This window comes from Biomphalaria glabrata, chromosome 9 (genome assembly GCF_947242115.1).
Source record: "Biomphalaria glabrata chromosome 9, xgBioGlab47.1, whole genome shotgun sequence".
Classification (NCBI taxonomy): domain Eukaryota; kingdom Metazoa; phylum Mollusca; class Gastropoda; family Planorbidae; genus Biomphalaria; species Biomphalaria glabrata.
This window is the reverse complement of record NC_074719.1, coordinates 31,302,225-31,418,774: the sequence shown is the minus strand read 5'-3', so window position 1 is coordinate 31,418,774 and position 116,550 is coordinate 31,302,225. Positions and strand designations below refer to the sequence as shown.

The 116,550-nt window shown below is 36.9% G+C and overlaps 3 protein-coding genes across 11 annotated transcripts; 2 read left to right on the top strand and 1 right to left on the bottom strand.

Moving 5' to 3' along the window:
• Window positions 1-18,272: 18,272 nt before the first annotated feature.
• LOC106051108 (uncharacterized) lies at window positions 18,273-27,505 on the top strand. Of its 4 annotated transcripts, XM_056040301.1 has the most exons (3): window positions 18,273-18,650; window positions 22,683-22,769; window positions 25,783-27,505. In XM_056040301.1, exons 2-3 carry the CDS (start codon window positions 22,738-22,740, stop codon window positions 27,032-27,034), a joined length of 1,284 nt encoding a protein of 427 aa, XP_055896276.1. In that variant the 5' UTR covers window positions 18,273-18,650; window positions 22,683-22,737; the 3' UTR covers window positions 27,035-27,505. The 4 variants fall into 4 exon arrangements, with proteins under 4 accessions (XP_055896276.1, XP_055896278.1, XP_055896277.1 ...); XM_056040303.1 differs by lacking the exon at window positions 22,683-22,769 and having other exon boundaries at window positions 18,275-18,640; XM_056040302.1 differs by lacking the exon at window positions 22,683-22,769 and having other exon boundaries at window positions 18,278-18,650.
• Window positions 27,506-28,378: 873 nt separating this feature from the next.
• LOC106058919 (coiled-coil domain-containing protein 180-like) lies at window positions 28,379-94,194 on the bottom strand. Of its 2 annotated transcripts, XM_056040299.1 has the most exons (37): window positions 93,931-94,194; window positions 89,878-90,086; window positions 87,688-87,776; window positions 85,401-85,458; window positions 85,167-85,218; window positions 83,614-83,715; window positions 82,904-83,038; window positions 82,673-82,768; window positions 80,438-80,601; window positions 80,159-80,278; window positions 79,222-79,301; window positions 78,751-78,839; window positions 72,912-73,034; window positions 68,954-69,127; window positions 68,682-68,797; window positions 67,683-67,815; window positions 62,268-62,354; window positions 47,162-47,367; window positions 46,058-46,139; window positions 45,507-45,600; window positions 44,962-45,142; window positions 43,162-43,308; window positions 42,854-43,030; window positions 42,462-42,645; window positions 42,164-42,284; window positions 41,919-42,015; window positions 40,896-40,937; window positions 39,970-40,022; window positions 39,556-39,667; window positions 38,971-39,112; window positions 37,986-38,130; window positions 34,445-34,605; window positions 33,862-33,999; window positions 31,707-31,818; window positions 31,379-31,495; window positions 29,797-29,924; window positions 28,379-29,488 (listed from the first exon to the last, which is right to left on the bottom strand). In XM_056040299.1, exons 1-37 carry the CDS (start codon window positions 94,012-94,014, stop codon window positions 29,348-29,350), a joined length of 4,491 nt encoding a protein of 1,496 aa, XP_055896274.1. In that variant the 5' UTR covers window positions 94,015-94,194; the 3' UTR covers window positions 28,379-29,347. The 2 variants fall into 2 exon arrangements, with proteins under 2 accessions (XP_055896274.1, XP_055896275.1); XM_056040300.1 differs by lacking the exon at window positions 40,896-40,937.
• Window positions 54,587-58,786, top strand: LOC106051105 (arrestin domain-containing protein 2-like). 5 transcript variants are annotated; one of them, XM_013206234.2, is made up of 4 exons: window positions 54,587-54,687; window positions 54,989-55,299; window positions 57,379-57,555; window positions 57,668-58,786. In XM_013206234.2, the coding sequence occupies exons 3-4, from the start codon at window positions 57,415-57,417 to the stop codon at window positions 58,685-58,687; spliced, it is 1,161 nt and encodes a 386-aa protein (XP_013061688.1). In that variant the 5' UTR covers window positions 54,587-54,687; window positions 54,989-55,299; window positions 57,379-57,414; the 3' UTR covers window positions 58,688-58,786. The 5 variants fall into 5 exon arrangements, with proteins under 5 accessions (XP_013061688.1, XP_055896280.1, XP_013061687.1 ...); XM_056040305.1 differs by lacking the exon at window positions 54,587-54,687 and adding an exon at window positions 56,622-56,736 and having other exon boundaries at window positions 54,755-55,299; XM_013206233.2 differs by lacking the exon at window positions 54,587-54,687 and having other exon boundaries at window positions 54,756-55,299.
• Window positions 94,195-116,550: the final 22,356 nt, after the last annotated feature.

The window sequence follows — 116,550 nt, the reverse complement described above, 5'->3', positions numbered from 1 at the left end:
GGGGAATGACCCTTAGATATATGAGTTCCTGCGGACCAACTGGTTTCCAGTCATCAGGGATGAGGTGGGATAGTTACTGAGAAATCCAAGGAAATTACTTCCAAAAGCGAGTATTTCTCCCACTTCCCTTTCTCGGATCAAGCTGAAATTTGCACACTTATTCATTGTCGATGACAACACATTAATAAAAATAAATAGTAATTATTTAATGAGTTTATTAATTAGTCGTAATTAATTTATTTTGTTTTATACAGAAATATACTAAGCTAAGGAATAAATAGCTATGTGTAGAGAATTAGGTAGTTCGTAAAATTTAAACTATAGACTTTTTTTTAGACCATATAAGCCTTCTATTTTTATAAGTACTGGAATACCACGGCAGCTAACGCGTTGGCCTTCCGTCATAGAGGCTAAAAATAGCTTTTGAAAAGCAGCATGGAAACCCTCTCCAGATACTCCCCCCCCCCCCCCACTAGTTCACAAAAGTGATTGGAGCATAGTGCACTGAGCGGTCTAGACGTAGGACACCGCACTAGTACACTCTAGATCTTGTCATAAGTTAGTACAGGATGGATTGGAGCATAGTGCACTGAGCGGTCTAGACGTAGGACACCACACTAGTACACTCTAGATCTTGTCATAAGTTAGTACAGGATGGATTGGAGCATAGCGCACTGAGCGATCTAGACGTAGGACACCACACTAGTACACTCTAGATCTTGTCATAAGTTAGTACATGATGGATTGGAGCATAGTGCACAGAGCGGTCTAGACGTAGGACACCGCACTAGTACACTCTAGATCTAGTCATAAGTTAGTACATGATGGATTGGAGCATAGTGCACAGAGCGGTCTAGACGTAGGACACCGCACTAGTACACTCTAGATCTTGTCATAAGTTAGTACATATGGATTGGAGCATAGTGCACAGAGCGGTCTAGACGTAGGACACCGCACTAGTACACTCTAGATCTTGTCATAAGTTAGTACAGGATGGATTGGAGCATAGTGCACAGAGCGGTCTAGACGTAGAACACCACACTAGTACACTCTAGATCTTGTCATAAGTTAGTACAGGATGGATTGGAGCATAGTGCACAGAGCGGTCTAGACGTAGGACACCGCACTAGTACACTCTAGATCTAGTCATAAGTTAGTAAAGGATGGATTGGAGCATAGTGCACAGAGCGGTCTAGACGTAGGACACCGCACTAGTACACTCTAGATCTAGTCATAAGTTAGTACAGGATGGATTGGAGCATAGTGCACTGAGCGGTCTAGACGTAGGACACCACACTAGTACACTCTAGATCTAGTCATAGGTTAGTACAGGATGGATTGGAGCATAGTGCACAGAGCGGTCTAGACGTAGGACACCGCACTAGTACACTCTAGATCTAGTCATAAGTTAGTACAGGATGGATTGGAGCATAGTGCACTGAGCGGTCTAGACGTAGGACACCGCACTAGTACACTCTAGATCTAGTCATAAGTTAGTACAGGATGGATTGGAGCATAGTGCACAGAGCGGTCTAGACGTAGGACACCGCACTAGTACACTCTAGATCTAGTCATAAGTTAGTACATGATGGATTGGAGCATAGTGCACAGAGCGGTCTAGACGTAGGACACCGCACTAGTACACTCTAGATCTTGTCATAAGTTAGTACATGATGGATTGGAGCATAGTGCACAGAGCGGTCTAGACGTAGGACACCGCACTAGTACACTCTAGATCTTGTCATAAGTTAGTACAGGATGGATTGGAGCATAGTGCACAGAGCGGTCTAGACGTAGAACACCACACTAGTACACTCTAGATCTTGTCATAAGTTAGTACAGGATGGATTGGAGCATAGTGCACAGAGCGGTCTAGACGTAGGACACCGCACTAGTACACTCTAGATCTAGTCATAAGTTAGTAAAGGATGGATTGGAGCATAGTGCACAGAGCGGTCTAGACGTAGGACACCGCACTAGTACACTCTAGATCTAGTCATAAGTTAGTACAGGATGGATTGGAGCATAGTGCACTGAGCGGTCTAGACGTAGGACACCACACTAGTACACTCTAGATCTAGTCATAGGTTAGTACAGGATGGATTGGAGCATAGTGCACAGAGCGGTCTAGACGTAGGACACCGCACTAGTACACTCTAGATCTAGTCATAAGTTAGTACAGGATGGATTGGAGCATAGTGCACTGAGCGGTCTAGACGTAGGACACCGCACTAGTACACTCTAGATCTAGTCATAAGTTAGTACATGATGGATTGGAGCATAGTGCACAGAGCGGTCTAGACGTAGGACACCGCACTAGTACACTCTAGATCTTGTCATAAGTTAGTACAGGATGGATTGGAGCATAGTGCACAGAGCGGTCTAGACGTAGAACACCACACTAGTACACTCTAGATCTTGTCATAAGTTAGTACAGGATGGATTGGAGCATAGTGCACAGAGCGGTCTAGACGTAGGACACCGCACTAGTACACTCTAGATCTAGTCATAAGTTAGTAAAGGATGGATTGGAGCATAGTGCACAGAGCGGTCTAGACGTAGGACACCGCACTAGTACACTCTAGATCTAGTCATAAGTTAGTACAGGATGGATTGGAGCATAGTGCACTGAGCGGTCTAGACGTAGGACACCACACTAGTACACTCTAGATCTAGTCATAGGTTAGTACAGGATGGATTGGAGCATAGTGCACAGAGCGGTCTAGACGTAGGACACCGCACTAGTACACTCTAGATCTAGTCATAAGTTAGTACAGGATGGATTGGAGCATAGTGCACTGAGCGGTCTAGACGTAGGACACCGCACTAGTACACTCTAGATCTAGTCATAAGTTAGTACAGGATGGATTGGAGCATAGTGCACAGAGCGGTCTAGACGTAGGACACCGCACTAGTACACTCTAGATCTAGTCATAAGTTAGTACATGATGGATTGGAGCATAGTGCACAGAGCGGTCTAGACGTAGGACACCGCACTAGTACACTCTAGATCTTGTCATAAGTTAGTACATGATGGATTGGAGCATAGTGCACAGAGCGGTCTAGACGTAGGACACCGCACTAGTACACTCTAGATCTTGTCATAAGTTAGTACAGGATGGATTGGAGCATAGTGCACAGAGCGGTCTAGACGTAGAACACCACACTAGTACACTCTAGATCTTGTCATAAGTTAGTACAGGATGGATTGGAGCATAGTGCACAGAGCGGTCTAGACGTAGGACACCGCACTAGTACACTCTAGATCTAGTCATAAGTTAGTAAAGGATGGATTGGAGCATAGTGCACAGAGCGGTCTAGACGTAGGACACCGCACTAGTACACTCTAGATCTAGTCATAAGTTAGTACAGGATGGATTGGAGCATAGTGCACTGAGCGGTCTAGACGTAGGACACCACACTAGTACACTCTAGATCTAGTCATAGGTTAGTACAGGATGGATTGGAGCATAGTGCACAGAGCGGTCTAGACGTAGGACACCGCACTAGTACACTCTAGATCTAGTCATAAGTTAGTACAGGATGGATTGGAGCATAGTGCACTGAGCGGTCTAGACGTAGGACACCGCACTAGTACACTCTAGATCTAGTCATAAGTTAGTACAGGATGGATTGGAGCATAGTGCACTGAGCGATCTAGACGTAGGACACCACACTAGTACACTCTAGATCTAGTCATAAGTTATTACAGGATGGATTGGAGCATAGTGCACTGAGCAGTCTAGACTTAGGACACCGCACTAGTACACTCTAGATCTAGTCATAAGTTAGTACAGGATGGATTTAAAATAATGGATGCACTTTCACTTACTTGTTTTATAAAAAAAATATTTTTTTAAATATTCTGCTTGATAATTTTTCTTAGAATCATTCTTGGAGGCTCTTAAATCTTAATTTTTTTATGAAGTAGTCTTACAACATTAGTTTGAGAATCATTATTGGAGTCGTCCTAAGACTCCTAAGGCTCTTGTTTTAAAAGTCTTACATTTTTTTAAATATGTATATAGCTCTTCTACTAACTTCTAAATAGCAAGCTTTCCTTCAAAAAAGAAGTTCATACGTCCTATTATTGATTCGAGACTTCAAATATGCTTTGTCATTGGTCTTCCTAAACAACTTCAAGCTGTTGTTTGAGAAGTCTTAAAATTTTAGAGAATCATTCTTGGAGTCATAAATCTTGTTTGAGAATCATTATTGGAGTCTCATAAATCTTGTTTGAGAATCATTCTTGGAGTCTCATTGATCTTGATCACTTTAATGGCTCTTTGTAAATACAAATATGGACCAGCGGGAAAATCAATAGTTCAACAAGCAATCGCTTTTAGTCGAGCTGCAGCTCGAAACAAAGCAAGGAGGGGAGAGAGGTAGACATTTGTTTCAAACTTGTTTTTTTGAAACACTGTTTTGCTTTCAAATATGACTTTTCCTGTCCAGATTGACCAAATTACCGAGTAGAAGTGATTATGTAATGTGACCAAACATTCGGTAACTGGACGCGTCGTGGGAAGCTGAAAAAAAGTTTAAAAGATTGCTTAAAAGAATCGGTCCCTAAAATGGTCCACCCAAGCAGTTAAATAAGGCAGGTTACACTATTTTTAGCATAAATATCAGAAGCTATGAACTACAAACTATCAAGAACCAGAATACTATCTCCAACTATCAACAACCACAACACTAGCTCCAACTATCAACAGCCACAACACTAGCTCCAACTATCAACAGCCACAACACTAGCTCCAACTATCAACAACCACAACACTAGCTCCAACTATCAACAATCACAACACTATCTCCAACTATAAACAGCCATTACACTTTCCCTAACTATCAACAACCACAACACTAGCTCCAACTATCAACAACCACAACACTAGCTCCAGCTATCAACAACCACAACACTATCTCCAACTATCAACAGCCACAACACTAGCTCCAACTATCAACAATCACAACACTATCTCCAACTATCAACAACCACAACACTAGCTCCAACTATCAACAATCACAACACTATCTCCAACTATAAACAGCCATTACACTTTCCCTAACTATCAACAACCACAACACTAGCTCCAACTATCAACAACCACAACACTAGCTCCAACTATCAACAACCACAACACTATCTCCAACTATCAACAACCACAACACTTTCTCCAACTATCAACAACCACAACACTATCTCCAACTATCAACAACCACAACACTAGCTCCAGCTATCAACAACCACAACACTATCTCCAACTATCAACAACCACAACACTAGCTCCAGCTATCAACAACCACAACACTATCTCCAACTATAAACAGCCACAACACTAGCTCAAACTATGAACAGCCACAACACTAGCTTCAACTATCAACAGCCACAACACTAGCTCCAACTATCAACAACCACAACACTAGCTCCAACTATCAACAACCACAACACTAGCTCCAACTATCAACAATCACAACACTATCTCCAACTATAAACAGCCATTACACTTTCCCTAACTATCAACAACCACAACACTAGCTCCAACTATCAACAACCACAACACTAGCTCTAGCTATCAACAACCACAACACTATCTCCAACTATCAACAGCCACAACACTAGCTCCAACTATCAACAATCACAACACTATCTCCAACTATCAACAACCACAACACTAGCTCCAACTATCAACAATCACAACACTATCTCCAACTATCAACAACAATACTAGCTCCAACTATCAACAGACACAACACTATCTCCAAATATCAACAGCCACAACACTAGCTCCAACTATCAACAACCACAACACTATCTCCAACTATCAACAACCACAACACTATCTCCAACTATCAACAACCACAACACTAGCTCCAGCTATCAACAACCACAACACTATCTCCAACTATCAACAGCCACAACACTAGCTCCAACTATCAACAATCACAACACTATCTCCAACTATCAACAACCACAACACTAGCTCCAACTATCAACAATCACAACACTATCTCCAACTATCAACAACAATACTAGCTCCAACTATCAACAGACACAACACTATCTCCAAATATCAACAGCCACAACACTAGCTCCAACTATCAACAACCACAACACTATCTCCAACTATCAACAACCACAACACTATCTCCAACTATCAACAACCACAACACTAGCTCCAGCTATCAACAACCACAACACTATCTCCAACTATAAACAGCCACAACACTAGCTCAAACTATGAACAGCCACAACACTAGCTTCAACTATCAACAGCCACAACACTAGCTCCAACTATCAACAACCACAACACTAGCTCCAACTATCAACAACCGCAACACTAGCTCCAACTATCAACTACCACAACACTAGCTCCAACTATCAACTACCACAACACTAGCTCCAACTATCAACAACCACAACACTAGCTCCAACTATCAACAACCACAACACTATCTCCAACTATCAACAGCCACAACACTAGCTCCAACTATCAACAACCACAACACTAGCTCCAACTATCAACAACCACAACACTAGCTCCAACTATCAAAAACCACAACACTAGCTCCAACTATCAACAGCCACAACACTATCTCCAACTATCAACAGCCACAACCTTAGCTCCAACTATCAACAGCCACAACACTAGCTCCAACTATCAACAACCACAATACTAATTCCAACTATCAACAACCACAACACTAGCTCCAACTATCAACAACCACAACACTAGCTCCAACTATCAACAACCACAACACTATCTCCAACTATCAACTGCCACAACACTAGCTCCAACTATCAACAGCCACAACACTAGCTCCAAATATCAACAGCCACAACACTAGCTCCAACTATCAACAGCCAAAACACTAGCTCCAACTATCAACAACCACAACACTAGCTCCAACTATCAACAATCACAACACTAGCTCCAAATATCAACAGCAAAAACACTATCTCCAACTATCAACAGCCACAACACTAACTCCAACTATCAACAGCCACAACACTAGCTCCAACTATCAACAACCACAACACTAGCTCCAACTATCAACAACCACAACACTAGCTCCAACTATCAACAGCCACAACACTAACTCAAACTATCAACAGCCACAACACTAGCTCCAACTATCAACAACAACAACACTAGCTCCAACTATCAAAAACCACAACACTATCTCCAACTATCAACAGCCACAACACTAGCTCCAACTATCAACAGCCACAACACTATCTCCAATTATCAACAACCACAACACTAGCTCCAACTATCAACAGCCACAACACTAGCTCCAACTATCAACAACCACAATACTAGTTCCAACTATCAACAACCACAACACTAGCTCCAACTATCAACAACCACAACACTAGCTCCAACTATCAACAGCCACAACACTAGCTCCAACTATCAACAGCTACAACACTAGCTCCAACTATCAACAGCCACAACACTAGCTCCAACTATCAACAGCCACAACACTATCTCCAATTATCAACAACCACAACACTAGCTCCAACTATCAACAGCCACAACACTAGCTCCAACTATCAACAACCACAATACTAGTTCCAACTATCAACAACCACAACACTAGCTCCAACTATCAACAACCACAACACTAGCTCCAACTATCAACAGCCACAACACTAGCTCCAACTATCAACAGCTACAACACTAGCTCCAACTATCAACAGCCACAACACTAGCTCCAACTATCAACAATCACAACACTAGCTCCAACTATCAACAACCACAACACTAGCTCCAGTTATCAACAACCACAACACTATCTCCAACTATCAACATTCACACTAGCTCCAACTATCAACAGCCACAACACTATCTCCAAATATCAACAGCCACAACACTAGCTCCAACTATCAACAACCACAACACTAGCTCCAGTTATCAACAACCACAACACTATCTCCAACTATCAACAACAATACTAGCTCCAACTATCAACAGACACAACACTATCTCCAAATATCAACAGCCACAACACTAGCTCCAACTATCAACAACCACAACACTATCTCCAACTATCAACAACCACAACACTTTCTCCAACTATCAACAACCACAACACTATCTCCAACTATCAACAACCACAACACTAGCTCCAGCTATCAACAACCACAACACTATCTCCAACTATAAACAGCCACAACACTAGCTCAAACTATGAACAGCCACAACACTAGCTTCAACTATCAACAGCCACAACACTAGCTCCAACTATCAACAACCACAACACTAGCTCCAACTATCAACAACCGCAACACTAGCTCCAACTATCAACTACCACAACACTAGCTCCAACTATCAACTACCACAACACTAGCTCCAACTATCAACAACCACAACACTAGCTCCAACTATCAACAACCACAACACTATCTCCAACAATCAACAGCCACAACACTAGCTCCAACTATCAACAACCACAACACTAGCTCCAACTATCAACAACCACAACACTAGCTCCAACTATCAAAAACCACAACACTAGCTCCAACTATCAACAGCCACAACACTATCTCCAACTATCAACAGCCACAACCTTAGCTCCAACTATCAACTGCCACAACACTAGCTCCAACTATCAACAGCCACAACACTAGCTCCAAATATCAACAGCCACAACACTAGCTCCAACTAACAACAGCCAAAACACTAGCTCCAACTATCAACAACCACAACACTAGCTCCAACTATCAACAATCACAACACTAGCTCCAAATATCAACAGCAACAACACTATCTCCAACTATCAACAGCCACAACACTAACTCCAACTATCAACAGCCACAACACTAGCTCCAACTATCAACAACCACAACACTAGCTCCAACTATCAACAACCACAACACTAGCTCCAACTATCAACAGCCACAACACTAGCTCAAACTATCAACAGCCACAACACTAGCTCCAACTATCAACAACAACAACACTAGCTCCAACTATCAAAAACCACAACACTATCTCCAACTATCAACAGCCACAACACTAGCTCCAACTATCAACAGCCACAACACTATCTCCAATTATCAACAACCACAACACTAGCTCCAACTATCAACAGCCACAACACTAGCTCCAACTATCAACAACCACAATACTAGTTCCAACTATCAACAACCACAACACTAGCTCCAACTATCAACAACCACAACACTAGCTCCAACTATCAACAGCCACAACACTAGTTCCAACTATCAACAGCCACAACACTAGCTCCAACTATCAACAGCCACAACACTAGCTCCAACTATCAACAGCCACAACACTATCTCCAATTATCAACAACCACAACACTAGCTCCAACTATCAACAGCCACAACACTAGCTCCAACTATCAACAACCACAATACTAGTTCCAACTATCAACAACCACAACACTAGCTCCAACTATCAACAACCACAACACTAGCTCCAACTATCAACAGCCACAACACTAGCTCCAACTATCAACAGCTACAACACCAGCTCCAACTATCAACAGCCACAACACTAGCTCCAACTATCAACAATCACAACACTAGCTCCAACTATCAACAACCACAACACTAGCTCCAGTTATCAACAACCACAACACTATCTCTAACTATCAACATTCACACTAGCTCCAACTATCAACAGCCACAACACTAGCTCCAACTATCAACAACCGCAACACTAGCTCCAACTATCAACTACCACAACACTAGCTCCAACTATCAACTACCACAACAGTAGCTCCAACTATCAACTACCACAACACTAGCTCCAACTATCAACAATCACAACACTAGCTCCAACTATCAACAATCACAACACTAGCTCCAACTATCAACAGCCACAACACTATCTCCAACTATCAACAGCCACAACACTAGCTCCAACTATCAACAGCCACATTACTAGCTCCAACTATCAACAACCACAACACTAGCTCCAACTATCAACAACCACAACACTATCTCCAACTATCAACAACCACAACACTTTCTCCAACTATCAACAACCACAACACTATCTCCAACTATCAACAACCACAACACTAGCTCCAGCTATCAACAACCACAACACTATCTCCAACTATAAACAGCCACAACACTAGCTCAAACTATGAACAGCCACAACACTAGCTTCAACTATCAACAGCCACAACACTAGCTCCAACTATCAACAACCACAACACTAGCTCCAACTATCAACAACCGCAACACTAGCTCCAACTATCAACTACCACAACACTAGCTCCAACTATCAACTACCACAACACTAGCTCCAACTATCAACAACCACAACACTAGCTCCAACTATCAACAACCACAACACTATCTCCAACAATCAACAGCCACAACACTAGCTCCAACTATCAACAACCACAACACTAGCTCCAACTATCAACAACCACAACACTAGCTCCAACTATCAAAAACCACAACACTAGCTCCAACTATCAACAGCCACAACACTATCTCCAACTATCAACAGCCACAACCTTAGCTCCAACTATCAACAGCCACAACACTAGCTCCAACTATCAACAACCACAATACTAATTCCAACTATCAACAACCACAACACTAGCTCCAACTATCAACAACCACAACACTAGCTCCAACTATCAACAACCACAACACTATCTCCAACTATCAACTGCCACAACACTAGCTCCAACTATCAACAGCCACAACACTAGCTCCAAATATCAACAGCCACAACACTAGCTCCAACTATCAACAGCCAAAACACTAGCTCCAACTATCAACAACCACAACACTAGCTCCAACTATCAACAATCACAACACTAGCTCCAAATATCAACAGCAACAACACTATCTCCAACTATCAACAGCCACAACACTAACTCCAACTATCAACAGCCACAACACTAGCTCCAACTATCAACAACCACAACACTAGCTCCAACTATCAACAACCACAACACTAGCTCCAACTATCAACAGCCACAACACTAGCTCCAACTATCAACAACAACAACACTAGCTCCAACTATCAAAAACCACAACACTATCTCCAACTATCAACAGCCACAACACTAGCTCCAACTATCAACAGCCACAACACTATCTCCAATTATCAACAACCACAACACTAGCTCCAACTATCAACAGCCACAACACTAGCTCCAACTATCAACAACCACAATACTAGTTCCAACTATCAACAACCACAACACTAGCTCCAACTATCAACAAACACAACACTAGCTCCAACTATCAACAGCCACAACACTAGCTCCAACTATCAACAGCCACAACACTAGCTCCAACTATCAACAGCCACAACACTAGCTCCAACTATCAACAGCCACAACACTATCTCCAATTATCAACAACCACAACACTAGCTTCAACTATCAACAGCCACAACACTAGCTCCAACTATCAACAACCACAATACTAGTTCCAACTATCAACAACCACAACACTAGCTCCAACTATCAACAACCACAACACTAGCTCCAACTATCAACAGCCACAACACTAGCTCCAACTATCAACAGCTACAACACCAGCTCCAACTATCAACAGCCACAACACTAGCTCCAACTATCAACAATCACAACACTAGCTCCAACTATCAACAACCACAACACTAGCTCCAGTTATCAACAACCACAACACTATCTCCAACTATCAACATTCACACTAGCTCCAACTATCAACAGCCACAACACTAGCTCCAACTATCAACAACCGCAACACTAGCTCCAACTATCAACTACCACAACACTAGCTCCAACTATCAACTACCACAACAGTAGCTCCAACTATCAACTACCACAACACTAGCTCCAACTATCAACAATCACAACACTAGCTCCAACTATCAACAATCACAACACTAGCTCCAACTATCAACAGCCACAACACTATCTCCAACTATCAACAGCCACAACACTAGCTCCAACTATCAACAGCCACATTACTAGCTCCAACTATCAACAATCACAACACTAGCTCCAACTATCAACAATCACAACACTAGCTCCAACTATCAACAGCCACAACACTATCTCCAAGTATCAACAGCCACAACACTAGCTCCAACTATCAACAGCCACATTACTAGCTCCAACTATCAACAACCACAACACTAGCTCCAACTATCAACAACCACAACACTAGCTCCAACTATCAAGAACCACAACACTAGCTCCAACTATCAACAACCACAACACTAGCTCCAGCTTTCAACAACCACAACACTAGCTCCAACTATCAACAACCACAACACTAGCTCCAACTATCAACAACCACAACACTATCTCCAACTATCAACAGCCACAACACTAGCTCCAACTATCAACAACCACAACACTAGCTCCAACTATCAACAGCCAGAACCTTATCCCCGCCAATACAAACAGAGTGAACGTATCGAAAGTGTTTCCAGACTGATAGCTCAGGTACTGAGATATATTCATGCTATTATTCTATTTCCATTAATAATATATTGCTACGCATACAATGAGCTGATTGTTAGGAAGATGTTTAATGTGACTGGTCCACTTTTTGTTCATTACAGAGACTTAAGTCCACAAACTCTTGTACCTTATTTAGGGCACAGAATTCGTCTGAAAATGTTAAAAAAAACTTTTATCCTTCCAGCATTGATGGTTGTCTTATAGAAATTCCAATCCGACCTCTTGTCTGAACTATGGAACTTTGTCACAGAGTTAATCTCGTCAACGAACTCCTCCTAATTGATCTGCTTAGAAGGAAGTTTTGAAATGCGGTTTCTTTGGCAGGAACCTTTTCGCGCTTCTTTCCGACATTTCTGAATCAATTAATCGATAGCAGAAGATTATTGAAGACTATTAATATTCCCTCAATAAACAACAGCAAGGAATATTGCCACAATGGTGTATGCGAAATACAACCAATCATCACACGAGTTTTGAAAGAAGCTTTTGATTATGTCGGCTTTTTTCCCTGTTGGTGGAGAAGCTTTATCAGCTATTCTAGTGGCATGATACATAAAAGACAGCTTATGGATAAGTCTTCTGCATCTCCAAACATCTACTAGTTTTTTAGCTGGGAGATATTCAGCCAGCCTTTTGTAACTCTCAGAGCAAGCTAGTACTGACTACTGACAGTTTCTTCCTAAAGTTTAGGAAGGCTTACGTCACTGTACTTGAAGTAATTATAAACCCTCCACGTTTAGATCCCCTGCTAAGAGGGTTCTAGCGAAGATATTATGATTGCCGTAGTCGATCGTAAGTTCATGTTTTGGTGGGCAGTTGATTACCTTAAGTTTTCTCCCAGCTTTGTATGCATCTAGAGATATCGCGTCAGTAAGCCCGCGTGTTTTAGGGCCAGGATTCAGTGAAAGAATGAATCCTGTTTAGTAGTGTTTAGCCTGAAGTCTTTTTCCTGAGCTGAGAAACTTTAGGCCATTTATCGCTGTCCAACAAGTTCCCCCGTATCGGAACCATGGAGCGGGTAGCAGAGGATTTTTTCGAGCCGAGCATACCTCACGCGGCCGGGTGGACGCAGTCTGTTTGGATCTGGTCATTCGCGGGGTCATTGAATTTAATTGTGATTTTCATGAACTGATAAGAAGCGAAGACCCTTGGGGACCTTAATTGTTGTACATTTTAGGGGCAGTGTGTGCAAGGGCTTGCAATAGAGTCCAAATTTAGAGTGCGGCAAGTCCGCTTGTCACTATCTCTGTATGGTGAGATATCTCCTACAAAGGTTTCCTAAGGATTTGTTTATATACTCAGTGTCATAAGTGCTGCTAGAACGGCGCGTTCCTCTACTACCTTACAAGGAACGGGATGGTTGAGTCTAGCTCATGAGTGCAACTGACACCGTTCCCAGGGGTCCCGGGTGGGGTGGGGGGTAGGGCTGAAAACAACCCTTTTAAAGCACTTTAACACCCGCTGGTGACCCTTCCATCCCTAGCGAGCAACACGCTTGGCCACCTAAATGAAGAGAAGGGTGTTCATGTGAAATCCTTTCTCGACTCCGAGACCGGAGGAAGGATTTTACACGCCTGAAGTTCCCAATTTCCCATTTATCAACAGCCACAACATCGTCCTGTCATAAGGATTCTCTCAGGCTGGGCTAGCTAGCGGCCATGCGAAACAAATCCTTGTCTCCTTGAGGGACACTTCCAAGTTGGAGCTTGACGAATGTTGACCTATACCATGACTTAGACTCACACTAACAGGCTGATAAGGCTGCAGTATCTACGACGGAAGGAACGGCCGAGCTAAATTATAGGAACAATAGGGTACATATATATATGTGTGTGTGTGCGCTTGTGTGTATATATGTATATGTATCATGGGCGTAGTCAGGATTTCTTTCCGGGGGGGGGGGGGTTTGGGGGGTGATCTCCCCCCCCCACGCAAATAAATATATATATATGTGTGTGTGTATGTCTGTAAGTTTGAGTGTGTATGTGTGTGTGTACATAATTAATCTTTATTACTTTGTAACGAACTTTGGTTAGTTCTTGCTATAGATAGGCCTAAATGGCTCGATATACTAAGGGTATGATTCTCCAATGCTGGTCCTTAAAACGTGCAAGTATTATACAATACACTCAACGAAGGAGTATATAATTTGTATTTATTCACAGCCAACAGTAGGTTACACATGTAACATTGAATACATAATCTTCAATAACTAAAAGTACTAAATGTGCCCAAATTAATACTACAGGGCGCTTAGACTAGATTCAATTAACATAGGCCATCAATGCCAAAACATAGTATTACCCCCAAATAGCCAGCTCACACACATAGCAAGAATAATAATATAACATCTCCTTACGCTAGGCTTAATAACTGATAAACAATCATAAGCACCCTACTCAGACCAGTTCAGCTCTCCAACTGCTAGACTGAAGAGTTGTTTTTTAGCTTCAAACCCCGCTCAAGGGGGGGGGGGTTTAAACTAAAGAATCCATTTGGCTACGCTCATAGAATTTTGAGTGGAATTTGCTTTTTTTTTGTATTGAAGATCTAGTTTTTAGCTGCAAACCCCGCTGGAGGGGGGGGGGGGTTAAACACAAAACTCCCCTTGGCTAGAATCTGGTGACTGATGTATGGTAGTCTTATATTGAAGAGGGGGTTTTATCGTAGATTTGGAAGCGTGGTCGAGACGCCAAGCGCGCTTGAACTTGGCTTGGCTTGACTGCCTAGAAGGGGGCTCGAGGTTCGACACCCGACTCGGGCAGAGTTTTGTTTACTGAGCGACCAACTCCTAGATACCCCCTCCTCCCCCCCCCCCCCACTGGTCCACAAATGAGATTGGACCAAAAGCGCTCTGAGCATGCTATAAGCATGAAAGTAGCGTTATATAAAAGCTATAATAATAATAATAATAATAATAAAAGAAGATTTCAGAGGGAGGTTTAAAATCAAAATCTTTCTTAGCTATGCTCTTGGAATAGGAAGATTGTTGTTTCAATTATTTTTTTTTGTTTTGTTTTATAGAAGATGAGGTTTTGACTGCAAAACCACCTGGTAGGGATTTTAAACTCAAAACCGCCTTGGCTGCGCTGTGGCAAGTGATGGTTTAGTACTGATTAGTAGTGATTAAATAAAAAAGCTAACAAGATCCTCGAAATAAAGAATCACCCTTTTTGTCAGGATTTTGTGATTTTACCATCACAAAAGAAATACAAGACACCGATAGCAAAAACAAACAGACACAAACACTCTTTTGTTCCCCTGGCAATCAAATCATTAAATAGGAAGAATCTGATATAAACTTTGTCACATGTAAATTATGAGTGAGTCTGGTGTGAATGTACACTTTGGTTTCTTATAGTTATAATGTTTTTTGTTTGGTGTAATGCACAAATTGTAAGACAAATTTCCATACGGACAATAAAGACTATTATTATTATTATTATTATTATTAAAATATCAACTAAAATAAACAAAATCAAAGCCAAAAAATCAGTCATTAGATTCCGACCCCCCCCCCCGCAGGGGTGGGATTTTATTTCGGGAGGGGGTTCATTTCGGGGGGGGGGGGGGGTTTGAACCCCAAATCCCCACTCTGGCTACGCCCATGATATATATATATATATATATATCATGGGCGTAGCCAGGATTTTTTTCGGGGGTGGGGGGGTTGGGGGAGGGAAATCCCCCCCCCCCGAGCCTCCCCCCCCCCCCCCTGCGAAATAAAATTGTATGTATTTATGTGTGTGTGTGTACATAATCTTTATTACATTCTGAACCTTCATTCTTTCGGAAAACGTTTATTGTGCCCTAGAATAGGTTCTTCCATGAGTTAGTGGAAAAATCCCCGCCACTACTAGCAAATGGGTCTGGGGGAGCGCTAGGAGCTCCCCCAGAGCGGGGCGAAGCCCCGTCGCCATACACTATTTCTGGTATTGAAAGCCAACAAAATGCATATTCTGAGGTTTCTACACTGCATTTTCCTGCTATTAAAAAGTTTTATTTCAAAAACCTAATGTGCTATTCTTACTGACTTAGATCCTACCGCGCCGTTCTGAGCATTTGACGTCAAGCTGTTTCCATAAAAATCTGTCACTGGTAATGTCTGAAGCCTCTTCCCACCTGCCATGAGGACCTCCATGAATGAGTGGCGTCAATTTGTACTAGGATATCATTGCAACTCTTCTTATGCGTAATTCATTTTGTCGGAGAACATGTCCCGCAAACCTCATGCGTCGCTCTCTCACAATCTTACTAAGGGGTCGACTCCTTATTCGGCATAGGATTTCCTTGATTTAGACCCGATCTCTATAACTGACTCCTAAAATCTGTCTTAGCCATCTTTGTTGAGCCACATTTAGTGTTTTTCAATTTCGGCAGATGACTATTCACTGCAGTTAATTAATGGAGCCCTGCCACTGGTAAAAATGAGTAAACTCTCTTGAATACGCTCTTGGAATTAAGTGACTGTAGTTTGCTTTAGATTTTATATCGAAAAGAGAAGTTTTATCGTCAAAATCATCTGTTGGGGGTTTTCCACCTCAAAATGCTTTGTAGAGGATCTTAAACTCGAAAACATCTGGAGGAGTTTTAAACTTAAAAAAAAAGCCATCTGTAGAAGAGGGGTTTAAACTCAAAACCCTCGATTGGATTGGCTACGCTCAAATAATTTTAGTGTGTAATTTGCTTTTTTTTATATTTAAGAGGTGATTTTAGCATCAAACCCCTCTGAATGGGGGTTTAAACTCAAAACCCCTTTTGGCAACGCTCATAGCATTTTGAGTACGTAATTTGCTTTTTTTCTTACACTGAAGATGTATTTTTTATCCTCAAACCACCATGCCGGGGAGTTTAAACTCAAAACCCCTTTGGCTACGCTCATAGATTTTAGAGTGAGTAATTTGCTTTTATTTATATTGAAGAGGTACTTTTTAGCTTCAAACTCCACTGGAGGGGAGTTTAAACTCAAAACCCCTTTGACTACACTCATACATTTTGAGTGTATAATTTGCATTGTTTTTATTATTAAAGAGGTATTTTTTTACCTTCAAACCCCGCTGAAGTTGGGTTTAAACTCAAAACTGAGTCAAAACCCATTTAGCTACGCTCATAACATTTCGAGTGTGTAATTAGCTTTTTTTTTTTTTGAAGAGGGGGTTTATCGTAAATTTTAGAGGGGGGTTTAAAATCAAAATCTTCCTTAACAGTGCTCTTGGAATTAGGGGATTTTCGTTTGCATTTTTTTTTTGTTTTATAGAAGAGGGGGGCTTAACTGCAAAAACCCCAGGTAAAGGGTTTTAAACTCAAAACCCCTGGTAGGGGTTTTTAAACTCGAACCCCTCTGGTAGGGGTTTTAAACTCGAACCCCCCTGTTAGGGTTTTTTAAACTCGAACCCCCCTGGTAGGGGTTTTTAAACTCGAACCCCCCTGGTAGGGGGTTTTAAACTCGAACCCCCCTGGTAGGGGGTTTTAAACTCAAAACCCCTTTGGTTGTGCTGGACAAGTGATGGTTTAGTATTAAAATCTCAACTAAAATAAACAAAATCAAAGCAAAAAATCAGTCACTAAATTCTCATCTCTATACAACTCTAAATGACTTGAAACTATTTTCCCCGCTATTTTTATTCCCCCCCCCCTCTTTGAACTTTTTCATTCATTCAATCTTTTATTTCTTGAAACGAAAGTAATTCTCCATGACGTTCTTGCTTGTCATCTATGTGTGTGCCTGTCCAATTTGTGAGCTGGTCTCACTGCTAGAAAAAAAAACCTGAAATTATGCAGTACAAGGATTATGTGATTGCTAAGAGTGTTCAATCAACGATCTGATCGCTATAGATCTAGTTCTTCTCTTTCTGGTTGAATGGGCTCTGTAGACATCTACACAGTATTCATAATTTGTCTCTAGTAGACTGCACATGATAAGGCTCTGTGTCAACAGTCATGAATACTTCGCCCAGTCAGAAAAGGTTACACATGTCTGGAGGTGCAGATATTACCGCGGGTCTAGTTCAGAGAGTTTGAATTGAATACACAAATTTCAAAGGAAATCTTGCGGATAATTTCAATGGCGTCGCTCAATACAGAGTTGCCTTCCTTACTCATAGCGACATTTTTAAAAAACTCATTTTCAAACCTTGGCAGAAGTATCACAGCTCTCTGCCCCTTCAATGTTTTGGATTTGAATGTAAATACAAGTAGGTTTACAGAAGATATATATATATCTTTTAAGTTAGCAATGATTTGTAATAGGCATATAAAAAAGATCTTTTTTTTAAATGCAATTTCAAATTATTTTAACAGGTAGAACTATAACTAAATAATTTGACCTACAATGCTAGTATTTTTTGCCAATAAATTATGTATTACAATTAAAAATCAATTATAACCAGAATCACGGTTTTATTGGATATGTCAGACTTGAGCGTTATTTAGTTCCCCATGGGTAGCACTACAGAACACATTGAAGCTATTCAGTAGCTAGAATAGAACTAGATTTCAAAGTCTTTTTATTAATAAGTCAGAGAATACATTTTCTACCAGGATTTGTTTACTTGAACAAATATGAATAACATTTGACTCAGAAAAGTAAAAGTAAATATTTGTACTGAGTAACAAAATTATAATGTTATAAAATACGCTATAAAATAGAACTTGTGTACATAATGATGAAACGGTCAATAAACACAGACCAGTAGTCGCCAGGTTCTGGGTTTAAAAATAAAAATAATAAGCTAACTATCCATGAGGAAATTTGTCTTACATTTAAAATCTATTAGAACTCTAGCAACAAAATCTACGTTCGCACTAGTTTCACTCCAATGTAACACGTGAAATGTTGAGATCAATCCAATGAGCCAGGGGAACAAGGAAGTGTTTGTGTCCGTTGGTTTTTGTTGCTTGTATTTCCTTTGTGATAATGTTAGAAATAAAAAAAATAACCCAACAGAGTAGAAAATCATGTCTTTAATACACAACACACACATTTCGTGAACACATTCTTACAGACGAGTTACAAGCACATGTAAACATAAGAACGACCACCGATACAGTAAATCATGTTCTTAACAGATGCTAAAATCACAGAGTTCTCTTTATTATCTCTATATATAATTCTCTTCATGTAAAGGAAAGATCACTCTTTTATTTCTGCAAGTCGGACTAGAGTTACCCCACGAAAAAGAAAAGAGAGGGGGGGGAACAAGTAGTATTTCATCATCATCATCATCATTCCTTTGAGTTCCTCATGGAACATAGGGCCTCGACATAAACACGCCACTCTCCACGGTCTCTTGCTAGCTTTTTGATGGTGTCCCAGCTCTTCCCGGTCTTCTCTGCTTCTTCAAGTACACTGCGTCGCCATGTTCTTTTTGGTCTTCCTCTGCGTCTTGTTCCCTGGGGGTTCCACTCTATGGCCTGCCTAGCTCTGTTGCTGGTATCTTTTCTAAGGGTGTGACCAATCCATCTCCACTTCCTCTCTAAGATCTGCACTTCTATATTTTTCTGTCCACTCATCTCCCACAGTTTGGTGTTTTCTACTTTGTCATACCAGTGTATTTTTAGGATATTTCTCAGGCATCTGTTGATGAAGGTCTGTATTTTTTTTGTTGTGGCTTCAGTTGTTCTCCATGTTTCAGAACCATACAGTAGGACAGCCTTGACATTAGAATTAAAGATTCTTAGTTTAGTCTTGTTTGAGATGTAAGGAGATTTCCAGGTTGGTTTTAGCTGTGTAAATGTCTGACGTGCTAGATTTATACGGCGTTTAATGTCTTCATCTGTTCCACCTGATATACTGACTACACTCCCAAGGTATATAAAATTTTCTACTTGGTCTATTGTCTGAGAATCCAATACTATGTCTCCACTTTGTTTATTGTTTACTTTAAGTAACAAGTAGTATTTACCCGTCATTAAATAGCAGGGCCGGATTTAACCATTGTGACCTAAAAGTCATGGAAAAATCACTCTTTTATTTATTTCTACCCCACGTAACTTTAGAGGAGGAAAAAAAGAGGGGAGGGGGAGAACATGTAATCTACTCTGTATTTACCCGTCACTAAATAGCAGGGCCGGACTTAACCGTTGTGGGGCCCTATGCGAAACGGATTTCGTGGGGCCAAGTTTGGGTAGGGAAGCAGATAATAAGTGAAAATTAAAAGTTTGTATTAGAAAATAAATTCGTCTTTGCATTTTATTCATTCTTTACTACGTAAAGAATTACTTTACGAGCCTTGCTTGTAGCGAAGCAAGTATGTCATAGAAATTCTATTTCCTACGTAGATCACGCTCAATAGCAAGAATTACCAAATATTTCAATCTATCTACGAGAATTGTTGACCTCAAGTAATTCTTCATTAGTTTGAGGCGCGAGAAGCTTCTTTCACCAGACTCCACTATTACGGGTATTGCATAATGCCGTTTTTTTATCGCGCGTAGGATTGTCGTTTTCCATATTGACAATTTTGTCTATATATTCCATGAGATTTGTATGAGTTTTCAAAAGATTTTAATAATTTCGGAGATTTCCAGGACTTTTTCGTACATTTTGCAATTTCAGGAGATTTCCAGGAGCTCCTGGTAAATCAGGAAAATATAAAATCGTTTAATTTAATAATTTACACCTACAATTAGAACGGGTCCAATGAAAGTGTGGGCCCACTCTGGTCGCATAGGTTGCAGTGGCCTAAGGTAGCCCTGCAAAATAGCGGCGTATGCTACGCCGCGGGTCGACTAGTTAATATTAAAATCTTTCTCACCTTCTTACGAAAGCTTCTCAAACATTTGTCCGGATGGAGTTTGTTGGCTACCGAGGACTTTGCTAGCAGCATTTTGTTTTTCAGTTTATGCATTTTCATTTTTAAATAGTTCAGATTCCATACCAGAGAGTCATATTGAAACTTCAAATACTGCAGATATGATCATGGTAAAACATTGAAAAGACCTTTGCGATAATAGTAAAGTATTTGTAATCTGTTGCCCTTTTTTAGTGACCCCCGTAAACCGCTATTAGGTTTATGTAAATTGTAACTGTTACAATAAGATTTCACGGCCCGCTCACTCTTTCCCTCTCCCTTTCTCTCTCTTGCCTTACTTTGTTTTCGTCTTTTTTTACCTGCGCATCGTAATTTCTCCAACTTAGACTTTTGACTTGATTAGGAAAGACCCGCTTCATAATTCGCCCCCAACACATACACGCTCTCATATTTGGGGTCCGTTAATTTTAGTAGCACTTTGACTTCTCCCTCCCCACTTTGACTTCTCCCTCCCTCCCCCGCCAACAACAAAAAGTGAGTCCTCTCGAAAAGAAGAAAAAGACTGCAGATCTATCTCATTAATGCTATTAGGATTTTTACATTTTTATTTTATTTAGACCGCTTCTAGAAGGGAGTGGAAATGACGTAAGGCCTTGAGGAAACAACAAAAATACGGAACTAGTGATAGTTGTATGTATCTGTAGACTGCGGCCTTTTGGGGAAATACCGAAAATAAAATACAAATTTGATAGAGCTTGGGGGGATTTTTTTCTTTTCCTCCCCCCTCCCACCATACATATACATATGTTGTGTTTATGTGTATACATAATTAATCTTTATTACATTAAATTTTGACGATTTATTCTTTCGGAAGACGTTTATAGTACCCTTGGATAGGTTCTTCTTGGTATTAGTGGAAAAACTGTAGACACACCGCCCTTGTCAGCTCCCCCCGCCGCTTGGCACAAAATCCGGCATTTAAAACAAGATAAAAAAATGCATATTTTAAGGTATCGACAGAGCATTATCTTGCTTTTACAAAATTTTAGTTCAAAAACCTAATCTGCTATTCTTACTTACTTAGGACTCAGATCCTACCTCACCTTTCGGCGCATTGTGCGGCTGTCTCAACAAAAATCTGTCCCTGGCAATGTCTGAAGCCTCTTCCCACCTGGTATCCAATGCTCTGAGGTCCTCCATGAAAGTGTGGCACCAAGTCATACGAGGATGTCCTGTTTTCGATTTCCTCGTAATAGCCTCAATGTCATCGCAACTCTTAGTATGCGTAATTTATTTTGTCGGAGACATGTCCCGCAAACCTTGAACGACGCTCTGTCAATACCTCGTTAAGTGGTCGCCTCCCAGTTCGGCATAGGATTTTCTTGATTGAGACCTGATCTCTATAACTGACTCCTAAAATCCGTCTCAGCCATCTTTGTTTAGCATCATTTAGTCTTTTTTTAATTTCGGCAGATGACTTTCAAGCTATTCACTGCACTTTATTAATGGAGCCCAGCGACTGGTAGAAATGTGTAACCTCTATTGGCTACGCTCTTGGAAGTTAGTGATTGTAGTTTGCTTCAGATTTTATATCGAAAATGGAAGTTTTATCGTCAAAACCATCTGGAGGGTTTTAAACTAAAAAATCTCAGGAGTTTTTTTTACACAAACTCAAGCCCCCCCCCCTTAGCTACGCTCATAGAATTTGGTGAGTGTAGTTTGCTTTAGAATAATATTGAAGAGGAGGTTTTCGAAATCAAAACTATCTGTGGGGGGATTTGAAACTCAAAATCATCTGGAGGGGTTTTAAAATTAAAGCTCTCTGGAGGAAGAGGGTTTAAACTATGCTCATAGAATTTTGAGTGTGTAATTTTTTTTTTATATTGAAAAGGTGGTTTTTAGTTTCAAACCCCGCTTGAGGGGGGATTTTAAACTCAAAACCACCTGGAAGGGTTTGTATTATGTTTATGACATATATATCTAGTCTACAATTGCAAAAAAAAAAAAAGAAAAGAAAATTCCTTTTTACTTGCATTTTTCAACCATTTCATTTAATTAGTGCAATGTTTTATTAACCAATAGATATCCAGGACTAAACCAGTTGAGCTGCGGCTAACACTTAGGCCTATATCGTTTAGCTGTTGCCAGTTGCTTAATTAATTGTCGTAGCTTCCAATGAAAAAATAATGTTATAACTCTGCCATGCGCACCGCCATCCAGGCTAGTGCAGTAGGTGCGCACTTCTAGAAACCAGACTAGGAAGGATGTTTACATTAGGAAGAGAACGATTTCCGCCCAAGTCTAGAGCCGAGATGAAGATGCTGTGCTCAAGGCAGATGTCCTATGTGTTTGTCATGTCCTCTTGTAAATAAACATCTATGTCTCGTTGAGTTGCTTCCCTTCAGCTATTACATTGGTGTCAAAGTGGGATTATAGGCGACTCAGCGAGATGAGGTAGGATTTGATCACAATGACATCTTTGAAACAACTAGACCGACTCTTAGTTAAAGAGCTAAGGCGGGAACTTCGTTACCGACGTCTAAAGCTTGGTTGTACCAAGGAGGCGCTTACAGCTCGTCTCCGACAAGCCCTGATCGATGAAGACGAAGATCCGGATAGACCTACCTATATGAAATTAAACCGGAGATTTATGAGCTAATTGGCAAGATACATGAAGGTATTGATGCAATGTGTGAACAAATTAACAAGGTAGATAAAATGGTGTCTCAAACGAAAAAAGGAATAGACTCGTTGGTGAAGAAGCAGTTGCCCGTAGACTCGTTGGTGAAGAAGTTGCATGGCCAGGACTTTGTCACCACAAACAGTGGTGACGGAGACGCTGGGGATTGGAGCGCCGTCTGTGGCTGTGTTGTGGGCAAGTCTTGTGGGTGTGACTTTCTAGACGAGAAACGTGACAACGATTGCTGCGACGATCTCAACCGGATGTTTCAAATGGAAACGAAAGAAACAAATGAAGAAACTAGGGAAGTCTGTTATTTGCCTGAAGATTTTGTTCCTAATGTATCTGCAACAAGTACCTCAATGAGCCGAACAGATCAGAACAACATTGAGTCTGCGTCCACGCTTTCTGCTGTGGACTTTAAAGACCTCTGTTTATCTGTCAGTACCTTTGATGAGAACTCAAACCATGAAAGCCTCAAGACCGTTACTGATTCCTTGCCTTGAATGTCGTCGGGGGAAATTGCGAATACGGGGCCCAACAATGGCAGCGACAGAAACAACGAATTTGACTTTGGCAGCGGCATAAGAGAGAACTCGATGCTTGTCAACTGCATCCAGGCGATTGACTTGAACTGTGTATGCGGCGCCCTGTGGGGACAGTGCCCATGCCAAGAAACCCAGCTACAAGATCTGAACTTGACAGAAATTTGTACTTCTGCCCACATCAGAGAGAGTGACTTGAACGGTGATGAATTAATCCCAGCGAAACCTGATGTAGTGGTGGATGAACATTACAATGATGCTTCATGGGCATACCTTACAGATGAGGCTGAGAAAGACTATGTGCTTGAGACCATGGCTACCAGTGGACCTACAACTGTGTCACGAGACGTCCATGGAAAAGGTCCGCTGGCTCAGCGTCTTAGAACAACCCTGGAATCTACAGTGATCGCCAAAGCCTCCATTTGTGTTAAGTGGCTGGCAACCCTGACCTCCACTAACTCTCCCAGTGTCAGCTGGCTGGCATCAGCGACTATCGTCATGAGGTCGAAGCAGCGACCACGATATCGTCTCAAGCGTAGACTGGCCAACTGGAAGAAGAGAAAGTGACGGCCGCGGAAAACTGTGCATATGGCTTCGTGGGCAACAGGCACCCTGTCGTCTGTGGTTCCCACCGATCGACCTCCACCTGAACTGTCAACCCTCTACTGCACTGTTTCTTTTCGGGACGAAAAGCTTTAAGAAGGTGGCAAAGTTATAGCTCTGCCATGCACACCGCCATCCAGGCTAGTGCAGTAGGTGCGCACTTCTAGAAACCAGACTAGGAAGGATGTTTACATTAGAAAGAGAACGATTTCCGCCCAAGTCTAGAGCCGAGATGAAGATGCTGTGCTCAGGGCAGATGTCCTATGTGTTTGTCATGTCTCCATGTAAATAAACATCTATGTCTCGTTGAGTTGCCTCCCTTCAATTATTACAATATATTAATGTGTACTCATTTACAAGTATTTCCTACATTGAAAGCTAAATATGAACGCTTATACATATCCTAAGTTGCTCCAAATGGAAGCCAAAATGGTAACAAGCTGTCACAGAAGTGTCAGACGATCCATGGTCACCTGAAGCTAAATGTACAAGAAAAGATTATGATTATGGTCAAACAGTGAAGTTTGCAGAATGCTTGAAGTTTGGAAAATGTTGGCTTTGCGTTAGGAGATAACAGATTAACCCTAATAATAGTTTTTCCTTAAGCTAGTTTGACTAGCATTTTCGCCAAATAGAAGCAACTTTAACTCTAAAATTAATTTATTACAACTAGGTCTTGGTATTACTATTTAGTGTACTAAATTCTTGTAAAATTCGACATTGTATTTAAACATTTTTCTTTCAGATTTCACTCAATGAAGATGAGAACCTCCAGGGTGCTCAAGTTCATCATTTTGTTTGCATTTTGTGGCATGTCGACTGTTTCTATTTACATACTTTTGGAATTTTTACCAGAGCTAGAAGCTCCTCAGGATCTTGCTCTTCACCGTCTTGTTGCATTCCCCAAGTCTGTGGTTGCACTGAAAACTACTCAAAGTGTAACTTTTCAAAACTTGGGAACAATAATCAAAGAAATATCTAAACCTGTGGAAACAAACCAAGGTTTGCACATAGGTTTTGACAATATAGGCAACAAACAACGATATTTAATATACAGGTGTGACACGGGGAAAATGGGAAACTGTTCTGATTGGTTTGACATATTTAAAGGCATAGAAACCAGTTACCTTATCGCCAATTTAACTGGTCGAATATTTAAAGCAGAGATTCACGGCTTACCGTGTAAACTTGAAGACTTCATGGCACCATTAAACGTTAGTTGGAGTCTCAAGTCATCGTTCCACTCAGTGCTGAACAAAGGCATGGCAGGTGTTGGCCTAAGAATTATGGACAACAATCACCCATTTTATAATAACATACAGACAATGAATTGGACTGAGTTTGCTCAAGAACATTTCGATTATGTCTATTTCAAATCTAACCTGGATTCTATTCCTGGATTCCAAAACAGTGTTCTGTACAAACATGAACTATCGTGGATGTTTGGTGTCAGAAAGGATCGCATTCACGCATTTCTGTTTCATCGTCTGTTTACACTGAGTCATCGACTCAAAAAGACATTAGACATATACATTTATTCTATTCTGCCGTCGAATGAACATAAACTACTATGTGTGGACTTAACCACTCACGTGACCAACTCTCAGTTTAATGCCCAGCAGCTAACGATGGTTTGGAATTTTCTGAGAATTCATTCGGAGACCAATATTCATAAGATCTTTTTGTTGACGGATTCCTGGGAAGTTTTGTCTAGAGCAAGACGTGAGCGATTTAAAGATCGACTTGTTGAAAGTCCAATGTTGAGTTTAAGAAGAGACGACCCTCTACAACAGGTGTGTGACCGGCTAGAAGCTCAAATATTTCATCAGCACTTGATGGTCAACTGTGACATTTTAGTGGTCAGCAATTATGGCATTGGTCGTCTTGCTGCCTATTTAAGAAGAACAGATGACGGGTTATTCTGTTTAACAAGTAAAGGTCAGATACATCCTTGTATTGCCGAGTCTTTTCATCACTTTTTTCCAAGTCATACATGAATCAGGATGCGAGAACATTTCTAACATAGTTTACTGCAGGAGAGAGTTCAAAACATTTCTAGCATAGTTTACTGCAGGAGAGAGTTCAAAACATTTCTAGCATAGTTTACTGCAGGAGAGAGTTCAAACGAATGTATCGTATGCCTAAGTTTAGATATATGCAAGCTTTTTCATAACAATAAACCATTTGAAAACAATTATTAAAGAACCCATACGTTTGATGTATAGGCCTACTATTAAATGAAAGAAATTTAAAAAAATGCCTGTTTACATGCATTGCTTACAAATCAACGGACCCATAATCATTGGCTAAAGGAACGTTTCCGCTGATCGACTAAACGTGGATGTAAGGTTTCGTCCTGCAATGGGCATGCAGATATTTGGCATGCTAAGTCAAACATTACATTTAATCAAACTCTACGATTTCATCTATTATGTTGATATTTATAATAAAAAACAAACAAAAACAAATTGCATGTTGTTTAGTGTTGAGATAATTTTTGTTATCAGTATCAGTTAGTCGTGTGGGTATGATGACCAGTATCAGTTAGTCGTGTGGGTATGATGTTACCAGTATCAGTTAGTCGTGTGGGTATGATGTTACCAGTATCAGTTAGTCGTGTGGGTATGATGTTACCAGTATCAGTTAGTCGTGTGGGTATGATGTTACCAGTATCAGTTAGTCGTGTGGGTATGATGTTACCATTACCTGCAGGTCGTGTGGGAGTGGGTGTGTGCGTGTTTCTATGTAACCTTGATTAAAACTAAGTCGGTTATTTTAATTGTATTTGCTAAATAAATGTTGGTGTAAACACGAGTAAGTTCATCTCCGTTGAGGTTACAAATAGGGGAGAGAGAGAAAGAAAGAGCGGGCCGTTCCAGTTCAATCTAACAGATATTAGAATTCACGGGTAGACAATGTGTTTGGGGGATCGTTAAAATGTGACCCGATCATTGAATGTTAAAAAAATGAACAAATATATAGACTGAGAACAAATCAACATGGCATAGCCAATACATAGTTTTACTATTTTGGAACCTGAAGTTTGTATCAAAACTATTACAGAGTTTAACTAAATACGAAGATCCAATGAAACCGTTATCCTTTGGTAGTCTGGTTTTATTTCATTTGCACCATTTTCTACGTTATTTTTGTTTCATTTTAATAATCCTCCTGGTCTTTATACGATACACCTTTTGTCCAAGTAATTTTGCATATTTATTCAAATTGAAATTATAAAAGTGCTATTACTTTTCTGCTCTAAACCTGACAAACTGACAGCAAACATACACACGTTCAAAACACTAGTAGAAGGATGGTGAATAAAGAATCATTACAGCAGGTAAAGGTTTTGGAAAGTCTATATACTTCTAGTTTATTACCTCTGATGAACAAAGTTTTGAAATACTTTATAGAAATAAATTTGAAACAAAAATATTTTTCATTTTGAAAAGTCTGAGTTAGTTCAGCTCTTCATCATATAGAATAGAATATAACATTGGGAGATTGTTGCTGCTTTTGAATAGTGGTACAGATTATAACAAGTTCATGGTAACTAATTAACTAACAAGTTCAAATTAATTAATGAAAAACAAAGGGAACAGTGTTGGTAAGTTTTATAAATCATGACTCCTAATGGATTCAGTTGCTCTGTTCTATCAAACAAGATCTTCAAAGGTTGTGTCCTCTCTCTTCTCTCACATCTCAGAACATTCAACTAGAAATGTGATTTATTCAAATGTTCAGAGAGCCTCTACCTGTTTAGAATTGTCCAAGTAACCTTTACAAACTAAACATTGACATTTTCTGGTTAACTACATACAAAGTTTTTGCTGACTGAAGACAAAGTTTTATTGATCTGGACACAGAAACAAACAAATTGACTCAAACAGAAATAATATCTCTCAATAATTGTTTTCAATGGAATGGAAATCTTTAAAAAAACAAACAAACAAATAATTTGGATATTTGTCTGTCTCAGAAAATTTTTTTTCATACATCTGATTCTAAATGACATTTCTTAAAAACAAAAGCCTTATATGATGGGTCAAAACTATCAACAAAAAAAAAAGGTCTAGTTATTGATCTAAGACATTTAAACAATCAATATCAAGAAATTGCAGTGTCTCAATTTTGATTTTTTTTTAAACAAATAAAAATGACATGCCTAAACAACATATTCTAACTTGATTCAAATAATTCTTTCAAGAACATAGAAATTGTCTTTTAAATACAAAAGCCACAAGGTATAATACATTCATCTCATTAAGGCAGCTCCCTGCTGATTAATTCTCCTGGTGTTGACAGTGAGTCTAGGACTCAGTTTGATACAGGCCTTTGACTTTCTCAACAGAACTATTCCACGACTGGGACCATAATGTTTCTGTCAGCAAAAGACTATTTTTTGTACTTTCAATTTCTTGCACCATTTTATCAAATGAAGTTTTGTAAGTCTGTATAAATGAAAGCATGTATGAAACTTTTTCAGAACTAATTTAATAGAAGTTTGAAATGCAATAAGTTTGGATATCCTAATAGTATTTATACACTGGATTTATACAATAATGTATCATGAACACTGGATGTTTTACAGAATACAAAAAAATATTCAAATATCTATTAGCAGATATGATAGTTATGCTAAAGCACTCTTAGCTTCTAATTGTAAAAAAAGTTTTATAACATGTATAAATGTGTTTTGCTAAATAGTTGCCAATTTGAGAAACATTAAGAATACAAAACTATAAACATGTGAACTAACCTGGTAAGCTACATCTCTGGATTTGATGACAGCACTGTGAGCAGATGTTGTTTTATTGGTTGTGATGGATGGACTGAGTTCAAGTCTACTAGGCAAACCTTCCAAACAAAACTGATTCATGGGAAGGCCTGAAATATTAGAAGCACCAATCAGATAATGATCTATGTGCAGTACAACAAACTACAATAACCAATCTATGTGCAGTACAACAAACTAGAATAACCAATCTATGTGCAGTACAACAAACTACAATAACCAATCTGTGTGTAGTACAACAAACTACAATAACCAATCTATGTGCAGTACAACAAACTACAATAACCAATCTGTGTGTAGTACAACAAACTACAATAACCAATCTGTGTGCAGTACAACAAACTACAATAACCAATCTGTGTGCAGTACAACAAACTACAATAACCAATCTGTGTGTAGTACAGCAAACTACAATAACCAATCTGTGTGTAGTACAACAAACTACAATAACCAATCTGTGTGCAGTACAACAAACTACAATAACCAATCTGTGTGCAGTACAACAAACTACAATAACCAATCTGTGTGTAGTACAACAAACTACAATAACCAATCTTTGTGTAGTACAGCAAACTACAATAACCAATCTGTGTGCAGTACAGCAAACTAAAATAACCAATCTGTGTGTAGTACAACAAACTACAATAACCAATCTTTGTGTAGTACAGCAAACTACAATAACCAATCTGTGTGTAGTACAGCAAACTACAATAACCAATCTGTGTGTAGTACAACAAACTACAATAACCAATCTTTGTGTAGTACAGCAAACTACAATAACCAATCTTTGTGTAGTACAGCAAACTACAATAACCAATCTGTGTGTAGTACAGCAAACTAGAATAACCAATCTGTGTGTAGTACAGCAAACTAAAATAACCAATCTATGTGTAGTACAGAAAACTAAAATAACCAATCTGTGTAGTACAGCAAACTAGAATAACCAATCTGTGTGTAGTACAGCAAACTAAAATAACCAATCTGTGTAGTACAGCAAACTAGAATAACCAATCTGTGTGTAGTACAGCAAACTAAAATAACCAATCTGTGTGTAGTACAGCAAACTAAAATAACCAATCTGTGTAGTACAGCAAACTAGAATAACCAATCTGTGTGTAGTACAGAAAACTAGAATAAACAATCTATGTGTATTACAGCAAAGTACAATAACCAAGTCACATTTAAGTATTAAATAAAATATAACTTCACTAAGATCTTTACCAAGCATATCAATTTAATACTGCTGGTTTACTTCTTCAGACAAAATTTGGAGGGGGGGGGGGGGGGGAGAAATCAGAATTTTTAAAACCCTAACGGGAAAGGATGGGGGGGGGGGGGGGGGGGAAGGGTCTTCAGAAACCTCCAATTTACACCAAGCTCATACAAAGTGGTTAAGTAACAAGACTTCTACAATACCTGGTGTTTTATTCTATAAGCTACATGAATTATTTGAATGCTTGTATAAGCCATTCTTACTTCATTTAGGTGAAACTATTTAACAGCAATAAGAGCATGTGAATTAGAACTAGTAAAATCCTGGTTTTACCAATCCAGCTAGCAATACTACAAGAAGACTTGTAATTGGTTTCTTCTTCTTCAAGAGATTTTCCAGCTTTCTTTCTTCTGATTAGTTCAGATGTAGGAAGTAGCTTTGGTTCAACTCCTAAACATGGAATAGAAGTTCTGTGTAATGACTAGTCAAAGTTTAAAAACAAAATCAAAAGATGAGAAAGAAATAAAAGCATTGGATTACTTTTCTAGAATTGTTTAAATGAAAACACATAAGACGAAATGTAAGATACTCATCTAATAACATATTTGATATTGTGCAGTGGAAACTAATGCGAAGTACTGATGGTTGTCCTATGACTTACTTCCTTTGTCTACTTCATCTAATAACAAGATATGATCACACTGCTTTAGAAGACGTGTGGACAATTCAACAAGACCTTCCACAAAAACTTGACCATTCTTCACAGCATTTTCCTTTATATAAACCAACAAGCAAAACAAAGAATTTCATTTTTAGGCACACAACAAATTACAACAACCAAATAAAACAGTTTAAAAATTTGTATTTGTTCTGGTCTTTTCCAAACACAACACATTCCTAATTGACAAGGTATTTCAAGCTTTTGCAGAGCTAGCTCAGACTCATGCATATATTTTAATTAATAAATCCAACAGAATAATCAATAAAAAAACTGAACTCATAAATAGATTTGTTAAGCCATAAAAGCAATAAAAATTAAACAAACTGCACTTCTTCAGAGAATAGGTTGCACCCCACTTATACAATAGTAACAAGCCTAGAGTACAGAAGATAGATCTTGAAGAGAAAATGACAGTCCGCTTCTATCTCCCCTAGAACATGTTATAAAAATGTGTTGGTTTCCTGTCAGCACTACTAGTGTAAAAACATGGCTCCTTGTCAGCACTAATAGTGTAAACAAGACATGGCTCCTTGTCAGCACTACTAGTGTAAAAACATGGCTCCTTGTCAGCACTACTAGTGTAAAGACATGGCTCCTTCTCAGCACTACTAGTGTAAAGACATGGCTCCTTCTCAGCACTACTAGTGTAAAGACATGGCTCCTTGTCAGCACTAATAGTGTAAACAAGACATGGCTCCTTGTCAGCATTACTAGTGTAAAGACATGGCTCCTTATCAGCACTACTAGTGTAAACGAGACATGGCTCCTTGTCAGCACTACTAGTGTAAACAAGACATGGCTCCTTGTCAGCACTACTAGTGTAAAGACATGGCTCCTTGTCAGCACTAATAGTGTAAAGACATGGCTCCTTGTCAGCGCTACTAGTGTAAAGACATCATGGCTCCTTCTCAGCACTAATTGTGTAAAGACATGGCTCCTTCTCAGCAATACTAGTGTAAAGACATGGCTCCTTCTCAGCACTACTAGTATAAAGACATGTCTCCTTGTCAGCACTAATAGTATAAAGACATGGCTCCTTGTCAGCACTAATACTGTAAAGACATGGCTCCTTGTAAGCACTACTAGTGTAAAGACATGGCTCCTTGTCAGCACTAATAGTGTAAATAAGATATGGGTCCTTGTCAGCACTAATAGTGTAAAGACATGGCTCCTTATCAGCACTAATAGTGTAAAGACATGACTCCTTGTCAGCACTAATAGTGTAAACAAGACATGGCTCTTTGTCAGCACTACTAGTGTAAAGACATGGCTCCTTGTCAGCACTACTAGTGTAAATACATGGCTCCTTGTCAGCACTTATAGTGTAAAGACATGGCTCCTTGTCAGTGCTACTAGTGTAAAGACATGGCATCTTGTCAGCACTACTAGTGTAAAGACATGGCTCCTTGTCAGCACTACTAGTGTAAACAAGACATGACTCCTTGTCAGCACTACTAGTGTAAAGACATGGCTCCTTGTCAGCACTACTAGTGTAAGGACATGGCTCCTTGTCAGCACTACTAGTGTAAAGACATGGCTCCTTGTCAGCACACTAGTGTAAACAAGACATTGCTCCTTGTCAACATTACTAGTGTAAAGACATGGCTCCTTGTCAGCACTAATAGTGTAAAGACATGGCTCCTTGTCAGCACTACTAGTGTAAAGACATGGCTCCTTGTCAGCATTAATAGTGTAAACAAGACATGGCTCCTTGTCAGCATTACTAGTGTAAAGAGATGGCTCCTTTTCAGCACTACTAGTGTACACAAGACATGGCTCCTTGTCAGCACTACTAGTGTAAAGACATGGCTTGTCAGCATTAATAGTGTAAACAAGACATGGCTCCTTGTCAGCACTACTAGTGTAAACAAGACATGGCTCCTTGTCAGCATTACTAGTGTAAACAAGACATGGCTCCTTGTCAGCACTAATAGTGTAAACAAGACATGGCTCCTTGTCAGCACTAATAGTGTAAACAAGACATGGCTCCTTGCTCTTGCTAAGGCTTATGACCTAATGATGAGGATGTTCCTATACATTTCTTTGTTAATTTATAACAGTATATCCATTGAATGTTTCCATCAAATAAACCTACCTGCTGAGTTTCTGTAAACCTTGTCACATGCTCAACAAAGCTTAAGTGTCTTTCATATTCCATAGCACACAATGCAGCCAAATCATCCTTGAGGTTAGGGTGACCCAATGTTGGTCGTAACTCTTTTTTATTAGCTGTCTGGTAGATGCAAAGTTTAAGATTTGAAAAAGAAAGATAAAAGAAAGATAAAATTATCAATGAAAAATCTGCAGCCTACAAAAAATTAAATTAAATTCTAATATTAAATAAATCTGGAAGACTTGCTAAAAGACTTAGTAAAAAGAAATGAGAATATGTTGATGCTTAGTCTTTTAAAGTTTAAAGAAAAAGTTTTATCACAGAACCATTAAACAGAAATAGTTGAAGAAAGTGGAAAAACAACTTGGAACAAGAAGGTTTGAGGTGAAGGCAAAGACATAATCTGGCAAATGAAAGAAATGAATAAAAAAAAAAGATAAACATAGATGTCTTATAAAAAATACAAATCCCAAATAGTAGTGTATCATCAACCTGTCTATTAGTAATAATAATTAATAATATTAAAATAGACAACGTCAGAACAAATTTTTGTGTTGTTTCCTACCTGTCTAGTAGCAAGATGCTCAAGAATAGATTGAAACTCTGATACAAGTGCATCATGGGCCTTCTTTGACTCAAGTATTTGATTCTGAACATAGTCCCCAATTACTAGACCAGGAACTTGTGCACACAGGTCTTCAAGATTCAATAATTGATGGCGGAATTCTTGAGAAAGTCAATAAAAACAATTATCAAAGAGGAGAGAGATGGGTGAAAAGATGTGAGAGATGGGTGAAAAGATGTGAGAGATGGGTGAAAAGATGTGAGAGATGGGTGAAAAGATGTGACAGATGGGTGAAAAGATGTGAGAGATGGGTGAAAAGATGTGACAGATGGGTGAAAAGATGTGAGAGATGGGTGAAAAGATGTGACAGATGGGTGAAAAGATGTGAGAGATGGGTGAAAAGATGTGAGAGATGGGTGAAAAGATGTGACAGATGGGTGAAAAGATGTGAGAGATGGGTGAAAAGATGTGACAGATGGGTGAAAAGATGTGAGAGATGGGTGAAAAGATGTGAGAGAAGAGTGAAAAGATGAGAGATAGGTGGGTGGAAAGATGTGACAGATGGGTGAAAAGATGTGACAGATGGGTGAAAAGATGTGAGAGATGGGTGAAAAGATGTGACAGATGGGTGAAAAGATGTGAGAGATGGGTGAAAAGATGTGAGAGATGGGTGAAAAGATGTGACAGATGGGTGAAAAGATGTGAGAGATGGGTGAAAAGATGTGACAGATGGGTGAAAAGATGTGAGAGATGGGTGAAAAGATGTGACAGATGGGTGAAAAGATGTGACAGATGGGTGAAAAGAGGAGAGAGATGGGTGAAAAGATGTGAGAGATGGGTGAAAAGATGTGAGAGAAGAGTGAAAAGATGAGAGATAGGTGGGTGGAAAGATGTGACAGATGGGTGAAAAGATGTGACAGATGGGTGAAAAGATGTGAGAGATAGGTGAAAAGAGGAGAGAGATGGGTGAAAAGAGTTTGAAAGGGATGGAGAGTAGGATAAGGAAAAAAAAGGCAAAATAGAAATTTAAGTTAAAAGCCAGGTTAGGGACTAAGGTTCAGAAAGTGGTTAGGGTTTATGGGAAGAGGGATAGGTGCAAAATTAGAAGCTAAAGCAGTGGTTCCCAAACTTTTTTAGACCCCTTGCCATGTTTTCTGGTTATCGGTAGACCCTCTGCTTAACTTTCAAATTTTTGAAAATTCAACATATTTTTTTTAAACTAATTTCTATCTGTACAAAAAGTAAAGTTCCCCTCAGACCTTGTGGTCTATAGAGCAGATGATGTGAAGGTCATCTGTTTCTGTGGCCTACGATTATCGAGGGTGTCATGTGGCCAGCACAACGACCAACAGCCTTTACTTTCCCCAACCAATGTCAGGTACCCATTAGAGCTGGGTGGCCTCAGAGGCGCCCAAAAGATCCCGAAATTAAAAATCCAAGTCTTCAACAGGATTCAAACTCGGGACCCCCGGTTCAGAAACCAAGCACTTTACCGCTCAGCCAAAATGCCTCCTAATTTCTATCTGTAGAGAGTTGAAAAGTGAAAAAGTAATTTAAAGCTACATATTAGAAATTTTAGCGATCTCTCTTTTTTATTGATAAAATTCAAAACCAATTAAAATAGCAATATGTATTGCTGGAATCTCCAAACACAATGGCCTTAAGTATCATTCTAAGAGTTTTTTGCAAAGAGCAGTTTCTCGTGTATTTGTTGACGTTTCACGAGTTGCTCAAATATTGTGTCCGCGCGAAGATGTTATCACTATCGGGAGAAAGAGCGAAGGTGAGTGGCTGTCGCCTAAACCAGTAAGCTTCGAGCATGAAGGGCTCATTAGTCTTGGCTGGCTACCCACCTAGCAGAAGTAAAACTGAATTCAAAACTCTCCTGTCTTGCAACTCAAACATGGGAAAGGTTTTGTGGGTTAACCTGAGAAAAAATAAGGAGCCGGCGACCATAATGCAGTTTGCAGCACACACCACTACATCCTGTCAGAACCTGTGACGCTGCTAAGCCCAAACGTTTATATGTAGTTTGCAAAGAATTACATATGAAGATTTTTATTTTATAACTCATGCCACCGAAGCAACCTTGAACTGTATCAGATGTGGGTTTGTGTAAAACAGGTTTTAAAACTACAATGGCTGATAAAAATCAATGTTTTACCTATGGTGTTTTCCTCATTTTGCCATAAATAAGTAAATTTCCACTTTCAGACATTGTGATGATGTTATGGTCATCTGTTTCTTTGGCCAACGGTTAACGAGCAGGGTGTCATGTGGGCAGAACAACGATCAACCGCCTTTACTTTTACTAACATAATTCAGGTACCCATTAGAGATGGGTGGACTCAGGGGAGCCCTGAAAATCCTGAAATTCAAAATTCACAGAGATTCGAACCCAGGACCCCAATTACGGAAGCCAAGCGCTTAACCACTATCACCACACCCTTATTTTGATATAAGTGAACAGATATTGTAAGACTCATAAACCACCATCTTCTCTACCTGATGTTGAATAAAGATTTTGTGGGTCTATTCTGAACTTTATCTTTGAATATTCAAAAGTTTTTCAAATCTATATCTTTTTATCAGGGTGATATTGTCGCAGATGATTCTCAAGCGTAATTAGTTTCATATCGTCATAAAAAGGCAATCGGTAACCGCTTGGTTGACAAGGAAAGAATGAACAATTTTATATAATCAACGCTAGACAGTCTACATTTCTTTTTGTTAAACATTATTTACATGAAGACAATATTAAGTTATTTTAATAAGTATTGAAATTGAATACAACAATTTTTCGTTAGAATAGCAGGATAAATATTTAAATGTTAACTAAGTTACAAATTATATATAGTGTGAAGAATTACATTAATGGGATGTAAAAATTAAAGTCACGACCTGCTTATATGAAATCTATTATCATAGACCCCCTTGGACATCTCATGGACCCCCAATTTGTTTTTTCACTTTCGTAGACCCCTTGAAAGTCTTCATAGACCCCTGGGGGTCTATATAGACCACTTTGGGAATCACTGAGCTAAAGGCTAGAATGTTGGAGAAATGATGAGTTAGAGACATATGAAAAATAAAGGGACAAGGATGAGATAAAAGGCTGCTGTAAGAAAGATCAGTGAGGCAAAATGGAGGAGGAAGAAATGGAAGGATGAATGCATACATTGAGTATACAGGATATACTAGGTGGCCGTGGAATTATCACAAAATCCTGCCGTCTAATTGTGTTTCACATGAGATGCATCCAAACATTATTGTTCTCATAATATGTCAAGTTTCAGAAGCTGAATCTAATGGGCTTATTTAACATAATGTTTTGTTTACATGGGTGTCAGCCCACTTTGACCCTTAAAGGGCAGTAATGCAATTGTGACAGAAGTATGGGGAAAGAGAGCTGGAAGGAAGCCTAAAGAAGGGGCAAATGCAAGAACTCTAAGAGGACTTGAAACACATTTGTAAATTTGCACTCTGCGATATTACTTGCTACCTGGGTGTATAACCGGGTGTTTACTATTTAATAGTGTACCTTGCAAACATTGATTATGATAGTCATCAGCTTGGCTACCATAGGAACCAATCTTTTGAGTTATAACCTCAGTAAACTGTTCTAATGTTTCCTGCAAAACTTGAGGTCTAGTGACAGGGTTGCTCCCTTTCTGTGCATAAAACACCTGAAATATTGATCATATCCTAAATGTCATTCCTTCAGACTGTGATCTTTAAATGCTTGCCATTGAAATATTACTAATGTATAATACTTGCACATTCTTAATTATTTGGCAGCCTGAAAAATAGAAAAAGCTGCTAATACTTGTGTGTGGTCTGTCTGTCTGTCCGTCCATCCCGTTTAGAGCTCAAAAGCTAAAAAAAGATATTGAAAATCCAATTTCATAATTTGGAACTTGCAAAGTTCTGGTTCAATGGCAACTTTTTTTTTAAAAAACAGATGAGCCATGAATGGACCATTCTGGAGCCACATCTGAGTTTTTTTACTCTTGTTTAGCTTTTATTGCACTAAAACTAATTTCTCATATGGAAATATTTTGAAAAGAATTTCTTTCAACTTTTGTCTATGTTTCACATCAAACAAGCTCTATCAGGTTAATCAAGATACATCAAACAAAATTTAAACTGCTGCTTTAAATGAAGTGAACATGGATAATAAATTATGAATTAATTAATAAATAATAATAATAAATAATAAATATTTGAAGCATGTGAACAAAACTAAAGGCATGAGAACTTAATTCAAATGACCAAAGATACCTCCAGTCAGGTATGACAAGTTAAGATGTCCAGTGTTACCATTTAATTAAGACTAAGTAATGCTATAAACAGACTAAGTAATGCTATACACAGACTAAGTTATGCTATACACAGACTAAGTAATGCTATACACAGACTAAGTAATGCTATACACAGACTAAGTAACGCTATAAACAGACTAAGTAATACTATTGTGCACAGACTAAGTAATACTATACACAGACTAAGTAATGATATACACAGACCTCAGCTGTAGAAAGAAGACCATCTGAAGCATCTTTTAAAATGCCTTGAATATGAGGAATGAATTGCTCTTTTGAACTTGTATCTATTCCAAGGCTCAAAGGTTTCTTATCAATCTTGAATTGCTTGCTTGATCTTACAGTCCTAAAATAGATGTAAAAATAATAATGTTTGATTACAATTGATAGAAGGTTTGCACAGTTCATCTCAGATTTAGGAATGATATGGAAGAAGAAAGTTTTGTATTTTATGTAAATTTTTTAATCCAGGTGAAATCTGAGATTTCAATTTCAACATTTTTAGAATGTCCCTGAGTTCTTGAATTGGTACTGACCTTTTTGGAAAGTAAAGGAAACCTGTCGTAGTTGCCCCAGAAATAATACAAAGTATACAATTCATCAGTAATCTTTGAGGAATTGTTACATTAACTGTTAAGATTGAGGACTAATATTTATGGAAATTCTCTTTCAAAGATTTATGTAACATGAACTTTTTTTTTAGCACATAATTTTAAATAATGAAAAAACTTTAACTTAAAATAAAATTCTAGTCATTACATTCTCTTAAAGCATAAAAAAGTTAATTACCCAATGGCTGTCTTTTTTACATCAATATTTGCTTTTTGATTAATTTTTGTCATACTCTGCTCACTTCCTTTACTGGAAGACTGTGATACTGCTGATTTCTCTCTTTTATATTCTGAAAAATTTCATTTTATTTTTTAAAAAGTAAATATCATAACAAGCTAACATTACATCAACAAATTGTATAAATTAAATTTTAGATGCACCTGATAAAAATTAGGTAAATGGAAATTTAAAAAATATAATAATAAAATAAACATATGGTTGCATTTCTTAACTACTTAAAATTTTGATAATTTTGATGCAATACTTTGTTTTCAATAAAAATAATAAACACTTTAGAATCTAATAAAACTTTGTTATTTTTTCCTTTTTTTCCAAAGCATCTAGCTTAAAAAATGTAAACTAAAGTACTACCTTCACCATCAATAGCAGCATCTAGTCCAAATTTTAGTTTAGTTCTTTGTGTCCTAAATAGATTGATAGCATATTTAGCTTTTGAAAGCATTTCATTTGATATAGGTTTCATATAAAATTTTATATAGTTTTATGTAGATTTTTATGAGAAAGGTATATGAATAATAAGCTTGTTATAGTTTTCATTAACTTTAAATTCATTATGTTCGTATTGACAAAATATGATCTGAAAAATCTAAGACAAAATTTATTTTTTTAAAATATATTTTAACCCTTCATAGCTTTTCATTAGTACAGCGTTTTCCAAACTTTTGAAATACATATACCCGCCCTTCTATAAATTTTTGTAACACTGAGTACTCCTTGACCAAAATGTTGCATTTGTAATCAGAATGATGTTAAATTACACGTCTTATGTTATTTTTTATTGATGTAGCTTTGAAAGAGCTTTCCAGATTATTTTACATTTCAAAAGTGTTTTTTTTTTAAATCAGCATGTTAATGAGGTGCTATGTATACCCCCCTTTAAACCATTTCAGTACCCCTAGAGATATGCATACCCCAGTTTGGAAAACACTGCATTAGTAGTATGTATTTTTAATTAAATATCAACAATAAATCAACAAATCATAAATTTGTTTTCTTTGATTTGAAAATGTAATTTAAAATATTGCATGAAGTGTTCACATTATTTTTTATCTTTTCAATGATGCATCCATATTACATTTATTACGGCCTATGTATATGCCTCTATATATGTAAGCAGCATTCATTGTTTCAGCACTTAGCTTTACATTTGTATTTATTTTTATCTTGTGTGTGAACAAATTTATAAATTACTTTTTTCAAACTCAAATTTTGCTAAACCAAAAGGAAATGAAAAATAATAACCATGACAATACATTTTTTTCTTAACAAAGATTTACCAAAAATCATCTGAAAATTTAAGTTTATTTATTTCTAGAAATCTGAAATTGAAAGAGGATTAAATTAAAAGTATAAAACAACTGTTTCTTTTATTTAAATGAATAAACAATCATATTAGATTCAGAAGCTATGTCAAGTGCAGAAATAATTATATTACTTAAAAAAACTCTTAGAAGAAAATAAAGGTTTCTTTTATTTACTTAACACTTTTGTGAGAGCTAGGCAAACATTTGGATAGATGTGTATACCAAGAGTATTTATTTATACACTAGTCAAATCAATATTATAATTTATAAGGTAAGCAAACAAAATGTAAAGAACTAAAGTCTAGCTTTTCATTTCATTACCTGTCATATACCAGTTTTAGAACCCTTGCAACATTTGGTGACCAGTAGTCACTTAACTATTCCGTGCGGTCAGCACAAGATTTTGCTTGGTCAAGTAAATGACCACGAGGTGAACACCTCAGTTGATCTTAGACTCTCAGAGCGAGAGGAGTGCTATGGATATTTTTGACGGCAGAGTTATGTATAAGTATTGAAGTTATTATAATTGATTTGAATTCAGGATTTATTTCCTTGGATGTAATTTGTGTGATGGCTGAAGTCGCCAATATCTTTTGTGAATTATTATACATATATATTATGTGAATAAAAACCATGTCTGCTAACCTGGAGTCCATTAATAATTCTAAATGTTGTGGTTGGATAGTTTAGTATGTTAGTGTTCTCACGCACCTGCAAATCTAGTGCGTGTGAGAAAGTATTTAGTTAAGAACATTATAGTAATACCAGAAGAAGTATCTACAACACTCAGAGACATTCGCGTCATCACGCCTACAACAAGAACCAGGCCGTGACACTACCAAAATTATCTTTTATTTATTTTAGTACAAATTCATAACGCTAATAATTGAAGGGATAATTGAGACATATCTAAATAACAAGCTGTAAGGTAAAATTAATCAAACTATTCAACTTCTGTTAGGCAACACTAAATGAGTAACAGCAAAAGAAACATACTTGAGAATACTTTTGATAGTAGCAAATGTAGGGTCTTCTATCAGCTTACTAATTTTCCCTGCTTGTGCCGTATTGTCATTTGTAAAAACAACTTTAGCTGAAAAATAAAAAGGAGTTAACAACTAATAAGGCTTATAAATTATTTTTTTTTAGGATTCACAGAGCTATTTGCATAAGTATCTATTTATTTTTTTTACTAAGAATAGCTACAATTATATTGTACTGAATATGAATAGTTCCCTTACCATTGGCAATTGTTCCATTAGGCCCTGTTCCAGTTTTTTCTCTTTGTAGATAATCCCATCTTTTAACAAAAGCACCAAATATTTCTTCTAAAGAATCATTAAGTTGAGTTGAAGTTATTTGCTAGATTAGAAAAACAAAGTACTAATATTAAAGTAGTAGTATTACAGTATATTGAAAGCCACATATTAAACATTTATTTTAGCACATCTAATAATTAAGACCACAATTGCTACAGAAACGGCAAACTTGACACATAAAGAAAAAAGTAATAATTAAAGACAAAGTTTGAGTCATTACTTCTAGATCCATATTTTTATTCTGACAAGCATTAATTCTTTGTTCTAGAGTCTTGAGCATGCCAAGTAGATTTTGTGACTGTGTGTTACTGTAAGCTACTTCTGATTTGATTTTGACTTGTGTGTTAGTCAGCCATCTTGAGACCCGCTCCATGAACACTAAATCATTCATATGACTTTTAAATCTACAAAACAGGAAAATACAAAGTATATAAATATACAATAGTTTTATACAATAAGTAAATAACTAATTTAGACATAAATAAAGGTAACATAATTACAAAAATATCTTTTATAGTATAATAATATAAAACACAAAAATAAAAAAATAATTTTTAATTAAATTGTAAAAAAACTTGTAGCTGTTAAAAATCAAATCTTCATGAACTGTACCGCTCTTCAAACTCCAGACAAATTTTAGTTGCACTCTCCAATCTTTTTGACTCCATGCCTTCCAATTCTGACATAATTGAACCTTCAGTTGAATCTATCTGTTGAGACATTTTTTCTAATTTTTTTCTATAATCTTCAATTTCCTCTGGACAAAAGTTACCTCCATCAGAAAACAGTCTGCAGGAAAAGAAAGCAATGTTGATGTAAACATTTTCTGCAATTGTAAAATGAATTTTAGCTTATTTCAATTGATTATGTAGAAAAGTAAAGTGATTTAATTACAAATGATTGTTTATGTAAAGACTGACTTGAATGCTTTGATAAATCTGGCATTAGATTCCCTTAACATCTGCAGTGTCTCATCAAGGTGTTGTCTAAACTGACGTAAAGATGTACGAATAGTTGTCATAAACTTTTCTTTCTCTACCACTAATTGATTCTGGAGATTGACAAGTCTGTGAAGATACAAACTAGTTGGTCAGTCTAGATCAAAATATTAAGATATTCTTCATTTTTTCATCCCTGAACATAAGCATGTAATATTGTTGCATAAAGAAATAATTAGAATAACTGGTTTAAATATAATGTCAATCAAATGGAGCCTATATATATATACATATGGATGAACACTATAAATATAATTATACAAGTTTATTCAGAAATAACTTTGGCCATAAACAATATACTTCTGGAATGAAATGTTCTCTGCAAAAGAGCTGACAGCTCAGCAGCAAAAAGCTGGCTAGAAGAAGAAGAATGAAATGTTGAAATTTTTTTGCGTAGGCTTATATGAATACATTAAATTACTTTTAACATGTCATGTGTTCCTGTTTAAGTAAAGATATAATCTCTAAAAGATTTTATAGTTTACTTTATATAAAATAAGTTTTGGCTTAGTGACAAGACTAGGTTTTGAAGTGTAAGAAGCGTATGCACAAAATACTTTTGGCAGTTTAGAGAGAGGCAGGTTATAAGGATGTAGAGATTTGACGGTAACAACATTCGACGGTTCCCTTCATTACCTATTAAACTTATTATTCAACATAGTTCATTAGCGATGAGTACCTTTATATTGTTGGCCTTTTGTCTGTGTTATTTGGTTACTTGAGTGTTACCTCCATTTAGACTTATCTGGTCAAGACACAGCACAGAGGGACCTAACAATAACCTTTAACTTAAAGTAAAATACTTTCTGGAATATTTCTTTTATTTTAACTTCTAAAAATATACTTTTTGAAAAATATTTTATTTTTCAGACTATACAAAGATCCTGTGAGGTTGTCATTATGAAGGTCTGAAGTTCTTTATTGTAATAAATGAAACATTATCTCAAGGTTAAAAAAAATGTGCCAATATTCAAGAGAGAGTGTTTGACAAATAAAGATACAGTGTAAGATGACCTCTAGGAGATAAAGTTTAATAGTGGCATGATCATAATTAGTTTAATCATTCTTATCTCTCAAAAGATTTCCACTATTTCCCATACACCTTGGCCTTTGGTGATAACGTCATGTGGTATGTGTAGGATAATATTAACATCCCCTACATCAAATAGAAGCAATATAACTGAAAACCCAACATTACAATAGATCTAGCATTTTACTTCTTATTTATATTATTACATTTCTCCACAAGAATGTAAAGGGGCGGGGGAACACTAGAAGAACATCAAAAATATTAACAAGCATTACAAATAAACATATTTATTAGATGAAATCAAAATTTCAAGTCAAAGCCTTAGCAGCACCATAACGCAACATAAGTACCCCTTTTCAGACCTTGCAATCTATAGGACAGATGATGTTAAGATCATCTGTTTCTTAATGAGCTGGACTAGTTGGAAAAGGGTGGGGGAAGAAAGAGGGAGGTAAATGGGTGATGGCTTTTTAAATGCAGAGCATTAGGGTTCCACGGAACACAATTTGGTAAACACAGGTGTAGAGAAATTAAATTTAATTAGAAGAAAAAAATGCATGCTTCATTGTTGGAACAGATACTTATCAGACCACAGCTCTTTCTATTATTCTAGTTTTTGTAACTAATCTTTCTAAAATATGATCTGTTCAATAAAATAGAATGTCTAAAAGTTGTCTAATGTAAAGACAAACCTTGAAGATTTAGTAGCATTAACAAATATTACTTCCAGAGCTTGAATATCTACATGAAATTGATTGGCAAGTTTATTATGTTCCTGACTCATGGCCTTAAAAGTAGCACTTAGTTCTGCCATTTTCTTCTCCATACCAGCACAATGGCGGATGACACGCTCTGAATGCATCACAAGTTCAGCTGAACAAAAGAGAAATGAGTGAATTGACTTTGTTTTATTTGAATGATCCCAAAGAAAATAAGAATCATCAATGCTGGAAACAATAATAGTGTTACATTTTGAAGTTAAGAAAAACACAACAAATAATTATCAAATTTGATAATCATCTAACAATGCCATAAAGATCCACATGTGCTATCAATTGATATTGAAAAAACATATAAATGTGTCATTAACTGGTATATAAAAATACCCAAATATGTTTTTAATTTAAAATGTGTCATCAATTAATAATACAAGAAAAAAGAAGAACTGCATCATAATTATATAGCTATTTCTAAATTTAATTAATTTCTCTTTAACTATATTTAAAAAATTAATAACCTGCTCGGACATTATGTATATCAAACTCTGCTCTCTGAGGTCGAGGTTGATGGAGGTGAAGTCGAAGGTCAAGTTCACTGTTTATTTCTTGACACTGGAATGGAAGATATTCATATATTTCTGTTCAAAAATTGTGTTATATCTCTAACACAAGTCAAACAAATTGATTTGAATAAACTGTAGTTTAGAAATACCTATTTGTGTTTTGTTTCTTAGAATTGGAATGCTAGAGCTAGTTCACTGAGTAGTCTTTCACTACATTTACTTGAAACAATATCCTCATGCTTTTTTTTTATTGGAAATCATGACCAACATTTTTATTTAAATAGTTAACAAAATTTTGGATGTTAGTCTAAGAAACTGTCATATTTATAATAAGACAGATATTTGTAAGATACATGTTATATTACATACATCATATATAATAATATATATATATTTAATGTGCAAATTTTTTTTCCTCAATATGCAGGTGTCACTTTCTCAAAGTGTTAATAATAGAGTGTAATTTGGAAAATTAAAAAAAACAAAAAACTATTAGGACAATTTACCTTGGCTATAACAATACTTTTAGCTCTATCAGATGCTTCATCAAACCACTCATCCAAATGTTCTAGAAAGTTCTGACGAATTCTAAAAAAAAAAAAGTGATCATTAAAAATAATATACCTTTAATCTCAATGAATATAAAATCATGCCATGCCAATGAATAGTGTCTGGGACTAAATTTAATATTAAATTATCCAAAGAGAAAAACATAATTGAATGATGTTTTTTGTTTTTTTTTAAACAAAAGGTTTGGTGGTGGTGGCGGGTGGGGGTGGAGGGAGGTAATAAATCATGCAGTTTGTAAAATAAATATAAATTTAAACTCATTATATACAAGCTACTTATAGACAGTGAAGCTCATTTGTATAATATGTGGCACCCCATTGTAATATAAAATTTAATCATAATTAAATATAAAATGAAAGAGAGCAATCAGTACCTTGTGGGATTGTGGGAGGGCTGGTATAAGCAAACACATATTAAGTTACAACTACAGATTGATATTTTGGCCCATTAGTATACCATGTCATGCTTTATAGACATACGAGATTGGCACCCGGGTGGTGAAATCGTAGGAGCACAGTAGATGCAATCACACCCTGACACACCTGAAAAATCCTAACCTTTGAATAGGGGGGGCAGTGTATTTTAATGGAGAAATTTCACAATTTGTGTCAAATACTTTAATCACTAATATAACCCATATAAACTATATATTGCATTCTTACATTAAGTTTAAACTCCACTTAATCTAAATCAGCTTTACTCAACTTGTAGGGCCCATTTTGCTGATGGGGCCTAAACGTATCTTTTCTTTCTAGGCAAAAATCTGCTGCATTTACAACTTAGTTAGGGCCTATAAATTCCTATTTGAATATTTATCAAGTAAAAAAATATCAATCAAAAGGTTCTTATAAATTAGATATTTAATATGGATATGTATCCACCAAACCAATTCTACTAATTTAGCATGCATTAAAAAAGTCTAATTTCCTCAGAGTGTTAAACTATCATTCTGTTGTCTATTTGGATAGGGCAGAAATGAACTAGATACTAGATGAAGTTGGGACAGTTTGGCAGTTGAAATTAAATGAATTGCTACTAACTTTAACTTTGTTTGTAAAATAAGAGACTTTGGAATAATCATGTTGATAATGGCATCATTTGTTTTATCCTCTGTCTGTAAATTGTCTTCATCTTGACCTTCTACTGACTCAGCAGACGCTAGCCCAGCATCAGGCAGGAGATAGAACTCTGTCCCTCTAGAAGTCTGTAGGATTTGTTTGACAACATCAGATAGATTTAGCTCAGCCTGGAACATAAAGGGAGATTATAACAAACTAAATCCGCCTCAAAACAGAAACATTGAAACATTTATATGTTTATACCTTGAACATCTCCACATTGAACTAAAATGTCTTGGTTTAAGATGATGATTATCCTCTTTATTATCATTTATAGATGTTTACTAGTTCCATAGAACCGGTTATTCCAGTCAACTCATTATCTAGCAAGATAACAAAGAATCTGTTCAAATGTGAACCGGTGTGCTTTCATTTACATAGACCAATAGTAATCACCAAATGTTTTAGTATGAGTGGGCTAACAATATCGAGAGATCTAGATCTAGTCTCAAACAATTTCCAACAAAATGTTTATATGGCTACAATCATGGGTACCAGCGGCTGAGCAGGGGGGTGCAAGGTGGTGCACATGCCCCCCCCCCCCCCCTAAATTCTGAATCGCCAAATTCTAGCCATTTTTTGCACCGTCAAATTAATTGAAATCTAAATATCAACTGGACGAGTAGTGCTTCCACTGATGACCAAAGTACAGTTGTAAAGATAAATTAATGTAGTAGTAGACTAGCCAAGGCGTATTAGGGATTGATGGCCGACAATGTACATGCACGCATCTGGATTCGAATAGCCACATTTTTTTACACCTTCAAATCAACTTATTCTCTTCTAAGTGGCAACTGAACAAGTAGTGCCTCCCCTGATGTACAGTTGTATGGATAATGCTTTTATTGTAAGAAAATAGAATAAGCGAATCTGTAGTTTAGGTCCGACCATATACGCTTTATTACAGGCTTGCGATTCTTTGCACTATTAACGGTGTCACGTTTGTCGTGACGATTTTTTCTTTTCATTTGCTCATAATTATAGTTATAGTTATATTTGGTTGGGGCCTAGAATATGATGTGTGTGTTGTTGTTGTTTTTTTTTGGCCTTGGAGGAGGAATCCTTGTCTTTCGATATGATAAATGTTCTGGTTTCTTTGAGCAAAAGTAAAGAGAAATAGTGTAAATATAAGTCTTGCGGATTGCGGTCAATGTTAGCGCTCGATAAAATAGCAGGTGAGACCCGTCCACCAGTTTACGATAGAAGAGATATAAGTAAGTTCCTCACATGCCATTTGAGTCAAAACGTTGATTTGTATCGACGGAGCACTGGCAGTAGCAAGAAAACAAAAATACGAGCAGCAGCATCATGAATTAACTGTATTTGCTGGGGCATTTTGATGATGAATCTGCAGATATTTCATGCACTGAGCAGATGTCTTTGGGCGTTCGGTTTGATGATTGCGATTGTGTTCGAGAAGACTTCATTTGTTTTGTTCCTGTTGCTCAGAGAGACGCACTGACTGTGTCTAAGGTCTTAAGTCATTGTCAGCGAATATATTAAGTACAGTCAAGACATGGACAAACTACTCGGCCAAGGCTATGATGGCTTCCCGTGAAGACGAACATTCTTCTTCCGTAATTCCCAAGCGAGAGCGTTGCTGCTATATTTCCCTTTGAGTGAGAGACAATGAACTGAGAAATACGAATCCATTCGTGCTTTAAGTCACAACTTTGAGATCTTTGACTGTTTGGCAGATCTTAAAATAACGGCTGCAAGTGAAACCAGACAAACTGTATACCGGTATGTGTAATCAGTGCCTGCTCCTCACGTGTTTCTTATTTGTGTTTTCATTTTCGTCAATTATTTCATCTGTTCTTGAACCAGTTTCCCTGGTGTTGCAGTCTATCCAACTTAACATAGTGGTCACTCAACAGCACATCAGCAGTCACATTAATGACTTCATCAAAAATCAACTTGACCAGGCTGAGGAACACAACAGAGATGGCATCTTGAGAGACTGCTGGCAGAAAAACTTGGAACCGGATATTGAGTTGGTGCTGCCGAGAATTAGCTTGATTTAACACATGCTCCTATTGAGAAAACGGGAGTCCTTGTGTTTTTAAAGCTAGGGTTATATATTTCCATTACGAGCCGTTGAGCCTTTCTACTAGAAAATTTCCTCTGGGATTATATAGAGTCCTCCTACTCGTAACCATCCTCTCTCGTAAAAAAAATCCTGAACTTCTCAAGACATGAATGACGTATCTCTATCAGAGTGTACATGGTCAGGCAATCCGAATAGTCCAAATAAATTATCTAGACATATGAGTACTGTTGAAGTTAACATATCAGAACAGGCGCATGCAAATGAGAATCTTGAAAATTCGTCCACTATGGTTAGCAGGTATGTGTTTCGAGATTTAGAAGGGAGAAGACCTTTGAAGTCCATACTAAATCTCTGGAAATATTGCATTTCCTTAATTAGAATTCTGGCAGAATTACTGAAATATCTGGGTTTTTTATTTCGGCACAAATTCTGCACTGATTGACAATCAGCCTGACATCTTCACAAGCGTTATCGCTTGCACTAAATGCCATAGTCTTGTTACTTCTTGATGACACAGAGATTCAAGGAGCAGTTTCAATTCATATCGATTCATATCGACTCAGAGCTGACACACACCCGTTTCTAAAAAATGTATCAGCTGCCCCATTGTTTTCCCTGGTGTATACAAGACATCGTAATGAAAGCAACTCAATTCCAGTCTCCACCTTTGAATTTTTTCATTATTTTCCTTTTGCTCTGTTTGTCATACATTAAGGCCACAGAGCATTGGTCAGTGACAAGGGTAAAGCGATTACCTACTAAGTAGTGGTGCTATTTTCTTAAAGATTCAACGATGGCATAGGCCTCTTTTTCTATTGCTGAGTGCCGCCTTTCACTTTTGGAGAGTGTTCTAAAAAAAATGCCACTGTGCGGCTATCTTGGTTGAAGGTGGCAGCTATTGCTACATTCGAGGCGTCCGTTTCTACGTCAGATGTTGAGTATAGTCGATGGTGAAAATGGCAGCTTTCCCCAGCTCCTGCTTTAATTCGTTAAGGGCTGTCTTCACTGTTTCTGAAAGTGGGAATGCCGTGTTATTAGCCAAAACATTTATTTTGTTAAAATTTTGGGATCCACTGCGAGTAGTACGCCAACATGCTCACGATTCGTTTTTGTGAGCGCATATCATGAGAGGGAAGGACGGTTTCTTAAAGCCTGGAATCTGTCAGGGTCTGGTTTGAATAGGCCTTTAAAAATTTCATATCAAACTTTGTCAGTGGCTATCGTACTTTTGTCTTCATTAAATGTGATCCCATACTTTAAAGAAGCATCTAGAAATCTTTACAGAGTCTCATCGTGCGACTCTTTATCATGACCACATACTGTTAGATTGTCTACATATTCAAAAGTGTCCTGCAACTTTTCACTCTCAATTATTTAATTATTGTTCTATAAGGCATGCAACTCCATTGGTGACACCGAAAGGGATGCGATAGAACTGGTACAGTTTGCCATATACCTCAAACACTAACTCATTGACGGTCAGGGCTTTGGACTGTAAATCCAGAGAAATGCGTTAATGAAAATGTACATAGAGCTATCACACTGGTCAGTAATGTTTTGCTGGCAGCTACTGCGTCTATTGTTTTACTTGATTTACAAACAGTTTAGAAGTGTCCCTTTTTACGCACTGATGCCATAATGCATTTCGGGCAGGGCATTCAGTCTTAGAGTGAGTCCTACTACCACAGAAGTAGCATAGCGACTTAATGGCATTCAATTCCTGATCTTCACTGGAGATGGGAGCGAGTTGGCGATATCATTGCCCCACATGAGATTTCGTTTGTTCTACTAGCGCATGATTTGTGGCCTCTAATCACTTCATAAGCGTTTTGTTGATTAAGATGTCTTTTCCAGTAACCGTTGTCTAATAGTGTTGGATGCCAGACCTGTTATAAAGGCGTCTAAATACAAATGTCTCTGTGCTGTTCTGCAGTTACTTCTTTAAAGTTACAGTCCCGGGCCAGCCTACAGCATAAAGGACTCGACTGTTCGGCCCAAATGCTGTTTCCATGTAGCAACTAAATGTCTAGCAAACATTGTCGTTCTTTACCTTTATGTTACCTTATCACCGCCACTCATTGATCAGGGAACATGAAATGCACCAAGATACCTGTGTGTAGTCGCTGAATGAACTCTTTATGTTGCCTGTTGTATTTATGTGTATTTTTCTGTTGTGTTGTCTTTATATGAGAAACGAGTCCTTGTAATCACAACAAATTTCCGTAAGGATCAATAAAGCAGTCTTAGTCTTAGTCTTAGTCTTAGTAACCTTAAGTGTGTGTATAGCCATCACATGTCACACAGCGCTGATAGGCAGGTACATTGGAGTAGATACATGATTTTTTCAAAACTTTAATATCTTCGTTAATAACTTTGATGGAAGAAAGAAAATTCAGAAATGTGTCCTACCAGTGAGTCCATTTTTTTTCTGAGGCCAGAGGAGCATTTGGATCAATGTCCAACTCGTTCAGTCTAAGTAATTTATCTATCGTTGATTAAGAATTCCAACACTGATCCAGACATATAATATTGTTGAATAAATTGTAATGAAATAACTCTAGAAGAAAACCACTATCATGGCTTGATTCAACAAGATTACAGTGAACAAGCACAAACACGTCTCACGTGACATTGTTGAAGTACTAGGAACCCACACATGGACAGGACACGCTGGACACACGCAGAAAATAAATGACTCAGTTACACTACAGACATATTCGCAACCTGACCACCGCAATTCGCGAAAAAACCGCAAGCTTTCTATCAAACCTTTGTATTTTATTTTCGGTATTTCCCCAAAGGGCCACAGTATAAATAAAGCAAATAAGAAACAAGATTACAAAAGACAGTTTGTGTGAAAACACAAACTCAAAATCGGCCCCGAAGTGGTCCACCTAGGCAGGCTTCAATATTTTCAGAAAGAACATCCGAATGAAATTATATCAGACAATTGAGAGATAAGAATGGAGAAAGAAGGTTAACAGATCTAACTTTCCCGCAGATCAAAGGATAGGTGAAAGTGAATGTAAATTTAGATGTGAACCTGGCCTAACTAGTTCCCCTTTCAGACCTTGTGGTCTATAGGGCAGATGATGTAAAGTTCATCTGTTTTTGTGGCCTACGGTTAACGAGGGTGTCATGTAGCCAGCACAACGACCAACCGCCTTTACTTTTCCCCAACTAATGTCAGGTACCCATTAGAGCTGAGTGGACTCAGAGGCGCCCAAAGATTCCAAAGTTGAAAATCCCAGTCTTCACCAGGATTCGAACCCGGGACCCCCGGTTTGGAAGCCAAGCGCTTTACTGCTCAGCCACCGCGCCGCCCCTGGCCTAACAGATGTCTTAAAATTGATCTAATTGTTTTTAAAAGGCTCAATCTCTTATTCGAATCCTCAAGATTGCAGTTTGCATTAATGAATAGGTCAGGAAAATGAAGTTTACAAGATTACTATTCGTTTTAAATTACCTCTAACTTATAATGCATACTAATTTGCTTTTTCTCTTTAAAAAACTGCATAACTGATTTTAAAAATTAGATTTTTCGTTTTCAGAAAAAAAAAGTAGCCGTTGCATCAGAACTTTGAATGGTCTAAAATATTGTGATGTCGGATTTTCACTATCTTTTCTAGTTTACGAGATCGAAACGGGACGGACGGACAGACATTTCACACAAAACTAATAGCGTCTTTCCCCCTTTCGGGGGCCGCTAAAAAAAGCAAATTACACACTCGAAATTCTATGAGCGTAGACAAGCCAAGTGGGGGGGGGGGTTGACTTTAAATCCCCTCCTCCAGAGGGCTTTTTTTTTTAAGTTCAAAACCTCTCCTGATGGTTTTGAGTTTAAAATCCCACTAAAGAGAGTTTTGAGGTGGAAAACCTCTATCTTCAATTTTATTCTAAAGCTAACTGTAGTCACCAAATTCTATGAGCGTAGCTAAGGAATTTGAGTTTTTTTTTTTTTTAAAAACTACACAGATTTTTAAATTTAAAACCCCAAAACAAAAATGATTTTGATGATAAAATTTCCCTTTTCGATATAAAATCTAAAGCGAACTACAGTCACCTAATTCCAAGAGCGTAGCCAAGAGTGGTTACAAATTTCTACCAGTCGCTTCATTAATAAAGTGCAGTGAATAGTCACCTGCCGAAATTGAGAAAGACTAAATGTGGCTCAACAAAGATGGCGAAGACGGATTTTAGGAGTCAGTTATTGAGTTCGAGTCTCAATCAAGGAAATCCTATGCCGAACTGGGAGTCGACCTCTTAGTAAGGTTGTGATAGAGCGTCGCAAGAGGTTTGCGGAACATGTTCTTTGACAAAATTAATTACTGAATTTCGCATAATAAGAGTTGCGATGACATGGAGGCCATTATGAGGAAAGCGCAAATAGGGTCATCCTAGTACAACTTAGCGCCACACTTTCATGGAGGTCGTCAGGGCAGGTGAGAAGAGGCAAATTTTTGTAAAAGCAGCTTGCAGACCAATGCGCCGAACGACACGGGAGGATCTAAGTCAGTAAGAATAGCACATAAGGTTTTTGAAATAAAACTTTTTAATAGCAGGATAATGAACTGTAGATACCTCAGAAAATGCATTTTGTTGGCTTTCAATACCGTAAATAGTACTTGGGCACCAACGCTGGGGGAGCGCTGACCCCATTGCTAGCAATTGCTGAGAGAATACACTTTTTCCACTAACTCTAATTCTAGGGTACAATAAACGTCATTCGAAAAAATGAAGTGTCAGAATGTAATAAAGATTAATTATGTACACACACACACACGCACGCAATCACACACACACACACGCACGCATCTGTACATATATATATTTGCGGTGCCCGAAAAAAACTCCTACGCCCATGTAGGAGGGGATGTTAAGGTCATACTAAACAATAGGCTGGGGAACAAATCAACGGCGTGTTCTAGAGATTTAATTCTGTATTTGTAAGAGAGAGGAGAGGGGGGGGGTATTAGAGTGTGGAAAAACAATTGTCTGCCACCCAACGTATTTCTGTTAGTATTGTTACATTAGTACTGGCCATAGACGTCTATGTAGCCTATATAAAGAGTACCGACACACGTCTATGTAGCTTATATGAAGAGTATCGACACACGTCTAAGTAGACTCTTTAAAGAGTACCGACACACGTCCATGTAGCCTCTATAAAGAGAACCGACACGCGTCTATGTAGCCTCTATTAAGAGTACTGACACATGACACACGTCTATGTGGCCTATATAACGTTTAGGATTGTGAAAGGGTACACCACCTTATCGCATAATAAACTAGAAGAGCAAGATTGTTTTAGTCTATGTCAGCTTTTTCTATTCAGTGAAAACTGTGGGTGTGTCGGGATAAATCAATATCGTCATAACAACAAGACTCAATCGATCAGGTTATTGCTAGGGTTCAAAGATAATTTCTAAACACATAATTGCCAAATTGAATTAATGTTAGATAGCCAAGACTATAGACTGGATGAGAGAATATTATATACTAGAATCTACGTGGATGAAATAGTGCTTTTAGTTTGATTGTTGTAATTGTTAGACTTAAAGGAAAATATACTATGTTCATTTAGTCTTTTCTAATTACAATGATATGGTATATGGGCTTTATATTATTATTGGGCCATTAGTCTAAAACTACATCAATGCATAATGACACTAACAAATTGTATATCTCATGCATGTCAGAAACAACATAGAATGCGGATATGCTTTTGAGGACAGCAAGTTTAGAACTGGTCTCAGTGATTATCAAGCAGTATCACTATGATACTATGTGTATCATGAAACAGCACAGAGCAGGTATAAGCCTACCATCAACTAAAGAAAACAAATCTAGACTGGTTTACAACTGAGATTTTCGCATACCAGAGGTTTACAGTTAATATCAGAAAACCTGTTTGAATGAAGCAGACAATCTATAAATAGACTAGTTTTTCTGTCTAGTTAGAACGAAGCCCAATTTAGTGACGTGGTTTGGTGACAAGCCATTTAACACAGTAAGTACTTCTTGTGTCAAAACAATAATCTAGTGTTTATAAATAGTGATCATTAATAGGTCTCTCTAAGTTAATAGGGTCACTGACTAGATTTATATTTTATTTTCTCATAGTAAGAGATAGATATAAATGTATATACAGTGTTTATATTTAGGACCTATCGACTGCTACTTAGGGTATGTTACTCTATGTCTATAAAAAAAGGTCTTCAAACTAATATTTTGTTAGGATCAGTTAAATCTTGTGTCTTGGATATAAGTTATTAGTATAATGTATGCTATGTATTGTAGGAATCCAGAGATTAACTAAAATATATGTAGATTTAAAGGGTGGCTGTTAGAATTTTTAGTAGAGTCGACAAACAATGGATTTGGAATGACGTAGATGATTTAAAGAGCGAGTAATTCTATCTTAAAGTCAGGTAGCCAATGTACGAGCCGCGATGTCTCAGCAAACAAATAGGACCAATCTATTTAGTATACAAAATACTAAGAGAAGTCAGGACATGTAACACATAATGTTAAGGCCAAAGAAAAAAAAATGTCACACCCTAAATCTTGTTTTCCTAATACGAAAATGACATCTACTAAACATTTACATTAACGAGATCAAAATAGCTTGCGTAACCGTCGGATACAAACTAATAGGCCTAATTCTTAGTGTCAAAGTTGTGACTTTAAGGGCTAGTTTAATGATGTGTTAGCGCTGAAGTTGAACTATGTAGGGCCTACAATGTAAGCCAATGTAACGTGTACCCTAAGAATGAGTTGACTCAGTAGGTGTGACGTCTTTAGAACACAAAGTCACTCTGCTAGTTCAATCTACTGGAACAAGAAAGTGTTTGCCCAAAGCTCTTCAAAGTGGATGTTTAAAAAAACATAAATTTCGCAATGAACCGAAACGAACCAAAGTGTAGCCAACTCATAGGAAATATTTTTGAAAGCAAAGAAAATTTGGTCAAGTATTGAAGCACAGATGTGTAGGTCACCTTCAGTTAGAATAATATGTTCAAACCTAGAATACAAAGTGTATTATTGTTAAAAGCTTATATTAAATGAAATTGCATCAATTATTTTGAATCCATCAAGTAATTAATTTTTAATATTTCTAGACTATCAATAATACATTAAGAGATTGGAAATATTTTTATTGATTGTTTTTTGTTTAGTGCGATTCTCATGCTCAGTGCGCTATGGTCCAATCCAGTTTTTTCCAAAACTGTGAACCACTAGTCCAATCAAATGTGTGAACCAGTGGGGAGGAGGGGGGGATCTAGGAGAAGATTTCCTTGCTGCCTTTACAAAAGTATGTTTTTTTTAAAGTTGCTCGAGCCTGAATTCGAACTCGATGTATCGAGCCTCCATGGTGGAAGGAGCTATTCAAGTACTTATAAAAAATGAAGGATTTATTGGTTATACAAAGGCTTATCTCCCTAAGGTTATTACATTTTCTAAATAAAACAAAATAAATTAATAACGACTAATTGATGAACTAGTTGGTTAATTTTGTGTTTATTGCTTCGTGTGTTGTCATCGACAAGGAATATAATTGTGTGGCAGAGTTTCAACAAGATCTGAGAATGGAACGTGGGAGAAATCACGTAAAAGATTCCACACGGACAGACAGACGGAGTGAGCAAATATAATTTTTGTAATCAAATAAAAGCATATAACGCTAAATCTGACTGCTGGAATACATAGGGCCACTAATCTAGCTTTTATTTGTCTACAAAAGACAATACAAAGTACATACAAGTTAAACCAACACAACACATTTCTATGATCTTACGCTAAGTAATAGTTTTACGTGTGCAACATATACGACAGATGGTTGAAAAGAGACAAACATTCATGGAAGATTAATGTATTCGTGCTTTCAACAAGCTCTTTTAAATCAAACAATAAATAGAGAAGATGGATGAGACATAGTTCAACTTCATATATAACACAGCTAAATGTTGCCTATCTACCGCGCGCAGATGTCGACATGCTAAAAGTTATTACGACGTTGATGTGGCGTTAACATTCTCAATCACAACGCTTTATACCTAAATTCAGTTTTGATTATCATCTGTTTCAGACATGCGAGTATCAGATACTGAGATTAGCGTGAAGAATGTCTGCTGTTGAAGAATTAAGTATTGTCTTACAACATGACATCGATGAACAATATCAGTATCAACCAGGGGAGATCATTCGAGGTAAAATTATCATCAAGTTATCTAGACCAACTGCTCTACGCTCAATCAATGTCAAGGTAATAATACTTTCATTTCACGTTTTATTGTGCCTTTACCAAATGTTATACTAAAGTTTACAAACAATGTCCATTTCAAAAGTGACTACCTAGTTTATACACTGTCTTCCAGGCATATGGTGAAGGCAATGCCAGCTGGAAGGATGACTCTGATGATGGTGAAATGTACCAAGCCAAGGAAGTCTATGTAGACGCCGTGAAGGCAGTGTTGGATACAACAAACACAGAGCCACTCAGCCTGGATTATGGTGTTCATGAGTTTCTATTTGATTACCTCCTACCAGAGGCCATTCCCAGTTCCTACATTGGCAAGTACGGGAATGTGACTTACACCATGAAGGTGACAGTCTCAGGGGTGAAGTCTGGAGACACGTCAATATCCAGTGAACCTTTCCTCGTACTAAGGAGATCCCCTCTCCCAAGCAAGTCACTCCAGCCCTTGAGTCTACAAACAACAAAAAGAATGTGGGCTTCCTGCACGTTTGGTAAGCTCTACATCAATGTTTCACTCGACAAGCAAGGCGGAGTCCCTGGAGAGGACATCTTCCTCAAAGCAGAAATCAAAAACCACAGCAGACGTACTGTGACTGCCATGCAGGCATCACTCATAATGGACAGTTTGTTCAAAGCACAGAACCATGAAACTCAATTCAGACAAATAGTAAGTAAGAAGAGAGATGAGTTTGATATAGGCTACATGGAGGGGAGAAGGTGGACCTATGTCAGGCTACCCCTGCCACCGTACATCCCAGAAACAAAACTGGAATGTTGTGAGTTTATAGATCTGGATTATAGTTTTCAGTTTCGAGTGGAGCTCTCTGGGGGTGATGAAATTAAAATGGAAGCTCCTTTCTGGGTTGGAGCACAACCTCATGGATTTGAGGTTCCTAAAGATGAGAAAACAGGTTTGAACATTAACCGCCAGTGGACTGTCCGAGGAACTAAAGGCATTGACTTGCTTGACCATCAAGACTCTGAGAAGCCCATGGACTATAATGATGGTTGGGGAGTTGAAATAGTTCCAGAACTCAGGCCGGACTCTGCAGTTATTACAAATCCTTTATTTCAGCAAAATATAGCGCAAGACTTGAAAATAATTCCAGAAGAATCTATGGAGAACACAAGACTGTGATTGAATCAATTCCAATATTTATGTCTATTGTATATACTCTTTTTATTTTGTACGGAGGGAATAACAATAAATCATCTTTATAAAAAACATCATAGAAAATTTGACTTTGAATGCTTGTTCAATACTACAATAAGAAATCTTTATTTCACAGCACGACAGTATTGTATGTTCAATACTACAATAAGAAATCTTTATTTCACAGTACGACAGTATTGTATGTTCAATACTACAATAAGAAATCTTTATTTCACAGCACGACAGTATTGTATGTTCAATACTACAATAAGAAATCTTTATTTCACAGCACGACAGTATTGTATGTTCAATACTACAATAAGAAATCTTTATTTCACAGTAAGGCAGTATTGTATGTTCAATAATACAATAAGAAATCTTTATTTCACAGCACGACAGTATTGTATGTTCAATACTACAATAAGAAATCTTTATTTCACAGTAAGGCAGTATTGTATGTTCAATAATACAATAAGAAATCTTTATTTCACAGTAAGGCAGTATTGTATGTTCAATAATACAATAAGAAATCTTTATTTCACAGTACGACAGTATTGTATGTTCAATACTACAATAAGAAATCTTTATTTCACAGTAAGGCAGTATTGTATGTTCAATACTACAATAAGAAATCTTTATTTCACAGCACGACAGTATTGTATGTTCAATACTACAATAAGAAATCTTTATTTCACAGTAAGGCAGTATTGTATGTTCAATAATACAATAAGAAATCTTTATTTCACAGCACGACAGTATTGTATGTTCAATACTACAATAAGAAATCTTTATTTCACAGTACGACAGTATTGTATGTTCAATACTACAATAAGAAATCTTTATTTCACAGCACGACAGTATTGTATGTTCAATACTACAATAAGAAATCTTTATTTCACAGTAAGGCAGTATTGTAAAAAGGTGCTGTAGTTTGAACTCAATACATACAATCTAGGTATACCCAAGTAGGGCAAGCACAATGTACAATTCTTGGTCCAGACTATTTACTCATCATCACTACTTCTCCCACTTGCCGTGGACGATAATATAGGAAAATTGAACCTCTTGTTACTGAACTGAAATCTAAGACAACTAAACCAGTTTCAAGATAAAATAGGAAAATTGAACCTCTTGTTACTGAACTGAAATCTAAGACAACTAAACCAGTTTCAAGATAAAATAGGAAAATTGAACCTCTTGTTACTGAACTGAAACCTAAGACAACTAAACCAGTTTCAAGATAAAATAGGAAAATTGAACCTCTTGTTACTGAACTGAAACCTAAGACAACTAAACCAGTTTCAAGATAAAATAGGAAAATTGAACCTCTTGTTACTGAACTGAAACCTAAGACAACTAAACCAGTTTCAAGATAAAATCGCAGCGGTTAAATTGATCAAAAATGAATTTGTATTTGACATCTGACGCATAATATTTTGTTCGTACAATTTAAAGAGTGTAGTGAATGATAATGTGTAGAACAATTTTAAAACGACTAGATCTAGATCTACAAGTATGCCTTTAATTCTAAGGCAATCAAAAGTCCTAAAAATTGTCACAGTGAATATAACGGCATATTAAAGTGTGAGTGTGTGTGCGTGTTAGTTTTCTTTGTTGAGGGGGGGGGGGTTCTAACACGGTTTGTGAAAATGGATTCTTCTAATGAAGGTGCCTCTCTAGATCTAGGACTGACGAAACAAAAAGATATATGTAAAGTGTGGACTAAGTTGCCAATAGGGATGTTTCTTCCTGCGTAAGAACTGCGTAAGGACAGCCGTTTCATGAGAAGATACAATGGGTCATTGTAAATAAGGTGCCTCTCTAGAACTAGATCCATGACTGACAAAATAAAATAACTATGTGGACTAAGTTGCCAATAGTAATCGTTCCTTTTCCAAACTGCTGCGCGAGAAGTGAAATTGGAAAATAGTGTGTGTGTATGTGTGGGACGCGTGGTCGAGAGGTTAAGTACGCTTGGCTTTGATATGAAAGGGGTTCGAGGTTCGACACTCGACTCGAGCAGAGTTTTGTTTACTGAGCGCCTAAAGGCATCACGGAAAACCTTCTCCCAGATAACCCCTCCCCACTGGATCGCAGATGAGATTGGACCATAGCGCTCTGAGCATGAACGTAGCGCTATATAAAAGCTATATTTAACTAGGTGAAGGGGCACTATAGTGCAGGGAGATGGAAGGCATCTATATTCTATATATATAATTCTATTCGTGGCTCAAGAGTTTGGACAAGAAGTAAAGGAAAGATCACTCTTTTATTTCTGCAATCGGACTACAGTTACCCTACGAAAAAAAAAAGAGGGGGGGGGGGAGAACAAGTAGTATTCACCCGTCACAAAATAGCAGGGCTAGACTTGACCGTTTTGAACTAGAAGTCATGGAAAGATCACTATTTTTTATTTCTACCCCACGTAGTTTTAGCGGCGAAAAAAAAAAGAGGGGGAGGAGAACAAGTAATCTACTCTGTATTCACCCATCACTTTATAACAGGGCCGGTCTCAACCGTTGTGGGGCCCTATGCGAAACGGATTTCGGGGCCAGTTTGTGTAGGAATACGGATAATAAGTGAAATTTAAGAATTTGTATTAGAAAATAAATTCGTCTTTGCATTTTATTAATTCTTTACTACGTACAGAACTACTTTACGAACCTTGCATGTAGAGAAGTCATACAGTATATCATAAAAATTGTATTTCCTACATAAATCACGCTCAATAGCAGGAATTACCAAATATTTCAATCTATTTACGAGAATTTTTGACCTCAAGTAATTCTTCATTAGTTTGAGGCGCGAGAAGCTTCTTTCCCCAGATTACACAATTACGGGTAATGCATAATGTCGTTTTTATTTATCACGCGTAGGATTGTCGTTTTCCATATTGAATGACACCCCAAAATGACAATTTTTATCTATATATTCCATGAGATTTGTACGAGTTTTCAAAAGATTTTAATAATTTCCGGAGATTTCCAGGACTTTTTCATATATTTTGGAATTTCTGGAGATTTCAAGGAGCTCCTGGTAAATCAGGAGGCTGCAGGAATTCTGTTCTAAGTTATAAAATGTTTTAATTTAATAATTTACACCTAGAATTAGCGCGGGTCCTTTGAAAGTGCGGAGCCCACTGCAGTCGCATAGGTTGCATTGGCTAAGGCCGGCCCTGCAAAATAACGGCGTATGCTACGCCGCGGGTCGACCAGTACTCTATAATAGGCGGGCCCCTCGTTTGTGGGATGAAAGAGGAAAAAAAAAGAATTTGATAAACTAGAAAACTGTGTTGGGGTTGGGGGAGTGTCCCTCTAAGGAGGAAACCCTAACAGTTCTAAGGAGGAAACCCTAACAGTTCTAAGGAGGAAACCCTAACAGTTCTAAGGAGGAAACCCTAACAGGTTGACAGGAGTAAGACCACTGCTCTCTGGCAAACTCCTGTGTGGTCAGTATGGAAGAGACGTGAGTGCAGCCAAGCGCTCGCAAATTTACCGCCCAGGCTTTCCTCCGGTACCGGTAATGGAGATGTTAAGATTGTTATTAATTGAAAGTTAGAACTCACTGAATGGACAGACTGAGCACTTAAAATTTCACTTTGTTTCTCTTGAATCTCTGTGTCAACCTCTTCTTCTTCAGAATGTAATTCTTTCTGCAGAAAAATATCACAAAGGTAAAGATACGCCATTATATTTACTAATACAAATAATATTTATTTCATATTTGTATGTGTATATATGTTTCAAAAAATAAAACTACTATATAAATGTGTTTTGAAATGGTAAGTCTTGATGTTCTTGAGTGGGGTGAAGCAGGCCGTTTGTCGGAGCTCAATGAGTTACAAACCTTAGTCCAGATACGGAAAGGGCTAACAAACTACATTGGAGGGAAAAACAACACACCTAAAAGCAATGAGTTCGTGGATTGCGGGGTTCTCTAAGGGTAGGGTTACCAGACACACCGCAGGCCCAGAGGAGGACACAAAATAGACAAAGTAAAGTTTAAAAACTAGATCTAGGATTACATTGTATTAAATGAAACATTTCAGACAATCACAGGCTGTAGAACTTGACAATATTTAGTTTCGTATTTCTCAGATATATTGTTGTTCAAACAGTAGTATATAATTCGAGCAAGCGTACTTGTGGAACTCCAGACATGATATATTGGTTTACAAGTCATACATTCTAAGTGTCTCTCACTGGAGGATGTATTTCTCTCGTTTGCTCACTGACACTTATTAACAAAAAAAAAAAAAGCCTTTTCAAATGTATTATTATGCCTAGGAATGCAAACTAAACACTAGCAGGTCTTGGTGTTGTTTTTTTTTTTTTTGTTTCTTATGAACTTTCTTGAACAAACAAACACCTGTTCAAGAAGTAGGTTGTTAACAAATTGTCATCTTTCTTGCTGTCTACTAGTGAGTTTGTGCAATGAATCAAAGAAAATAGGGAAGGAGAAACCCAATTGATGGATAATATCCGATTGTTGTGAAAAAGCCGGACATGTTTACACTTTATGGCCAATGCCTGCGGATGGAGGACATGACCCCAAAAAGAAGAACATGACCTTTTGCCGGACGTCTGGTAACCCTATTTAAGGGCGGTATGGACTGATCAATTCATTAAGGAAGTACAAGGTGACCAAGCCTCGCTTGGTTAAATAATTTGTTGAGGAAAGATATTTACTTATTTTTGAAACATTTTTGTAATGACAAAAAATGAGCGATCGGGTAAAGACTCCCAATCCAAAGAGTTGCTTTCGTGTTCTTTTAGTTCTAAATGTCAATCTACATGGCAATAAGAATTGAAAGTCCCCATACAGAACACGCGTACGACGTAATCATCTTCTTTTTTGAAGTAACGTCTGTAACATCCCCTAAACCTAGTAGATCACTTCACATATCTAGGAAGCAATGGTATAATTGGTATCAAAGGACGCATCGTTTTCAAGAGAAGTGATAACCGTCTGGCCAGGGCCAATTGTGCTTGTGGACGCCCCCAGGAATGAGTTGGCGGAATAAATCGTTCCGCCTGCCTACAAAAATCAGTGTCTACCAAGCAGTGGTTCTCTCAACCCTTATATATGGATCTGAGACATGGGTACTATACAGAAATCAACCAAGACTTCTTGAACGCTTTTACCAAAGATGTTTTCGCGCCATCATGGACCTACGGTGGCAAGACTGCACTACAAACAGCAGTGTTCTATTGAACGCCGGTATGGACAGTATAGAGAGACTTCTTATAGTTCCACAGTTACGCTGGAGACAGCACTATCACGTATGGGGGACGAACGTTTGCCAAAGGCAGCACTCTTTTTTGTGTGTGTGAGCTGAAAGGTGGTAGACGTAACAGAGATGTCCCACAGAAACACTTCTAAGACCAGCATAGGCACCAACTTACTTTAACTGACATAGAAGAGGGTATCTCTGACTGCAGGCGGCTTCAGAACGAGAAAGCTGGAGATTTTTTGTAAAGGCCGCGAGATACACAAAAGAAAATCCACTGCGAAGAACAGACTTAGACGGCAAAAAGAGAATCTAATCTAAATCGACCACCGGCATATAATGGTTATATTTGCGTTGGATGTGGCAAACTATGTGAGTCGCAGCAGGTGCAGCGTATCCACGTAAAATACTGCACTTCTCCTTAATCATCAAGGCTTGTATAAAGGCATCAAGGAAACCTGCTTCCAGATACCCCCCCCCCACACACACACACACACAATTAGAGATTGGACCGTAGCGCTTTGTTTATGCTATAGCATGAGAATTGCACTATAAAAAAGTTATTCGATTATTACAATGCAATTCATAAATATTCATCACCTTTTATTTTGTATTTTAATAATGCACAGACTCTTACAAACACTTAGTTGATCAATTTATTATGGAACTATGGAATAAAAAAAAATTGTGACTTACTTTGTTGACTAAGCTAATAGAAAATGTTGTAAAATGTTTTACATGTTTCGGATGTTCCTTCAGAGTTGAAGATAATTACGTCCTAGTCCAAACCTCCCGCAGGACGACGAGGGATGGGAGCGGGCAGGGTTTGAACCCGGGACCATCGATAAATCTGAACGACAGTCCAGCGCGCAAACCGCACGACCAGGCAGCCATCCAACCTACGATAAGAACCTACGATAAGATGGTGCGCAAATGTTTAATTAGGTCTATTGATTCATTAAAAGTTGTTTATGTTTGCAAAGAAATATTTTAATATCGACCTGAGTTTTCCCCTTGTGGCCAATGAGATGAGAATTTTTAACTCATTTATATACATATAACTTGAAATTTTAAAGAAAATCGTTAGAGCCGTTTTTTGAAATAAAATCTATATAAATATATATGTGTGTGTGTGTGTGTGTGAGCTTGCGCTCCCAGAGCTAGTTTTATATGCAATTTTAGCTATTTTTTAAATGTATTTTTGTTGTATAGGTTAGAGCTATTTTTATATATTTTATTTTTATAGGCTAGTGTCAGATTTTATAATTGTACTTCCGCATATTTATATAGGTTAGTGCGGGATAGTATAAAAGGGAGGTACTACATGCTGTCTTAAAACAGTAGAGTGTACATTTGACCAGTGGTCAGTACCATATCTGTCTGTGTGACAGCTGAAGATCTTTGTGGTCTGTCGTCTAATTATATTTTTATTATTCTGTACCTTGGACGGCCTGCTGTGTTACTGCTTTTAGCTGCTGCAATTACTCTGCTGAAATAGCTGCTGCTTATAAATGCTGTTGTAGATCTATTCTAATTCTAGGGAATTTAGATCTAGTGTTATTTTGTTTCTGCTATTGATAGTTTTGTTATTGTTTCTGTAGATCTATTCTAATTCTAGGGAAGCTAGTGTAAGTGTTATTTTGTTTCTGTAGTGACTAGTGTAGTGTTGCCTAAGTGGCTTATATAGTCTGTTTCTTGCTTTAGCTAGTTGGTAATTAGTTTAGTCTAGTTAGTAAGGTACTAAGACTAAGGTGTTCTTGTTTTAGTGTTAGAGTTATGGGTTGGTTATAGTAGTAGGATATTGTAGATCTAGACTAGTTTATTGTAGTTTGTAGATCTAGGTCTAGAGTAGTAGTTGTAGTGATTTAGTTAGATAGTTGGTTTGGTTAGTTTGTTAGTGTTTGTAGTGGTGTAGATTTAGAGGGTTTTAGTTAGTTGATGGGTTCGGTAGTAGTGATTAGTCAAGTTAGTGTATATATTATATTTTATTATTGTTTTTTTTATGTAAATAAAGTTTCTTTTTGTTTTATTTATCGTAAACTAAAGTTTGTTATCTTGTTCTCATTTAGTTTAGGTTAGTATAGTTAGTTGTCTGGTTACTTAGGCGACTCTAGCCCCTTGGTCACCATACCGAGATGCACAGATGAGCCCACCCAGTAGCGCAAACATCTGCCTACTGTTGGTAAATTTTAATGTTGAGCAGCAGAGAATAGGTCTCTACCACTCACTCGCGCCTGCCTGACCTGCTCACATATACATATATACATAGATACATACAAGACTTGCTCGCTTAAGAGTATAGGATGTGGGGCAGTTCATCATTATTGATGCAAAGATGGCAAAAAGAGGCCACCTTTTTGCACTTACAGGGAGCCATTGAAGTGCAAGGAGCGATGGCAGAATGACATCTTGATTTGTGTACATTTACAAAATGCTGAAGTTACTGCAGATTAGCACCAGCACAACATCGCAGTAGCCAAGCTTCTTCATTGACTCTGTATTCAAATCTGGTCGAATCTACACATCTGAAGATAGAAAGCCTTGCAGAGCTGAACTAAGTCTGTGTCAAAAGAAGATAATTAAAAGAAAACTCCGAGGTTGGTGAAAGAATTGATCAGAGTTGTGGAGTTAATCATCACTGTCTGTTCTATGGCAGATTGACATTTTTCAGAACGCTCCAGTGAGATAGAGACTGCACTAAGTACTTCTAAAGTGGAATCATCCTTATCATCATCATTGGAGTGAGGGCTTGAGAGGTTCAGTTCCTCTCTGGCAATAGCCCTGAACAGAAACTCTGCTGTTAGACACAGTGCATATATGTTGTCATACAGGTCGAGAATTCGTGGTTTCCCAGACTTGTCAAGATGAAGGTCAGCAATTTTGGGTCAGCAAGTTTTGAAAAGAATATGAGACAGTTTCCTCTTCCTCCATGCCGTAGGGGTACTGTGAGTGCAAATTTGGCATGAGACACGCAAAATATCTTTACTTTTACCTATCCCTTAGTCTGTTGGACTGTTGGGGCAATAATAATTTTCAAAATATAAGACTAGATAATATGAAAGTATCTGCACTGTGTTATAATAGCTCTCTCAGGTCTGGGCAGCCTCAGGCGCGGTCAGGGTGCCTCATGTGTTCCCAGACTCAGCATCTGCTGGGACTTTCCCAGCACTCAAACCTTTTTTCCATTTCTATTTTTTTTATTGCTGTCAGAGCATGATGGAAATTCACAGTGCTCAGCCCTCCCTGGTGGGCCAAAGAGTTTGCAATGGTGTTGCCAGTCACACCTATGTGACTCGATACCCACTGCATTATTACTGGCGTGTCACAGGTTACGTAGCACAGGGTACAAGTCAGTGACCACAACAATCTAGGTTTCTCTCACATGTCCCTCCCCGAGTCAAAGCTCAACAGTGAGTTTCAAACTGCACTCAGTACAGCTCCAAAGAAATAGAAACTGCACTCAGTACTGCTCCAGTGAAATAGAAACTGCACTCAGTACTGCTCCAGTGAAATAGAAACTGCACTCAGTACTGCTCCAGTGAAATAGAAACTGCACAAACACAACATTTAAAAAGGAATGAATTTGTTAAGAAAAGACTTTAACAATTTATTAGTCAGTTGGGAAATAAGGAATACCATTGATAAGAGTCACATATCTAAGGAAATAAAAACATAATTCAATTTCAAATTTATTGGCTTCAAATTAAGGTGCTAAAAAACCTTTTCACTCCTCTTATTTCTAGTACTTACAAAATCATTCGTCTTAGCTTTAGCTACAGAGAAAAATGTACACATTTTGTTCTCATAATCCAAGAGTTCTGAATTGATCATGTTGGGATAACTCTTCACTAGTTCAGTTTGTTGTTTATGGAACTCCAAGTACCTTGACAAAAACATAAAATAGAATAAAATAGAGATAAGTGCCTTCTTATAGCATTTAAAGCAATTCTGTATAAGAGAAAAATATTAAAAAATACTTTTTTTTTAAAGACAAAGGGAAAGAAATGCACATTTACAGCAAAATATCTCAACACTGTAAGATCTATTTCCTTTTTCAATGTCAAACTAAATTAATTAATTTCCACTATTTAAATAATTAATTGGTTAATTTTTTGACTATTGTATGTTTTATTAGGGACAATGAATAATTGTGTAAAGTTTCAACTTGATCCAAGAATTGGAAGTGGCAGAAACAGAGTGAACAAAATTTGTACCAGACAGACAGATGGAGTGAGTTGATATAAGCTTGGAAAATTAAAACTGAATAGTGATATGTGTAGTCCTAACAGTGCTTATACTTTAAAAATTAATCTTGACAACAAAATATAAATTTAAAAATTGAATCTACACCAATGACACAATAAATCTATGCAAATAACATAGAGACTAGAAAGAAACTAATGTTGGACATCTAAAAACAAAAGAAACTCATGTTGGACATCTAAAAACAAAAGAAACTCATGTTGGACATCTAAAAACAAAAGAAACTCATGTTGGACATCTAAAAACAAAAGAAACTCATGTTGGGCATCTAAAAACAAAAGAAACTCATGTTGGACATCTAAAAACAAAAGAAACTCATGTTGGACATCTAAAAACAAAAGAAACTCATGTTGGACATCTAAAAACAAAAGAAACTCATGTTGGGCATCTAAAAACAAAAGAAACTCATGTTGGACATTTTGGATCATAAGTTTGACATCACTATTTCAATCCAGGTAGAATTTAAGGTTAGGGAAGGATACTTACGACTCTCTTATTTTGTCCAACATGACGTTTGCTTTAATTAGACTGTCTTTGAGAGCAACATCATTAGCATCTTGTCTCATTCTGTCCATTACCAGGTCAAGGTTGGCTTCTTTTTCCTACAAATATTTGTTTATTTACTTAAAATTATATAGCATTGGATATATGTTATAAAATAAAGGTTATCAAATTTTAGAAATCAACAGCATAACAAACTGATAGCTGAATGATGTTCTAATAGATATATATTTTAATACTGATAAGATTTGTGTAACCTGATTGCTTTGGTCATGACTGTAACGAATTTCTTCCAGTTTTTCTTGGAGTGCTCTCTCTTCTTTAGCCAAACCTATCTCATGTACATCCCACAAATGTGCTGCTCCTTGAGAAAATTTAAATAATGTTTTGATTTCCTCCTCAAGCTTTGTTTTTTGGGCCTCTAATTGTTTCTGGTGTTAATTAGAATAATAAAAGACATTCTTTATGACTACAGTAATTAATAATTGTACTGTCAAATGTTAGACTATTTAAGATTGCAAAAGATACATATGTATATAATAACATTCTGATACACTTGCTTTACTTAGTTGAAACATTGGATATATGTTGTTTGTTATTTTGAATAGAACCTTTTTTTGCAACCTTCATTGGAAAGCTTGCATTATAACATCCTCTAACACATTTTTAGACCCATGAATTTTTTTTGATTCTCTATGGGGCAATCCAAAAGAGGTGCCCCTTCTCAAAATGTAATCCATTTTTTAACAATTAATTTTTATCCATAAAAATAAAATACCTCAGCTTTTCTTTATTAATGGAACAATGCAAGTGAAAAACCCTTCCACAGACCCTACCCCCAAACCAGCACACAAAAACACAATGAAAACGTTCATCACTTCTACAGTGAGGAAGACAACCTTTTAATTTGAACACATAACCCCCGACACACACACCAGGGCAGGTCTTAGGCATGCCTAGGGCCTCCAACTGGTGGGGGCCTCACACATGACTAAAAAAAAAAGAGAAAAAATTGTGACACTTGGATCAGATCTCAAACATAGTAGAGCACTAGGACTCACTTGTCTAACTCTGTCTATACTATGACTCTATGTTCACTAGTCTAACTCTGTCTATACTATGTCTCTATGTTCACTAGTCGCACTCTGTCTATACTATGACTCTATGTTCACTAGTCTAACTCTGTCTATACTATGACTCTATGTTCACTAGTCTAACTCTGTCTATACTATGACTCTATGTTCACTAGTCTAACTCTGTCTATACTATGACTCTATGTTCACTAGTCTAACTCTGTCTATACTATGACTCTATGTTCACTAGTCTAACTCTGTCTATACTATGACTCTATGAAAAAAAAAAGAGAAAAAATTGTGACACTTGGATCAGATCTCAAACATAGTAGAGCACTAGGACTCACTTGTCTAACTCTGTCTATACTATGACTCTATGTTCACTAGTCTAACTCTGTCTATACTATGTCTCTATGTTCACTAGTCGCACTCTGTCTATACTATGACTCTATGTTCACTAGTCGCACTCTGTCTATACTATGACTCTATGTTCACTAGTCTAACTCTGTCTATACTATGACTCTATGTTCACTAGTCTAACTCTGTCTATACTATGACTCTATGTTCACTAGTCTAACTCTGTCTATACTACAGACAATGCGATATATTGAGTTTCAGTTATTGTTCAATATAGATATAGATGGGTAGGTTTTTAATGCATTGATTAATTTAATTTTTTTTGCCACCTTTTTTATTTTTGTTACTTCATTTGAGGCCACCTAATTCACATGTGCCTAGGGCCTCCAATGACGATTGTGTTGAGAAGGAGTAAAGCCTCGTAGCTACCATACAATCGTCATTCCAACTGCTACATATGCATATGAGACATGGAAGACATCTGTCAAAATTGAGAAAAGACTAAATGTGGCTCAACAAAAATGGCTGAGACGGATTTTGGGAGTCAGTTACGCAGATTGAGTCTCAAACAAGGAAATCCTATGCCGAACTGGGAGTCGAACACTTTGTGTTCTACGTCAAAATGAACTACGCACACCAAGAGTTGCGATAACATGGAAGCCAATACGAGGAAAGCGCAAACAGGGACGTTCTCGTATTACTTGGCGACACACCTTCATGGAGGACCTCAGAATAGTGGACACCAGGTGGGAGGAGGTTTCAGACATTGCCAATGACAGATCTTTATGTAGACAGCTTGCCGCCCAATGCGCCGAACGGCGCGGGAGGATCTAAGTCTAAGTCTTAGTAAGGGCCTCCAAGGCTGGCCCTGCACACACACAAATAGAATGTTTTGATTTGTCTCTTCAGCTTTATATCTTCATTCAGGCCTTAAGTATAGCATTCAACTTAATCTGGCCTTATGTATAGCATTCAACTTAATCTGGCCTTATGTATAGCATTCAACTTAATCTGGCCTTATGTATAGCATTCAACTTAATCTGGCCTTAAATATAGCATTCAACTTAATCTGACCTTATGTATAGCATTCAACTTAATCTGTCCTTAAGTATAGCATTCAACTTAATCTGACCTTATGTATAGCATTCAACTTAATCTGGCTTATGTATAGTATCCAACTTAATCTGACCTTATGTATAGCATTCAACTTAATCCGACCTTATGTATAGCATTTAACTTAATCTGACCTTATGTATAGCATTCAACTTAATCTGACCTTATGTATAGCATTCAACTTAATCTGACCTTATGTATAGCATTCAACTTAATCTGACCTTATGTATAGCATTCAACTTAATCTGACCTTATGTATAGCATTCAACTTAATCTGACCTTATGTATAGCATTCAACTTAATCTGACCTTATGTATAGCATTCAACTTAATCTAACCTTATGTATAGCATTCAAATTAATCTGACCTTATGTATAGCATTCAACTTAATCTGACCTTATGTATAGCATTCAACTTAATCCGACCTTATGTATAGCATTCAACTTAATCTGACCTTATGTATAGCATTCAACTTAATCTGACCTTATGTATAGCATTCAACTTAATCCGACCTTATGTATAGCATTCAATTAATCTGACCTTATGTATAGCATTCAACTTAATCTGACCTTATGTATAGCATTCAACTTAATCCGACCTTATGTATAGCATTTAACTTAATCTGATTTTATGTATAGCATTCAACTTAATCAGGTATGTATAGCATTCAACTTAATCTGACCTTATGTATAGCATTCAACTTAGTCTGACCTTATGTATAGCATTCAACTTAATCAGGTATGTATAGCATTCAACTTAATCAGGCCTTGTGTATAGCATTCAACTTAATCAGGCCTTGTGTATAGCATTCAACTTAATCTGGTATGTATAGCATTCAACTTAATCAGACCTTATGTATAGCATTCAACTTAATCAGGCCTTGTGTATAGCATTCAACTTAATCAGGCCTTGTGTATAGCATTCAACTTAATCAGACCTTATGTATAGCATTCAACTTAATCAGGCCTTATGTATAGCATTCAACTTAATCAGGCCTTATGTATGTCTCACCATATGGCCTGTATATTGACATTTTTTGCCAATCAATTATAAACCAGAAAGATACACTTCTTTTTCTCTATATTCTCTACAGCCACCACTTTTACATCAACACAAAAGCTGAAATTATCCTTCATATAGACTGTAAAATGTTTGGCTCACTAGATTAACTTCTTCAAAGGAATAGACATCCTATTTCACAGTTTAGTCACATACTAACACTTCAAGAATGTTTATATATATATATATATATATATATATATATATATATATATATAAAGAAAATTGAACCTGCTATTACTTATCATGTACATAGAATAACAAATTAAGCCCATTTTACAATATAAACAGCAGTGGTTAATTTTCCCAAAATGATTTTTTTTCAGTGTTAGCCAAATGTATTTTTATAAATCTGACAAATGTTGAATAGCAGAAACGTATACTTCCTTTTGTTTTTTAAACACTCATTAACATCAGTGTGTACATTTTTTCCCTCCCAAGAAAAATGTGTTGGAATGTGCACATATGTGTGTCAACAAAAATGTAAAGTCTTTTGCATTAGCAATCTAAAGCACAGATCTACATTTCCCCTAACAATAGGTTTGGATAACAAAATGTAATCTAGTCTCAAAATGTTTCCAAATCTTGGAATGAATATGATTTCAAAGATTTACCTCTAGGCCTTCTAACTCTGATTCAACCAATCTTTGGTGTTGACCAACCAAAGGTAACATATACTCCTCCATCAGTTGTCTAGCTCTATGACTTGAACAAATGCCAGAATCAATTAGCTTCTCCTAAATTAAAAAAAATTACAAGTTAATTCACATTGATTACTTAAAATATTATTCAAGTAGCCCATAAATATACTTTTTCAATCTTGTATTTTAATGAACTCTAGAAATCAATGTTTAATTCAACTATATCGCCCAATTAAAAAAAGCAATACAATTTTGACTAATCAAAAAGAATCAAAGAAACACTAATAAGATTAAATAAATATTTTTGAATGTAATTCTTGTTATTGAGTATTTTAGGGGGCATGGTGGCTGAGTGGTTAAGCACTTGGTTTCCTGAGATGAACTCCTATTGAAAAATCAGAGCAGGAAGGACTCAATCCTCCCGTAGTGCTCTGGCAAGAAACTGGGCCGTCCGGTGTAAAGCCTCGTAGCTACCATACAAGTCGAGTGACTGCTAAGACACGTCCCCCCTTAGCACTCGGAGCTGGGGACACTCGTACAAAATATGCGACACTGTTTCGATGCTCTCTCCACAGTGACGGCATCGAGAGTCATAATTCGAGCGGAACCGGGCAAAGTATGCCCCATCAGGACAATGTTCCGTCCTACACTGTGCAATGATTGCTTGCTCTGACCTCCGTAATCGCCACCACGGATCGTCGCGATCTGGGAGACGCATACGCTGCCAAACACTACGTGCTCTGTCAGATTCTTTCAGGACTTTAACCACTTCTCATGAATGAGTGCTCGGATTTCTGCATTGGCTTGTAAAAAACTTGCTTGGTGCTTCGAGGTATATGGCTGCCAAAGTTCCAAGGGTGTCTGCCGTTTCATTGCCCCTCACGCCGCAATGTGAAGGCGCCCACTGCATAAAAACGACAGCTCCAATAGCTCGGCGGATGTTATTTGCGGCGCCGATTGCCTTTTCTATTACGGGCGACCCTCTCCCGCCGCCACCCATAACTTGGAGACTGGAGCGAGAGTCAGTGACCAACAACACCGTAGTGGCGCTAGTCTCGCGTTGGAGCATTCGGGCCCTAATGGCCTCGAACGCCCTAGTTATCCCTGTGAGTTCGGCATCTATGGAGCATGCGGCGTAGCCGCATGGACCAGAGAGCCTATCTGGTTCAGTCCGGTCGGGGTAGACGATAAGGGCCCCATACCCCGATCTGTCGGGGTCCCTCATTACCGACCCATCGGTATAACAGAAAATGGCATCTGATGGGTAGGATTTTATGGTTATGGATGCCAAATTTTGAAGAATGGCAGGTGTTAATCGCCTCTTGGTGGCTCCCTCTTGCCCTAAAAGGGACAGGTTTATTTGTGGGGCCGGCATTCTCCTCCACGGAGGGCACGTACTAATTCTCCTAATAGGGATTCTATCAGTGGAGAGCCCAGCTGAGTTAGACAAATTGGCCGCAATATGGAGGAACGATCGCATTTTGATGCGGTTCCTCTCTCTCCACTGTCGCACTAAGATTGAGGAGGGTAGCCTAGAGTCGCCCCTTTTGTAGCGCTCTTTAGGCCGTAAGTACTGCCCTCTCCCTCCTAAGATGTAAGGGTGCCACGTTAGTTAAGATTTCAGCAGCGTTTGTTGGGCTTGTCCTAAAGGTGCCACAAATGAACCTTAGTGCCTGTGCCTGTACTCGGTCGAGTGATTCGAAGGCTGTTTTACTAGCGTATACATGAACTGTATAGCTGTACTCAATTTGCGATCTAACTGCCCCTAAGTACAGTGTGCGTAGCATGTCAGCTTTGGCACCCCACTTTGTGCTGGCCAGCTTTCTGAGTAACGCTAACTTCTCCGAGGCGTTTCTTTCAACATCCTGTACATGCTGGAGCATTGACAGTTTTCTATCCAGGGTCACCCCTACATATTTTGGCGTATTTTCACGTTGGAGTCGCAGCCCACCGAGTTGAAGCTCGAATGGAACCTTAAGAATGTCAATTCCCAGGCTGAACAGGGACCAGGTAGTTTCGGCAACGTGTATCTGAATCTGTCATTTGTCGCAATACGAGGAGATGGTTTGGAGGTCTGCTTGTAATGCCGCCTGAATTTGATCGGCTTTCTTCCCGGTTGACCAGATGACAATGTCATCCACATATAGCTATTTCTTTGACCGCAGTGAGCTGGGCAAATCATTGAGGTAGGCCATGAAAAGTGTACAGGAGATGGCAGAGCCCTGCGGCAGGCCATTGTGTTTTGGCTTGCTAAGGGAGTGCTGGTATCTTGTACGTGTGCTCCTCCCAGACAGATAGGATTGTATCCAATTGTATATTTTGCCCCACACACCCATAGCTCTAAGTTTAAGATAGAGGCCTTGCTTCCACACACGGTCATAAGCCTGTTTAAGGTCAATAAATACTGCATATGTGCTTTCGGACCTCTGAAACCCATCGGTCACCTCCTGTGCGAATATCGTGACCTGGTCAATCGGGCTCCAGCCTGACCTAAAGCCGGACTGCTCTGGCGCTAGGATACCGGCACTCTCAAAGGATCAAACTAGCCGCTCGTTAACTATGCGCTCGGCTATTTTGCCAAGGGTTAAGGTTAGTGAAATGGGTCTGTAGGACTCCACGTTAGTCGCGTCTTTGTCCTTCTTGAGGACTGGTACAATGATAGCATTCCAGGCCCCGGGCAGTCTGGACTCTGCCCAGGTTCGATTCATAAACTTTAGGAGTTTACCTATTGCAATGCTCCCGTAAATAGTGTCAACGTCTTTCTCCTTAACCGCTAAGTTCATTAGGGCAGTGTCGACTGCTGCCTCGTATGCTGGTCAGTTCGCCTTGGTATTGTTCCGCTTCCGTGGGACTTTTGGGGCTACACCCCTGGCTTCTGAAAGTGCAATTGTGATTAATAAGGGCCTATATCGTCCAGGACCAGGAATTGAGTGTTGGATTCTAAATTTGCAGTTAAGAGAGTAAGGTCAGGTCTGGATTGGCTGCCATTGCCAGTATGGAATAATGTTGGAGGAGTATATTTATTTTGTAAGCAAAAGAGATTTGTGCTATTGAGCAGATCTTGTAATTTATGTCCTGACGAGTCAGTTACGTTATAGCCCCATTGTGCAGACTTTGCGTTGAAATCGCCCGCGACGACTAATTGGGAAATGATATTTGTACTGTCGATCTCTACGCCGATTTCGTGTTTGGGAGGGTTGTACAAATTCGTAGCCGTAATTTTTCGTCCTTGCTTATGAATCTCGAGTGTGATGGTCTCGCTACACACGTGCACTCGTGGACCGGGGACTTGTTTGGCAACTAAGTTGTTGCGAACATAAGTTATCAGTCCCCAGCAATCTGTGCACTTACACTTGAATGCTGTGTAACCGGTTATGCTGGCATTTCGCTTGCCAGTAAGGGTCTCCTGTAATAATGCTACATCAATTGACCTCTCATGGAGGAGTTTGGAGAGTTCTAAAATCTTTGGGATTACCCCGCAGATATTTAGTTGTAAAATCGTGAGGGACCTATGTTAATGGGTTCAGTCCCTGGGGTGGGTTGGATCCCACTAGTGTCTATTTTGGTTCTTTTGAGAGCCGGAGGCTCTCGTCACTAAATCGCTTCCAGTCAGTTCGGCCTGGCGCGTATCATTATCGACAGGAGGTTGTGGCTGACGTCCAACAACCTGGTTCGTATCTCCGAAGGAGGTACGAATGCAGTGTACGTTGAGAAGAGGACTTTGGTGGAGGAATTTTAGTCCATTTGTCGCGACCTGACAAATTACCCCTCATCGAGGTCGCGGGGAGACCAGCAGTGGACTTTTCGTGCCCAGGCTTGACGCCCACTACCCGGGTCGCGGAGCTTGTTCTGGTCTGCGTGTGCCCGCTTTTTTCGTGTCTGTACTTGTCATTGATGTATGGTTACGGTCGTTGGCGGCCTAAGTTACTGCTCCTATGCAGCAGTGTGCATGGCCTATACTCATGTCACCATGAAGGGCAAGGAAGAACCTGCCTCAGCAATCACCACTACAGTTTGGAAAAATAGTTTCCTGCAGGACAGGAGTGGGGTGGTACACGTTTCTTGATATTCCCAGTAACGGAATTACCATTTATCGAATTACCATTTATCGCGGCGTATTCCTCCACTAGCGCACCAGGGGACGGGCTAGTTAGAGCCTAGCTCGAGGGCGTCAACCAGACCACCCGACACAGCCCGCGAAGGCCGCGCCAGTAAGTCCAGTCTTTGCCCAAAGAGAGACCCGCGAGTCAGCCAGGACCCAGGAGATCCCAGCCAACCCTGAGTTGGTGTCCAGCGCAATCCGCTTTTCGGAGATCCCGTTAGGTCTCTTACTCACCGTTGCCCCGGGGCCTCACACGGGGGGGGGGGGGGATGGACATAACCCCTTTGATGTCATTACACTCGTTGACTGCTCATCCATCAGTATCGATCAACCAGTACCATTGGCCACCCTAAACGAGCAGGGTGTTCACCCGGCGACCACCGAGCACTTGGTTTCCAAACCTGGGGTCCTGGGTTCGAATCTCGGTGAAGACTGATTTTGAATTTCGGGATTTTTAGGGCACCCTAAAGTCCACACATCTCTAATGGATACCTGACTTTAGTTAGGGAAAGTAAAGGTGGTTGGTTGTTGTGCTGGCCACATGACACTATGCTCATTAACCGTTGGCCATAGAAATAGATGACCTTAACATCAGCTGCCCCATGGATCGCAAGGTCTGAAAGGGAAACTTTACTTTATTGAATATTTTGTACACAATAAAACTTAGTAAAGCAGTTTTAAAAACAAATGGTTGTAGGTCTAACTCTTCAAGAAGTAAATGATTGTAAGAGTTTCTCAAATGAAAAGAATATCAGAGTTTAAAAACATAATTTTGTTCTTTAAAAGCATTCATTGCAGAACAAAAAACATCAGATTTATTAAATATTTCAGAAGTATGCAGGATATTTTGATTTTCCTCATCTAGGACTTGAAGTATTAGTTAAATACTTACTTACATAGGCTCCCAGCCATTGTACTCAGTTCTGAGTAGCTCTCTTCATCTACCCCGTCATTCCAGTAGCCTCACGACCAACCTCCTTCAGGTTTGTTCAAGCCTGCCCAATCCCCTCTTTCTCTGCAGATTCTAATCAAGTGCCTGCATTGCAACAATGGGAGTTAATTTTACAAAAGGTGTGTTCTAGCCAACTCCATTTTCATTTTTTAATGTCTTGGGTATGTATTTCTGCTTAGTTCTCTCCCACAAGTTGACAGTAGATATCTTTTTGGGTCTTGCAATCCCATTTTCTGGAGTAGACATCTGTTGACGAGGGTCTGGAGTTTGGCATATTTGTTTTTGTGGCTTTTGATATCTCTGGAACACCAGATGGCTTAAAGATATGCAAAGGCAAACCTAGCTTTATTAATGTAGTTTTTATCATCATCAGTTTCACTGGTCTTGTTAGAAGGTGAAATGGTCCAAAAAAAGGATGCTCACCTCATAGAGTACAATAATATGGACTCTCTTGTTTGTTAATGTTTCTGTAATGTTTCTCAAAACTTCAGTTTTTTGTTGTTCAGTAGTCCAGTCTTCCAGTCTTTTTTGCTTCTTCTGGCCTGAGCATTTTGGTGTGTATTTTAGAGGAGACAGATGTCATTGGCAAAATCCAAGTCTTTCCAAGTTAAGGCTGTATGCTAATTTTGTTATGGCTCAATCAATGACCAACACAAATATTAAGTTAGCTTAGGGACTTGAAATGATCCGTTCTTTGAGAACAAAAATGATTTAAGACTTTAACCAAAGCTAATTCATCTAAAAACACTAAAACTTACCTTTTCACTATTAATTTTTTCCAAACACATCTGACAAACTTGTTCATGCTCTTCATACAGTTTATTGAGGTACATCTGATTGACTGAGTCTAATATAAATGCATTATTGATAATAAACTAACATACAGAAATATTACAATTAAGTATTTTTGTTAAAATGTTAGTCACAGAAAGGACCTATCAATAAATCCTCAACTAATGAAACATACAGTGTACATGATAACAGCTACAATTATAATGATGTCAAATACTACATTATTAAAAAAAAAAATTTGCTACTAAAAATGTGTGATATTATAACATCATTAAGCATATTTTGTTGAATGAAATATATAGACAGTTAACATTTAAAACAAAATAGTTTCTTATATTCATAAAAGAGAATGCAACAATGAAACAAATGACAACTTCAACTAATTGAAATTAATGATACACACCTAACATAAGAAAATTAAAATACTCATTAATTACCAAGTTCTATCACAATTGTATTGATATCATTTCTCCATTTATAAACAGCTGACTTTGTAGAGATAGGAGGTTTCATGTCACTGCAAACCACAAATCAAAAAGAAAGATTAATTCAAAATGTTTCTTTGGAATCTATCTATATATACAGCTTTGCGTGCATTAGTTGTGACACACTGCACTCATCCAGTCATCCTAAATCTTTGAAACTGATGACATTGTCATCTTATACACATACACAAAAACTTCCTTCATTCAGTAATCTATTATGAAATCTCTGAGACAGATTTGCATAAAATTTTGGTACAGAGGTTCTTGTAACCTATTAGGCACTAAGAAAATGTTTGGATAGATTCGCTACCAAAGTGCAAAAATTCATGAAAAACCACAATCTTTCTACTTAACATTTGTATTTATTTTTCAGAATTTCCACAAAAGCTTAAATATAAATGTTTTATAGCACAATAGACTTCTTTCAACTGGCCAATGTAGACACTTTATAAGAAAAATTATACATTTTCCTTTTTTTTTTCTATGTGTGCAAAATGTATGTATAAGAATTTGTTGTTTTTTTTTTAACAGATGGAAATAAGGGAGATAATACAGTTCTGGGGCCGAATGTCTATGTGGATGAGCAAAAAGATGTGCAGCATGCAAAAAAAAAAAAGATTCTGACCAAAAATCAACATACAGCCTTTCAAACATTTTGAAATAGAACTGAAAGCTGAAAAACAGTAAGAGATTTTTTTTACAATTTTGTCTGAAAATTAGGAAGATGCCAGAAATATATGTTTGCATGTGGGGGATAGAGGCATCATAAAGCAGGACAACTCAATTCAATGTAACATATACTAGAGTTCATGTGTGGGAAACATTACATTGTGAGCCAGTGAGTATTGCTAGTGAATTCATATTTTTTGGTCAAAAAACACTGTCTCACCACATGGTTTGTAGAGAAGCTATACACAGGGATTGTAATTTTTCTTGCTCTAATTTGAAATCATTCCTAACTTTGGCAATATTCTCTGGCTGTTTAACTGAGTCATTCATCATGAAGTTTCTAGAAAAAAAAAACATTAAAATATTTCATTTAATTTCATGACATCAGAAAGGTTTGATTCTGATTTTCAGCATCATTATGTTTGGTGATTTAAATATTTAAAAGTTAGAACATAAGAATAATGTTGGTTTATTAATTTGTTTTAAATTAAATATTTACCTAAAATTGTCCATTACAGACTGAATATTAGCAGCCTTCCAATCTTCTACTCTTCTCTGCCAAGCCACTCTTTGAGCTTTCTCTCTTTCTACATCAGCAGAAAGAAGCCGCACAAAAAGGTCAGCATAGGACCTTTGATTACTTAGTACTGTTTGATTGATCATCTGTAAACACACAAAGTGTAATCTGATATTTCATTTTGTATTCTACACATACACAGTTTTCATTTCATTCTATTTCTATTTCCTCCCATTCTAATAGTTCAATTTAATTGCTCACATTGCTACCTTTTTTTAATTATTTATACTGAAACAGATCACTGCAACATTACTGATGATGATATATGTGACGCAAATATAAGTTTTTCTTTCTCATTGTACTGAATGAAAGAAAGAGACTTGTGACAGAACTTTGAATTTTTGTAAGGAAAACATAGTGGTTTAGTAATACTAAATTAGTATATGTTGCCTCACTTGTAAATTTAGCACTTTTGTGTTGATTTGACATTGTTTATGTGCCACCTAGATAGCCAGGTAATCTATCCTTGTCTAGCCAGACTGATGTCCCACCATTTGTTGATAAAAGTATTTTAAAATTTAAAATGTATTTTGAAAGAGACTTGATGCTATTCATCTGAACAGTCATCACATCTCAAACTGAAACTCAATGTTGGTCATAGGCAAAGTCAATTATTTCTTTGTAATGTGTTTGGCAAGATTACTTGATTGCTGCTTCAATGATAGTTAATGTTACTGAGTTAAGCTTCTAGGATTAATTCATGAGTGAAGCATTTCTTTATTCTTCTCTAGTTTCAAACTGTTTCTTTTAAGTCTCCAGTGTTTCATGTTGTTATTATATTAACATCATTTCACATCTTGAAATTGTTATTTCATTGCATTTTATATTCTTCACATACTATCATTTCATTTTTTATTCTTTTACAAACTCAAAAGCATAAATGATGTATATAGAAAAACAGCCACTAGTTAATCTCAGTGATTAATTTGGACAAAATTTTTTGACCCCCCCCCCCCCCCCCCCCCCCATTGCTATGTGATCTATGCTTCAGATTGTCTTGTCATGACCATTGACCCTGTCATTTTGCAAGAGTTGAAACTTAATGATCTTCATTTCTGAAGACATAATGACTTCTTGGCCTCATTCAATCATAAAATCACAATGGTTATTCTCCTATAGCACTTTTTCATGGCATTGTAGGGTCATTCCCGTTCACATACAATACAGGTATAGGTGAAATTTCTTTTGGTGGAAGAAGAACCAGCTATTTTTTGGCTTTTGTTGTCCATAGATTTCTTTGTCACCATATCTCTACACATAGTGCGGTCTAGGGTTATGTCTTCTCAGTAGTCAACATTGATGTCCCCATCTACATGTTTGGGGCATAGTTCTGGCATTCAGAACTTTTAAAATGCATTTGCTTAGGTGTCTACAGTGCAATATCCTGCTATAAAATTTAAATGGATCTCAGCAATTTTTATTGGGGAGAGGGGTTGAACCTAAAAACCCTGACTACACTCATGGAATTTGTTAACTGTAGTTTTGCTTTATTTTTAGTTCTATTTTTTGGGAGGAGCAAAAAATGGTTGAACATCCCTCCCCACCCCGAATTTGGTGACTGTAGCTTTAGTTCTTTTCTCAGGGTGTTGATTGAGTTCTCATACCTTCACTTTGTTAATGGAGTCCAGACAATGGTCAGAAAACAGATCAGTGTGTTAATTGTAGGAAGAAGAGGAAATTTATTTCCGGGGAAAGGGGGGGGGTAAATTCTTCAAAAAAACTTGCTATGCCCATGATGTGTAGACAATTTTTAAAGTTATGTAGTTATAATGGCAATACAGAATCAATTTAATTTTAAAAGTCAACACATTAATGGTCACGCTTTAAGGCGTGGTGGCTTAGTGGTAAAGCACTTTACTTCCAAACCGGGGATCCCAAGTTTGAATCTTGGTGAGGACTGGGATTTTTAATTTTGGGATCTTTGGGTGTCTTTAAGTCTACCCAGCTCTAATGGGTACCTGACATAAGTAGGGGAAAAGTAAAGGCGGTTGGTCATTGTGCTGGCCATATGACACCCTTGTTAACCCTGGGCCACAGAAACAGATGACCTTAATATCATCTGCCCTATAGATTGCAAGGTGTGTAAGGGGAACTTTACTTTTATGCTTGGTAGTGACACATCAGCAATATTTCTTAAATGTTTAAATTCCCTTCTACCTGAGTTTCTTTATCCAAGAATCTCTGTAGGTCTGAATTGGCAAGATGAGCAATTTTAAGAAACTTATCGCCAAATTTTTTAAACACGCTTTTGATCTGTAGGAAAAAAAATCATTTAGAAAAACAATTTAGGATATCTGTATAATTAATTTTATTACATTGTAAGTTTAAGTTTGCAGGTTTAAAGGTTTAATCACTGCTATATGAAATAGATTTTTTTAAAAATATTACCTTATTTAATCTGTCAGTCTCAATCAGCTTCAGATTGTTATCCAGCTCTGCTATCCAGTTTTGTCTCTTGCCAGAGTGAATTAAAATATCTTCCCAAACAGTTTCAAGCATTGGAAGGGACATCTTTAATAAATTCTGAGATTAAAAACATAAATTATATAGATATTAACTCTGAGATTCTAAAAAGTGTCCATTTGTTGCATATTATCATCTTCTTTCATTTCTGAGATAACAAACAATATTCAATTAGAAATTAAAATTGTTAACTCTAGGATGCACAAAATATTCTTTCAAAATGGATTCAGGAATATTTTTTAAACCATTTACATATACCAGTTGAAATAAAATTGACTTCAATACTAAGAATGCTGATTTTAAACAAATTTGAATGCCACTATGTCTGGCTGATTTGAATTGTAAATCTTGCCAAACAAAAGGGAAAGAATTTTAACCATTAAACAATATTGAAGCTTTGATAAATAGAAAATTGAAATGAAACTAAAAAATAATTTTCCATAATAGAATTTATGAAAATAAATGTCTAATGAATCTAATTTTTCTTATTAGTTTCTAAGTATTTTAGAATATTAAAGGAATTATATTGCCATGCTGCATCATTAAAGGCTTTAGGACATTAGAATGACCTTTGAACTTTGAATGACGCATTAGAATTTATTGGACAATAAAGAAGACTATTTTGAAAAGTTTACCTCAACCTGCAATGAAGTTAGAATGGCTTCAATGTCATTGTCATCATCTTTGAGTTTTTTTAACAGCTGAAGAGATTCCCATTCAATAAGAGGCTCTACTTCCTGAGTTTGAAAATATCAAAATAATTTATAGCAAAATAGAACATATAATTGTCTTATTCTCATTTATTAAATTACAAATGTTCCTATAAATTATAGATAAAGATATTGCATGAGCTAGATCTAGTCCAAATGTATTTCTAGCTACCACCTAAGGTCATTCCTGAAAAGAAATCATGGCTATATATATATATTTTTAATTAGGGCTCCAATAATGTGAACTAGGTTTCAAAATACTTTTTAGCCCGCAACAAAAAACTAAGAAATATTCATGAAAAGTTTATTCAAGACACACATTTTACAATTACATTGAACAAAAGGAAATAATGTATTTTATATTTACTTATGTTTCTTATACCTTGGATATGTCTTTCTGAAATTACTGTGAAATAGTTTAATTCCAATGAATGTAGTATTGAGTCTTACAGTGATGCAAACAAAAGACATTTTTTTTTAAAGTTCACAACATGAGCTATTTCCTCCCTGGGGCCAGGTTCCCTTCCTCCTATAAGAGAAAATGTAACAAAAGAATCAGACCACAACCAAACAGAGCTGAAGGAATTTGTGTACTCTTTTCTAAATACCCATTACCCCAGCAACTAACTGTTCAGCGTTTACAAACATGGATCCTCTCAAAAAAACCAATACAAACAGAGGAGCTGGCGTACTAATTGAATGGAGAAAGACTGGAAAGGTCAATGAGAACTGGTGATCTCTCAGACAGCCATATGGCAGAAAGGCAAGCACTGGAACTAGCAGCTACCACACTAATAAACTACCCATGTGCACCAAACAGCAAAATTGTATTACTGACCGATGCCAAAACAGTCCTTCAAAGCCTAAAAAACTCAGATACTTCCTATATTAAGCAACTCAGGACAGCTCTTATTAAACCTTAACATCAACAGCAAGGAAAATGTTCTTCAATGGATTTCAATACACAATGAACTAGAAGGCAATGAAAAAGCAGACATACTGGCCAAGAATGGAAGAACAAACAAATGACAATCCCTCTCTACCCAGAAGAAATGATGAAAATAATAGAGTGTAGAATAAATGAAATTGGACCAGCTCACATCCCAATTACAAGAAAAAAAACGCCTATTATAAGCTATCTTGACATGACCAACACATAATTTTTCAACTCAGAACAGGACACAACAGAATGAGACAACAAAAAAAGGTAAAAGTCAGGACTATCAAAACTTGCCCTTGTGGAGCATCACCAGAGAATGCTGACCTTCAAAGCTGCATACTATATCAAGAAGCATGACAATTCTGACCCCAAAACCCTCCTATGAAAGAAAAAACTATACTGTCTGATCTGGAAACCACTGAGCTGTTCATCTCAGATATGGGAATACTGGCCTGAACCCTCCGACATAAAAAATGAGAACGAAGAAGGAGAAGAAAAAGCAGTTATGTAAGAAAAATACAAATGTGGCTACACTTACATTGTTTATGAGACAAAGTTCTAGATGAAGATCTTCCACAGCTGCTTCATGTCTAAAACCAAATAGAATTTAAAAACTTATATAATAAAAAAGTACTGGCAAATAGAAATATAGGTGTTAAAATCAAAGAGAAAAAACATTAGGCATCAGGCATCAAATATTAAGATAAGATCTACAATTTAAAGCTATTGTTTTTTAATTCTCTGCTAAATTAGTTAAAAAGTTTGAAATTACCTTTGTTTTCGACTCTCTGCAATCCGCTGAATAATGTTTGAACCGATTTTCTGTGGTACTAAAATAAGAATGATGAAACTAATGACATGATTTTCTTTTTACTTAGTGTATTTGTTGCAGTATCTGATAAAACTTGTAACTTGATGAAAAGGGTTTGTTAATTTCTTTAAAGCCTACTCCATTTTGATTTCATAATTTTTCAAAACTGACCTTTTGACCAATTGACTATTATTACAGACAATGTCTGAACTAGATGAGACAAAATATGCAGGTTGCAACTGGGTTTGCAAAATCATGTTCTCAAACTGAGAAAGAACTAACTAGTGTTATGACATGATTAGGAATTAGTTATTTGTTTCGGGAATAAGGGGAAAGTTTTAATTAGCGACAAGTGACGTGACAGATCTTTAAAAAATAAGAACGCTCTAAGCGACATTAAAAGGAAGACGCTTCTTGTAGAGTAGAAGACTTCAGTACAATAGAATAGCTACGGATTACGGACATAGCTGACATCGGACGATTCCCTTCTTGATTATTAAATATCGTTATAGAACAACATCAGCGTCGACTACATATTTGATTGTTTCGGCCTTTCGCCGGTGTCACTGAATTAGTTGAGTTCAGCGTTACTTCCAGTCAGATCTACACTAGACATATTGTCAAGAATCAACACCGCGTGGAGGCCTTAACACTAGGTTAAAAAGGGCTCATCGAGATTTAGATGCTAGAGTCTTAGCTAACCTTGTGTCAGTGGAGTTAAATTAGTTTGTTTAATTAATAATATTAGTCTGACTTATAAAATCTACTTCAATATTGTGATTCAAACTTATATGATTTTCTTGATTAATTTGATTTAAGTATTTTATTTTATCTTGTGAACATTTCTTCAATGTTTTATTCATTTTGAAACTGTGTTCCTAAAATGACAAGAAATGTACTAAACTGAATTGCATTGCAATGAATAGTAGCTTCGGCTCCAACCAAATATCCTGCCATTTTCACTAACTTGCCATATTCGGCTCTAGCCAACTATCACTGCAGGATAGTTGGCCAGTAAAACATAGTGCCTACTTTTCTATTAATATGTATAGGCCTACATTTATTGTCTGTTTTTATTTAAAACAAAATAATCTGCTTAAAAATATATGAATAAGCATCAACCATCTTTTATTACATAGACAAAGGATGTTAATATAAAGAGAAATAAATGCACATTACATACATAGCAGCTGTGACATTTTTTTTTAAATTTTCTTTGTCTTCACCGTTGAGTGGGTTAGTTAACATGTTATATTCCTTGACAACCTCACACTAACCAGACGTCTGTCTAGCTGTGTAGGTATATCTACAGAGGTAGAGATGAACAACTCCCACCCCCTTTTATTTGTTTAGTCCATCACATTGAGTTCATTGATGGACTGGTGACAACATTAAGTCAGCTTGGGTGGACATAATAAAATGTTGACACTGTCTAGAGGTCAAACCTTATGAGGCTGGTCTTTAAACCACATCACATGATTAACGGGGTAATGAGCTTGCTTACTTGGAGATAAATCTCAATTAGGGATATTGGACTACAAGCTTCACCTCCACATGAGTAACTGGGTAATTATTTTGTTTATTTGGAGATAAATCTCATATAAGGAGGCTGGACTACAAGCCACACCTCTACACGGGATAAGCAAAATGACAATAACTTCCTAGTTCTAATGTGCAATGGACATTTAAAGATGATCATTGAGTTAAAACAATTTTCTTTTATTTATTCAATTTTATAAAATTAGTGAAGTTCTTCTTTACATAAACAAGAAATAATTTGTGGTTCTTTTTTGCCCAAACCTTTAGAAAATCTTACGCTATTTAAGCTCTGACCACTTGTGGATCCAGAACTTTAGTGTGGGTGGGAGGGGCTTTTTTTTTTCACAAAAATAATAAATAAGGCATATTACTCTTAATTTTGTGTATTTTAAGCAGTTTAAATTTAGTCCCAAAGTTATTTATACAATATAAAAATCTGAGATTGAAACATTTGCCTTTGAATTTTATAGAGAAATCACACAATATGTGTACAAAATTATTCATTTCACTTAATAATATATATATATTATATATTTACATTTTAACCAATTTTTATATCATGTACTAAAGGATTATCCAATGTATTGGACTTAAAAGTACATTGATTAAATGAATAAGTAAATATTTATTGCATGTATTTTGTGAAATCTTTAAAGTTTTTCTGACAATTATATTTATTTCCTCCAAACATGACTTCAACAATACTAACCAATAATATCTGGAAGACCTCTAACATCTTCTTCTGATTTTAATGCTTCTGAAGTAAGCTTTTTTTGTTGCAAATATTCACTATATTGTCTGAAAAAAAAATTCATTTTTTTAAATCATACTTTTTTATTTTCTTATTCTTCATTATTACTGATTTGGGCTAAATACATTACAAACATAAATTTATTTCATTTAATATATATATATATATATGGCTCCTTCTGTCTCAGAAGACAACGGATGCACCCAGATGAGTCACTGGCTTTGATTATGTATTGAGATGGGGCAGAATATGGCTTGACTGATCAAGCCAATTCTGGAGTCATTAAATAGTTTTAGGATATGACTGTAAAATTTCTATAGACATTTGACAGTTAATGTATATTTTGGAGAAAAGAATTACTAAATAATTGGCCACATTGGGAAAACTCTAGTTTGACCATTATAATTTTCCAAATATTATCTTCTAAAATTAAATTTGGTCTAGACAATCTTTATCTTTCCAAAGTAGGCAATATTCATTAAAGAGTTAAATTAAAAAATAGACATTCAGGAACATTTTGTTCACCGTCTTCTAAATCTGGATCATGTGATCAGAACCTGTAGGTCTATCATTAGAATTTTATAGATTCTGGGTAGGTTCATACATTCACCCAGGATTTCCTTCATGGGGATGGGAATTTTGGGCAGGGTAAAAAATGTTTTTTTCAATCTATCATTCTTGGGTTATTTAGAGTTATATAATTGCTCTTACAAAAAGTCATCAGCTCAATATTTTAGGTTACTTGTAGTTTGTTTGTTTGCTTTTTTGTTGTTTTTTGACCTGATGAAGAATTTGCAAGCTGAGAAGAAGAATTGCAATAAATAAAACCCAAGAATCCCCACTACAGCTCCAAGGAGAAAAGCAAGTAGAAACTACTTTGGAAGCATCCTAAACAAAGCAGGGTTATAAGGTGGTTAAAAGCAATGTCCCTACACAATAAAATCTGAATCTTCAGCTCAAATATGAAAGCAGTTATTTTGTGTGGCGAAGAGAATTGGAAAGTAAAAGCTTACAACATAGACAAGGCCTAGGCATTTACAAAGAAATAATTGCATCATATAATTGGTGTCAGATGGCAAAAAAAAATTTTAAACTATAGCCAATTATAGAAAACCAAAATATACATTCACACCAGACTCACTCATAATTTACATGCCAAAAGTTTATATCAGATAGTTTCTATTTTAATGATTTGATTGCCAGAGGAACAAAAGAATTTTTGTGTCTGTTTATCTTTGCTACCAGTGTCTTGAATCTCTTTTGTGATGGTAAAATCACAAAATCCTGACCCAAAGGGTCTTTTTAGCTTTTTATGGATGTTTGTCTCGAACAGCTGCCCAAATGGGGTTTGTTTCTGCCAATGATTTTACCAGCAGCATTTAGGATTCTATGAAGTTTATTTTTATTTTTAATAGGGCTGAATTGGGCACAAAAAGAACAACATTGGAAGACAGACAATAGATTGGAAACAACAGGAGAAGAGAAAAACTGGAAGACCAAGAAGCAAAGAAGGCAGGATAGACATGGACTAAGTGGAATTGCCCAGAATAAAGTCTGATGGCAAAATATTGTTGCGGCTCTATGCTCCACTGGGAGTCAGAATGACTAAGTCAAGTCACTGGAATTAGTGCAACAGAACATAGGTCATTGTTAGAAGCAATGGTCTTTTTTTTAGGGATACTGGTATTATTTATAATGTCTTCCAAATAGTAGGTATTTAGTGCATTTGCCAGGACTTGAAAGAAAATAGAATACAGCAGTTCCCCACAATGAATGGCTTCCTAGTCTTGTGGTATGCATGTTGGATTATCATTCAGTCATCTTGATGGTCCCAGGCTCATACTCTGACCACTGCCATCCATCATCGTCAATGGAGGTTTGGACTAGGATGTAGATTATATTCAACTCTAAAGGAATGTCCAAAAGTCTAAAGTTTTTTCTTAATTTGTCGAGGCCCAAGGCTTTGGCTATGTTTACTGCAGACAACATCCTTTTTTGTAAAAAAAAACAACAACAACAATAGGCTTAATACATATAATAAATCATAGATATTTTTTTTTAAACAAAATACAATTGAGTTCAAAAAAAATAATTTTTAGCCCAGTTCACATTTCATTCAATTAAATATTTCTTTGACTAAATTCTTACTTGTAAAGAACAGGATTTTCCGTATATGGATCATTAGGATACCCTTGAACCCAAGACTGCTGTCTGCTTGAAAGCAGCCCATTTTGTGTTGGTTCTCTGTCTATATGTATCACTGAAATGTTAGTCAGGCCTTGAGGAGGAGATAGCTCCAAGGATTTGGAACTTGATTCTCTATTCTCATAGTAGGATAAACTTTTACTAAGTTGCAGCTAAAATTAGATAAAAATATTTAATAGGTGCACACAATACACATAGTAATTATCCATTGCAAGAAGATAAAAATTCTATTTAGCATAGTCTACAAATAATGTTAAAAGTGTAAATAAAACATAAATTAATCATAATTTATTATTGTTTATAACACTATAAAATACTCTTGTGCTATAAGTATACAATGGGGGAATCGAGTGGTGCGGACTTTGGCTGCGTCTCTAGTCCACGAGTCTGGAGTGTCCGTGTTTAACCCCGAGTTACCCCCATCAGACACAGTGGTAGGTAGGGGGAACCTGAAAGTCACCCATTTCAGGCTGGTGAAAGGGAGCTTTTGTTCGCTTTTGCTGGTCTTGGTGTTCCAAGTCCAATGCACAACACCACTAGACAATTCAAGTGCTATAAGTTACAATATGTTATAAATATGTAAAGCCTAAACTAGTTTTTTAAGTGTTTTCTATGAGTGCCTTTGTTACTCCAACCCACAGAAAAAAAAATCGCTTACTCTTACTGGTGTAAAGAAAAAAAAAAGGGAAAGCCAGCGACTTCTGAAATCTTACAAAGACTGCAGAACCCCAACCCTTGTCTAGCAACTATCTAGTTCACTCCAATCTTATTACAGTAAATTTTTAATTAAATATATGTAAAAAAAAATAATATGTTGATAAAGTAAACCATTACAGATTATCAGATTTTTTCAGGTCTAGGTTGTAAAAGTCTGAATGTAATAAGCAGATATATAGAATACAGAGATAAAAGAATTGTTATAAAAAACCTACTTAGCACCTAAGATGATTGTTTAAAGTGAGAACACAAGTGAATGTTGCTGAAAATATAATTGAATAGACCTCTCTGACTCATTTCTCCATTCGCACCTAGAAATAAGACCACTAATGATGAAGGTCTCTTAACTCTTTTGAAAAGCAACCTCTCCCATTAAAAAGGAAGTAATTGACAAAAGTCACTCAGAAATTGAAAAAGGCTGCACGCTCTAGGAACTAAGAACAATGCACAAAATATAACGCTAGTTCTGCGATAAGATGTGATCCCTTTGAAACCATGTTACCTGCTTATTTGGATCCAATGAACATGTTTTCCAAGTTGAGACAGCTCATAAAAGAAATAAATGATAGCTTTCAGCTTTCAATATGTGGTTCTTTACTTCAGTCTTCATGAATGCAAACAATTTTTTTGCAGTAAGTCCATTTGGTTTGGAGCATCAGGCAAAAGTTACAGTGAGAAAGAATCAGAATAGTGAAAAGTGAATAGAACCAAAAGTCCATATGTAGTGCTCATGAATAAAGTAAGAAGCACATTCAATTATTGAAAAAATGGCTTATGTAGCATGAAATGCACTTGGTATGATAACCATGTTGTTTTTGTATCATCTGATGTGTCTGTCCTACCAAACATTATTTGCAAGTAGGGGGAAAAAATCAAAGTATAGCAGCCAAACATATTTAAAACATTTCATGGGAGATGTATATGGTGCTGATAAAAGCATTCATAAATACCAGGCAAAATTTAGTGGGAAAACTCTATATTCAAGAGCTCAATTATTCTCATTTGAATTAGCCTTACAAATGTATAGCAAAAGAATTATTAATCAATGTATCTTTTAGAGCTTCAGCACCATATCACAGCCATGATTTTCCTATTAGCTGAATAGGAAGACCTTCACAGAAGTGCAACATTAATTGAATCTTATGACGGCCTGAATTCTGTGGTGGTAGAACAATGCAATAAAAAATACTGTGCTCAATATTATATTAACACAACATTTCAATGTGATAATAAGAAACATATTAAAAAAATGCCAGTTGAGAAAGGGGGTAAGGAAGAAAGAAGAGGGTATCTGAGTGAATGTTACTGTGATCGCTTTTCAAATGTATTTATAAAAACACACACACACACTAGATCACTAGCACAACCCTACAGTGGTCAATACTAGATCATGGCACAACACTACAGTGGCCCATAATAGATCACTAGTCTAACACTACATTGGTCCATACTAGATCACTGGCACAACACTATAATAGCCCATTCTAGAGCTATGGCACAACACTACAGTGGTCCATGATAGATCAGTGATACATCACAGAATTGCCTTGCCTGGATCCCTTAAAATAAACATTGGACAAACATGTTAAATAATATTCACTGCTCTAAGTTAATCTAAATCTACATAGCAGTAGTGATAAAGTGACTCAGATAACAACCTAACAATGGAAAAACTTGAAAATACTACACTCAAAATTTGAGACAATATGTTATGGTAGCTCAAAATTGGGATCAGCAAAATTTGCCCTTGTGAAGTGTCACCAGAGAATGCCAACCTTTTCCTTCAAAACTGCATTCTTCATCAAGAGGCCCAAATAAGACACTGGACCCAAAACACCCTAGTAGTAATTTCTGGTTTTAGATGGTGTATTTATATCTCTAGACAGCTCTGGCATCAACTGGGCAGATTTTTGTGTTGTCTAGGCGCTCAATCAAGACTGAAAGAATATTTCCAAGGGGGGATAACCTCTAGTTAATTTTTTTTATTACTGCCAGCTAAAAACTGATAGAAGAGAAAGAAAATGTTTAGAAATAATTGAAAAAAGAAGAAAAACTATATGGAAGGTGACTGATATGGAAACCACTGTGCAGTTCATCTCAGATATTGGTCTGTTTATCTGAACCCTCCATGATAATAATACTAGAAGGACAGAAGACTCAAAAGTAAAGTAGTAATCATACATACATACAATCATACATAACAAAATTTAATAAAATACTCTGAAAGACACAAAGATAAAGGCACATCCTTGTCCCATATGCTAGGACAAATGTGTACAAATACTCCCTCTTCCCTAGTGCTATTAGGACATGGAATGGGTTGCCTGACATAGCCAGGAATTGTGAATACATATATATACTAAAGCATATATCAAAGTGAACAGTTTCAAAGGAGGAATTTTAATTTGTAAGTGGCTAATCAAAAAATGAAACTAAAATTTTTATATATTAGTAGTAAATTCTGAAAAACTAAAATTTTTCTAATTTTCTTTAAATAGAGTTTATACAAAAATAAATGCTCCCCGTTGTTTTCAACACAACAAACTTTGAAATTGCTCTAGATCTATATTGTTATAGAACTGTAGTATAGATCAGAAAAAGAATCTTTAGACTTAATTAAGATTTAGATCTGTTTAAGTATATTTCTTTGAAAGAATATTTTAGATACCTAGATTTTCTGATTTTAGCTACTTGTTTTGACATCAACTGTCCAAAAGAACAGATTTTTATAATATTTTATGTTAATAATCAATGATATTATTTATAATTAAGAAGTAATTGATTGAATTTTACAACTTTTAGTGTAGACTAATTTTATTTTATAAATATAAAAAGGACATTATTGATAAAAGGTCATCCAGATCTTAGTGAAATTTTGGCACATGAAAAAAGTTGACTTGTTTAGCTAAATAAATTTTCTAAGTGTATGGTTAGTAAATTTATAAATTTATATGTACTGGGACCTATTCTTTTCCTTTTTATTTGAAAATTTCCAATTTTTCTGATTAAAAAATCTACTATAAAGCCTCACAAAATCTCTAAACATTGTACAGCATTGCCATTATCATTATGATTATCATTGATTATGCTGAACATTCAGAACATAAGATGATTAGTGAAATAAAAAGATGATAATCATAATATGATTGAAAGATGTTAAACACTGAGATTATCCTAAATCTATCTCATTATGTCTGCTAGAAAATATCTGGATCTATTGTAGGCCTGTATCTAACAGTAATATTATTCTAGCCTTTTTTTTTTCTACTTGTCGCTTACCTGTGCATCAAATAGTTGTCGGTAAATTTGTCCAGATGGCACTACTCGTATTTTTGAAGTAGATCTAGATTCGACAGAAGACATACTGTCACATAGTCTAGGTTCAATTTAGATCTACTCTTTAAATAGTGGCTGCAAATACATTTATGATTTAATATAATTGTTATAAATCTAGATCTAATACTTGCACTAATTGACTAATTCAATAAATATTAGCAGAGCCATTTTGACTCTGTTTCCACAACAACAGTAAAGCTCGCGAGATCACACTGACCTACGCAGATTTTATCCGTTCATCTTATTATATATTCGCAAAAATACCACTGACTCATTGATCGATGTATATGTATCAAGAGAAATTTGGTATCACCGAACGGATTCACATAAAATTTTATACACAACTTCCTTTTACATTTTTTTAGGTGCTCGCTAATAAACATTTTTATAAATTAAATTCGAAGTCTGAGAGCGACAATTAAGGAAAAAAAAACGCAAATTTTCTATAAAACCTAGCAATTGGTATTTATTTCCAATATATATATAGTTCGTCCATCGTGGTTCGATGATGACCACTTTGTCATCCAGGGGGCTGAGGGCTTTTCACTGGGGTTTTATGCCTCCTCAAGTGGCTGGTGAGACCTATGTGAGCCCGGAATGTTCGGCCGCACACTGGGCAGGTTATTCCAGCTGGAGCTAGTGTCGTTTGCCTTGCTTTTCTTCTCTGGCGTTTTTCTTCTGCCAGCGTTGTTCTTTTTTCCAATATTACCCAGTAATCATATGTATTCAGTCTATATATTCTTTCTTTTTCCATTAACAAGAAATAGATGCGTGTGGTTGTGTGAACAGAGCTACGAAAACAAAATGAAACCAGTAATTCTTTGGTGCATAACTCACCTCTGTGGACTCTTTAAAAAGTTAACAAATAAAAACAAATTGATATTTTCATATAACTGTGCACTGATAGATCCGAGGGGGGGGGGGGGTAGGGGCGATCACACTGTCTTGTGTAAATATATATATATATATATATATATATATATATATATCATGGGCGTAGCCAGGGGGGGGGGTTTGGGGTTCAAACCCCCCCCGAAATGAAATCCCCCCCCCCGAAGGGGGGGAGTCGGAATTTAGTGACTGATTTTTTGCTTTGATTTTGTTTATTTTAGGTGAGATTTTAATACTAAACCATCACTTGCCCAGCACAACCAAAGGGGTTTTAAGTTTTAAAACCCCCTACCAGGGGGTTTTGAGTTTAAAACCCCCTACCAGGGGATTTTGAGTTTAAAACCCCCTACCAGGGGGTTCGAGTTTAAAAACCCCTACCGGAGGGGGGTTCGAGTATAAAACCCCTACCAGAGGGGTTCGAGTTAAAAAAAACCTACTAGGGGTTTTGAGTTTAAAACCCCCTACCAGGGGTTTTGAGTTTTAAACCATGGGGTTTTTGCAGTTAACTCCCCCTCTTCTATAAAACAAAACAAAAAAAAATGCAAACGAAAATCCCCTAATTCCAAGTGCACAGTTAAGGAAGATTTTGATTTTAAAACCCCATCTAAAATTTACGATAAACCCCTTCTTTAATATAAAAAAAAGCAGCTAATTACTCACTCAAAATGTTATGAGCGTGGCTAAATTGTTTTGACTCAGTTTTGAGTTTAAACCCCACTTCAGCGGGTTTTGAAGGTAAAAAATACCTCTTTAATAATAAAAACAAAGCAAATTATACACTAAAAATGTTATGAGTGTAGTCAAAGGGGTTTTGAGTTTAAACTTCCCTCCAGTGGGGTTTGAGGATAAATTTAAATACATCTTCAGTGTAAGAAAAAATCAAATTACGCACTCAAAATGCTATGAACGTTGCCGAAAGGGGTTTTGAGTTTAAACCCCCATTCAAAGGGGTTTGGTGCTAAAAATACATCTTCAATATAAAAAAAAGCAAATTACACACTAAAATTATTTGAGTGTAGCCAAGCCAATCGGGGGTTTTGAGTTTAAACCCTTCTTCTACAGATGGCTTTTTTTTTAAGTTTAAAACCCCTCCAGATGGTTTTGAGCTTAAGATCCCCCTACAGAGCATTTTGAGATGGAAAACCCCCAACAGAAGATTTTGACGTTAAAACTTCTCTTTTCGATATAAAATCTAAAGCAAACTACAGTCACTTAATTCCAAGAGCGTATTCAAGAGAGGTTACACATTTTTACCAGTGGCAGGGCTCCATTAATAAACTGCAGTGAATAGTCATCTACCGAAATCGAAAAACACTAAATGTAGCTCAACAAAGATGGCTAAGACAGATTTTAGGAGTCAGTTATAGAGATCGGTCAAGGAAATCCTATGCCGAACTGGGAGTCGACCCCTTAGTAAGATTGTGAGAGAACGACGCATGAGGTTTGCGGGACATGTTCTCCGACAAAATGAATTAAGCATAAAAGAGTTGCAATGATATCCTAGTACAACTTGACGCCACTCATTCATGGAGGTCCTCATAGTAGGTGGGAAGAGGCTTCAGACATTACCAGTGACAGATTTTTATGGAAACAGCTTGACGTCAAATGCTCCGAACGGCGTAGGAGGGTCTAAGTCAGTAAGAATATCACATTAGGTTTTTGAAATACAACTTTTTAATACAGTGTAGATACCTCAGAATATGCATTTTGTTGGCTTTCAATACCAGAAATAGTGCTTGTCGGCGGGGCTTCGCCCCGCGATGGGGAGCTCCTAGCGCTCCCCCAGACCCCCCTTGCTAGTAATGGCGGGGAGTCTACAATTTTATGAAAACAGCTTGATGGCAAATGCGCCGAACGACGAGGGAGGGTCTAAGTCAGTAAGAATAACACATTAGGTTTTTGAAATAGAACTTTTTAATAGCAGGAAAATGTAGTGTAGATACCTTAGAATATGCATTTTGTTGGTTTTCAATATCAGAAATAGTGCTTGGCGGCGGGGCTTCGCTCCGCGCTGGGGGAGCTCCTAGCGCTCCCCCAGACCCCTTTGCTAGTAATTGCGGAGAATCTACAATTTTTCCACTAACTCATGGAAGAACCTATTCTAGGACACAATAAACGTCTTCCGAAAGAATGAAGGGTCAGAATGTAATAAAGATTTTGTACGCACACACACACACACATAAATAGATATCATTTTTTTTCGCCGGGGGGGGGGGGGTCGGGGGGGGGAGTAAAAAAATTCACCCCCCTAAAACCCCCCCCCGAAAAAAAATCCTGGCTACGCCCATGATATATATATATAGTAAAGCCTAATAGACCTATAAAATAGCATACTAATTATTTTATATTCAACCAGTTTTATATTTTGTCGCTCCCTTTCCCAACATGTATGTTGGAAGATTCATGGGGTTGAGGGGGACAATTACAATTACCGCCCCCCCCCCCAACCTAAATAGTCGAGTGGAGAGTGGCTGTCCACAAATCATACTTTTTGAGTTTTGAACCCAAATACTTTTTTCCTAGTCACATTTTCCAACCTTTCTCAACCTTATATTTTTCTATTGTATTTAACAATTTGTCCTAGGCCTATAACCCAATTTCAAATTATGCTTAAACTGATATACACAAAATATTTCTTCCCTCTTTTTTTTTTTTTTAACATTTTTAGCGGCCCCCTAAAGGGGAAAAGACGCAAATAGTTTTGTGTGGTCTGTCCGTCCGTCCGTCCCGTTTAGATCTCGTAAACTAGAAAAGATATTGATAATCCAACATCATGATATTTTAGACCATTCATAGTTCTGATGCAACAGTTAATTTTTTAATTTCTGAAAACGAAAAATTTAATTTTTAAAATTAACTATACAAGTAGTTAATTTTTTTTCATTTACAAAAATACACAATTTTTACAACTATTCACTAATTATAGTGACAAACACAGGAGGCTATTTAGTAAGGGAGATGACTACTTACCATATTTTTAACACATTTATGTAAACGGTTTTAGATTTTTTGTCCAAAAAAATATTTTTTGTTTTACAGTTGTATTTCTAAAAAATGTTTACTTTTAATTTTAAAGAGAAAAAAATCTATTTAGAATGCATTTAAGTAGAACGTAGTTTAAACAATAATTAATAAGTAGTTTTTCATATTATCGCATATTAAACTGCAGCGTGGCACGATGAATGTGAAACACGGAACTAAAGGAAGAGGAGAATTTTTTAAATTATCATTTTAAGGAAATGTTTGTTTTTTTACTTGAGGCTTTGAATAAGACATTGACCCTTTACAGAACAATTAGATCAATAAGATAATCGTTATATTACATTATTTAGGCCAGGTTCACATCGAACTTCTCCTTCCTTGGTCTGCTTGACCGTTGGGGCACCACACAAACTCTGTCAACATTCTTTTTCTTTCGGAGACCGATTTTAAGTTTGTGTTTCCACACAAACTGTCTTTGTAACCTTGTTAAAAGGTTAATATAGTTGTGTAACAAAACGAGTTTTTGATGCAGACATATTGAAAACAAAATAAATCGCTTTTAAATATGAACGTCTTTTGTACATTTAATTTTTTTTTTGGGGGGGGGGGGCGACCACCATTCACTTTGAAATCTAAATCAGCTTTTCTCAACAGTGGGACTGGTGCGGGAATAGACATCGAGAGATTTAAAGATATCTATTTCTAGGGACACACAAAATCGGTTTTATTTGTAATGTAGATAGGGTCTATAAATTCATATTTGAATATTGAGATTGATCAATTAAAAACATTATTCCAAAGGTTCTTATAAAGTAGACATTTTAATTAATATTATCTGCCAAACCAATTCTACCTGTCTGGCACGTGAGAACGATCCAATTTCCTCACAGCGTTTAATCCTTATTCTATTGACATCTTCTGCTGACCAAAACAGGCCTACTACAAGACTCTTTCAACAATCGTTGAACGGCCCTCAAACTCCTATTATGGAGTATGCTAAAATGCTACTTAAACCCATCTTGTAGCCTTCTCATCTGCCTTCATTATAATGCCAACCCACACACACACTATTTTTAATGAAACGCCCCTTCCCATCAATACACTTTTTTAGCGGCCCCCGAAAGGGGAAAAGACGCTATTAGTTTTGTGTAAAATGTCTGTCCCTCTATCCGTCCGTCCCGTTTAGATCTCGTAAACTAGAAAAGATATTGAAAATCCGACTTCACAATATTTTAGACCATTCAAAGTTCTGATGCAACGGCTACTTTTTTCTTTTCTGAAATCGAAAAATCAAATTTTTAAAATCACTAATGCAAGCAGTTTTTTTCATAAAAATACACCACTTTTACAACTATTAATTAATTATTAAACACTCAAACACTTGGGGCTCTTTATTATGGGAGATGACCATTTTCCACATTTTGAACACATTTATGCAAATGGTTGTAGATTTTTTGTCAAAAGTTTTTGTTGTATATATTTGTATTGTTAACTTATATAATTTCTGTGATATTAAGTACTACATTTACACACGAACAAAAGTTTACTATTTTTTAAAGAGAAAAAATCTAATTAGTATGCATTATAAAATAAAGATAATTTAAAACAAATAGTAATCTTGTAAACTGCATTTTCTTTTCTTTTTCCCTTTCTCCACGTGTAGATTTTTTTTCTTGAGGATTCGAATAAGAGATTGAGCCTTTTCAAAATAATTAGATCAATTATAAGTCATCAGTTAGGCTAGTGGAGGCGCCGTGGCTGAGCGGTAAAGGGCTTGGCTTCCGAACCGGGGTCCCGGGTTCGAATCCTGGTGAAGACTGGAATTTTCAATTTTGGAATCTTTGAACGCCTCTGAGTCCACCCAGCTCTAATGGGTATCTCACATTGTATCTGACATTAGTTGGGGAAAAGTAAAGGCGGTTGGACGTTGTGCTGGCTACATGACACCCTCGTTAACCGTAGGCCACAAAAACAGATGAACTTTACATCATCTGCCCTAGACCACAAGGTCTGAAAGGGGAACTAGTTAGGCCAGGTTCACATCTAACTTTACATTCACTTTCACCTATCCTTTGATCTGCTGGACCGTTGGGGCACTACACAAGATCTGTCAACCTTTTTTCTCTCCATTCTTATCTGTCATTTGTCTTTGATATAATTTCATTCGGATGTTCTTTCTGAAAATATTGAAGCCTGCCTGGGTGGGCCACTTCGGGGGCCGATTTTGAGTTAGTGTTTCCACACAAAACTGTCTTTGTAACCTTGTTATATTTTACAATAGCGTCACATAGTTTATAGAGATACGCATGAAACAGAATTGATATTGAATTGAGAAATCTAATGAAAGTAAATGTATGTATTACTGACTTTTTTCTTGTTTGAGGGAGAAAAGGGTCTCTAGAATTTACAGGGCGAAGGAGAGAGAAAAAAAAAGACAAAGAAAAAAGAGATACAGAAAAGGAAAGAGAGAAGAGAGAGCATGAGAGACTGTTTTTTTTTTTTTTTGTAGTGCGGCCGAAAAGCAACATAGAAGTCTTATATATGTGGGCGAGAAATACAATGCGCAGGGCTGCACGGTGCAAAAAAAAGATGTGTTTGGGGGGGGGGGGTCGCGATATTTTGGAGCAGCTGTTTTTGGCGCGAGAGGTTTTGGCGATATTTTATAAAATGCAAATCTTTTATAGTAAACATTGGTGTTGTTGTTTTTTCAATATTCCATACTATCTATATTATAAAGTAGAATGTAAGGTGTAGAGTGTAGGCCTATGTAGGCCTATGTATATGTATGTTACTTATAGACATTAAAACCACTTGACCAATCTTGATAAAACTTGGCAGGAATGTTTCTTGGGTACAAACTTAGACCGTAGTGCATGTATTGTAGCCCTAAAACAAACTTAAGACCCTAAAAAAAAAAATAAAGTTGTCCGACTCTATTACAGCTATAGTATTTTATGGATCTAGGCCATGTCTACAATGTTGACATGAGAAAAGATCGAAAGGATTTAGATCTAGATCTAATTTTAAGAAATACACTTTGCGCAGATAGTTTTTTACTTTAACACATGAAAATACAAAAGAAGTCCATTGATTTCATTGTAAAATAAAATTAACCTTCAAATTTGTGTTTCAAAACCTTTTTTTTTTTACATAAATTAGTTCCTTATATATGTGACTACAGATTTCCTGACGAACATAATAGCATCAGACAATACCGTAATGAATCGCTTACTAAAAATTAATTCGTTTAATTGTTTACTTTATAATCCCATCCCTAGATCTAAAACTCTAATTCAACTCTAAGATGATAAAACTTCTCTTTGCACTGATAGTTTTATACTTTAACACATGAACATACTGATTATAGTCCATTCATTTCCTATTTTGATCTAATAAACATTCAAATTTGGTTTTCTAAAGCATTTTTAAGAGACTACATTCGTTTACGAAAGCTGCGAAGCCGAGTTGAGATAGGCCTAGATCTATATATTCATTCATGAATCGCATACTAAAAATTATTTCGTTTAATTGTTCACTTTAATTTAACATTCATTTACATTCATTTAACAAAGTTATCGCTCTTTTCGTTTTTAATAGATATGTATGTATCGGCTTCGGGTAAACCCATTTTCGCAAAAATAATTTTATTTTCGTAGCAAAAGAGAAAAAACTTAAAAGGATCATTAGCTACGTTTAAACATACATCTAAATCCAATCCACTAGATTAGTAAACACAAACTTAGACCCGCAGGCGCGGGTAATGTCAGGCTAGTAGTATATATATTGTTATGACTCTACATTGCGCACTGTCATTTGGCGCGACATTGTGTACCAGAGGATACGATAGAGAACAGAGGAAGGAAGATGGCCGATGATTAGAGATGTAAACAAGAAGGCCTGAGATGTGTTTCTAAGTTTGGCTCTAGATCCAGTTTATAATTGATTATTAAACGTTCTGTTTTATATCACTTTCGTTGAGGTTAATTGCTAAGTTATAGCAATTGGTGTCAGAAGTGGGATCCTCAACGAAAGTGGAGAAGAAGGTCTAGATCTAGGTATAAGACATTGAACGATTCCATTTTCGGGTAGATCAACATAAGTTTTGATTTTAGTTGATCAACGTTTTGATACGGGATGGCGTCTAAGAAAACACTTAGTCAACTGTCATTACAGGAACTTAGACAAGAACTGAGAGGGAGGGAGCTGAACGTAAGCGGCAACAAGGAGGCACTCATAGAACGTATTAGGCAAAGCATCATAGATGAAGATCAGGATCCGGACACCTATTTGTTTGAAAAAGAACCGGATATGAGGGATCATTTTCAATCGATGCAAGAACAAATGAAGGAAGACCTGAAGTCAGTAAAGGATGAACTTAAAGACGAATTAGGTAATAAACTGAGCTCAATAGCATCCTTTGTGTCTGAATTGAAAAATGACATAGACAGTTTCAAACAACAATTAAGAAATGAGGTAGCTGAATTAAGGTCCCAAATGGTGGGAGATGTTGATTCTAAAATTCAACAATAACGAAATGAAATGAAGGCGGAGCTGCAAAAGAAACAAGATGCGGGTGCCACTGTGACTGAAATGACGGGGAAGATTAAACCACCGGTGTTTGACGGCTCTGTGTCTTGGTCGGTGTATCGATTACAATTCGAGGCGGCGGCGCAAATCAACAGATGGGATACCCAGGCAAAGAAAGCAACTGGTCTTATGTTGGCACTCAGAGGAAAGGCAGCCGAATTGTTACAGGCTATAACGGATCGGACGGACTACGATGCCATGGTCAAATGAATAGAAATACGATACGGCAATGAACACCTGCAGGAAGTTTTCAGGATGCAATTAAAGAATCGACAACAGAAGAGCGGAGAGACATTACAGGAATTAGCAGCAGACATAGAACGTCTTGCCCGTCTTGCTTACCCATCGGCAACACAGGAACTTTTGGATGTTCTGGTCACAGATGCCTTTATAGATGGAATGCGAGATTCGGAACTTAAGAAGGTCATCCGAATAAGCGGAAAACGGAAAATCAACGAAGCCCTCATCTATGCCATGTCTCACGAAGTTTCAGCAAGGAACATACACTATTGTCGGACGTTAAATGTGTCGGAAGAGGAGGATCTGCCGCGCCTGATTCGAAGAATGGTTGAGAAGGCTTTAAGTGAACGGGAACATTATCAGACCTCAAGGCGTAGTAGAAAGACTTTTCGTTGTTGGAATTGTAACACTCCAGGTCATTTACGGAGGAATTGTAACATGTTGTTCCAAGGCCAAGGTTGTGCATCAGAACGGCAACCGCTACGATTCTACGGGCTTAGGGAGCAAGGACTGGCAACCCAGAAAATCGAAACTCCGAGAATAAACACTCCTTTCAGAGTGTTAGAACAAAGCAGAACCTTGAGAGTGCAGGGAAAGATTGGCGCTGGTTCTTATAGGTTCCTCTTGGACACAGGGGCTACGTGGTCGATAGTTGGACCCAGTCTGATTGGTGATCAGGAAATAATACGAGTGAATGGCTACACTCTTAAAACGGCAGGTGGCGAACTGTTACCTATATTAGGACAGATACGGCTTGACTTTGAAATAGGAAGTCAACCATTTAGTCATGATTTTCTGATCGCCAATGTTGTCGACGATTGCATCCTTGGTCTGGATTTTATGCAGGAATTCGGTTTATCTCTAAACATTGGAAGTGGAACTGTACAATATGGACACATAGAGTTCCCATTGCTTGATGATGGTGTGGAAGGCGTTCAGGTGAAGCGAATCGAACATACGACCATACCAAAATGGTCTAATCTGTCAGTAAACAGGTATCATAAAAGGGACAAACTGAAATGGAACAAACTGGAAGGCCAGCTACATCCTAGAAGAGCGGAGATTGAAACATCAACCAATCATTGTTGTGGCTATACGGGTAGTTACAAGGAAAGTGTTGGTGGTGGCAGCGCCGTCGATGATCATAATGACAAATCAGATGCGTCTAGCTTTCAAGATAAAGAAAGTGGCAACCTTTTTAACGATAAGCGCAGACCCGAAAAGAAAACGCTAGATGAAGAAACTAGAGGAGTGACCTATAGGCAGAGTGAAACTATTGCTTTCGATGTCCGTGATATTAGTGCTTCAATGGGCATGACCAAATCAGACAACGTTGGGTCTGCGTCCAATACTCCTGTTTGGCTACCAGTACTAACTGCAGACAGAAATTTAATAAGAACTGTACGGGCGGCACCTCGAATGAACAATACAAATACCAGAAAAACCATCAACAGGTCTGGACTTGACAAACGTGTGTACGTCTGCCTTCACAAAGCAGAGTAAAAGATGAATCAATTTCAGCGGAAACTGGACACTGATAATGTGGTTAATGGACATGTGTAGAAAGGCCTACCTTCTGGAGATAGCGGGAAATGACAGTGTGTGTTTTATGGCCTGGCCTCCAGTGGAACTATAACTTTCTTGCCAGAACTTCATCTGCACTGACAATTCCACTGCCCTGTCGAAAATCTGGTCATGTTCGGGACGAACATAACTAAGGAGGGGGCAGTGTTATGACTCTACATTGCGCACTGTCATTTGGCGCGACATTGTGTACCAGAGGATACGATAGAGAACAGAGGAAGGAAGATGGCCGATGATTAGCGATGTAAACAAGAAGGCCTGAGATGTGATTCTAAGTTTGGCTCTAGATGTAGTTTATAATTGATTATTAAACGTTCTGTTTTATATCACTTTCGTTGAGGTTAATTGCTAAGTTATAGCAATATAGTATACACCCCCCCCCCATCCCACGAAAAAAAGTTTTATATAATAACTTCATGATTATTTCCGAAGCTTATTCTGTGAACTATGGAAGGCACAGCCTGGTCGTTTGGTAGTGTCGAGGGACAGGTCGTCTCGATAGTCCCTGAGTCAAACCTCCGCCATCCTTGAGGAGGTTTATTGGGCTAGGATGTTATAATCCTTAATTCTGACGGAACATTCGAAACATGTAAAGAACAAACTATGAAAAGTTGCTGAACATAAAAATTATATATGTGTCAGACGCGAATAGCCCAATTTTCTGTAAAAGAAAGTACAAAAGTAATTTCTCTATAGAAGTTACGAAGGCTATATAAAATACAACCACAGACCTATATATACTACAATAAATATAGGTTTTTTATTTCTAGTTACGATTTATTTAGGTAGGTGCTGTTTTACTATTACATACCAAGTATTGGAGTTTAGAAAAACCCAGGATTGTTTCTTGTGCAACGCTATTAGCAAACACTTCATATCATCTCTCCATTAGTATATTTAGATCTATAATCTAATTCTAGTCTAGATCTATATATAAAAATGAATAGATCTAGTAATAGTATAGATTCTATCTTGAGACTAGATTGCCGAGTCTAGCCCATGCTATGCCTATTGTCAGTTTTTATTAGAAAAATGTCTAGATAAAGACTAAAGTTTTTTAATTATTAGATTATTAGATATAGACATAGGACATACATTTAATAATAATGTAATACGTTTACGATACTCCATACTTAATCTACTAGACTAGAGATCTATCTATAGATCTATCTATATATAATCTAGTCAATCTAGATCTATACAATATTCATTTCATTATAATACTTCTACTTATAATGACTTATTTAATAAGTTGGTACTTAGACTTAGATCTATTATAGTTTATTAATAGATTTACTTTTCAATGCCTAGACCATAGACATAAATAAATATAGACTGGCCGATAATAGAGTTTTATGAAACGAAAATTTGTGACTTGCATTTTTGTGTACTTTATTTATGTCTAGGAGTTTTGTTTAATCTCTAAGACTGAAGATTATGCAATTTTTCAGAATTCGGAAATCCGAATACAATAGATATACATGTTTTCAAGTTACATGAAGCTATTTCCTTTTTCCAGTCTATATTTATTTATGTCTATGGCCTAGACCTAATAATAAAATTGCGAATGATGTCTATAATGACTGATTATTATTTTTTTTTTATAGTAATAGGCCTACGCCTAGATCTAGGTCTAGAAAAATCTATATCTAGTCTAAAATAATGACTGTCTAAGACTCTAGATGATTGGGAAGTTAACATATAGGTGTTGTTAATAATACGGCATGTCGGCTGAAAGTATATAAAGTGCTTTTTTTTTTTGTAAAAATAAAAAAATAGGTGCCGGCACTCAGTGATAGATTGCCTAACTTTCAACTAATAATAAATTAACAATTAACGTTGAATTACAAGAAAAGTAATCATTTTCCCGACATTAAAAAAAGGTGCCGGTACCCCGTACCGGTGCGTACCGTCACAAAAATATATGTATATCTCAGTCTTCTTTCATTTAATTTTTTTTTGCGGGGTTATTGCTACTTAATACATTGATACCGAATCGATTTAAATAATAATAATAATAATAATCTTTATTATCCGTAAGGAAATTTGTCTTACAATTTGTGCATTACATCAAACAAAAAACATTATAACTATAAGAAACCAAAGTGTACATTCACACCAGACTCACTCATAATTTACATGTGACAAGGTTTATACCAGATTGTTCTTATTTAATGATTTGATTGCCAGGGGAACAAAAGAGTGTTTGTGTCTGTTTGTCTTTGCTATCGGTGTCTTGTATCTCTTTTGTGATGTAAAATCACAAAATCCTGACACAAAGGGTGATTCTTTATTTCGAGGATCTTGTTAGCTTTTTTATAGATGTTTGTCTCAAACAACTGCCCAAATGGGGTTTGTTTTTTGCCAATGATTTTGCCAGCAGCATTTAGGATTCTATTAAGTTTATTTTTATTTTTAATTGCTCAGATTGCCATACCAGGCAGTGATATTGAAACTTAAAATATTGCAGATGTGAGCGTGATAAAACATAGCCAAGGCCATTTCGCTAACATTAAACGAGGACAGTTTTCTTAGTAGTCGTAATCTTTGCTGCCCTTTTTTGCTGATATAATCAGTAGCCTATTTGCAGTAAAATTTAGTTTATTGTCTAGGATAGTACCAAGGTATTTAAAGGTTTGCACAATTTCAATAGTCTCTCCAGCTACAGAAACAATATCATTTTCCTTCTTGTCCCTACGAAAATCGATTATCATTTCTTTGGGTTTTTTTACATTTAATAATAAAAAATTATCTTGTTTGAAGTTTGTAACTTCTTAAATTCAGGCTAAAAATATCGAAGCCTACATTTTTACACTCATTTCTAAACAGTTAGAAGAGATGGACTGACTCATAGTGTAGCTTGTGTACATCTGCAAAAACACAAACTCTCTTTGTAATCTTATCAGTTACACTTTCAAAACTATTTTTAAAAAAACTTAGTGATTATTTTTACTGTATAATTCTATTATTATTCCTTTTTAGAATTAGGATATAAACAAAAATTTGCCTAACAGAAAAAATGAAACTTACGTCTATTTATACAGTTATTTTTAGTTACCTAGTAATATAAAATATATTGAACTAACACGTACATTCATCATAATGCAACCATGTGATTTTTCGCTTATGAACATAGCATTATTTAGGACCAATATTTTACAAAGGCTGCTTGGAGAAATCAGGTATAACCATTAGGAGAAAAACGACCCCTTTACTCAAGAAAAATTTAAGAAACTAGAACAGACACAAAATAAACAGTGACATTCATAACAAAAGAATATTCAAAATTGATTAGAGTAACACCTTTTTAAGTAATCATTTAAAGTTTAAAATCACTACAATTTTTTTCAACAATTATTTTGTGTATGAAATTGTGTATCTGAAAATGCCGGGTACATGAAATAAGCTAGTCCTAAAAAAAAACAACACAGATCTTGGGTAAAATACTCATCAAATAAAGTACTGTAAATGTGTAGTTTCACGCGCTAGTTTCAGGTCTTTTCTTTTTATAGCCTCTATCGGGTTATATCCCAACTACCCGTATTTTTGTGCAGAATTTTTTTCTCTATCAGGTACACTTAAAATTATAGCATAATAATGTCAGTTTAATTTAAAAAGAGAACTGAAAAATACAAAGATATATAAGGAAAAAAGCAACTTCCAGCCCAATACTTTTTAATCATAGAAACGAAACGGACTAGTCCAACAAACTCTATTCTACATGTAAAATGATATTAACATGCTTCCTTCACCTTGTCCACCCCATAAATTATTGGTGAGATGTGTGAAACGCGCAGGATGACATTCATCAGTTTAATGTCCCTCCTTTTTTTTTTAGTTTGGTTATTAGTAATCTCACAGATTTATTAGGCCTATTGTCATTCTAGATCACTGGTTCCCAAACTTTTTTTTTTATCTCGTAGACCCCATGCCACGTTTTCTGCTTTTCGGTAGACCCCCTGAGTAACTCATAGGCCTATTGCTTTTTTTTTTTTTTTTTTTTTTGCAATTTTTTGTTAAAAAGTAATTTTCTAATTTTAGTGAGTTGAAGAGTGAAAATGCAATTTAAAGCTACATATTAAGTATTAAATAATAACTAATTTTTATTGATCAAATTCAAATTTAAACCAATTAAATTAACAATTAATATGTATTGCTGGAATCATCAAACACAGTGGAAATGTTTTTTTACCCATCTGTTCCTACGCACCTACGCATGTTATATTTCATATATTCTATGAAGAAGACATTCAAACATTAAATATTAATTAATTTATTTATTTTAAGAATCATTGTAAAAGTTTTCGCAACGAGCAGTTTCTAGTGTATTTCTTGATCTTTCACGCTTCCGCGGAAGTGTTTTCACTAAAGGAGAAGGGGCGAAGGCGAGTAACTGGCGCCTTAGCAAGTAGGCTTCAAGCAGGAAAGGCTCATCAGCCAAATAGCAGAAGGAAAACTGAATTCAAAACTCTGCTGTCTTGCAACTATACCCAAACACGGGAAGGCTGCCGTGGGTCAACCCTGAGGAAAAATAAGGAGCTGGCGACCCTTAGGCAGTTTGCAAAAAACAGTGCTTCCCCCTATCAGAGCCTGTGACGCCACTGATCCAAAACTGTATATATTTCCTTTGCAAAGAATCCCATAAGAAGCTTTTAATTTCATAACTCATGCCACCGATGTGCCCCTGAACTGTATTGTTGCTTAAAGAAATTCTTTTAATAATATCAGATATAGGTGTGTGTAAAATAGTTTTCACAACTACAACGGCTGGTAAAATCAATGTTTTACCTTTAGTGTTTTCCGTATTTTGCTATAAGTTAAGAGATATTGTAAAACACTCACGAACCAACATCTTCTCTATATGATGTTGAAGAGAGATTGTGCGGGTCTATTCAGAACTTTATCTTTGAGTGTTAGAAAAGTTTTCAAATCTTTATCTATTTTGTCAGGGTGACATTGTCTCAGATGATCCTCCAGCGTAATTGGTTTCGTATCATTATAAAGAAAAAGTCACTTAGGCAATTGCTTGTTTGACAAGGAAGGAATGAATCCCAGTGTGAGCTTGCGCTCCCAGAGCTAGTTTTATATGCAATTTTAGCTATTTTTTAAATGTATTTTTTGTTGTATAGGTTAGAGCTATTTTTATAAATGTACTTCCGCATATTTATATAGGTTAGTGCGGGATAGTATAAAAGGGATGTACTACATGCTGTCTTAAAACAGTTGAGTGTACATTTGACCAGTGGTCAGTACCATATCTGTCTGTGTGACAGCTGAAGATCTTTGTGGTCTGTCGTCTAATTATATTTTTATTCCTGTACCTGGGACGGCCTGTAAGTTTGTAACTATTTATTTTTTTTACTAGATCTATGTCACACTATGTGTAAGGTAGTTATTTTATTTTCTACTTGGACTATTTGTCATAATAGTTGGCAACATGCTGTATTAAAGATGGCGGCGTCCATCAGTCCTAATAGAATATAATATAGTTTTGCATTTATGTTTTGCAGACTATTGTTACTGCTTTTAGCTGCTGCAATTACTCTGCTGAAATAGCTGCTGCTTATAACTGCTGTTGTAGATCTATTCTAATTCTAGGGAATCTAGTGTTATTTTGTAATTTTGTTTCTGCTATAAACAGCTATTGATTATAGATCTAGTATTGTTATTGTTGCTGTAGATCTAGACTAGTGTTATTTTGTTTCTGTAGTCGTAGTGATTAGTGTAGGATATTGTAGATCTAGACTAGTTTATAAATTGTAGTTTGTTTGTCGATCTAGGTCTAGTGTAGTAGTTGTAGTGATTTAGTTAGATAGTTGGTTTGGTTAGTTTGTTAGTGTTTGTAGTGGTGTAGATTTAGAGGGTTTTAGTTAGTTAATGGGTTCAGTAGTAGTGATTAGTCAAGTTATTATATTTTATTATTGATTTATTTTTGTATGTAAATAAAGTTTCTTTTTGTTTTATTTATCATAAACTAAAGTTTGTTATCTTGTTCTCATTTAGTTTAGATTAGTATGTCTGGTTACTTAGGTGACTCTAGCCCCTTGGTCACCATACCGAGGTGCACAGATTGAGCCCACCCAGTAGCGCAAACATCTGCCTACTGTTGGTAAATTTTAATGTTGAGCAGAAAATAGGTCCTCCCACTCGCGCCTGCCTGACCTGCTCACACCAGTTTTAAATAATCAAGGCTGAACAGTGTACATTTCTTTTTGTTAAACATGTGTTACATGTAGACAAAATTAAGCTTTTTAAATACGTATTGAGACTAAATACCACAATTCTTTGGTTTGATTAGCAGGATAAATATTTAAAGGATTTACCAAGGTACAAATCATATATTAGTGTATAAAATAATTATATTAAATGAATGTAAAAATTAAAGTCACGATCTGCTTTAATTAACTCTGTTATCGTAGACCCCCGTGGACATCTGATAGACCCCCACTTTATTTTTTCACTTTCGTAGACCCCTGGAAGTCTTTGTAAACTAATTGATACAACTACGATTAATATAGCTTTGTTGTTGTTTTTATTAATGGAAATTTTTTTTTCTTGTTTTAGTTGGATGTACTTTAAATAAATGATTTTCATTTGCACTAAAATTTCATCGATTTTTTTCTATCATCGTGATTGTTTTTTTTTTTTTGTGTGTTTTTTTTTTTTTTTTTTGTGTATTGGACAATATAAAAAACCCACACTCACATTTTAGGCCTCCCTGTTCACCTTTGAAAACGTAAAGATTTCCTTTCAGACTTTACGATCTATAGGTCATCTGTAAAGAAAAGTTAATGATTTAACTATAAATAGCCTACATATGGGAAAGGACCAATGGCGAACGCTTTTTTGCCAGTTTTTAGTTTAGAATTTATAGATCCGCAATGGTTAAACTTATTTAAAACAAGGATACAAAGACAGTTTGTGTGGAAACACAAACTCAAAATCGGCCCCCGAAGTGGTCCTCACAGGCAGGCTTTAATATTTCTAGAAAGAACATCCGAATGAAATTATATCAAAGACAAATGAGAGATAAGAATGGAGAATGAAGGTTAACGGTACAGATCTTGTGTAGTGCCCAAACGGTCCAGCAGATCAAAGGATAGGTGAAAGTGAATGTAAAGTTATATGTGAACCTGGCCTAACTAGTTCCCCTTTCAGACCTTGTGGTCTATAGGGCAGATGATGTAAAGTTCATCTGTTTTTTTGTGGCCTACGGTTAACGAGGGTGTCATGTAGCCTGCACAACGACCAACCGCCTTAACTTTTCTGCAACTTATGTCAGGTACCCATTAGAGCTGAGTGGCGCCCAAAGATTCCAAAGTTGAAAATCCCGGTCTTCACCAGGATTCGAACCCTGGACCCCCGGTTCGGAAGCCAATCGCTTTACCGCTCAGCCACCTCGCCTCCCCTGGCCTAAGTCTTATAATCTAATTGTTTTGAAAAAGGTTCAATCTCTTATTTAAATCCTAAAAAAAAAAAAAAAACAAGATTACAAAGACAGTTTGTGTGGAAACTTTTCCCCAACTAATATCAGGTACCCATTGGAACTGGGTGGACTCAGAGGCGCCTAAGGATTCCGAAGTAGAAAATCCCGGTCTTCACCAGGATTCGAACCCTGGACCCCCGGTTCGGAAGCCAAGCGCTTTACCGCTCAGCCACCTCGCCTCCCCTGGCCTAAGTCTTATAATCTAATTGTTTTGAAAAAGGTTCAATCTCTTATTCAAATCCTAAAAAAAAAAAAAAACAAGATTACAAAGACAGTTTGTGTGGAAACTTTTCCCCAACTAATATCAGGTACCCATTGAAACTGGGTGGACTCAGAGGCGCCTAAGGATTCCGAAGTAGAAAATCCCAGTCTTCACCACGATTTGAAACCGGGGTCTGCGGTTCGGAAGCCAAACGCTTCACCGCTCAGCTACCGCGCCTCTCCTGGCCTAACTGAAGTCTTATAATTGATGTAATTTTTTGAAAAGGCTCAATCTCTTATTCGAATGCTAAAAAAAAAAAAAAAATTCGCAATAACTACAAAGTTCACGAAAATGACGTTTACAAGATTACTATTCTTTTACTATTCTTTTTAATTTAGGTCTAACTTATAATGCATACTAATTAGCTTTTTCTCTTTAAAAAACTGGTTGCATAACTGATTTTAAAAATTAGATTTTTCGCTTTCAGAAAAAAAAAAGTAGTCGTTGCATCAGACCAATGGTCTAAAATATTGTGATGTCGGATTTTCAATATCTTTTCTAGTTTACGAGATCTAATCGGAACAGACGGACAGACATTTCACACAAAACTAATAGCGTCTTTTCCCCTTTCGGGGGCCGCTAAAAATGAAAACATCTGTGGACTCCTCAGTATATTTGCGATAAAACAAAATTTGACTCTTTTTTCCATATCAGCTATTGAATTTATAATTCAAGTCAATATGCGGTATGAGTCGGACCTATAACTGCGAACTTCATTTTCGCGGGAGTCATAATGAGCGAAAGACCGTAAAAAATTGCGATATAGCATGTTAGAATATAGGAAATTAAGCTTCAATTAGTTCAATCATCTAATTTCTTCCATGAAGCATTAAAACTATTGTCCTCCTTGTGGCATTAAATTTGGTTTCACTTTTCCCGTGCTCCACTTCTCCTTTCTCTGCTTGGAACTAATGTAGATATTAGCCTACGAAACTTGTGATCAAATATTTCTTTTAAAGAAAGAAAGAAACTATATAACTCGATCTCGCCTCCTTCATATAGGCTAGTCCACGTCATTTCATTAACTCTCGTTACTGCTGATATTTTTTTTTTATAACACATTTTCAGTGCACTTAATCACCATCAACTCGATCTCTCAATAAGTCCCCCATACACACACGCGCGCTGTTTGACCCAAAGGCAGATAGCGAATGCGATGGATTGATGATGTATGGAGGCAGATCTACAACAGCTTGGGTTTCGGGCATGAATACGAAAGACTCAGGATGTGTTGAGGCAGGCCAGCGCCCTCCACGTGCACGGGTTGTAGCGCTAGTCCTACTAGGATGGATAGACAGAATTGACGTCCACAGCTGCACTTGCAACACTCAAAACAATCTTGAAAGAAAAAAAGCATAGGGCTAACTCTCTTCACTAAATCAGACTGATGCGATACTTTGTCGTGCCCATATTTTTATAATGCTTAAAAGTCTTGGAAGCTAACTGCAGAATTAGAGAGAAGACTCGTATGTAGTAATGGAACTGAGATGCTATACAAAGACCGCATCACAAACGAAGATAGGTATTAGAAACAGGAAACAACGCAACCATATTAGACCCTATGATGATCTGTTATAAACCACTTTTTTTTTTTTTTAAAGTGTGACCTATCACAACGTAGGCCTACCCAGGGCTCACAAAAACCTTATATAAAAATTCATTTAAGTCGGAAGATGACCCATATTCGATCATGCACTTTTTTTTTTAAAGGTGGGCCTATAGAAGCATATAAAAAAATAGGTGCGTAAACAAAAATGAAAATGAATTCTGCATTTCTTTTAAACATTTATACACATATTAATATCATTAATTAGTAACAAGAGATTAACCAGCCAGTTTAAAAAAAAAAAGGAGGACGGCAAAACAGAGGTGCCCCCCATTTCCCCCTCCCCCGTACCTATAAACGCTATTAAGATCAACTGAGGCGCCATTTCACCCTCACTGGCATAGAGGAAAGTAGCTGGCAGCAGATAGCATATATATCTGAGAGAGACTGTTGGAGAACTCTCACATTTAAAAGCTGCGAGACAATCATTTTAGACGGAAAGAAAATAGACCACCAGTGGACAACGTCCTTGCCGGCATGAAATGCCGTTAAATTTGCTGGTCGCAACTGGGCTTGCGTAGTCATGTGAAACACGTAGTGCTGCACTCTTCCTTTATCTTCAAAATCGAAGACATTGGAATTCATATAAAAATATGCCTATTATTTTAATATTTCAGTTTACAAACAATAACAATAGATAAGACAAAAAGAAAAACAGATTAAATCAGTCACAAAATTATCATTAATGGCCTTTAAGCTTATTATTGGGGTGTTCGCTGAACAAGTTTTTAGTTAAAAAGTCATTTTGCGCGAACACCCCATAATATTTTTTTTTTCAACGGATTGAATAGCCTTGGCTATTCTAGCTAACTATTTCTTCATCTATTTAGAAGCATAATATGCGATTTTTTTTTCGGCCGAGGTCCATTGGTGCTTTAACATCGTCTTAAGTTCGGACCTATTCTCGTTTATCCGGAAACGTTTTGACAATGGAGATTTCCATACATGCCAACTTTGGCCTTCAGCTATGCTTTATTTTTATGAGGGGAAACGAAAGTGACTATGTGGGAAATGTAGAAAAATGGAGTCTTTGTAATACCAATTTAATAGTTCTGCAGTTACTTTCAAAATAAATAAGAATGGATAAAACTTACGTGCAGATGTTCGCTTTATATGTCATTTCGCTGATTGGCCTTTCCCTATATATTATATATTAAGCATTTATCAAATCATTTATTGTTATTTGATTTTAAAAATAATAAATATCTTGCCAATGAGCCACAGAAACAATGTTATCAGCTGTGGTATGTCCACAGAAAATGTAATGAAAGTTATCTTTTAATCAAGTAACAATTTAACTTGACTGTCATCCCAAAACTTCAAACAACCATTTTTTTTTTTCAAAGATTTATTTAAAAACATATATATTACAAATGGTTGCTTTTCCATTTTTTAAAATAAGAAACATTGTTAGAGATGCCTTCATAATGTGTATTCTCTGTGATGGAAATATACATTATTATTAGTTCCTATGTGTATCTTATAGATACTAGAGTCATGGTGTGCATTTGAGGTAATGTTTTATTCTTTTATTAGCTAACTTAAATCCTTCTCATAAACAGAGCCTGTAATATAAAGGGCAATATAGGCCTAGTTGAATGTTTAGTTGACAATTGCTTAGGCCTACTAAAAAATGGCTTTTGGATTGGGGGGGGGGGGGATTAGACCTATTCATGTTTTTTTTCCTAGCAGAATCTTTTTCAACCATATATAGTTTCCCTGGCTTTAACGAGTGAAATAATTTTTTCGGACTTTATCTTCTTATCTTATACAATACAGACGTTACTTCAAAAAAGAAGATGATTACGTCCTACGCGTCATGCATTTAGTCATGCATATTAACCAATGACTTAAATTCTGCCAAGTCACTGGTTTTCCTGGCTAGCTCAGGCAACCCATTCCATGCTCTAATAGCACTAGGGAAGAAGGAGTATTTGTACAAATTTGTCCTAGCATATGGGACGAGGAATGTGCCTTTATCTTTGTGTCTTTCAGAGTATTTTATTAAATTTTGTTTTTGTATTTGAAGATTATGTGAATCGCACTGCTCTATTTTGTGTCTGTTCCAGTTTCTTAATGTTTTCTTGAGTTGAGGGGTCCCAAACGGAGGATGCATATTCTATTATTGGCCTAACCAAGGTTAAATAACATTTTAGTTTTATGTTCTTATTTGATTTATAGAAATTTCTTTTAATAAATCCTAATGCTTTGTTTGATTTTTTTGTAGTTTCATCAATATGTGGATTCCATGATAGTTTTTCATTTATTATAACACCTAGGTATTTTGCGTTTTTAGTCTGTGTTACTGGTTTGCCATGAATAAGATAAGTGGAATTAATTTGTTTTAGTTTTTTTGTTACTCTTAACAACTGACATTTTTCTGGGTGGAAAGACATGCTCCAATTTGATTCCCATTTCTGTAATTCATCTAATTCTCTTTGTAAAATATATGTGTCTTGTGTTGTTTTTATTGTTCTATATATTATGCAATCGTCTGCAAATAATCTGACTTTTGTTCCTGAAGTAATGCAATTTGGTAAATCATTTATGTAAATTAAAAATAGTAATGGACCCAAGACTGTTCCTTGAGGTACGCCTGAGTTTACTGTTATCGGTGTTGATTTAGAGCCATTTATTATTACAGTTTGTTCTCTCCCTATCAGAAAATCTTTAATCCACTGATGCAGTGGACCATTAATGCCGAAATATTTTAATTTTTTAAGCAAACTATGGTGGTGAACTTTGTCAAAAGCCTTAGAAAAATCTAGTAAGATAGCGTCTATTTGTTCACTATTATCTAAACCTTTTGAAAAATCATCAATTAGTCCTATTAGTTGTGTTTCACATGATCTATATTTCCTAAAGCCATGTTGGTATGGTGTGAGGACATTATGTTTGTCTAAGTGGTTTATGATGTTGCTACAT

Coding starts and splice junctions, on each gene's coding strand:
- LOC106051108 (XM_056040301.1), top strand. CDS start 22,738: ATGTGTAACCTCTATTGGCTACGCTCTTGGAA. Junction 22,770..25,782: donor TATTGGCTACGCTCTTGGAA/GTTAGTGATTGT, acceptor TTTTTCTTTCAG/ATTTCACTCAATGAAGATGA.
- LOC106051105 (XM_013206234.2), top strand. CDS start 57,415: ATGTCTGCTGTTGAAGAATTAAGTATTGTCTTACAACATGACATCGAT. Junction 57,556..57,667: donor TACGCTCAATCAATGTCAAG/GTAATAATACTT, acceptor ACTGTCTTCCAG/GCATATGGTGAAGGCAATGC.
- LOC106058919 (XM_056040299.1), bottom strand. CDS start 94,014: ATGTCTTCTGTCGAATCTAGATCTACTTCAAAAATACGAGTAGTGCCA. Junction 79,302..80,158: donor GCTTCTCTACAAACCATGTG/GTGAGACAGTGT, acceptor TGTGGTTTGCAG/TGACATGAAACCTCCTATCT. Junction 42,016..42,163: donor TAATGGAACAATTGCCAATG/GTAAGGGAACTA, acceptor TTTATTTTTCAG/CTAAAGTTGTTTTTACAAAT.